Source organism: Rattus norvegicus, chromosome 17 (assembly GCF_021556685.1).
Source record: "Rattus norvegicus strain SHRSP/BbbUtx chromosome 17, alternate assembly SHRSP_T2T, whole genome shotgun sequence".
In the NCBI taxonomy this organism is placed as follows: domain Eukaryota; kingdom Metazoa; phylum Chordata; class Mammalia; order Rodentia; family Muridae; genus Rattus; species Rattus norvegicus.
In genome coordinates, this window is record NC_141550.1 from 9816078 (window position 1) to 9952500 (window position 136423).

Genomic DNA, 136423 nt, shown 5'->3' on the forward strand with positions numbered 1-136423 from the left:
CTGCAGCCTGTTTTGACCAAGCTCCAGCTCTAAAGATGATTTTCTGTTTTAATGGTGAAAAAAAATCAAAAGAAAGCCAAAGATTTATGACAGCTGAAACTTAGATCAAATTCCATCGGCAGCTCATGTCCCTGGAGCCTGGCCACAGAGACTTGTTTACCTCCTTTCTCAAGCTGCTTTCTGCCACGAAGGCAGAACCAATCACCCGTGTGGCTCTGTGACTCTGGCTCAGGATATTTGGCTCTTTGTGGACAAAGTCAGCGGACCTCAGGTCTGGACGTCTCCATGGGAATGTAGGGTATCTCTTCCCTTTTGTATTCCAAGTGTTGAGAACACAGCCAGCACACGGTAGTGCTTAGCAAACCTACCTGAACAGATGGATGTGTGTGTAGGGCCTGTTGCTTCAACCTACTAAAGAATGTGAAACACACACACACACACACACACACGCGCGCACACACACACACACGCACACACGCACAGACTGTCACATTTTCCAGCTGTCTGGCAGATATCACTATATAGTCTTCGTGAGCACCGGCAGAGACGTCCCTGAAGGAAATAATGAAGTGGGTGTCAAAACCTGAACTTGGCACCAGGAGGGTGAGCCTTTACGTCTCTGAAATATTGACATACCTGGCTTCTTGGAAGGGATCTCTTTCAGCACCTGCTCCCGGCTGATGGGCTATGCTGCATGCGTTGCACTTTGCTGCCCTCTGGTGGTTATTTCGAGAAACTGCCACCAAGGAACATAAGACTTAGCCGCCTAGGATACCTTCATTCAATTTTATTCAGTGAACTTACCAGAACGGCAGGAGTTTATCAGCTTGGGCAAGGCCCCTCCCGAGTCCCCACTCACATCCTCCCCTGGGGTAATTGGGGGTAACAGCAACTTCTCTGATGGGGAGATACTAGCTACCCGCTCCAGGTCTCTGCAGGACTTCCAGCTTGGCACACTATTCATGTGTACTCCATCCTGACGGAGTAGGAAGGTGGTCTTGCTCGCTGTGAGTCAGGGACCCACCTAGAGGGATGCACGATGCACGCCTGTTCCCGGGTTTACTGCACATTTGGGAAGGTACCTCTGTGGGTGAGGACCGCTTGGAACAGAGGGAGCCGCTCCATGCACTGTCACGGGAAGTGGATCTCTTATCAACCCCAGGGTAACAGAGAAGTGGTTTATGGCTTAGATCTGAACTAGCCTCCCGAAGGCTCCCGCATTCGAAGGCTTCGTTCTTGCGGAGCAGTGTACGGAGGCGAGACTTCTGGGAAATGACAGGCTCATGAGGACTATGGCCTCGGTGATGAATTAACCCATTGATGGCTTCCTAACTCGATGAGAGGTGATGGTAAGGGAGGGGGTAGCTAGAGGGGGTAGCTTGAGCATGCCTCTGGCAGCCTTATCCTAGGTCTCTCCCTATGTCTGTCTGCTGCGCATGCGCGCGCGAGCCGCTCGGTTCTACCGCACACTCCCTAGCACTGAGTTTCACCTCAGTACAGGCCCACAGGATGGAGCTACGCATCAGTGAACCAGATCCTGTGAAACCGTGAGCCAAAAGAAACCTTTCTTCCCTTGATTTGTCTGAGGCGTCTTGTCGGAACAAGAAGTTGACAGAGTGGTAATCACGTGCTTCTCAGCACATCCTCACAGTACTAGCGACTGCTCCCTGCCTGCCTCTGCCTTAGGAACCCCACCCAGTCTCTGGCTCAGGCCTCTCTGTGGGTGGTGGTTTGTTTGCCACAAGCAGCGGGCAGGTGGGGGTGGGGGTGCGTGGAAGGCAGATGAGCGGACGGATGACATGGAGGAGTGGGTGGGAAACTGGAGATCTTGTAGCAAGTTGAGCTCTGGAGAACCCTGCGTCTGGCCCAGGTCCCCACTCCACCTTAGCCTCAATATCGCAGCACCTTCACGTCCTATGCCCGCGCTCCCCGATCTTCACTCCCACCTGGGCGCTCATCCCAGCTCCCCCACACCAAGCCCACCGCGGCTTTGGAGGCCCTACCGAAGCTGATGCCAGAACCTAGATCCGGGTCCCTCAGAGATGGCGCCCTTCCCAACCCTCCTCCCAGGCTCTCCAGCTGTCATTCATCCTCGCCAGGGTGCATATTACCAACAGAAATGCTTGCCCCCTCACCATCTGTCTCACCATGAGGCGGCAGCGCAGGCTGAGGAGGCAGCAGAGGATGGGGACTTCAGTCTCTCTCCTGTGTCACTAGCACCTAAGAAGATTCTGATCTCACTTTAGGGAATGGCAGGGGCTTGACACCCCCCATGGGTTGCTAGTTCAGTCTACAGGTTTTACCAGAACCTATCAAGAAGACTGTGTGTAGTGCGCCAAACTCCAGCACAAGGGGGTGGTAGGATCCATGCGCCCTGTATGCTTCAGGCAGCCTCCCTCTCTTCTCTGAATCTGTTTCCCCATCAGAAAAAGAAACTGTAACTCACAAGGGTGCTGTGAGCTTTGGGGGGAGAAATGAAGCCATTGGAAATGAGAAAGGCAACTCTTTCTGAGCTGTATTTATTGCAGTGTACAAACCGCCGTGGCTGGGCCATCAAGAGCTCTGCCAGCCTGTGCCGGGGGGCAAGGATATCAGGTGCCCAGCCAGCCCACCTGGCAGCAGCTCCCAGCACCCCACACAGCTGAGTAGTCAGGGCCTCTGTGGACGGTGCTGACACAGGAGCTGGAGTCCTGGGCTCTACGTGCTGCCTGCAGGTTGGAGTTAAAACCTGGCTGTCTTCCAACAGCCTGCAGACTCCCAGCTTCTCTATGGTTTCTGGTGTCAGCCCTGCATCCCTGCACCACTGCAATCAGCTACAACTGAACAGCAGGCAGTACCTGCGGATGAGGACCTGTCTCAACACAGTTCCTACCGTGCTCCCGCTCCCAAGCAGGTCATTAACCTCATCCAGATTGCACAGATATCTCATCACAGAACCCATGTCTTCCTCCGTCTGGTCTGCAGTACCAGTGGAGACCAAAGCAAAACAGGTCTCACCACTCCACTCCACTCTTATAACCCACTGCGAGAACAGACACATCAGGGTGGTGAACCTTTGAACCAGCCCACCCCTCCATTTGCCCAGCGCAAGGGTCATGTGACACCTACCACCCCTTTGGGCAGCTAGATTGTCCAAGCCTGAACTGCTTTGCATCCTTAGAAGTTTGCAAACCACTGCAGGTAAGCCGGGAAGGTACTGAGGCGAGGTTGTAAGAAAACCAGCAGCAGAGAATGTGGTACTCATGTGCCCTCTGGTGGCCATAATGCAGAACTGCAGGCATGGAGGTTTTTGAACCAACCCTTGAGCAGTCAGTTCACCCTCACCAATACCAGGCATTCCCTGAGTACAATCCTCTTGCCCTCTTCCCAGCATTCAGCCACTCTCTGGGCATTCTGACACCCACCTCTGGCCCCAGCACCTATGGGACCTCCCCATTGTGCCCTCTTAGGGGTGATCAACAGAACCCCGTTCTTCGGATCTTTATGCCTTTCTTTTTTTTTTTCTTTTTTTTTTCGGAGCTGGGGACCAAACCCAGGGCCTTGCACTTGCTAGGCAAGAGCTCAACACTGAGCTAAATCCCCAACCCCCCTTTATGCCCTTCTTGAGGCTGAGGCACAGCAGCCATGAGAAGTATGCCAGAAATAGCCCTCGGAGGTTGGAAAGGCCTACTCTCAGATACTAGCGGTCAGGTACATAGAACAGACCAGGTGAGGTGCCTCTGTGTCCCAATACAGATGACCCTGACACTCAAAAGCTGGTGTGGCCACAGCCGTTCCCCAGGAGGAGCAGGAGATGTGACCTTGAAGGCAATAAGACGCCCACTTGGAAGGCTGTCTCAAGGGAATAGTCTACCCTGACCTACGAGGCCTTGGTTGAATCCAGGCCAGGGTCCCCCCTGGAGAACTCTGTAGAGGCCTTGCCGCCAACAGAACCTTCAAAGACGGTGAACTTAAGCCACTGTTTTTCAAAGTGTTTATTGAGTCGCTCATAGCCATCACCATGTGTGGTCCTGAGAGGCAAGCGAGAGAGAGAGAGAGGATTCTTGGACCCATTTCAGAGGCTGTGACACTGAGGCCAAGGTGAGCTCCAGGCAGGTTCAAGGTCATGGTGAATATGGAGTGGTCTGAGACAGCAGGCTCCTAAGCCACACAGGGATACATCCCACAGTAGACTAGGGAACGCAGGTACATGCCCTACCCTCCTGGCTCCATCTCCCTTAGAGCTCTGGAAGGGCCACCACCTCACAGCAGCGGGGTGGAGACTCCAGGTGTACTCACGAGTGCGCACACGTGCATGCCACGCACACGCACACACAGGCACAGGCACACGCACGCACACACACACACATACACACACACACACACACACGACACATGTGTACACCCCACACACACAGCTCTGTGGTAAACAGCCCCAGTACAGCCCCAGTACAGCCCCAGTTCAGCCCCAGTCCAGCCTCAGTGGCTTCCTGAGTACCATGCTCACAGAGCCTCGGGCTCAGGTCATAACAGACGTCCCACAGGCCTTGCCATTGTGAGTGAGGCAGAGCGTCCTAGGAGGCCCCCACTACAGCCCCGTGGGCCAGGCATGTGGCCATCACCCCCGGCAGCCTCACCAGTTGGCCTTTACTGCCTCGATGTCACTCACGAGGTTCTGGGCCAAGCAGATGCCACATATCTGTAAGACAGAGAGTAGGTGAGGAGGAGCAGAGAGCTTCAGGCAGGAGTGGGGTGGGGGGAGAGCCAAGGCTGTACCTGGAGGAGGGCAATGGCCACCAAGACCCCGGCCACCACAATCAGGTTATCTTGGAGCCACTTCTCAAACTGGCCCACGCAGCCTTTGGTGTAGATGGAGCCTTGCTGCTCCAGCTCCTGAGGGGACACAGGACCAGGCTCAGCCTGCCTGCCTCAGCTCAGACTGCCCGCCTGCCCCTCTTCCACCTTGCCGAGCCCACTGTCCTCCCCAACAGTGTCTTCTGCCACAGGGCCTTTGTACAGGGGCTGGCTCCTTCCCTGGGTCTTAGCCTGGCTGCTCGGAAGAGGCTTTCCCTGACTCAGACCCTACCCATCAACCCTCTAAGTTCTCATCTGAGCTGTCCCAGGACTGTCCATTTAATGTGCCTACGATTTCGTGTTTTTCTCCTTCTACTCCCTGGGTGTGGAAGCGCTGTGTTAGCTCTGGATCGACCAAGGTCTAGAGCGAAGCCAACCACAGCAGGTGTTCACAGAGGTGGAATAAGGAATCCAATACCTCAAACCCACCCAGGGCTGGTCCCACCCCACAGAAGCCCTTAGACCTTCCACGGGAGCTCATGAGAGGCCCCTTGCCGTCCCCTATATTCCAGGCTACCCTTAACCCTGTCCCCACGCCCCTCACCAGTTTGAGTCGGATGTCATAGCCACACTGGGTATTGAGGACGTCTTCCTGAGGGGAGACAGGCCATTAGCAATATGCTAAGGGAACACCCGTGGGTTCCCCCTCAGCTGTAATGCCCTCCTTCACAGGGAAGCAAATGGAGGCTCAGGTTTTCCCAGGCCCACTCATCTGCAGTGAAACTCCAGACTTCTCAGTTCTCTCACGGACACTGGAGCACACTCGCGTGCAGCTCCTACCACGGGGACCCTGCCTCCTCCCAGGGCCCCACTCACCGCAGGGTCCCTAACACAGCAGGAGAAGGGCACCCCACAGCGCTCGCGGCTTGGGTTCAAGTCAGTGCAGTTGAAGTAGATGTTGAGGTTCCAGTCATTGGGCCCTCGGGCTCCACAGCAAGACCACTGGGGGGAGGGAGAGCCCAGAGTGAAGGGGACACAGCTGGCTACCAGGCCCAACCCTAGAGCCTCACCCAAAGTAGGGAGGGAGAGACAATTTCCACCCCACCCCCCACCCCCCAGCAAACAGGCCTGGGTCATAGGAATCAGAGTGGGTAGGGAGACTGAGATGAGACACTAAGCAGCAGGCGTGGCTTCCTCATTGACTTCCCTTAGGGGACAGAGGCGCTTCAGACTCACTGCATAGACAGGAGAGGAACGGCCAGATTTCCCTCCCTGCCCCTTTTCCATCCCAATCCACTCCCCAAATGCCTGCTGTCATCATGCTGGAGTCTCGGTTCCCCTCCCTAGAATATGCTCTTGCCAGATGTGGCCACGGCAAGCCCACGTCTGCAGCAGTGCACGAGGACTAGCCTGGGACAGGGCAGAGCCCTGAGTGAGCTGCACCGGCTGCTGAAAAGCTGGCTTCGAGGCTGCGGAATTTCGGGATGAGACAGCTCTAGTCACAGACCCAGAGCCTGTGGGCACAGCCAGGGGCTTGACCATGTGGCCATGCGGCGTGCATGCGTGCGTGCATGTGTGTGTGTGTGTGTGTGTGTGTGTGTGTGTGTGTACGCACGGGTCTCAGACACAGCTGAGCCAGCACCTGCCTGTCACCTGCTAAGTGACTGCTGTCCCTGCTGGGGACCACTCCTGTTCTTTACACATACACACACACCACCATTCCTTCCCCCCCCCCCCCACAGCAAGGTCACCAGACAGAGGCTCCATTTCATCCCTCCTTCGTGTGTTCTCTCCTCCCGCCTCCCCTCTGCCCCTCCCCCAGCCCTATTTCATATGTTCAGCGTCCTCTCCACAACACACTGCCATCACGAAGGGAACAGGCTGCACATTTTAAAAAACACTGAATCTCCCCGCACCTGGCTCGGGGCCTGGCGTATGCCAGGCCTGTCCCAATTCCATACTGAATAGAGAAAGGAAGCACACAGGGGAACTGCAGGCTACAGGATTGCCTCTGCCCTGCACAGCTTCAGGCCACTCACTGCTGAAGGTGACTGGCTGTGACAGGGTGTGGCCCTGAGAGAGTATAAGGCCTGGAATGCGCAGGTGAGGATGGCTTCCAGGGCTCTAAGTAGAGTGCAGTTGTAGATGGGGCAGGATGCTTGATGGAAACAAGCTAGACTGGGGCTGGAGAGATGGCTTAGTGGTTAAGAGCTCTGGCTACTCCTCCTGAAGACCCAGGTTCAATTCCCAGCACCGACACAGCAGGTCACAACTGTCTGTAACTCCAGTTCCAGGGATCCTACGGCCCCTCTTCTGGCTTCTTCAGGAACAAGGCAAACAGTTGTCAAGCATGTGTGCGCGCGTGCGCGCGTGCACACACACACACACACACACACATACCCACTATGCACACACACACAGACACACACACACCAGACACACACACATATACACACACACCCACTATGCACACACACACAGACACACACACACACACCAGACACACACATATACATACACACGCGCATACACACACACGTGCGTGTGCACTCAGGCAAAACACCCATACAGACAAAGTTGAAAAAAGAAATGAAGCAACTGTATTGCTTTTGCTCTGATGCCTGCATAGGAACATAATCCCACAATGCACTTCTTGCCCATCACCAAACCTAAGTGTCAAAGTGACAGAAGAGAGCTGGCGGGGAGTTAAGATTGTACAAAATCGGGCTGGAGAGATGGCTCAGTGGTTAAGAGCACCGACTGCTCTTCCCAAGGTCCTGAGTTCAAATCCCAGCAACCACATGGTGGCTCACAACCATCTGAAATGAGTCTGATGCCCTCTTCTGGTGTGTCTGAAGATAGCGACAGTGTAATCATAATATATAATAAATAAATAAAATGTTTTTTAAAAAAAAAAAAAAGATTGTACAAAATCTGGGGCACAGTCAAGGGGCATCAGCAACACAGCCCCTGCACTCCATTTCCTCCTCTGGCCACAGTTTCACAAGCCTGTGTCTCTACAGGGCCAGGCTCAGGCAGCCTGGGGAATGAGCAGCTGACTTCTCCTGGACCAGGGGCCCTTAAAGGTTCCTTCCCTGGAGTCTGCTGGCCTGGGTGGGTTAGGAAATGGTCCACGCACACACAGAACTTGCTCCCTCTTTCGTGTGCCCATCTGGGGTCACTCGCATGGGGGCCCACGACGGACACCACACTCACGTATTCCTGAGCAAAGTCGATAAGGTTCTGAAGGTCAATATCGTCCCGGTAGGCTTTGACATTGTTGTTGATGAAGAGGTTAAGTTGGTCTCGGATCCAATCCTTGAACACGAAGGCCAGGATCCCGGCCGCCAGCTCCAGGAAGAAGATGAGGCCGAGGAACACAGAGAACTGGGTTGGGGGCATAGAGATGGAGGGCGTTGGAGAGGTGTGGCATCTGTGACAAGCTCCCACTACCTCTGCCAGGGAGCCACAGTCCCCAGGTGCCACCCTCTATTGAAGTGCTACCCCCTCCCAGCCCTGCCATGTGTGTGTGTGTGTGTGTGTGTGTGTGTGTGTGTGTGTGTGCTAGGCAAATGCTCTACCACTGAGCTTGCTCCCCTCAGTACCGTGTTATGTTGATAAAAGACAGCGTGGTTTTACCTGTTCCTGGTCTGGGCACCCTGACTAGGCAAGAACTGGATGAAAGAGGTTAGAAGTCTGGCAGGTCTAGGGTAGAGAGAGACTTACAAATTTGAGCAGGAAGGTGTTTTCCCGGAGGGCCCCAATGCAGCCGGCAAAGCCCAGCACTGACATGATTCCCCCAATCACCACAAACAGCCACACGGGGTCAAGACCGCCTAGATCTGTCAGCCCTGAGATGTTGGAAAGAACGCCCTGCACCAGGGAGTAGACAAGTGTGAGGGAGTGACTCCCCTTCCCCCTCACCCCCTGGGCAGCCCCAAGGGCTCTCTTACCTTCTCACCCCAGGCCCAGAGGCCGATGGCCAGGAACAGGGCTCCCAGCACCTACAACAGCAGGGAGGGAGAGTTCAGGGCTGGGTCCCAGCACCCAGGCTCTTAAACGTCCTTGACCGGTCCTTGACCGTCAGGAAGCTGAGAGACAGGCCCGCCCCCCACCCCAAAGCTGTGAGTGGGACTTGGCAGTTCATCTTCCAAGGACACCAGGCAGGGAATCTTTCCCATAGACTAGAGGGTCGGAGGCTACCTCTAACCTTGGGCTGGACGTCACCCCCTTCCTGGACTCTCTCAAAATGGAGCAGAATCCCTAGAGGCCCCAGCCTGGCTCAGAAAACATCTGGCCTCAGGCGCACTCGTGCCTTTGTTTTGGCTTCTTCGAGATTCATTTATTTATATGCACTGTTGCTATCTTGAGAAAGACCAGAAGAGGGCGCCAGATCCCATCACAGATGGTTGTGAGCCACCATGTGGTTGCCAAGAATTGAACTCAGGACCTCTGGAAGAGCAGTCAGTGCTCTTCACCCCTGAGAGCCATCTCTACAGCCCGTTTTGGCTTTTTGAGACAGGGTCTCATGGCAGTAGTCGAGGCTGGCCTCCAACTCTCTACGTAGCAACTGATGACCACGGGATCTTTGCCTTTTCTGGATCTCTACCTAGAACTCCTCTCCTTCTCGGTCCTCCTTGCTACTCAAACCCCAGCTGCCCACCGCCCTCTCCAGACACTTAGGTGTCTGTTTATCCGCTTGGTACTTCCTTTGTGCAGGGGTAGAGAGGTCAGAGAACAGGGCTAGCCTGTTCTCTGGTGTGCTCAAAGGACTAACAACAGTGCTCGCTCGGGGCAGAGGCGTCTGAAACGGAAGGTGAGGGTGGGCTGTGGATGTGTGTGTCAGGAGCCAGGGAGATGTCAGGATCCTGAAATGACTGTGGGGAGGAGGAGCAAGGGAAGAGGCTAAGAGGAAGCAGAGGAAGGCTGAACAGGAGGCTGTGCCATTTAGGAGGGGTTTGGGGAAAACAAAACATTAGCGAGTTCAAAGATGAGGTAAATCAGACAGGATGAGGCAGGGGACACGATGCTTAGCTGCCCCTGGCCCCATAACCAGCACAGAGAAGGCATTTCCAAGGCACCAGGGAAGGAAAGGGTGGGTGGGTGGAGGTGGGGTGTTGGTAGTGTCTCTCTCTCTCTCTCTCTCTCTCTCTCTCTCTCTCTCTCTCTCTCTCTCTCTCCTCTGATGGTGTGTCAGGGGTCAGAGGTGAGAGGGTGGCTGGCCTTTACCATCAGGGCTCCCCAAGCAAGGATCTGAGGCTAGACAATGAGAAAGAAGCACAGACTGCCCAGACAACACCTAGCCAGTGTCCAGACAGCATAGGTAGAGACAGGTAGAGAGGCGCAGACCTATGATCCCCACACTCAGGAGGTGGGACACCAGGAATTCAAGGTCCCAGATCCCTTCCCATCTCAGGTCTTCTGTCACCTTTCCCTACGTACACCTGCAGCCAACTAGATCTGGTCCAACTCTACTCTAAGACCCTGACTGTCCCATGCCGCCCAAGCATAGGTAGGACCTTAATGTTCTGTCCACTTTCACTTCCCCGCCCAAGCCGGGACTTTCATCTCCGCTCCCCCCCACCCAGAGTTACTTCAGCTCTGCCTTCCCTCCACCCACTGATAATCACCTGTTTCTCTAGACAAATGACTTAACCTCTCACCGTCTATTCATTCAGTCCCCTATCTGTAAACTACAGGTAATAATAAGGTAGTTGGGAGAACATGCCTCATCATGACCCATTTACTATGAAGCTGGTATAATCCAGCACTCAGAAAGCTCAGACAGGAAAACTGTAGCAAACTCCAAGCCAGGATGGGCTACAGAGTGAGACCCTGTCTTAAGCACAAAAAAAACCCCTCATTTAATCTAACAGCCCAGAAGACAAACTCTAATACCAGCCCCTCCTAGGCTAGAAACCTAAGACCCAGAGAGTAAAGTGGCTTGCCCAAAAACCTCTGGACTAGGCCTGCTACACTCAGGCCCTTTGACTTCCAGGCCAGCGCTCCCTGTTAGCTGCCCACACCCTTCAGAACAGAAGACTGCTGAAATTCAAGGACACCACCCCAGGGCAGAGCCAACGGATGGTGGTGGGTGGGGAACAGAGCCACTGAATTCTGCTGAATACAAGTTGGAAAAAAGGCCTTGCATAAAGGAAAGCATGCACAGCCCGCTTTGGTTATAGGATGGGGGGAGGGAGAAGAGAAAGATGACTTGGCAGGACCGGGACACGGATGCCACACAGAGGGAAGCCTCTGTTTGTTTGGTCAGCTATGGAATGCTGAATTCTGTTCCCAAGGGACAGCTCCCTGTTCTCAACTGGAGCTCCTCTTCCTGCAGAGGCACAGGGCTTGGCTTTTGTCACTCCTACCCTCCTGGCTCACATGCTTCTGAGCGTCTGTAGGGTAGACTCGCTAGGACCCAACCTCGCAACCCTCACCGCACCACGCCGGGAGTTGGAGTGGCAAGGAGGCGGGGCAGGGCTCGTCCGCAAATACCGCGCCCTTGCAGTCTTCCTGCAAACACTGCCACCTTTTTCTGCCCAAACTTGGGGCTGCAATGAGAGACTACCATCACCCCTCTGCTGGGACTGGGTCCCACCCCACCCCCAGCTATCCCAATAGCTCCCCAGAGCAGTTGGGGACAGGGCATCAGGGTAGAGGGGGTGAGGAACAGTCCCCGGTCACAAGCTTCGGAAAGGGTCTCCCCCACCAGCAACTGAGACCCCCTAGCCCCTCAGAGCGAGAAGCGACCCACGCTCACCCAGAAGACAATGTTGAAGCCAAACAGGAAGTATTTCCCGCAGCAGCCAACCTCAGGGTCCTGGAATTGCTGATGCTTGCCGGGCATGGTGAGCGGCCACCTGCCGCCCTGGGAACCCGAGCCGGGAACCGGCCCAGCCCTCTGCGGGCTGCCCAGGCGTGGAGCCGCCCCGGGCCTAGCCCGGCGGCTGCGGCTTCATGGCCAGAGCCACACAGCTCACTGGCTGCCCCGCCCGCTGTGGCACCGCCCCTGGCGCTCGGACTACCACGCCCGGAGTGCGGTGCCCTCATCCGACCCCGCCCTCCAACAGCGCTCCGGCCCCGCCCACAGTGTCAGTCCACACCCCGCCCCAGGACTGCTCGGTCTTCTTGGAGCTCCGCCCACGCCCCCCAGTCCCAGCCAGGTTCAGTCCTCACGGAGACCGGCTCATAGCATGACTCCACCCCCAGCCAGTCTTAATCCTCCCAGGCTCCGCCCAGGCCAAGCTGCTGTCCTCCCCGCAGCCCTGCCCACGTCCCGCCCAAGACTCTGCCCAGCCAACCTCTGTTTTTAAGACCCGCCTCTAAACCGGGTTTCGCCTCTGATCCGCCCCAGACCCCTCCTCCAACTGGCCTCAGTCCTCCCAGAGCTCCGCCCTACTCAGCCTCTGCTCTGAGCCTCGGTCCGCACCCTTGGAGCCACGCCCCAGACACCGTTTTTTTTTTCTTCTGGTCCAGCAGGCCTCACTCCTCCCCCAAGACCCTGCCTCTGGGCAAGGCTTTGGATACACCCCAGACACACTCAACCTCTTTCAACCACCACCTCTGAGGAATCCCCATCTCTTCTCTACATAAGCTCCCCAAGTCCTTCAGAGGCCCCAGATGAGCTAACTTGGCAAAGCTGGTGAGCCAAGTGTGACTGAAGCCCGTGGATCTCCAGTCTAAGGCTCAAGAACCAAGGAGTCCATTCCCCAGGGATAAGCCGTTGGGCATAGTGGGACTAGTGAACAGTGCCATGCACCCACACACAGTGGAGTTGAATACAAACAGGAGTGCCACGCCTGTTCCGTTTTTGCCTATCCCTACAGTAGCCCCTGTCCCATACCAACTCAGGCTTTCTCTGGTTTCCTTGGTACCCGGGACTCACCAGACTCCTTTTGAAACAAAACAGGATGGGGCAGATCCAGGTTTAGGTACACCTGATCTTAAATATTTAGATTCCAAGTTTGTTACAAAATGTTTATTTAAGACCAGATACAAGGGGTTGGGAATTTAGCTCAGTGGTAGAGCGCTTGCCTAGCAAGCTCAAGGCCCTGGGTTCGGTCCCCAGCTCCGAAAAAAAAAAAAAAAAAAAGAAAGAAAAAGAAAAAAGAAAAAAGACTAGGTACAAAAAGGGCCTCAGGAATCATTAGCGTCAAGTGGACCCCTTAAAAAAAACCATGGTGGGGGCTGGGGATTTAGCTCAGTGGTAGAGCGCTTACCTAGGAAGCACAAGGCCCTGGGTTCGGTCCCCAGCTCCGAAAAAAAGAACCAAAAAAAAAAAAAAAAAAAAAAAAAACCATGGTGAAGTCCAACTGTTGTAAAAATATAAAAATAAAAAAGTACGGTTGTCTTTTAAGCCCCCCCCCCAGGTCCTGCACCGAGGTGTCCCAAGATATCTGCTAGATATCTTGGTGGAAACACATCCCAATTTTGCGGTGGCCCAGTGTCTCCTGCTGCTGCACGCTTTGCTATATTCAAATCGTCACATAAAAGAACACACAACACAGTAATCTTTGATCCAATTGATAATATATAATTGCCCTCTTAAACATACAAAGCCCGGTACCATGCATCCCTTAAGAACATTGATAACAACCTATAAATACACAGAGTGAGATCTTTACATCAGCCTCCATTGTCTTGTCACAGCTTCTCAGCCTCTCCTCCTCTTCCTTCAAACTTTTCTCCGGCCCATCCTTCCTTCTCATCCAATGACAGGCCTTCTTCTATCTTGTACCTACCTCACCTGTGACATCATCCCACATTTCACCCCTTTTGTCTAATTAAAAAAAAAAAACAAAACTTTTTTCTCAGATATAAGCTGAGCACAACTATTATCATTTTGTAATTAAAAGCATAAAATATATCTAACACCCAGTCCAACATTATATCAGTTAAACAGAACATTTAGTTATCCATTCTAGCCTAAGAAAGGCTTAAGGGGGGTGTTGGGGATTTAGCTCAGTGGTAGAGCTCTTGCCTAGCAAGCACAAGGCCCTGGGTTCGGTCCCCAGCTCCGAAAAAGAGGAAAAAAAAAAGAGAGAAAGAAAGAAAGAAAGAAAGAAAGAAAGAAAGAAAGAAAGAAAAAAGTCTTAAAATCTATATCTTGGCTAGCTTGTATACTATCTGATAACTATCTAACAAAATATGTATTTCCAGAGTTAAACAGCCTGATAGGCTATGAGACTATAATCAGTCTTCAATCCCGTCAGAAATCTGAGAATGACCAAATATCTATACACATAGGAAGCCTAACATGACTTTCAGAACTGAGAGGTTGTAGAGACAAATCTCCACTAGCACAGTCCTCTGTTAGCAACATGTGAGCGCAAGTCTTCAGTCTTCTGGCCCAAAATCAACTGACAGACTCTTGAAATGCAGATTTTGAAGGGCAGATCACCCTGTCTTGGCAGAGTTTATCAGTCAACTCTTCTGCATAATTTGTCCTTCTCTGGACAGTATTAGTCTGCAGATGAAACAGGCAGTTTTGTCCAGTGGCTGCCTAGTCACAAAGTATTGCCTCATCTGGAGGTAGAGATGTTCAAATTCTTCATAAAATCCACCAAAGGGGAACTGTTAGGAGCAGATATGTCTCAACAAAAGATAAATAACTTTAAATCTCAAATTTTGTGGATTTCTGACATTTTTGAAAACCATCTATCTATATAAGACAATCTGGACTGTTGTCTTTATATCTTGTCTTGAAAGTTCTCTCACAAAGTCAGAGCCGTGAATTTGCTAGTTGGCCCTTAACTCACAGGTGTAATCAACTCAGAAGTTTGTAATGACATCATTAGAAGGACTGACTCTATACCTTGTACTTTTAAACTTTTAACAAATAAATTCTATATCAAAGCAAAGATATTTTTGCTTAGTTACCAAATGAGATTATGACTGTACAACTCAATCTAGCTAGTTCCTCCCTGTTAAATTACAACCAATTTTGGGGCTGGGGATTTAGCTCAGTGGTAGAGCGCTTACCTAGGAAGCGCAAGGCCCTGGGTTCGGTCCCCAGCTCCGAAAAAAAGAACCAAAAAAAAAAAAAATTACAACCAATTTTAAATTCCTCATAAAAACAATTTTAGAATAACTGCTTTCAGCCCCGCAAAGGTCCAGGGAGTTGGGGCGACGACTCCTCCATAACTTCAAGCTGTAGGTGGACGTTAAGATATCCTTGGTGGTAAGAGGGTAAGAAGAATGAATCAAATGCTGTAGCCGCTGTGTCCTAACTAGACCCAGCTGAAAGTCCTTGAGACCAGGAATCTAAGTAGTCACACTCTGTAAAATACAACTCTCAAGACAAAAGTTTAGAATCGAGATATCTTGTTTGATTCTCCTGAATCAATTATTTTTAGGCAGTCTACCTCTATCAAATCTGATCAGCATGACTCTGTGAGGTTTCCAGCGCTTAATCACACTTTTTAAAAACACAAAGACAAAATCCTTCTCCCAAAATACTGTGTTCCTTAGTCTGTAACCAGAAAAGCTTGTATTTTGTACTCTCTCCCAGAGTAGTAATATAACCATAAAACTCAAAGTCACACCCATTATGAAGATTAAACAATGTTTTAAAAAGAAGTAAGCTAAACAATGAGCCTGATAGGCTTTTTTTTTTTTTTAAAGCATTATTTATTTTATGTACATGAGTACAGTACACTGTTGCTGCCTTCAGACGCACCAGAAGAGGGCATCAGATCTCATTACAGATGGTTGTGAGCCACCATGTGGTTGCTGGGAATTGAACTCAGGACCTCTGGAAGAGCAGTCAGTGCTCTTAACCACTGAGCCATCTCACCAGCCCCCTGATAGGCTTTTGTACTCTGTGATATCAGGAAATTAAGGAAGGATGGGTGGGAGAAAAGTTTGAAGGAAGAGGAGGAGACTGGGAGAGAGGGAGAGGAGAGGGAGAGAGAGAAGCCGTGGCAGGACAATGGAAGTTGACATACAGATCTCGCTCTGTGTATTTACAGGTTGTTATCAACGTTCTTAAGGGATGGATGGTACCGGGTTTGTAGGTTTAGGTGGGCAATTATAGCTTATCAATTGGGTCAAAGATTATTGTGTTACGTGTTCATTTATGTGATGGTTTGAGTGTAAGAAAAGGTGTGGCAGCTGGAGACTCTGGGGCCACCGCGGAGTTGGGATGTGTTTCCACAGAGATATCTAGCAGATATCTTAGGGCACTGTGGTGCGGACCTAAACGAGTTAAAAGACAATACTTTTTTTTATTTTTTTATATTTTACAACAACACCCAACTACCACTGCAATCTCTTCAGGCATTAAGGTTCTTTCGTTCCATCACTTCAGCAGGAGACACACAGGACCTACAGGACCGTCTTCAGAGGAGAAGTATGCAGGGCATTTCTCAGTTCCCAGGGCCCACCTGTCTTTACACAAATTGTTTTTCCTCTAACCTACTCCAGTACTTGAGGGGAGGGAGGGAGAGAGGGTAGGAGCCAATCACAGCTGGTCTAGGGAAGGGGCAGGTTTTAGGATGGGTACCCAAAGCTACGGATCTAATGAAGGCAACCTATAAAAAGCCTTTAAGCAGTGCCCACGGAGAACTGAACTCCAAAGCCAGGACGTCACTTCACCCTGCTTTTGGCAAATGGCGAATTGAGACTAGTTTATAAGTAGTGGCCAGCTGCCACAAGGCCCGAGCCCCACCCCACCCGCAAAAGCTGAAGAAATTATTATAAACACGGGTACAATTGTGAGCTCTTACAATCCCAGTTATGTAGGCTGAAGCGGGAGAATGGCTTAAACCGGTAAATATGAGGCCAACGTCAGCAACATCTAAGGAGTGTCGTTTACACTACATGCCTTCCAAGAGAGGTAAGGAACCAGGCCGTCCATCCCCCAAGCCCTGCCCCAGAATCCACAGTGCAGTCTTCCGGTCCACCAACAGGAGAAGGAGGGTGCCCAGGTGAGTAGCGGCCGGAAGCCTGCCTCACACCACAAACTTGTTCTTGGCTAAAGAGTTGCTCTTAGCCGCAGTGTCTGCATGGGCCTGGTACCCAATGATGGTCTTCGTGGAGAGGCCCAGGCGCTCTTTGTATATATGCCTAGTGGGGGAGACAGAGCAAGATGGTGGGCACAACCCAGCCTCACCTGTTTTTTGCACGTCTTACTCATAGCTAGACCAGCATCCCCAGTAGAACCCCTCCGTGAAACTGAAGACTTTAATTAAACATAGTTTAGGTCTAAATTCCTACTTCTTTTGTACAAGTGGATGAGGAAGAAAGGAGAGCCCGTCTGAAGGGTTCCAGAGGTTTCCCTTGCAGCCCCCAGTTACATGAGGAGAGGACCCTCACCCGATGTGCATCACACCGGCCTTGTTCTCTGCTTCACTTGTCCACAGGGCAATCTTGTCCCCCTTGGTGCGGATGTTGACGACGGCGCCACACACTTCCCCGCTGTATTCCTCAAAACTCTCCCCGAGTAGACACAGCAACTGGGCCGGAAAGAGGAGTGGTGAGCGCCCCAGCTTGGATACAGGGTCCACCCCGCCAGCCCAGCTTTGAGGACACCGCCACTTCCTAAGGCTCACACCGCATCTCTTTCCCTTCCCCCACTCACTGTCTCCAGCCACAGACGGTCCAGTTCCATGTGGCGCTGCTGTTTGGCAAGACTGAGCAGCCAGCGGCCACCCCGCTTGTTTCTGCTGTCTTCCCACATGGGTTGGATGCCTTCCTGTGGGGAGGGGCAGATCAACTGCCTCCCTGTTTAAAGGGAAGTGGACACCAAGCTCCCTCTGCACAGAGCCTAGTCTGCTCTATACCCAGGGCCTAATTAGACAGGCTTCCCTTACCTACCTCCCCTTTGCCGATCAGGCACCACCTCCAACCACTCAGCCTTCCACACAAACCCCTTCCAAGACCCTGACCCCATAGCCCACTGAGCCCTACAGCCCCCTGAGCCCCACTGTTGACACCTTTGGTAACCTCATACGTGTGCTTGTCACCTTTACTAAACAGGATTAAGCTACCTCCGAGTCAGAATTTCTGAGGGCTAGGGAAGATATCCCAGCTTGGCTGTGCAGTCTGCAAACTTTGTTAGGCAGAAGACACCTGAAGCAGTCTCTGAATGCTGAGGGCAGCGCCTCCAAGGTGAGATGGGACATTAAGGAATACGTCCCCCCAGCCCACCTTGCATGCGCAGTTTTGAAGTCCATGCTAGTTTAGAAGTCAGGTCAAAAAAACCTGGGCTCCATCCTTGAGGCTCTCTCCTCTCTAGACTCACATACCTGTAGCTGCCCACACCCTACACCCCAGCTATCCTTGAGGGAAAGAGCCCTGGAATCAGTCCCTGGAGCAGAGCCTACCTTGAACAGAGCGTAGTCACAGCCACAAGAGAGCTTACTGGCCAGCTTGACGTGGCGGTACGTCCTGGAAAGACCCCACCCCACCCAGAGGTTTCAAGGCTTTGTAGCTCATGGTTCCCCTGACCCTGTCTTTCCAACTCCTCCCTACACCTACCTTCCAACCACTTCCTTCCTCCCTCCCAGGGCCTCCCCACACATGGGGGACCTGCCACCTGGAATCCCTTCGCTGGGAACCTGTCTGAACTAAAAAAGCCTGGTGAAGTCTGCATCATTAGGGCATCCCAGCTGGGCCTCCTTCCTGGGTTTTCGTGGCCTTTCTCAGCTCTCTTGGCGCACACACTAAGGCAGCGGCCTAACCCTTACGATAGCCAAGCCAATTTTCTAGAGCGGAAGAACCCTGGTTAGAGCCACAAAGTCACTCAGAGTAGCAGGGCTCATTCCTGCTTCCTCCAGACCTCAGGTTCTCCTTAAACCCGGAGAAACTTTCAAGGGGGTGGCCATGGCCTGGTGAGGACCTACCAACCCTTAGCTCCCAGCAAATGTTGACAAGGCCCTGAGAAGGTGACAGGCTATGATGCCTTTGACCCCCAAAGTCAGAGCTCCTGGAGGCAGACACTCACGCCCAGAAGTCCTCCACAGTGTCAAACTTGGTGACTAACTGCAGATTGTCCTGCCAGGCCCGGCTTCGATCATTCTTGAAGAACCACAGAACCCACCTGGGGAGTAGGAGACGGAGGGTCAAGGCTCTGCAATGTCCAAGCCCCGCAGTGTCTGGGCAGCCAAGTTTGTAAAGCAGGAGGGGAGATCTGGGATACACAGTCCCCACAAGGTGTTGGAAGTCGGTTACCCCTACAAGCTACCCTCTGGGGTAAGTCCACTGAGTGGAAGCTCAAGAGGCACAAAGGCTGCCCTCTCAGCAGGACAGTGTCCCCGTGGCCTCCCTACCTGAACTGCAGGGGGTGCAGCTCCCTCGGGAGCTTGGTTGGATGTTCTCTCTGGGCCTTCTGCTTCACGGTCTTAAGGGATCCAGGTAGGTCTCTGGCTTCTCCTTGGAGTCCCTCCGCTGTTGCTTCTGATGGCTTTTCTTTCACCTCCTCCTCCTCTTCCTCTTCCTTCTCCTCTTCCTCTTCTTCCTCCTCCTCTTCCTTCTCCTCTTCCTCTTCTTCCTCCTCTTCCTCCTCCTGCCCTTCACCCTCAGCTTTGCTCATCTGACCAGAGAAAGAAAGAGTGAGCTGTAGCCAGACCGCGGTGGTGCATACCTTTGATCCCAGCACTCAGGAGGCAGAGGCAGGCAGGCAATGGATCTCTGAGTTCCAGACCAGCTTGCTCTAGAGGGTGAGTCCCAAGACAGCCAGGGCTACAGAGAGAAACCTTGACTCAAAATAATAATAATAATAATAATAATAATAATAATAATAATAATAATAATAATAATAACAACTTGTAAACTCTAATTCTGGCTGACCCCTGACCCCCACTTTCTGCACCCCAGCTAGGCATTTGCTCTGGGAAAGGCAGGTGGGTAGACTCACAATTTCAGAAGCAGCCATGACAAGGCTCAGGACTCCACCAGCAGCTAAGAGACCCACAGCTCCCTGCTTTTAACCAGAAAACCCAGTCCCACCTGGGCAGACAGGTGAGTGGAGGAATCTGTGCGAATGGGATGGGGTGGGACGGGGAGCTACCAGTTGGAAGGTAATTGCTCATCACCCGGCATAGCTGTGCCAAGAAAAACCTGCCCTCAGGCAGAGGGTAAGACTCAGATGTCAGGGTCAGTGTTTGGGGTCTGCTCTTAGGGTATCTATCTGGGGGCCTGAGGAGAGCCTGACTTTGAAGCAGACTAGGATGACAGAGGTAGCAACATTTACACAGTGCACGCGTGTACACACACACACACACACACGGGCCCTGTCCTGTTTACACCCTCCATTTGTGCCCTCAATATTATCCAATGGTATTTATCTGACTCTAGAAGCAGTTGAATTTGTAAAGTAGCAACTAGTGAACAGGCCGGTAAGTGCCCCTGGGAAGCCAGGCATAAGGAGTTCAAGGCCAGTATCAAGTACTGAGGGAGTTAACCCGAGGAAGTCAGCTTGAGCTCTGAGAGAGTTAATCTCCAGAGAACAAAAGGCTAATCATTTGCTAATGTTTAGGGACTGGGAGACATTTGCATTAAAAGACCCATTTGCATTAAAAGACCCATTCCTGCTTTTTCTGAGAATTTAGAGGGTTTGGTAACCTGAGGCTCTCCATCCTGTAGAGCAACCCCACCCCCACCCCCTCCCTCCCCACCCCGTCCATTATGTGGTTGCCTTCTGTACTGGCTGGTTTTGTGTGTCAACTTGACACAAGCTGTAGTCAGCACAGAGAAAGGAGCCTCAGTTGAGGAAATGCCTCCGTAAACTCCAGCTGTAAGGCGTTTTCTCAATTAGTGATCAAGGTGGGGAGGACCCAGCCCATTGTGGGTGGTGCCCTCCCTGGGCTGGTGGTCCTGGGTTCTATAAGAGAGCAAGCTGAGCAAGCCAGGGGGAGCAAACCAGAAAGTAACATCCCTCCATGGCCTCTGCACCAGCTCCTGCTTCCTGACCTGCTTGAGTTCCAGTCCTGACTTCCTTTGGTGATGAACAGCGATGCGGAAGTGTAAGCTGAATAAACCTTTTCCCCAACAACTTGCTTCTTGGTCATGGTGTTTTGTGCAGGAATAGAGACCCTGACTAAGACACCCTCCTTGCCTCTTGCCAGAAAACACTCACCGGAGTTTTCTTCACCTGGATGTCACTGGTCAGGCAGAGTGACTGGTACCCATCATGTTAAATCCTTCCCTAGGCTGATCCATGATACAGAACCTGAGGAGCCTCGTTTCCCTCAGCTGGAAGGTCAGGAGGTGGATAAAGGACTCAGAAGTGAGGTCCAGGGAGTAAGGCCTGGCTCACTGCTCAATGGATATCAGGTGAGAGAGCTCTCCCTGCCAGGGCGGAAAAAACCAACTATGAACAGAGAGGGACAAGAAGCTAAGCTTTGGGTCTCCCATGATCTCCCATGATCTCAAATGCTATTCAACCTCCTCTCCAGAGGGGCAGGTAGAATGCTCAACTAGAAGCTGACAATCCGTGGTTGTCAGCCCACATCTCAAACCACACCATGATCTCTGGGACACGAGGCTCTGCAGTAATGGGCACCAAAAATGGGTGGAGCTGAGCAGCCCTGGGTTCCAACCCTGGTGCCATTTTGTTTTTTAAAAGCCATACCCTCTGTGCCGGGTTCTGGTGGGGACTTCTCTGTGACCTGCACAGACCTCAGTCAGCACAAGCTTCTAGGAGAAAGAGAAACAGGCTGGGAAGAGATCAAGTCTAGGATCCGAATGAGCCTTAAGAGTGGGGTGGGTCTTTTCCCTACGGATCATAGTGGGCCACAGGGCTTGTAAAATGGGCTGCTGGGGGCTGATACTGTGGCTCAGCCAGTAAAGGCACTTGCCACCAATCCCCAGGATCTGAGTTCAGTCCCCACAACCTACATGGTAGAGAAAAATCAGCTTCCTTAAGTTGCCCTCTGACCTTTCGATGATAGCCCCACCCCCACACAGAGCTAGCTCCCAGGTTTCTGGTTTCTGGGGCCTGGCCTCAGCCTGAAGACTTGTGTTTCTGAATAGTTCATCTGGCTCACGCTTCACGGGAATCAGTCTTTTGTGTCTGGGAAGGCACTGCCCACATTTTCATGGACCGGAAAGCGGAGAAAGGGAAACATACACAACTGGCTTTCTCCCCCACCCCACCCCCTTTTGTCACCTGTGACTACCATAGCCTAGTCCACAGAATGGTGCTTCCCATGGGCAGGCAGCCTTTCCCCCTCAGCCAGTCCTCTCTGGAGATGAATTCGCAAACACACCCAAAGGTCGTACCTCACTAAAGCCCTGGGCATAGTGCTTTTATACCAACTAAATAAACAACCCACGTTAACCACCACAAAGCTGGGCATGATGACACACGCCTGTAACCCCAGCACTTGGGAGGCAGAGGAAGAGGAGGATCTCTGTAAGTTCGAGACCAGGCTAGTCTACTGCGTGTCTGCGAGACAACCAGAGCTATATGGAGAATCCCTTGGGTTGGGGTAGGGTGGGGTGGGGGTGGGGGTGGGGGTTGAGATTAACCACTGCAGTCAGGTTCTCGTGCTACTTCAGGAGACTGTATCCAGGAAAATAATTGAGGATGCCCACCAGGATGTTAATGTGTGACAGCGGGCAAAATTTTAAGTCTGGAAGTATTGAAAGGGAAGAGGACAGCAATCCACTTCCCTAGTGCCCCGTGGCACAGCCATGTCTTAGTGACCTGCTACAGTAAGAATCATTTATTGTGCTTGCAGATCTGCAGTTTGGGCAGTACCTGTGGGGTCAGCTCCTCTCTACTCCAAAGCAAAATAGGCTAGGCTGTCTCACAGCTCTGGGCTGAAGAGCATCTGTCACTCACTAGTGCAGCTGTAGGCTTTCTGCCTCAGCTGTGCATGGTGACTGCTCATTTCTCACAGTGTGGTGGCTGGGTTCCCAGGGCAGACATCCCCAGAGACAGGAAGAAGATGCTGCCAGACCCTTAAGGCTCAGGTCTGAAACCTGGCTCAACCCCAGGCCTGCTGTGTTCCCCTCAACTACCAGGGCCCAAATTCAAGGCAGGGATAAAGCCCTTCAATGGCGCCGTGGACTGCCTTGGCACAGACAGCCCTGGAGGAAGCCAGGCAGGGTGATGCTGTGGGTCTGTGTTTGGTAGAGTAAGGGAGCAGCTCTCTCCAAGGCTGGGCACGGTCTCAGCTGCGTCAGAGCTGTGACCCTCTTCTGGCACAGGGTGGCTTCCAGGCATAACGCCACCATCTACATTGTCCAGCCTGGACAGCGGTGACTAAGGAGAGGCACTAAAAGCAAGTCCCTGGGCCTGCTGGGAATCTGGCTTTTAGCCAAGGTCAGCCAGGCCTATCTTCCTGGAGTAGCTCAGTGAGGCTGATAAGCCGAGGCTCTTGAAGCCCAGCCCTGCTCCGAAATTTCTTCCTTTTTTTTAAAACGTTTACTTTGTTTCTATTTGTGCTTTTGGTCAGTCAGTATCAGACCATGAGCCTTTTGTTTAGGAAGCCTGAGTCATTTAGTATCCTAGTCCCTCTCTGACAGCCGTCCCTCTCAGAGTTCCTTATCCTTTGTACTTTGCCTCTGTCGTGGTTTATAAATGAGGACCGAGTCTGTGGGGGAAGGGGCAGGGAGGGGTGCCCCAGAACCGAGGGTGTATATGGCGTGCAGAAGCCAGCAGGAAGAGGCAGGCAAACCTGAACTAAAGTCCCGTGTCAGATGGAGGACACTGACCCACCGTTATAAGGAGAATCACGAGCCTCGTTGATGGTGAGAGAGGAAGAGTATGCAGGGTTGTGAGCAATGTGGTAAGGGAGGCGGTAGGAGACATTCATGGATTAGGGGACGAGAAAGATGGCTCGGTGGTTAAATGCACTTGCTGCAGAGAGTCAAGGTTTGATTCCCAGTACCCATGTAGCTAACAGCCATCTGTAACTCTAGTACCAAGGGATCCAATATCCTCTTGTGGTCTCCACAGGCCCCACTGCATGCATGTGGTACTTGTGGAGTGTGTACATGTATGTACCACATACATACACACAAGCAGGCAAAACACTCTCATAAGATATAAATAAGTAAATCTTTGTATAAAGACATCGAGTAGCTGAACAGTCGGTGGTGGTGCAGACTCCAGAGGCAGATCCCCAAGTTCAAGGCCAACCCGGTCGACAGAATGGGTTGCAGGACAGCCAGGGATACGCAAAGAAACCCTGTCTTGAAACGCCCTCCCTCCCAAAAAAGTCAAGTATATTTTAAGCGTACACATTGATGAATTGAAAGCAACCCACCTAGGTGCTTTCTTCAAATAGCCCACATCTTCAGAAAAAAGTCAAGGATCTAAGGTTTTAAATCTACTTAAGATTTTTTTTATTTTTTAAATTTGCTTCTGTGTCTGTATCTGTGCACATGTATGTGGGTACCCAAGGAGGCCAGAAAAGGGAGGCATCAGGAGCCCTGGATCTAGAATTATAGATAGCAAGTGCACTTAACTACTGAACTATCTCTCCAGACTCAAGTTGCTTATTATTATTATTATTATTATTATTATTTTAAATTACATTACATTTACTTTCAATTTTTTATAATTTATTATTAATTGGTTTTGTGTGTCTGTATGTGTGTTTTAGTTACTTTTATATTATTACAAAGAGACGCCGTGACCAAGGCAACTTCTATAAAGAAGTTAAGGGAGATGTATTGTTTCAGAGGGTGAGTCCATGATAACCACAGGAGAGAGCATGGAGCAGGTCGGCAGGTGTGGTGCTGATCCACAAGTGTGAAGTGTGAGGGAGCTAACTGCAATAGGCTGCACTTTTAAACCTCAAAGCTCACCTCACTGCCACACTTCTTTCAACAAGGCCACACTCTCCCCAACAGGCCACACCTCCTAATCCTTCCCAAACAATTCCACCAACTGGGGACTAAACATTCAGCTATATAAACATATGGAGGCCATTTTCATTCAAACCACCAGTGTGTGTGTGTGTGTGTGTGTGTGTGTGTGAGAGAGAGAGAGAGAGAGAGAGAGAGAGAGAGAGAGAGAAGACAACTTAGCGAAATTAGTTCTATTTTTTCCCTATCATATGGATGTCACGGATTGAACTCAAGTTGTCAGGCACAAAAGCACCTTTATCCACTGAGACATCTCACTGACCCTACATTTGCTTATTAATTTATTTGAAGTGGAGATTAGTGTAAATGGGTAAGCATACCAGAGTGCGTATGCAGGGATCAGAGGACAACAACAGCTATCTCTTTCCACCATGTAGGTTCTAGGGATCAAACTCAGGCCATCAGGCTTGGCAGCAAGCCCCTTTACCTGGTGAACCATTCATGGTCCCTCTGTCAAAGTTTTGAAGTATAAGCAAGTTCAGAATATCTGGTAAAATTCACAAACTCCACAAAAATAAGAAAAATTATTCTGAACACGCTCTCAAGTATATTTTGACATCAAGGTCAGATAGTCATTTGGAAGAGTTTTATGATGAACACCAATGGAATTTCTGTAGTGGTGGAACTGACGCTGCCTTGTGGGACTGTATTACCTCTCACACAGAGGAGGGCCTGGTGCTTAGAAATTTAAGAAAGCCTCTAGGACGGCTAAGACAGGGGAAGAGGTTGCAGGCCTTACACAGTTCCAAAGAGGTAGTGGGAGATGTCTGTGCTCCTGGCAGCATCCCATGAGGTTTCTTCCAGACTGCTTCTCAGGTCCATCTAGGACGGCTAAGACAGGGGAAGAGGTTGCAGGCCTTACACAGTTCCAAAGAGGTAGTGGGAGATGTCTGTGCTCCTGGCAGCATCCCATGAGGTTTCTTCCAGACTGCTTCTCAGGTCCATCAGGATGGTTACAAAGTGTCTCTGCTCCCAGCACCACAATACAAAGTGGTCGAGGGGCCTTCTGTTTGGGTGTTGTATCTCCTCCATGCTGAAGTAGCAAAGAGTCCTCTGTATTCTTCCAGTGCAGGAGTTTACTGCCCTACTCCCCACTGCAAGTATGGCTCATGGACAGTGGCTAAACATCCACTTTGGTTACTCCATGAAGAGGACAATGCCTATCTTCACACTTGGTTTTGTTGTGAGCGGTCCTCTCAGAAAGTGGCCACCTCTATCCTGAAGTGAGCTAATCCTTCCCAGGGGATCAAAGAAGCAATCTGCTTGGATCTTTCTCCGTGTTTCTCTCCTTGAAACGGAAGCCACTCCGTTTTCTTTATCCCTTGCCTAATCCTGGTCGGAGCATGACGTCTCTGCACCTGTATTTCCATCATCTATTCTTTTGCTTTTCTTCTTTCTGTTTTCACTACTATTTTACACAAAAGCACCCCAGTTCTAGGGAGCCGTCTTTCTGGAGACAGGTTGTCTGTATTTTTTTATCCATTTGGATCCCACACAGAGAGAAGGTCTTCTGTGAACCCCACTTCCCATTCTAAAACATTCTTTGTGTGTCTCAGAGAAGTCGTCTGATATGGATCTGATAGTTTAACTCTTCCTGGACAGCTGGAATGTGAGCCAAAGTTCAGGCTGGAGGCCAGCATGATCCCATGATCCCACCTCAGAGGGTCCGTGATCATGGTCCTCCAGCAGGCCAAGGTCATTCCTGCCTCAGCCTCTGCGTTTGAAGTTACTTTTCTCCCCTTCCCTCCCTCCCTCCCCCATAATTCCTTCCCTCCTTCCCTGTCTCATAGCCCATGCCAGCCACAAATTTAAACTTGCTATGTAGCTGAGGATGATTCCGAACTCTGATCTTCCTGCCTCACCTGTGTGCTGGGATTGCAGGTGTGTGCCACCACCCCTTGTTTATAGGGTGCTGGAGATGAACCCCATGCCCCTCGTATGCTAAGCCAGCCCTCTCTCCACTGAGCTACACCTACAACCCCAGGTCTCTTTAGACAACTGATTTCCCCTCTTTGTCCTTCAGAGCTTGGCTCAAACGTCAGCTCCTGCCCACCCTATCTAAAGAGGCTTGCTGTGCCCGGGCACTCTTCAACCCACCCCTTGTTTTATAGCCTTCTTAGCATTGAGAACCACTCACTGAACTATCCATCAGCAAATAGGATGCGCACTTGAGCCTGACAGATAGACCACCAATGACAGATCAAAGGCAACTCCACTGTGTCCAGTTCATGAACTAATGGGTTTATTGGACTTATCTACAAGAGGGTGGGGATCCCCCCAAACAGACACGTTATGGAAGAGCACACCACACCCACCACAGCAGACGCCACAGTCCCCCAACCAACCTTCCACCTACTATTACTATAGGGCTCCAGAGACTACAAGAAGACATGTGCAGCTGGGGACATGGCAAGGAGGAGAGTTACTATGTCTGGTGACCTCCCCATCTGCCCTTACACGAGAAAATGTTAGTTGGACCAAGCTTGGGAAGGTCTTGTGAGTACTGCTCTGATTTTGAGAAGTCAGTGGCCAGGTCTTGCTGAGAAAGCTGTGCCCCACACCATAACCGGTCAGCTCTGCTGTATAGGCTCTCTGGAGAGCACAGCCCCCTCTTTGCTCTGGGGGGGGGGGGTTTCCTTAAGCACTGTCTTAGTTGGCTTTCACTGCTGTGAACAGACACCATGACCAAGGCAACTCTTATAAGGACAACATTTCACCGGGGCTGGGTTACAGGTTCAGAGGTTCAGTCCTTTGTCATCAAGGCAGGAACATGGCAGCATCCAGTCAGGCATGGTGCAGGAGGAGCTGAGAGTTCTACATCTTGAGCATAAGGTAGCCAGGAGAAGACTGTCTTCCAGGCAGCTAGACAAACGGTCTAAAACAGGTGCTTCCTACTGTCCCCACTTATTGCCTCATACCGTCCCGACCTGAGCATCACTGTCATACAAATGATCTCTCCAGCCATGCCACCCATACCCAAGAGTCCTTTTCTCCCCAAGCCGGCAGCAGTTGCAAAGTGAAGGTGAAGGTCAGCCCTGGTGGTCCAGACCTGCGATCCCAGCACTGGAGCAGGAAGATGGCTCGACTCAAAACCTGGACTAAAGCAAGATCCCATCGCAGAGGAGAGAAGAACAGAAGAAAGGAAGAGAGAGGTGGTCACGCAGTGCTCCCACGTTTCTGGTCGTCCTCTTCTACTGCATCCTCTCTGGCTACACACTCTTTGAGGTGGACACTGTGACCAGCGACCTCCAGCTCTCATTGCCATGCCTGCCCACGCCACGAAGGGCTGTACCCTTAAACCAACTTACACAATAGGAATTTAGTCAGACAGTGCAGCCCTTTAATCCCAGCACTCAGAAGGCAGAGGCAGGTGAATCTCTGTAAGTTGGATCCAACCTGGGCTTTATAACGAGACCTTACCTCAAACAAACAAAACTGCAACACCCCCCTCCCAAATCATCCCATGTTTTCCTGTATCCTGCTGTGAGGTACAAACCTGCTGTAGTAGTTTGCATGAGTTTGGCCCAGAGAGTAGCACTATTTGGAGGTGTGGCCTTGGAGTGGGTGTGGCCTTGGAGTAGGTGTGGCCTTGCAGTAGGTGTGCCACTGTGGGTGTGAGCTTTAAGACCCTCTTCCTAGCTGCCTGGAAGTGAGTTTTCCACTAGCAACTTTCAGATGAAGATGTAGAACTCTCAGCTCCTCCTGCACTATGTCTGCCTGGATGCTACCATGTTCCCACCTTGATAATGGACTAAACCTCTGAACCTGTAAGCCAGCCCCAATTAAATGTTGTCCTTTATAAGACTTGCATTGTCATAGTGTCTGCTCCCAATAGTAAAACCCTAAGATACCTGCTCTCCTGTGTTCATCTTACCTTACCAATACCGGCATTCAGAACTCTGCATGCAGGCCACAGGAATTCTGACCAGTTCATCTGATCATCTGAGAGACCGTGCAGCCTGAAGTGATGCTGAGCCCACTGCCTAGTGGGCAACAAGGGCTGTGGTCAGTTGCTTACTCTGTTGGTGCTGGACACTCCAGCAAGAGTAGCATTGCTGCCCATGGTCACTGTCACCACCACCACTACCCCTCCTCATCAGAACAGACCCCTGCATTCCCTGCTGAGACCAGTCTCCGGCTACGTGTGCCAGTCGTGTGTCCTTCATGTGAGGAAGCTGGGGTAGCAGAGGTTGGAATTGTCTGGGTAGGCTCTGACTCAGAAGGCAGTGAGTCCCTAAACACAGGAAGAGACAGTTGCAATGTCATGAAGCCATGTCCCTTCCAAGCTTGGGAAAATGACTAAACAGCACAAAGAAAGTGAAGAAGCAGAACTTTGCCCGATGAATTTCATCCATTCTGGGCCTCCCACTTTCTGCCCACTTCCAGAACAATTCAGTGAGTAGTTTTGTGGCTGTCATTCTCTGGTGATGTCTTTCTCTGGTGATGGATGTGTACAAACATCCCTGGGTATCCTCAGAGATTGATTCCAGGACCCACGGCCGGCACCAAAATCAGTGGACGCTCAAGGTCCTCACATGTGACAATGGTGTGACAATACATATAGGCTGCACCCCACCTTCTGCAGACTCTGATCACCTCAGAGAACCTCTAAGACCTAATACAACACAGTGCTAGGTAACTATTACTTAAAAGATAATGACGGGAAAAAAATTGTGTTCAGCATAGTACCTGTTTACACAGTTTTCCTTCTTATTTAAAATTTGTTTTAAATTTTTTTTAATTATGTATCTATGTATGGGTCTGCACAGGTGAGCATACTCCACAGGCATTCCCCCCGTGATCTGGAATTACAGCCAATGGTGAGCAGCCTCATGGGGGTGCTGGGAATTGAACCCTGGTCTTCTGGAAGAACAGTCACTGGGCCATCTCTCCAGCTGGTCTTCTGGATTACTTGGTGGTTGAATCTAAGGTCGCAGAGCCCTTTGGTAGGAAAGGTCAACAATATGTGTATATATGTATGGAACGTTTCTGTACATAATGCATGTAGTCTGTGATAAATACATATAGTGTGCACATATATACTTGCATATTTAACATATGCTAATACTTATATATAATAAATACACGTTGATATACATAAAACCATATTCTTACACACTACTTGTTAAATATATAAATGTGTAATATCACTTTCTATCGCAATTAGCTTGCTCAACACCCACAATCTTTGCACCCGCTTCTCACTAACGCCATCTTGATTCACTGGTGTGTTGGTGCATGGGGATTCTGGCTCACGCCTCCTAACCACATCACACTGTGTCACTGGCTAGAAATGCCATAAGGAAGCACCCAGACCTCTGAGGGGACGTTGAGAACATTGTCAGTGTTTTCTACTGTGTCCATCCCTGCACACACGTGTCAGTGTGCACACAGGAGAAGAGAGATCCACCACGGGGAGAGTTCCTGGAAGGGGCGCAGCTGATCCAAAAGGAGTGTGCATTTATAGTCCTAGGAAACACTGCCAAACTGGCCTTCTTAAAGCCTCTGCCAATTTACAGCCCTACCACCGCCATGAGCATTTTCCCTGCCCGTGTCCTACGGTCTGAGGGTGGCACATCTTGTCTCTCAAACACCCAGCTCTTCCATGGCCACTGCCTTCGCCTGTGTTATATCCTTAGTTTAAAGTTCTCTTCTGATCTTGTTAGGGGGAGGGGAGCGAACCGTACCCATCCCGTCAGCCCCAAATTAGGTGCCACCTCCTTTTTACTCCTTTCCCTGACTCCCTGAGCTGTCAGGGCCCCTTTCATCTGGGATTCCACACCTGCGTGGGCATAATTCTTTTATAGAACTGACTGGGGTCCATCTGGAATCCTCTCTCATAGCCATAAAGCCATAGTGTCCTTGTCTAGGTCCTCCTCAACACTGGTTCTAGGTTGCCCTGCCTCCTGACTGCCGGCCTGCGTGGGTGGTGCCTCGGGGCCTTTGCCCTTGAGGGTCCCTTGAGGGTCCTGTGGATCTCACCCTCAGCTGTCTAGGTCTACCTTGTTGCTTCTCCCCGATCTCTCTAGTACAAGTGATTTCTTGGAAGAGGCCTTTGCTGCCTACCTACCCTGCCTCAAGCCTGTTTCTTACATCTGCATTTCTCTGTCTTCCTAACTCCTCTCAAAGGCTGAAGTAACTCTGTGTGGTTCCAGTGTGGAGACATTTATTTTGTTTCCTGCCTCTTATCTCTGCACGGCCGTGAGAGCATCACGCAGCATCACCCTGAGATGTGAACCCTGCTTTTCTTTAGCTCTGTTTCCATCCTCGAACCTGCACCACCCATCCAAGCGCTGCCTAGACAGGCTCTGACTCCCTCCTTGTTTCTACAAGAAGAGGTGAGGGAGGCAGTTCAAGATCCCACAGTTACTAACAAACGCAGCTAAGATTCGAATCTATCTGAACTCCCAGGCCAACCGCATCATTTCTTCCCCAGTCCTCACTCGCCGCATTGCCCCCTCCCACTCTTCTCAAAGATTACAGATCTCCAGCACTAGGGTCCCCAGCTGCACGTCATAGGCCCTCCCTTGGAGGCTCGCCTGCTCTGGGGAGATGTCACCCTCCCCGCCCCCTGTCAGTCAGGCGGAGGGGGCGGCGCGGCCACAAGAGGGGGGTGCTGAGCTCAGAGCTGCCGCAGAGCCGGAGCAGGAGCCGGAGCTGAGCCGGAGCGCGCGAGTAGCATCCTTGGTGGCAGATCACCCAAGGCCGGAGCACTGCTGCGCTCCAGCTCAGGGAGGGTGACTCAAGAGCCTGACCACGGCAGGACCCCACTGGCCCCGAGCCCACCCCTACCCGGCGTAGCCCAGCCCCGCGCGTCTGCTGGCAGTAGCCGCCGCTGCCGCCACCACAGCTCCATCCCCCAGCCCGGCCCCGAAACCCAGGTGAGGTTCCGGAAAGGGGGCAGAACTGGGGATCCCTAGGGATCTGGGGTAGGGTGAGAAGCGGGATGGAGATTGCCCTAGGGAGAAACATGGGCACAGAGATGGAAAGCGCTGAGCGGGTGCCGGCAGGTGCACTGCAGGATGCGTGTCTGTCCCCTCTGATTGCTACAGTCTGGGTGGACGTGCGGACGTGCGTCCATGCTCGTGTGTCCGAGTGTCCATGCGCTTCTGAACGCCCCGTATTCTGTGTGTGCACGTGAGCATGTCCGTGGTGTGTGTTTGTATGCAGACCGTGTGACTGCTGTGTGTACAGACAGGCCCCGGTCCGTGTTCGCGCCGAGCCTAGCTTCCGGTTCTGCGGGCCTGCAGGTTGCAGATCTCCGGATAACTGAGGTGCTGGCCCCTCCCGCGTCCTGGGGTTTCAAGGACGCTAGGACTCACCGCAGCATAGCTCTGAGGCCTAGAGCTGGGGAGTGGAGAGGGTAGGAGGGGGCTCCCGGCCCAGAAGCGCGCCAAGTCTGAGGAAGGGATGGAGGGGGCACCAGGTCCCCAGGGAAGGCCCGAGTGAGGGTGCAGAGCCAGCGCCCCGGCACTTGTGTGTTCACCCTCCCCAGGCCGCCAGGATGGACGTGTTCATGAAGGGCCTGTCCATGGCCAAGGAGGGCGTTGTGGCTGCAGCTGAGAAAACCAAGCAGGGGGTCACCGAGGCGGCAGAGAAGACCAAGGAAGGCGTCCTCTACGTCGGTGGGCAAGGGGCTGCAGGGCTGGGTGTCTTCTAAGGGTACCAGGAAGGGTCCTCAGAGTGACTGGGGGGTCTGGGCATGAGAATATGAGTCAGCAGATGGGCGAGGTCAGTAGGGGTCACTGGGGACACGGCCAGTCCATGGAATTGACTAAGAGGAGGTGGGGGACAGGGTAGGAGTATAAGATGTTCACACGAAAAAACAGGGACCAAAGTGGTGAGCTCGCCAGAGTTTCCTTTTTCTTATCCTGTCATCACTATTAATAGTGACCTGGTGGGGAACCTTTACATGAGGCCAACTGCTGTGAAATGCCACAGCACCTAACATTCCTCGGCTAGTCCACAGATCAGAGCCCTCTGTTCACTCTGCCCAAGGTCACACAGCTGCTAAAGTCTGAAGCCCGGGTATGAATCCCGCTGGAAAGCCCCACCTTCCCTGGTTATTGGCGGGCTCTCTCCAGCTACCACACACACACACACACACACACACACACACACACACACACACACACACGTGCATGCACACACACATACATACACACACAGGCACACACACATACACACATGTACGCACATGCATGTACACACACACACACACACACACACACAGAGCCTGTGGTTTTACCCTGGCAGCCTCTCCAGTTCATCCTCCCAGCAACTGGCAGCCAGTATCAGGACAAAGGCCAAGAGGTTAATCTCTCTCACCCCAAAGTGTGAAAGGATTTTGTAGGGTTATTTGCAGAAGGAGAGAAAAGAGAAAAGGGCTGGAAATGGGAAGTTCACTGACTTGTTTCAGAGCTCAGATCAGAGGTCAGGGCTTGCTCCTGTGGAAAAGATAGAAGCGATTTGAACATTTTGCCCAAGGTCATTTCCAGGCTTGGATCGTGATCCATAAAAGCATACCAGGTGCCGAGGGCTATGTGGATGCTGAGAGGGCGCAAAGCCGTGGTCTCCTCATGGTGAGGTGTAGCATTTCAGGGGTAGGATCTGACATGGAGCGTGGTCTCCTCATGGTGAGGTGTAGCATTTCAGGGGTAGGATCTGACATGGAGCGGCAAGTGTGGGGATCATTGTGGGGAAGAGAGCAAAAGAGGGAGCTACTGGCAGGCTGGTATGCAGGATCGGCCCTGACAGCTAAGGAACCTGGAAAGGCAGAGGGTTGGGATGCAAAGACCACAGATTGGACCGAAGAGCAGAGAGAGTAGGAGTCATGCTGGAAGAAGAGCTCAGATGGTCAGTCAACAACCAATCCCTAAGAAGACCTTGTAGGCCAGGCTGAAGCATCCTTGTGATTGCCGTTAGAAGCTACTAGTGAGAGATCGACGTGGTCTGACTAGTTCAGAATAGTCCCTCCAATCTTCAGGGACAGAGCAAATTGCAGGGAGGCCAGGGGGCATTGCCACCTGAGACAAGCGCAGTAGTAATTAAGGCCAGCGGAAGAGTGTCTGAAGTCCACATCAGCCTAGCCAAGGCCCCCACCTCCTTTCCTTACCCCTCCCCTTTTCCCAGCCTTCCTTAAACCCCTGGGACCAAATCATTGTCTCTCTGCCTCTCCCAGCCATGGTATCTTTCCCCCTAGTAGGTGCTTCCTACCTTCCTGCCTTGTCCAGGGACCTCTGTTATGGCTTTGGCTCCGGTAACCTGGCATGTGGTACCCACCATGCCTACCTCAGCCTACATTCCCAGCATGGTTTTCACCATACCTGGTGCCCTGATGCTCAGGCGGAGTCTTACCTGCCTGCTTTTGATTCCTCCTCCCTAATCTCCTTTTAGAATAACCACGTGTCCCCATTTCTCAAGTCCCAGGCAGTGTCCCCACCTCTTGCAGTTTCTAGAGTCTAAATATTTTTTCCCTACTAATCAAGGACAGAGAGTAAGCCGTTGGCCCAGGCCCTGCACATAAAGTGTTCAGACAATTTGCTGGTGACTGAATGAATAGCGTGCACGGAGCCTCCTGTCCCTTGTGCCTCCAAATTCTTGTTAGCCTTAGCTTTATGCACACTTCACCCCTCTGGCCTCACCCTTGCCTCTAGCTAGTTTAGCCTCAACCCCTCATGGTGGCCTTGGTTGCTAAGTCTTCACATGACAGATTCCCCAGGCCCTGGAGGATTCATACCCTGTAGCCAGCTCTTCTTGCCTTTTCCAATGCTACCCCACTATCCTGGTGAAGGCCCAGACAGTGGCATGCATGCCTTCTACAATCTGAACACCACCTGCACCTAACATTCTCCACTTTAGCCAGAGGAGGAGCTGACTCTTGTTTGGAGGAGACAGGCTAGCAGAAAGGCAGCGGGGGGGGGGGGGGGGGGCTGGAGAGATGGCTCAGCGGTTAAGAGCACCCGATTACTCTTCCAGAGGTCCTGAGTTCAATTCCCAGCAACCACATGGTGGCTCACAACCATCTGTAAAGAGATCTGATGCCCTCTTCTGGTGTATCTGAAGACAGCTACAGTGTACTTGTATATAATAAATGAATAAATTAAAAAAAAAAAAGAAAGGCAGCAGGGGGCAGGTCATGGGGCAAGGGCATGGCTGTTCCTCTCAGCATCCCATCCTGGGCTACACAGTAGCTGGGAACAAGAGTTTCAAGTCAGCCTCGAATGCTCGCCCAGCCACTAACTGCAGGGCCCTTATTGGGCTTTTGTTTTCCAACTATGAAGAAAGAACAACAGCCCACCACCATCATCATAGCCCTGGTGGTAAACCAGAAGATGCTAAGCACTTTGCCCTGGTACTCAGCCAGCTTCCACTGGGAGGATATGGATACTGGGGCAGAGACCAGAGGCCTGAGGAAGTATGTATAGGGACTGAGGGGGTTAGCATGGGGGTGAAAGTTATGGAATGTAGGGGTTCATGGCGGGGGTGATGTGTGTTCAGGAGACTCATTGCTTCCTGGGTCCTGTGCTTACTGAATGGCCCCAGTGTTGGGTTAGAATCTCTGTTCCTGTGTTCGGACTCCATAACTATGCTCCTCCTTCTTCCAATAGGAAGCAAGACCAAAGAGGGAGTGGTACAAGGCGTGGCCTCAGGTACCGGACCAGTCCCAGTGCTTTATGGGGAGTGAGGGGCTTGGGTGGGGACTCCTGAGGCTTCTGTGTGGGGTTGTCCCTGGAGAGGGAAGGCTCTGGGACACAATGTGGGGGCCCCTGGCACTGAACCCTTCCCCAAACTCCTCCCTGCTCCAGTGGCTGAGAAAACCAAGGAGCAGGCATCTCATCTGGGAGGAGCTGTGTTCTCTGGGGCTGGGAACATTGCAGCAGCCACCGGCCTGGTGAAGAAGGAGGAGTTCCCCACAGACCTGAAGGCAAGTGCCCCTCACCCCACACACGTGTCATACACACCGGGCACACATGCCTGTCCACTCACCTCCACTCCTCCAGCCCGGGGCACAAAGTTTGCTTGCTTCCCTTCCTTCAAGTCTGTGTGCACTCGACTAAGAATGAAGCTGTAAGGAGGTGTCTATAGACTCCATGTTCCCTGTGAAGGGACCCAGAAGGGACTGTCAGTGCATAGTCCACTTAGCAGCACTACCCCAGACATTCCTGACCACGCCTGCACACGATGCTTGTCCCACGTTAGTGAAGATTTGTTTCTAGTGGCCCCACGATGGACTCCGTGCGTGCCACCGAGGCAATGAGAGCACAGCACCAAGCCAGTCAGTGCATATGATGACGTCAAACAGGGTGTGTGTGTGCAGTGGAGAAGAGAGCACTGTGGTGGGGGAGTGGGAGAGGGGGACAAATACTGTGACAGGTCTACTTGAGCCAGGAGAGAGTTTCCTGGGAGGTCCCATTTGAGGTAACCTCCAAAGGATGAAGGAGAGACAGTCCTGAGATGTTCCAGAACTGTATTCCAAGCAGTTTTGACCAGGAGACACAAAGGTCCTGGGGCAGAAGTAAGAAGATGAAGTACACAGGGGCCCTTAGTGCTGCAGTTCCAGAGATCACACCTTGAGAGCTCCTGAGATAGGAAGTCTGGCCTGCAAACAGTGAATGCTCCAGGATCAGGTCAGCAGTGAACACAGGGACTGCCAGGGCTGTACGAGAGAGACTCTGTCTTATGGGGCTGGAGAGATGGTTTAGCAGTCAAAGGCACTTGTTCCTCTTGCAGAGGACCTAAGTAAGGTTCCCATCATCCACATTGTATCTCACAGCCATCTGTAACTCAAGTTCCAAAGGATACAGTGTCCTCTTCTTTCCTCTGTAGGCACCAGGCATGCACATGGTACACAGATACATGTGTGACACACAGACACACATGAATGATAAGCATTCATAAATATGAAATAAAAATCTTTTTTTTTTCCGGAGCTGGGGACCGAACCCAGCGCCTTGCGCTTGCTAGGCAAGTGCTCTACCACTGAGCTAAATCCCCAACCCTAAAAATCTTTTTTAATAGTATAGAATAGAGCTTATCTGGGGCATGGTAAGGAAAGTTGAGAGGTATATGTGTATGTATACATATATATATATATACATGTATATATGAGAGAGGGGAGGGGAGAGGAGAAGAGAGGAGAGGAGAGGAGAGGAGAGGAGAGGAGAGGAGAAGAGAGGAGAGGAGAGGAGAGGAGAGGAGAGGAGTAGAAGCCAGCCATGAGCACTGTGGAGTGGGGGGAGAAGCAGGAGCAAGAGGAGAGAGCAAGAGCAAAAAATAAATCTTTTTTAAAGGCTGCTTTAGCCCACCCCCCAAGGAAAGACACTTTAGAAAGGGATCTCTCAATGAAGCCAGCGGCCAGTTCAAGACACAAAACACCTCTAGAATTCCTGCACTATGCTGCCTTTAAAGACCCTTATCCCAGCCAGGCCTGCGTGAGTCAGTGGACCACGCCTGGTTCATGGAGGGGGTATCTCCCAAGCATTGGCGTTCTGTGTACCCACTCAGCTTCCTTCTGCTGAGGCCCTGCCCGCCCCACCCACGGCCCGAGGGCACCTGCTTCCTGACCCCAGTCACTGCAAACACTGGTTGGGTGCTCTCTGGTCTCACGTGCACGTTCTCTTCTGCATTGTTTTTCCTACTCCACACCCTGACATCTAAGACTGCCAGTGTTTGAGAATGGAGAAGGGTGATTCTCCATTCCTGTGGGGCCCCCGTGCTCCACTGTGGGAATTCCATTCCCGCTGGGTCGTACTCCACAGTAGTTAGGCTACATGCCCAGAGCATTCTACTGTCCTGCTGCGTTCATTTCCAAACAAGGGGCTAGAGTTGGGGTTTATTTGTGGACAGGGGTGCTGCAGATTGAGCCCAAGGCCTTTAGCATGCCAGACACACATGCTATACCTTCAGGGCCTCCAGCTGAGACTTTGACACTATGTCTTTCCTGGGTTCTGCTTGCATCTGGGCAACTTGGGACAAAGTAACACTTGTCATTGTTTTGATCATCTCCACAAAGAGAGGAATGAGCCACCACCCTCATTTGCGGGAGATGTAAAAACTCTGTACACACAGAAGCAGCATCAGTAGATAATATTCCAAGGGGCTAAGGCAACGGGAAGTGTCAACTTCTCAGGACCACTTCTCCAGGGTCCTCCTGGTCACATGCCAGCCCGCATGTGGTCTTCTACAGGCATGCATACACCGAAAGTCATCATGGGTTTACATAGATGTGTGCTGATCTGCAGGTGGCCAGCCATGTGTCTAGCAGACCTCTACATGCATGCTCATTGGTCTGTGCCCATCTGGGCAGCAGATGCAGGGGGGAGGGGAGAGTCTTAGCTCACACATCCAAGCAACACCATGAGCTGTTGCTTCCAGCTTATCTTAAAATAGCTACAGTGAAGAAATCAGGCCAAGCTCAGCCCTGGGGGAGGGCGGGATGGGTGGAAACAGTGGAGGGAACCACGAAGAGCCCCTTTCCAGCCCCATACCTGAGCCTCCAGTTCCCTTCTGCCCTGGAGGGAAGCTTCCAGAGTTCTCTCCTGGGTCCTATAGTCAGTCTGGCAGTTTGCACCTAAACAGAGAGCGGTGGGCTGTCTCCCCATCTCAATTTCAGTGATAGGGGTAGAGACTGAGGCAGAGCGCTCTGCCCTCTCTCCCCCAACTCCAGCTTCCCCTGAAGATTGGCTGGGAATTCACCGTTCGCAGGTCCATCCTACCTTCTAAGACCTCCAAATAGATAACTCACCTAACCAGTCCTGGCACTGTCCAGCCTCCCCAGTCTATCCCACTCTTCCAAGCATCCAGTAGCCCACCATCATGGGATGTTAAGGGCTGTCCAGCTGCCCACACAACCCTACCGTTCTCTGTTCACAGCCAGAGGAAGTGGCCCAAGAAGCGGCTGAGGAGCCCCTGATTGAGCCTCTGATGGAGCCTGAAGGGGAAAGTTACGAGGACTCACCCCAGGTGAGGGGGCAGCCGGGCTGGGGGAGGGGCACCCCTGAAGCCACCCATAGCTAGGTGGGTGGTCCCTAGCATAATAAAGCTAGGTGGGATGGGGCGGGGAGAGGGGTGAAGGAGCAGGGGAGGGGGAGGGGGCTTCAATAACTCTGGGTCCAGGAGGCAGAAGAAGACAGATGGCAGATGGTGCCTAAGGCCAGGCTCCCCAGGCACAACTGCCTCGGAATGTCTCAGCTGGCCCCAACTCCGTGTTTCTCCCTGCCCAGAGCTTGGGACAAACATTGTCTCTCCTTGATGGGGAGGGATATGGGCAGGCTGCACTTGACCGCTTAGTCTCCAACCCTTGCTTTGTGCTCTTTTCTGTTCCACCCCTCCCTCTGACGCAGGAGGAATATCAGGAATACGAGCCAGAGGCGTAAGGGTCCATGAGGACCCCGCACCAGCAGCACAATTCCTTCCCTGTCCCCGCCCCATTCCTCACTCCCCAGAGCCAGGGCTGTCCTTATACCTTTTCCCCCAAACACGAGTTCTTCCTTCGGCTCCGAGGCACTTCCTCAGGGCCTGTGTTAGTGTCTGCCCTGCCCTTCCGTCTGTCCTACCTGCCCGCGTTCATCCCTGAGGCGTGGACTAGAGTCGGGCAGAGAGGTCCGGCTGGGAGCCCCGCCCTACCAGTGTTGCCCCTCACCCTCCATCTGGTCCAGTGTCTGCTCGGATGTAGCATGTTCTATGTATTTTTAAACCAAGATGGGAAAACTATGGCTCCTTCCCCATCCTAACAGAGGTTCTCCAAGGGGCCCCCGGGCAGCCCCACTTCGACCCCTAAAATGTTTGTTTTTTTTTAACCCAAACCAGGAGCCAGGTCGTGCCATGCTCCCTCCCTCAGCCCGCTCAGTCCAAGCGCGGGCGTCGTACGTTGTGATTGTGGCATGGAGAGTCCCCCACCCACTGTGTGAGCGTGTCCCGGGTGGGCGGCCAAGCCGCTCCCCAGTGTGTCCATGAATAAAGCCAATCTGTCTGTAGCTGGCGCCGCCTAGGCAGGACTGGGCTTCTGGGCCCCAGACTGCTCCTTCGCTCCTTGAACTCTTAACACACTAAACCCAGGTACATCGCTGGCTACCTCAGCTTATCCATCTCCACGCTGGCCCACGACCCGGAGGGTGATTGCCCCTACCGTCACTCACACTGAGATTGAAGTTGACTGGGAGGCGGGAAGTTAGCATCAGGCGCCACCTCCTGGCAGGAAAGGGAGGAGTACAAGACCAAAAGAAGCAAGGGCCGCACCAGCATCGTGAATGCGCATGCACGCGCGTGAACGTGCGCCAGTCTCTACGCGCGAGCCCGGGTTTCAGCACCAAGGCCAGAGCTCACATGCAGACCCGCGCTCTTTGGCCCGGTTGTAGACGAGCGGCGGAAAGACGTCGTTAACCGTTGGCAGACCCCTCCCACTCCAGTCCTGTCCACACACATTTAGGCACACCCGCCCAACGCAAACAAAACAGAATGAAGCATTGGCCCAGGAGAGGGCAGAGCTCCCGCCAGGCGGTACTCTCCACTCACTGAAAGTTTGAGATTTCAGCTGGAGTAGGAGAGGGTCTGCAGAATACTGGGAAGCGCGCCAGACGCCGGGACCACACCACGATCAGCACTAGGGGGCCCCCGCCGACTCAGAGTAAGAAGGAAACCTTGATAAAATCTGCAACGCGTGGAGGCTCCGCCTCTGCGAGTAGGAAAACGCTTTTATTCGGACAGGCTCCGCCCTAGTCTGTGCGGCGTTTCCAATTGCAGTAGAAACCCAGTCAGGTCTGCGTTCGCTGCGCAAGAACTATAGTCTGGTTTCCTGCAGAGAAGTCCCCTCAACGTCGTGTTGAATCTGCTCACTCTATTCAGTCACCGATGGAGGGAAGATGGCAAATCTGGGGAAGCCATTAACCCAACGGGAGACCAGTGTGTTCTGGTCACCTGGGCCTTCATATCTGGAAGCAGAAAGTAGCTAACAGATGACCCTGTGAAACAAACCGGTGGGCTTAGATGAGTGGGAGTGATAGAAGCCCAATTACCACACTACCTACAACCCGCTGTCTTCTGGATTACAGGTGCATGGCCCTCCGGCTGAATTTTGGCTTAGATACGGTTAACTTACCAGCACGATATAATTTTCTAAGTTTGAATACCCTTGGTTTATGCAGACCTTTCCCATTTGGTCACCAGCCCTGTCTGTCCTGGTTTTATTACACCCAGTGTGTGTGTGTGTGTGTGTGTGTGTGTGTGTGTGTGTGTGTGTGAGAGAGAGAGAGAGAGAGAGAGAGAGAGCGCTGTTATCTGTAAACCAACATTGAACCCCTTATTTATTGGTTCTACTGTTATCTCCAACCCCTGATCCCCATTTTTAGATGTCAAAACTAGGTTTACCATCTGGCCTGTGAAAAGATTTACTTCCTCCTTCCTAAGTGCCAAATCCTACACCTGGCCCCACTGAGAAAGATTCTGCTTAGAGACCAACATTCTCACCTGCCGGAGTCACTTTAAATGCATTCCAGGCACACGTCCAGAAGTGTCAGCAGAAGATGCCAGCCGATGTCTAAAGAGTGTGTGTGTGTGTGTGTCTGTGTCCAGTTCATGGGGTCTGAGCCATTTACCATGCTCCCAGGTTAGCCCAAGCATGTGGTACTTCACCAATTTCACCTGAAGCCACCCTCAATGCTTCATTGCGACAACCCCTACTCCGGTGGGAGAATAGGAGTTAGAGAGGCGTGCTACCTGGCCAAGCCTGATTGCTGAGAAATGTCAAAAGCCACCTTGAGCCCCATGCCTGACTCCAAAGGCCAAGACCTTTGGAATGACCAAAACCTGTTTTCTCAAAAGGAGACAAATGGAAAAATATGAATAACGGGGAAAGGTGGGAACAGAACTGTGGACATGACAGACTTGTTCAGTGTCACAGAGACGGTAGTGACACTGCTTGCCTGTTGCCCCACATGTGATGACTACCCCAGTGGTATGGAGAAATACCAAAGGATGTGGTGGTAGTCTGCAGGCGATGAGCGACATTAGAAGGTAGTCACCGAGGAATGAGAGCATCACCAGGACAGTTGCTTACTGCCAAGACTGGTGACCTGAGTTTGATCCCTGGAACTCACACAGCAAGAGAAAAACCAACTTCAGAAAGCTGTTTTCTGGCTTCTATGAATGTGACTCCTTATCTACAAATTAATGAATGTAAAAAAAAAAAAGTCATACAATCAAAAAAGAAAAAAGTTGACCAGGTCAAGTGTCTGAGGCAGAGCTGAAACCCAAATGAAAGGGTATGCCGGGAGGTTATCTGGAGAGAATGGGTATTACAGGCAGGCTGTGCAGTCGGGGCTGAGACCTGCCGGGCCTCTCAAGCTCCCCTGAAATATCCAGCCTCCCCCCTGCTGACCCTGGCTCTCTGTTTACCTCCATTCTCTTCCCCCTAAGCACCTGCTCTCAACTCCACTGCATGGAAATGAAACCCTCTCTCTCTTTTGAGATTTCCCATCACTCTGAAGCCATTCTCCTCACTGCCTCACCCAGCTCGTCCACATCAGCACTCTGCAGACTCCCGCTGAGCAGCTAACTGGGAGACTGCCTCCTTCCCCTCATGAAGGGCTAGGGGCTGTCCCCATGTCCTTACCATGCCATTCGTCTGTCTCCCCATCCCCCAGCCCCAGTGATGTGGCTTCAGGGATTTCTCTGGAACTTTATTTTTGTTTTCTCCCTTCCCTATTTTTAGCTCTCTCCCCTCCGAACCATCTCTGCATCCATCTGGTTGCCTAGAAACAGGCTCCTGGGCTGAGGGTGGGGGAAGGCCAGACACAGCCCAGGCAGGGGGAAAGGAAGCGATGTCACCCACTCCCTCTTCAGCGCTGCCCCCGGGGCTTCCAGAAGCCCACTCTGCCCTCTGCCCAGCACCCATAGATGTTTGCTAAATGGCAAAGCAACGTGTGAAAACCAGTAGCGAGCCTTTGCCGAGTCCCTCACAGCTTAAAAGGGCAGGATGGTGATTTCACTCAAGCCTCCCCATAGCTCACTTTTACAGAGGCCTGAGGTCATTCTTTTTTCGATATAAAAAAAACCCCTGAGGTTTCCGGAAGCAAAGCCTCCAAGCGTTTTCCAGGGAAACTCGACGACGCCCTGGAATTTTGCCTTAGAATATTGGTCTTGGACAGTGTAAGATTGGAAGGCACAGATAATTCTATAATCCATTAATTACAAGGAAATTAAAATTTAACAATCTTGCATGCACCATTCTCCACCAGCCTTGCCTCTCAGGACCCTGGCCCTGGTCCAACTATGCCACACCATGCTATGCCTTTAATACCTCATTGTGCCATCCAGTGCCATGCCCCACACCTTCCCCACAGCTAACACCACCCACTGCATTTCTACCAGGCCCTTGGCTCAGCTGCTCAGTGCTCACCTTCCACAGGCCTGGGCTTCTAGCCTATGTCTGTCATATCACCAACAGTGTGACATTGGCCAACCATACAAGCTCTCAGAACTTCGGTTTCCTCTGTGTCAATGAGAGGGTGTTCATTCCCACCCCCAGATTAAAAGGTGTTTTATAAACTGCAGAGCAAGAGCAGTTAACTGCTAAGTGATCAATTAGAATAGTTAATGTCGGTGTTATTTTATTAGGGCTATGGGATGGGGGAAGGGAGCCAAAATGAGTCCTGGGATTAGCCAGTGAGCTCCTGGCCTCCAAGCAAAAGGAGCCACGTTCCTGGATAAGGAGTATGGTAGCTTCCAGAGAAGCCCTTTCACACTGTGTCTACTTAAGTACTCAGTCCTCTACCATCCCCCAACCTGCTCCCTGTTCCCCACAACACCAAGGCCCACCCCTGCCTTCCAAATAGACTCTCTGGGCAGGAGTGGGAGGGGTTATCAAGGAGCAGCTGGGCCATGATTCAGCCTGAGTCACCCATCCAAACCCTGGGCCACCCCAGCCTTCAGCTGCTGGGGGTGGAGAGTTGCAGAAAAGTAGAGAAGGGGTCTGGGTGGGCATCAGATGGTGATCTCTCTCCTTTCCAGTACTGGAGATCCAACCCAGGACCTTGCAAATGCTAGCCAAGTGTTCTTCAGCTGCATTACAACCTCAGCTCAGTTTTATGTTTACTTTAGACAACCAGGATCGTGGTCAATTGCCGATATCCTAGTCTAGGCCTCAATCCTCCTCAATCCCATAGTTCAGGAGCTCTCAATCCTCCTGCCTCCTGAATAGCCGGGATTGCATGCCTGTGCCACCATGCCCAGCTTGTCGTGTTCAGGCCAAAGCACTCATGACTCTTGAGACAACATAATGAGGGCCCAGGAGCAATCCATGTCAGGGGTCAGGGGTCTTGTCAGGTGTGAGTTATCTGGGCTAAGTCAGGGGCTGCACAAACATGGGGTGCTGCATGTGTATATGTAAAGCCACACTATAACTCCCAGCTCTGTCCCTTGCTAACTGTGTGACCCTGGTGAGTTTCTTTTCTCATCTGTCTAGTGGGTGTAATAATTCTCCATCTCAGTTGGCTTTCCTTAAGAATCAAATATGAGGGGACAACTATGGAGCCCTTAGTGAGCACCACCATTGTGAGAGTGGGGAGCACAGAGTGCAGTGTGCAGCAGGAGAGGCATGGAGCCTGAAGGAATCTGTGGTCTGTGCGACTCTTGATGAGCTTGTGGAAAGGAACTGTGCATGTCTCCCTGGAGCACTGAACTGTGTGCAAGGATGGTGCCCAAAGATGGGTCTGCAAGCTACTACGAACCGTAAATCTAACTCCAACACATAACACACATCATGTACACACACATGTACACCCGCATCACACACATATGTGCATACCCACATGCACACACAACATGCACATATAACACAGACATAATGCACACACATACACACCACACAAATGTATACACACCACATACACACATGTGCATACACACATGCATACACAACACACACATGCACAGCACATACATCATATACATGCACATGTAACACATATACACACACCACACACGTGCACACACATTTACACCACACAAATGTACACACACACCACGCACACATGTGCATACACACGTGCACACACAACACACACGTGCACACGTAACACATACATACACCACACATATACGCACTACACAAATGCACACACATACACACACACACACACAATCCCTTGAGGTTTTGATATGCTAAAAGATGAAGTTCAGCCTGGGTGACAGCCAGTGCACAGAAGAAGGGGACGGGAACTACAGGTATTACTAACTGCCCACCTCAAAGCTTTTCCAAACCCCTTAGCTTCAAACCAAACTGGAATGAGGTTATCTGGCTACAGCCCAGGAGTGGGTGGGTGGCTTTGGGTGTGAAACATGACTGTGTTTGAAGTAGACATGAACGTGATGTGGGCATGACAGAGAGGAAGGGAGAATATGAGATGCACACTGAGTCGCGTGTAAGCCTGTGCATACAGGCACTCAGGATGGCATTGGGGGCCGGCTGCTGCCTCTGCTCGGATACAGTCTGCTTGTCTCCATGGCGCCGGTTGCCACACACGCTCTCTTCTCAGAAAGTCACTGGGACTGTTTATTCCACCCCCGGCCTGGGCACCCGCCAAGGAGCTGCAGGCACTTGTTTATCTTCTGGTGCATACGAATGTGTATGGCTCCCCAGCGGCAATCCAACCTGAAATACAAGCACATTCAAGAGTGCACATGCACCCCATAGGGGGTGTGGGGGGCCATGTAGGTTTAATACAAGGAGCCTAAGTCCCAGGTCTCAGTAGACCCTCCATAAAGGGGCACAAATAACTTTCCAGGGAGCTCCAGATAGGCAGGTCATCAATCAACACCTAAAATTACAGAAACTATGAGAGTCGCTTGTTCTGGGTTTGGTACCCTGCTTTTCCCCCATTCCAAGAATGAATTACTGGATAGTTGTTGGCCAGATCTGGATCACTCCCTGCTCCATAGATGGGTGCAGAAGTAGCCCCTGAAGGAAAATGGGGTTGTCACATGACAAAGGACATCCATGTCAGGCTTGCTATTAACAGAGGTACTCTCCATGAGAGCTATCCTATGCTGGGTATTTGCAGACCCCTGGAAGCTTAGTGTTATAAATGGTGACTTGAAATTCAGTGACCTTGCACAGGGATTGGGAGGAGGGCACTGCCACTACTTTCTTGCCTGTTTTCAGTTCCTTACCTGCTCCAGCAAGTGCCGGTTGTCCAGAAATTTCAAATTATGATCATATTAACAAATCTCTTTGGAACAGAAGCAGTCAGAGGACCCAGCAGAGAACACAGACAGAAAATGGCCTGGACCATGACCTCATAGTCGACCTTATTCAGACACACCCACCAAGAGGACTCTCAACCACCTAAGACGTTATCAAAGAGAAGTCTTCATTCTGTGGAATTATTTTGCCTGGGGTGCCTGGGAAGAATCCACAGCCCTATGAACAAGCACCTCCAAGCAGAAGGATTCTGGAGTAGATATTCCATTTTCTAAGACTTCCCAGCAGAACCAAGCTCCATTCAGCCACTGTGGCAGCTGGCTTAGTAACCTTGCATTGGCTGCATTCCCTTCTCAGGTCCCCTCTCACTCCCCAGCCAGTGTCCTAGCACCTCACAAGTGATCTGTATGCCCTTCATAGTCATCTCAGGCTCTCAGAGGCATCCCAAGGGTCTGCGGCTCACTCTTTCCTCCAGACTGCTGCTCTCCCTTGCCGGCATTCTGTCGCTCCCTTCTGCTCCCACCCCTCCGGTCTCAGTCTCCTCTGCCTCTGTGGAAGCTGTCACATTCATTTTTGTCCTTCCCTCCTCTTTTTTCCCTTTTTATGACAAGGTCTTATGTAGCCCAGTCAGACCATAACCTCCCCTGAGTGATGGAATTACAGATGCATTAACACCACCACCTTTTTTTCTTTCTGAGGGTTCAAACGTCTTGAGAAAGGTGTCTCCTTTCTCACTGTCCTTCCTTCTCCCTGTTTTCACAGCAGCCTCATGGTCCTTGGGTGGTGCTAGGGTTCCTCCCTCTCTTGCCTATTGGTTTAATACCTCCCCTCCATGTGCCAACTCCCTCCCTACCACCTGTGACCTCCACCATCAGTTCTCAGTCGATGGGTTTCCTGGTGTGCCTCCAGCTGCCAAGAATAGAGCTCAACTGTGAACTCACATGTTAGGGTAATCATCCCACAGGCACCTCCTTTCCCCAACATCCAATGTGTCCTTCATCCACAAGGTAGAACCTCAGAGGACCAACAGGAGCCTCTCTCAACATCCAAGACCACTTGATTTCCCCCCAATAAGCAAGAGATGCCTCCGCTCCATCTTGTCAGAGGCTTCCGGCTTCACTGATAACTAGTCCTCACCTGAACGACTGCCACAGACTTTGCGATATCCTTGGTTCTGCTCCAGAGCCATTCCGCCTCTGGGGAGATTGCTGTAAATCAAAGCTGGTTCTTGCCACTTCCGTGTGTTTCATGGACCTCCTAAGCCTCGGTTGCTTCCTGTATGTCTGAGAACCAATAATACTCACCTTGAGGGGGCAGCTGGCGAGAGGCGAAATGATGCATTTGGAACCAGGGTTTGTAAACTCTGGAGCTAGCTAAGTGCCCTCTTGGGCAGTCCAAGAACCATTTTCAGCACCAATAATGTAAGAGAGCGACGCTTGCTGTGCGCTGTCCGTGGTCCTGAAAACGGGCCCGCGATCTCTGTCATAAATTCCACGGTTTTAAGATTTTTGTCTTGCTTGTTTTACTGTATCAGTCTTGTCCAGGCTGATCTAGTTCTCACTATGTAGCTAAGGCTGGCTCAGAATTCAGGGTTACCTACCTGCTCTAGACCCCTGAGTGTTGGGATTACAGGCAGTATCCCTACTCCTGGCTTTTCCTGTGCATTTTAAATATACACTTGCCATCTAGGTTTTCTTATTATTACTAAGGTAAGGTGATCAGATAAGCAATGGTTCCTAAGCCCAGGTGTTGGCTGCAGGAAGTGACCTGTATAAATCTGCAACCCCAATCCGACCTGCTAAGGAACGGTGTGACTGCAAACAAGAAACTTACCCATATTTGAAAAAATGTGCATAGACTATTCACTTGACCTGATTGGACATGGGAGCCAATGACACCTATAAATCAAATTTCAGCTCTGCGTCCCTGCCTAAGACTCATTTGCCTTAGTAATCTAGCATAGGACTTCACAGTTCAGGCACAAGGATCTTTTATCACTCCCAAGACATCACAAGTCATCTGAGAAGTCCAAAGGGAGGGATCCCACTCCTCTGCTCAAATGTAGAGAGAAATGGGCAGTGAGTCCTCATGCCTTCAGCAGTTCACTCGAGTGGACTCCCTGAACATCTGCTTCAAGCTCCTACTTTTTTAAGACGGCTATGAGGCGATTTAATACTAGTCACAGACCTAAAAACTGAGGCTCAAAGCGGCAAGAGAACTTGTTGGAGAGTATCTAGAAGGAGGAGGACCGGGCATACCCTGATCCAGAGGGTGGGCGGACTCCCCGTCGGGGAGGCTGCTGCAGGGAGGACACAGAGCGCCTCCCAGCCCAGGGCCGCCACTCGCAGGAGCGTGGGCAGCAGCGAGACAAAGGGCTGGGGGCGGGGCGGAGGGGGCAGAGGCCGGAAGTGCGGCCGAGAGGGACGCGGGAACTTTCCTCGCCGAGGCAGCGAGCAGATCCGGACGACCCGGGTTCCGGTGAGGCTGCCGCCCGTGAGCCCCGGTGCTCCGAGCCGAGCACCAGGCGGGCGCGCGGCCCCCGGGGCCGGGCGGCGTCTGCCGTCCCTCGCGCGCCCCCGCGGCGCCCCCTCCCGGCTCCCCGAGTGCGCCCAGCGCGCATGCCCGGGGCGGGGCGCCCAGCGGACCAGGGACGGCGCGGAGTCGGGTCCGCCCGCCAGCGCGGCCGGGAGCACCGGGGTGGTCTGCGCGGCGCGAGCCGGAGCTACGAGGAGCCGGCGCGGGTAAGCGGCGGGCGCGCGTGGGGCCGCAGGGCGCGCGGACCGGGGCCGCTGTCCAGGGTCCTGGGCCGCGCGGGGCTCGGGTTGCGGGGCGGGGGCGGCGGGGCGGGGCGCGGTGGGGCGGGGCCCCGGTGAACGGTCCCGGCCTGTGGTGTGGGCAGGCCGCCCCGCGTCCAGCCCCGCTGCCCGCCGCTTTGTTCCGCACCGCGGGTGCGGGAGGGGGCGATTCCCGCCACCGGGGGGAGGGGCCGTTTTCATTGATTCATCCCACCCGTCACACACCCAGTGTGGCACACAGTCCTGGACGTGGCCACACACGGCATTCATGCCTGGGAATCTTATTTTTGGATGAGGCCACAGGTACACACACACACACACACACACACACACACACACACACACACACAACCATGGGCTTTGGTCATTCCATCAGATTCACACATCCGGCCACCTGTGCAACCCACCTAGTGCACCCAGTTGGGGCTACGAACTCATAGCATCAATCTGGATCCAAGTCAGCAATACTCTAATCGACATCTAATCACCATCCTGTTCTGACTTGTGCTTATGCCCTCCTGTACCCTACACCCTGGAACAGGCTGTGACCCTGTGCACACCCTTGCTTTGTCTCTTAGCTTGCTGCTCTTCTTCAACCCACACTAGCACAAATCTGCACACCCTTGAAGACCCATCCTTGCCCTTTGGTGGATTGGTGGATGGACAGACCGATGGCCTGGGGAATGTTTCTCAAGGAAGGCCTTTTGTTATAGACTCCTTCTTCACCTGCGGCAGCTGCCAGGGGGATTGTTGCTGTGGGGGCACTGGGAGATGAGGGGACAGGTGGCAGAAGACTGGGATTTTTCAGTCACACTCACAAGCATGCACAAGCTTTTGTCAGTCTTGTTACCATAGCAGGAGATGTTTGCAGGTGCCTGGCAGCTCTGGCCCTGGCTGGGGGTGTAGACTGGGAAGAAATCCTAGAGGGAAAGGCAAAGCCAGGCTAGCCTTATATCTCTCCATTCACAGGGTTGCCCTACGTGTGAGCCAAACACAAGGACTTATACACACAGGCTAGCTCCCCCAAGGTGAGACTGTAAGGCATGTGGTGACAGAGGCACACAGGGACCCAGTGACCCCCGACAAGGCACAGGCCATTCTATACACATGGGGTATACCAGAGCACACCAAGGTCTTCTTGATTAGGACACAGGTCCTGGGCCCAGACTGGTCTCAGCTGGTGTCTTCCCACCAACAGTCTACTCACTCATTTGCATACCAGGTAAGCTGGCCCATTCACCTACAGGGTTATTTCAGCCTGCCACCTATACTGGATCACGCTCTCCAACTGTGAGAGGGGAGAGAGGAGAATCCTTAGGAACCGAAGGGCCAGGGACTGTGTGTACAGCAAGAAGACCTTGGGAGATGAGGGCTGACACCTGAGGTTGTTTGCTGGCTTCCACGTGTGCGTGAGGATGCCCACATTCACGCACACGCACGGAGACGAAAGAAAAGAGTCAGCGTCAGAGCGTGGACATTGATTCATAGACTGGGAAGCATCCAGGCTTTGAGCTCAGACTCAATTAATTTTGAACCCCAGTCTTCTTCCCTTTGTCTTCACGCCCTCGGTGGTCTTTCCCCCTTACTTCTGTGTCCTCATCTGTGGTAGAAGATGGCAAGGGTTCCCGTTGTGAAAGTGCTGTGCATAGAGTCCAGAAGATAAGATGAGTCTGGGTGTGCCAGATCCGGGGCTAGGCACACAGGGCTAAGGGAGCTGTGTTCCAGAGGTAATGTGGAGGGAGAGGGTGTGGGGTTCCTAGTGTCCGGAGGCTACTGAGAGCTCTTCCCAAACCAGGAAGGATCCAGCAGACCTGTGAGCACTAGACCCTTTGGAATCTGTCTCTGGGCTATTGGAGTGGCAGACGGAGGCTCCCAGAGTGGAAAGCCCACACAAAGTCACAGAGCGGGTTAGTGAGTGACTAAATTGGAGCTTTACCCACATCCAGCCAAGCCGTCCGTCCCCTGTACGGGACCCAATTCATCTCGGAAGCTGAGAACTTGGAATAGGAACTGGGACACCCAGCTCTTCTTGGGAGGTTTTGCCAAACGGGGCATGCTAACATGTGGCCATGCCTGCCCGTCAAACATTCTGCCTTCTTCTTGGGAAATAGGAGCCCGTCGCCTGCATGATAGGTGTATGGGCTCTGTATGGAGTAAGCTCTTGGGCAAAGTCACTTCCTGCTTTTATTGGCATGTGAGAAGTGTCAGAACTTGGGGGCTACGGAACTTGCATGGCAGGCTGGTGATAAGATTAAACCCACCCAGCCTCAGAGACGGGTGTCGATGTGCAGTTAGGGTCAGTGTCCAGGACACCAGAGGGCGGGTGGTGACTGTGGCTGCTTTGCCTCCTCAGGCCGTTCTATTCCTCTCCAGCTGGCTGCTGCTCTGCAGGGAGCTCGCTCAGCTTCCCAAATCTTAGTTTGCCAGAACAGCCTGGACATCAGATTTCCACATGAACACTACGAGTGTTCAGATGATGATGAGTTTGCTCCTTTATTTAAAATTGACTTAAAAGGACTAGAGAGAGTTGATGTCCATCACCCACCTAAAAAAGATTTGCATGGAGCTAGAGACTTGAAGGTCCCTGAGCCTCACTGGTGGGCCAGCCTAGCCTAATGAGTGAGTCCCAGGTCCCAGTGAGAGATCCTGTCCCAAAAAACAAGGTGGACAGCTACTGAGGAACAACACCCAAGGTTGACCTTTACTTTGTGCAAACACACACACACACACACACACACACACACACACACACACACACCAGATTTTAAAAATAATTCGTTAGCATCGTAGGGCCAACAAGCACGTCCTAAAGGCAGATTTTTGCTGAATTTTGTCTCTGCTTGCAGCCATTTCAGACTCAGCCCCCCACCCCCAACCCCTCCTGGGAGCACAGCTGGGCTCTGACAGGCTGAGTAGATAAAAACAGGCTTTCCATGTACACAGCCTGGCCCTAACGTGAGCAGAACCATGCACACCCCTCATCGTCTCTAATTCTCACAACAGGCCCCGTGGGGAAGGAGGTGTTGAGTGAGTCGGGGTGGGGGTGGGGGGGTCAGTGAGAAGGGCCCTGCTTGAAACCTCAGAGTTCCTGAACAGTGAACTGTTTGCACCCTCCGTCCAGGCCACACACGAGAAGCAGGAGCTGGTGTGGGGAGACAGCTAAGGCTGGCTGGGTTACCAGTGTGAAAGCAGGAGGAGTGGCGACCCAAGGCACCCTCCTTCAGCGTTTGCTGACCCTTCCCGGCTGGCAGTTGTCAAGTTCCAGAGGAGGAAACAAGGAACATGGCAAACAGATCTTGGGCACTTTCTCTTCCCCATCCTCCCAGTCGCTCTGTCTCATAACATCCTTTTCCACAGTCCCAAGGACAAGATAGGTCACAAAATCGACCTGGACAATTCTTTTGTTTGGCCTTCATTGTATGTGGGGGTGGGGGGGAGAGCCAATACTTAAAATATATTTTAAGAAATCCATATTTGTGACTTTACTCAGTGAATTAAGGGACCTGGCCGCAGAACTTCCACACACACTTCCTGCTTTAAACACAGTGGTGTTTACTCAGTACCTCAGGATGAGCCCCCAACCTCTCCTTTCCCAAGGCCTTTCATGTTTGGCTGCTACTACCTCTTCCTCCCATGTCTTCTCTCTCTGATTCCAGCTCTACTCCGGCCTTCTCATGGGTGGCTCAGAAGTTAGGGGCCTTCCTTGGCCACACGTCCAGACCAGCTTCCCAGTCCTTTGTCCTCACAGCATCTCATATCAGAAATGAGATCATTTCTTTACCGCTAGCATAGTGCCCTCTCCTCACTCTTGTCTGTATCGGAGTTCAGGGACCACCCATTCTACAGCACTTATCCCCAACACGAGGAGCTTGCATGGGTGTCCAGCACGTGCTATGTTAGCAGGTGCACCCTCCTTTGCCTCAGCAACTCCTCCCAGTCTCCTGCACTTGGGGGTACTGGGATCTCTCTTGCTTCTGGGTCTTTAGTCTTTCCCTTGTGCTATTCCAATAGTTCCATCCATGGGCAAAAGAAATCTGGCTAGGGGTGGTAGGAAGGGGGCATGGAAACTAGTAGGCCCGGAAGACTTCCTGGAGGAAGGAATATATAAACTGAGCACTAAAATTTGATAAGATGCCAACCGCAGAGGTTGTGTGAGGGCCGAGACGGGAGGGAACTCCAAGCCATGGCTGTGCACAAAGCAGTCACATGGTGTGTGTGCAAGTGAGCGCATGCGTGTGTGCACACACATGCACTTGGGTATAAAGGGGATAATAAAAGATAAATACCTACAAAGGAAGGAAGTGATATTTGGGACTTAGAAGCACGTTAAGGAGATGGACTGGCCCTCCCAGAGAACCATTTCACTTCCCTATTTTTTCAAAAAAGTGCAGCCATGCAAAACGTAGTGAGAGCCCCAGCCTCCCCCTCCTAAAGTCCAAGTCTCCATCACCCGTTTGTCAGACTAGTACTTAGCAATCTGCTGTGCTGAAAGTGTGTGACACACCGGATGTCCCCTGACAGTGACCATAAATGGCAGGGTTCCTTGTCTAGGGATCCACAGGATGATGCTGTTGTCTTGCTGCTTTCTTAGAGTGCTGAGATGGAACCCAGGACCCCGCACACGCCGGCAATCACTCTACCACCGAGCCATGAGAGCATGGCTCTTTGTCAGTTATTTTAGAGTGAACACCTCACCTTCTGTTTGCTTCTTAAAAGGTGATGTAGTGCTGTAGGGATGGCTTATCAGTTAAGAACACTGACTGCGGGGTTGGGGATTTAGCTCAGTGGTAGAGCGCTTGCCTAGGAAGCGCAAGGCCCTGGGTTCGGTCCCCAGCTCCGAAAAAAAAGAACACTGACTGCTCTTGCAAGAGACCCCTGTTCGGTTCCCGGCACCCATTGTTACAACACCTGCAATTCCAGCTGCAAGGGGATCTGACGCCTCTGGCCTCCTCTGTATGAATGCGCACATGCCTTTATGGAGACAAACACCTACATGTAATTTAAAATAAGCATTCTTTAAAGACTTATTTATTTTATGTATACGAGTACACTATCACTGTCTTCAGACACACCACAAGAGGGCTCCAGATCCCACTACAGATGGTTGTGAGCCACCATGTGGCTACTGGGAATTGAACTCAAGACCTCTGGAAGAGCAGTCAGTGTTCTTAACCGCTGAGCCATCTCTCCAGCCCCTAAAGTAAGCTTTTTTAAAATGGACTCAGACAGGATGCTATACTACCAATAGCATTTCAAGTGTCCTGAGACTCCTGATTGCCTCAAAAAACCACAGGAAGCTGCTGTCCCATATGGTTTGGGACTGTACTAAATACACCTCATGATATTCAAGCCACCACAAGACCACTAACAGCCCATGCTTCTCAGGACACATAGCCATTGTTACAGCACATGTACCGTGTTCACCTGCAACCCGGATTCACACACCACCAAGGGCACGTGAAGAGGAGGCTGTTCCACACTCTGATCCCTGGTCTCACTTTAAAGAGGCCGTCACAATGACAGTTTCATGAGATTTTTTATCTTGGAATTGTCTGGCTGTAAATAATCCCACGAACTCGTGCGTGGTTTTCCTTGGCCACACGCTTAGAATCCCTGGTTATTCCTTACGTGTCTTTGCTTGCTCACCTGATCGTGGGCATCTCTCCTCATCACTCTACATGTTCCAGCGTCCGTGGCGGTCCATGCGAGTGTCTCACACACCCTCACCTCTTCCTGATTTTCCCACCACCAGGTGCTCTCCTGTGCCCTGTGTGCCAGCAGTGTGTGTGTGAAGGAAGGGAGCGAGCTGGCTAAAACACGATGCGTCTTGTGGATGTGTGTGGAGATGTATAAATGCCCTCCCTAAAAGATCACAACTGATTTAATTTCCCAACAACAGTGAGAAGGGTCGGGGTTGGGGATTTAGCTCAGTGGTAGAGCGCTTGCCTAGGAAGCGCAAGGCCCTGGGTTCTGTCCCCAGCTCCGGGGAAAAAAAAAAAAAAAAGAACAACAAGAGTGAGAAGGGTCTGGGTCGAGGAGTAATATCTCTAGGTGTTCGAAGGGTGGTTCAGTCCTTCACAGAGCTGATGTGGACCAGGAATTGACTTTCCATGTGTGTGCTAGTCTTTCTTGACTCTGATGCGTGGATGAAATAACAAAGTCCCCATTGCTTTAGAAGCGTGTGTGTGTGTGTGTGTGTGTGTGTGTGTATGTGTGTATGTGTGTGTGTGTGCATGTGGGTGTGTATCTCTGTGTGTGTCTGTGCATGTGGGTGTGGGTGTGTCTCTGTGTGTGTGTCTATGTATGTGTTTATGAGTACCTCTGTGTGTCCGTGTGTGCCTGTGTCAGTATGTGTGGGTGTGTCTGTGTGGGTGTGTATCTCTCTTGTGTCTGTGAGTCTGTGTGTATATGTCTCTGTGTGCATGCCTGTGTGTATGCATCTGTGTATGTGTATGTGAATGTGTGTGTCTGTGTGCATCTGTGTGTCTGTGTGTGTGGTTTATGATTTGTTTTGAGGCCAGGTCTTGCTATAGAGCCCAGGCTGGCCTCAAACTCAAGCTCCTGCTTTTGTTGCCAAACACTAGGATTAGAGGCGTGCCCCACCGTGGAGCTAGCATTCAGCGAATATATATCTACGACGAATCTAGCAGCCACAGCATTCTGGATTTAAATTCAGTAAAACAAAACTGGGTGTGGTGTCCTTAGTCCCAGCACTGAGGAGAGAGAGGCAGGCTGATCTCTGAGAATTTGAGGCCAGCGTGGTCTACATATCAAGTTCCAAGTGAAGCACACAGTCTACACATGAGTCCCTATCTCAAAATGACAACAACAACAGCAGCAACACCCAAAGTGGATGTAGAGGGACAGCCAGGATTGGAGATGGCTATTTTATACAGGATAGGCCAGGAAAGATCTCAGAGAGTAGACCATGCGGATACCTGCAGGGAAATGGTCAAGGAGCCACGAGGTAGCCCACTGAGCTAAAATAACATACAGAGAAGGGAGGATAGTAGGAGGGTGAGAGGAGGCAAGAGAACCAGCAAATGGGGGGGCTATAACCAGGTCCTAGATAGGTTTTGAAGGCAGATTCATTTTATTTTGCTGATGGGTGGTTCAGGGTGTGTGAAAGCCAAAAGAGACTCAAGAGCAGTAGTTCTCAGCCTTCTTGGTGCTCTGATCTTTTAATACAGTTCCTCATGCTGGGGTGACCTGCCAACCATGAAACTATTTTCACTGCTACCTCATAACTGTAATTTTGCTACCGTTATGAATCGCAGTGTAAATATCTGAAATGCAGGATACTCGATATGTAACATTAAGAGAGTCACAACCCACAGATTGAACACCGCTGCTCTAGAGATTCTGGCCTGAGCATGGGTGAGATGGTCTGGACACAGGTAAGAGGCAATCGCCAGCTATGCCCATTCTGGCTGCTTCGTGAATAATTAGTTTTTCCTAGGCCCGGCTGCCTGCAGGACCCTCTTCTCAAATGCTCCCCAGGTATCACGAATTCAGCTCACCCTAAACAGAGTTCCCTCCCCTCCCAGATCTCCAGCCCAGCACTGTTACGCTGTAATCCCTACCTACCCAGTATTCTGCAGACCATGCAACATGCAACATGCACACACACACACGCACATGCACACACACACACACACACACACACACACACACACACACACCATCACTACAGCCAGTTAACGGTTCTTCAGCTCTCATTTCTGCCTTCAGGGTGGTATCCCACCTAGATCACTCAGGGTAGCTGGCCAGGGCCCATTGTATAGAAGGGGCTCTGAGAAGGAGTGAGGCATCGCTCATGAGAGTCTGACTGACTGGCCTCCTGCTGGGTCTTGGCCAACTTCTCTCTCCTTTCAGCCCCATTGCCACACTATCTCAGAGCAGTCTTTGAAAGCACACAACCATGTCCTTTCCCTGACAGACCATTCACAGCTCCCCAGGGCCTACACAGACATAAACCAGTGGCCTACAGACATGTTTTCTTTGGCTCACATCGTGTTTGGGGTTTTTATTTAAATCTTGAATTAGTTAGCATATTTTACATCAAAGTCCAGCTTTCTCACTCTTCCAAAGACACTAGGAAAGCTCCTACAGTTCCCAGGTTTCATTTCTCTGGGGCGGCACTCGGCCCCTCTTGGAAAAGCTGTGTCCTCTGTCATTTGCCATGGTCACACTACTCCCTCTGTGTCCCTCACACAAATGACCCATCTGGCCCAGTGACACTAAAAGTTTTCAGCCACTGGGTTTTTTTTTTTTTTTTTTTTTTTTTTTTGGTTTTTTTTTTTTGTTTTGTTTTTTGGGTTTTTTTTTTTGTTTGTTTTTTGTTTTTTGTTTTTTTTTTTTTTTGGAGCTGGGGACTGAACCCAGGGCCTTGCGTTTGCTAGGCAAGCGCTCTACCACTGAGCTAAATCCCCAACCCTCAGCCACTGGGTTTGAAGACAAATACATCACATTTAGAAGCATGAGCTGAGGCTGACGGAGTAAGGAAATGACAGTGAAGTTTAAAAGTCAGATCATAGCCACTGTGTGTCTGTCCATCTGTCAGTCTGTCTGTCAGGGTTTGGTCTTACTGAAGCTTGACTTCAAACGAGAATATCTCCTGCCTCTGTATTCCAAGTGCTGGGAGTATTGGCTTCTTTTTTTTTTTTTTTTTTTTTTGGTTCTTTTTTTCGGAGCTGGGGACCGAACCCAGGGTCTTGAGCTTCCTAGGCAAGCGCTCTACCACTGAGCTAAATCCCCAACCCCGAGTATTGGCTTCTTAGAAAGCTATTAGGTGTGATGAAGCAGGGGAGGGATAGGATTGGGTTTATATTTTTAGCTGAGACCTTCTTGACAAGGGGACCAGATGTGGACAAAGAATCCAGTGAGGAACCTGGACAGACTGAGTTGTCCCCCGTGGAGTGTCTCCTAAGCCTGAGTCTGTTCTCTCTGTTTCAGAACCAGACAACTGTCTTGAACTCAAACATGGCTGTGAGGGTAGATGGTCAGTCCTAAAGACCCAGCCTGGCCTCACCTGCTTCAGAGGGACTCCAGCCCCCTGTGATCCCTCTGCTCCCCACAGGATGGGAGCCTGGGCACTGGAGGCCCGGTCATGAGGGACCGATGCTCCTCTCCAAAGGCCATTCCTGCACCCCCAAGGCATATCCTGGACCAAAGCCTAGGCATGGACTCCAGACACAGCAGCTCGAGTGGGGCTGGGGAAGGGGCCTCCTGTGCTGAGAAGCCTGTTGGGAGCTTAGCCTGCAGCCCTCTCCCAGAGACAGTGAGGGCACATGGAGCCTTGACCTCAGAAGCCTCTGAAACAACTTTGTTTGGGAAACCGGAGCCCATGTCCTCAGTAGAAGCTCCCTCAGCCGCAGAGGTCAGAAATCCTTCGTCCTCGGAGAAAATGGATTCCAACTCCTTGAAGCAGGAAGATTCTACTTCCTCAAGAAAAGAAGGGGCTGGGTCCTTGAGAAAGGAGGAGTCCATGCTGGTGGGAAAGACAGAGCCTCTGATCTGTGGAAAAGGGGCATCTGAGACCGGGGTAAGGGTGGAATGCTCAGCTCCAAAGAAGGAGGAGTCTGGGTCCTTGGGAACAGTAGACAGGGCATGTTCCAGCAAAGTGGATATAGTGCCCCCAGGAGGGGAAAATGCTGGGTCTTTAAGAAAGGTAGAGACTATAGCCTCAGGCAAAATGGATCCAAGAAAGGAGAACCTCATGTATTCCAGAAGAGAGTACCCTGAATCCACAGGAGAGGGAGATCTTGTGTCTCCGAGGGGAAACGACATGAAACCCCCAGATAAGGCAGACCCTGGGTTCTCTGGAGAGCTACCCCCAGGATCATCAGGCAAGACAAAACACGTATCCTCAGTCGCCGTTGCTCCCGTGACCTCTGAAAATGTGAACCCTGCATCCTCGGGGATAACAGATCCTGTAGCTTCGGGGGATACAGAAACGTTGTCCTCAGGCAAAGGGGACCCCCGGTTTCTTGGGAAGAAAGAGCCTGTCTCCACAGGAGAGAGTGGGCCTGTGTCTGTGAGAATGGCAGAACCAGTGTCTGCGGGACAGCCGGAAGGTATGGTTCCAGCAAAGAAAGATCCTACATCTGCAAACAGCACAGGACCTTCAGGCAGAGTGGACTCTGTTTCCTTAAGAAATTCGGAACTTGTGTCCCCAGTGAAACCAGAACACTTGTCTTCTGGGCAGGCAGAACGTGTGTCCTTGGTAAAAACAGAGACCTTATTCTCAGGAAAAGAAGATCCAAGGTCTTCTGGAAGGGTGGAAACGACTGTCACAGGAAACATAAAAACATTTCAAAAGGGCAATCCTGAGTCTTCAGGAAAAACAGATCCTGTGTCTTCTTTTAGTTCAGGAGATGCCGGGTCTCTGGGGACATTCGGGTCCCTGTCTGCTGCAAAAACTGAAACAGTGACTGAGGGAAAAGGAGACCCACAGTCCTTGGAGAAGGCAAGTCCCACAGCCTCAGAAAAGGCTGATCCCCTGGCTTTATGCAAGGAGAGCTCTGCAAGCCAGGGAAAGGCAGAAACTGTTCCCTCTGGAGAAGTGGGCTCCACGACTTTAGGGAAAACGGCCTCAACGAGTTCAGGAAAAACGGCTTTGGTGTCCCCAGGGAAGGTGGATCTCACCGCCTCAGAAAGAGCCGAAGGCGTTCCAGAGCTGAGAGCCCCAGAGAAAGGGAATCCTGGGAACTCCACACGGGTAGACACCACAGAGCCAAAATCTGGGGTCAAAGTGGTGACCCAGCTTCCAGGTGCCACATCCCCAGGAAAGGTGGAAGCTCCGTCTTTGCAAAAAGAGCAGCCACAACCGTCTGAGAAGACTGATCCCTCCGGAAAAGTCGACCCCACGGCGTCTGTGGAGCCTGTGTCCCTGGGGAAGGCTGACTCTGCATCTACATCTCCATCTCCTAGAAAAGCAGAGTCTCAGACTTCAGCAAAGACTGTCCCTCAGGCTCCAGACAAGGCCACGTCCGCTTTCAGGCAATCAGATGGTACACCCTACAGCTCAGCCCAGCCCCGGAGAGATACCAGGAGCATCGGGGCCCTGCCAGAGCCGGAACCCTCTGCCAGCACCAGCCAGAAAGACCTAGCCGCAGTGGCAGCTCAGAAGAGCCCCAGCGCGGAGGGTGCAGCGCCCCCGCCAGGGCCACGGACTCGCGACAACTTCACCAAGGCGCCGTCGTGGGACGCGGGAGCGCCACCGCCGCGCGAGGACGCGGGCACGCAGGCTGGCGCGCAGGCCTGCGTCTCGGTGGCGGTGAGCCCCATGTCTCCGCAGGACGGCGCGGTCGGCCCGGCCTTCAGCTTCCAGGCGGCGACGCGCGCGCCCAGCCCCGCGCCCAGGCCGCCATCGCGCCGGGACGCGGGCCTGCAAGTGTCGCTGGGAGCCGCCGAGACGCGCTCGGTGGCCACGGGGCCCATGACTCCGCAGGCCGCAGCGCCGCCCGCCGCGCCGCCCGTCTTCCCCGAGGTGCGGGTGCGGCCAGGCTCGGTGTTGGCCGCCGCCATGGCGCCCCAGGAGGCTGCCGAACCGGTGCGCGACGTGAGCTGGGACGAGAAGGGCATGACGTGGGAAGTGTACGGTGCCTCCATGGAGGTGGAGGTGCTGGGCATGGCCATCCAGAAGCATTTGGAGCGTCAGATCGAGGAGCACGGCCGCCAAGGGGCGCCGGCGCCGCCGCCCGCCGTCCGTGCGGGCCCAGGCCGTGCAGGCTCTGTGCGCACCGCGCCAGCCGAGGGCGCCGCTAAGCGCCCGCCAGGCCTCTTCCGCGCGCTGCTGCAGAGTGTGCGCCGGCCGCGGTGCTGCTCGCGGGCGGGACCCACAGCCGAGTGATCTGTTCCCGTTTTTGTAGGCCCGGGTTTCCAACCTTCTCAGGCTCCCATTCTTGATGTCTGGCCCTTGAAAGCTATGTCCCACCCCTAAGTGCGTCACGCCTCCGAGGAGTGAGCAGCCTTTAGGGACTTCTTTCCAATCCCTCCTTTCTTTCCCAAACACTGACAAAACCACCCTTATCCAGTCCCTTTGTGGCCACGAGCCCACACACCCAGCCCTGACAACTCCACCCTGGTGCCCTCACAGCCTTTCGCTCCACTCTCGCGGGAACTACTGGGAGAGCACAGGGACCTGCTCCCACCCTTCCACCCTAGAGTTGAGGCAGGCTCCTGAGACGGCCAGACTGGTGCTTTGAGGCTTCCAGTGGGCCATGTCCCCAGAACGGGGAAAGACTGCATGCAGATCTTTAAGTGTTCTTTCACGTGTGCCAGAATTGATATAAGGCCACCAGAAAGGCAGGCTCTGAATAGGAGTCTCGGGGGAGGGAGGGGGGCAGTGAGTCTCTGAGCAGTGAGGGGTCTCCACATGGTGCTGGCCCCATGGCCAGGGCATCTGTTGCATGCTGTTGGTAATCTTACCCCCATCCCTGTCTCTCCCTACCTAGCCCAGTGCCCTAGCCCTATTTCCTCCCCCTACCCAGTCACTATGCACAGTTCCCATAGAGGCCAAAGGCTAGGAGTGCCCTGGGACTCAACAGAGGATAGTCATGGAAAGGCCAGAGGGTCTTAGACAGGACTGAAGGTCATTGTAAGGCTCATAGAAGGTCTCAGGCCATCGATCACCTGGGTGACAGCTGGTCTTGGGTATTGGGAACAAGATGGAGGGCCCATTTGACATTCACAGCTGTCTTTTAAAGGTTCCTCTCTTATCCCTCTCCCCACACCACCCACAATGCTGTGAGACCCACATTCCTTGTAACCACTGAGTGTCCTGGTCCGTAAGCCTCTAGCCTCAGTTTTTGGCTACTAACTGTCACAGTATACATTGGTAATAAAACCTTTCCCCAACTCTCGTCTATGATCGAAAGTAGGAAGCAAAGCAAGGCATATATTATATTTAGGGGAGGGCAGACGGTACGGTTTGAGCTTGAAGAATGAGGGTCTCCATCACAGATCTGTGGTGTCCAGGCCAGGGTTGGTGAAGGACAGCTCCCTCTGCTGCTGTCCACTTGTGCCTGCTGACCTTCCTGAGAGCGCTGCAGTCAGGGGCTCTGAGTCAGACTCAGGAGGGTTGTGTGGAAGATCCTTCCTCTGCAGAGACAAGGAGGGAAGGGTAAAGATGGGGCTCTTGCCCCAGACCCTAGGACAGCTGATGGCTCCTCAGCTGGGGTTTCTCTGAGGCTCACTCTGCTGTGTCCCAGAGGCAGAAGTGGCCAAGGGTGGTATACAGGTGGCGTGGCCCTAGGGGGTCATCTGTGGCCTTTGCCTAACCCCAACAACACAGTGTTTTGGCATTCTGCCCAGTCATAGGCCAAAAAGCAACTTTGTCACAGTTCCAGCCGCCTGTACCCTAAAGTAGGCCAGGTGTTGGGCAAGGTCCCTCCATTCCCTGGCATAGCCGTGGAGCCCCTGCTGAGAGAGGTGGAGACTGCTCAGCCGTTCTTGTGGATGTCCATGGTACAATACGGATCCTGCTTGAATCTGGCATCTTCCATCTATTCTAGAAATGTCACCCACGGTTACACCTGCACCTGATCACGGCACTCACACATCTCTGCTGTCCGTCCTCTTGCCCTTCCCTTGTGACATTAGACACACAGCCCACCATCCCCACATTCCTCCTCACAGATGCACCTTCCTGTGAGAGAGCTAGGTGAGTCCACAGCAGTGACTGTGCCCCTTCTCCACAGGGTCAGAGTCCTGAGCCACCCCTACCTTTCCCCAGATACTATAAGGGCTTTTTCCAACCCGGAAATGTCGCTATCCCTGGTAAACAGTGGAGTACCCGCAAGCCCTGAGGGGTTAGTCGTTCCGTTGGTACAGACCCTGAACCCAAAGCAGCTGGTATAGCACTAAATAGTGTAATCTCTACCAAAGCCCAGAGACCTGACTCCACTTTTGCCCTGCAGGTTGCCTCAAGCCTTCAGCCTCTGAGCATCTGCACCCATGCTACTTGGTCGGCAAGGGGGCTTGGGTGGTCTCTGGGTTGCTCACAACGTTAACAGAGCCCTTATAGGTCGTGCCACTCAGGGATTGCTAGAAGAACCTCTCTCTGTCCCCCAGCCAGTCTGTCACACTCCTCTAACTCCTCTCTCAGAAGCCCTGTTCTTTCCCAGCTCAAAGGGCAGTCAGGAACCTCTAACTCTACTCTTGGGGATAGGAGGCCCACATTGCCCTTCTCTGGGCCCTGACATTTTTTGCCTCAGTTGTGTCAAAGAGATTCACTAGGGTTTGGGGGGTTTTGTTTTATTTTGCCTCTAACCATCTTCACACGGAGATGAGCCACACAGGGCCTGACTGGCTGCCCATGATCCCCATTCCTGAGAGCCAATCTAGAGGAGGTCTCTATGTCAGTCTTTGTATTATGATACATCTGGGCTCTTGTATGAGCCCAAAAGAAGCTTCCATTAGCCTGATCCATCCAAGAGATGAGTCCTCTAAGCAGGCAGTGGTGGTGCACACCTTTAATCCCAGTATTCGGGAGGCAAAGGCAGGCAGACCTTGGAATTTCAGGCCAGCCTGGTCTACAGAGAGAATTCCAGGACAGCCAGAGCCACACAGAGAAACTGTCTCAAAAAAAATTTAAAAGAAAAAAAGAAAGAAAGAAGGAAGGAAGGAAGGAAGGAAGGAAGGAGAGGCCTCAAGAAAAAATAAAGATGGTGACCTGAGAGTTGGCGGGTCCTGTGGGGTGAAGGGCCCAAAGAATAGGGTGCTGTGACAGTACAAACACCACTTCTTTCCAAGAAGGGAATTATTGCAGCTGATGGAGCCCAAAGCCATCACTTCCTGTGAGAGGAGGGGGAGCGCTCTAGAGAGACCCTCACTGAGTCCGTGAGTCTCCATTCCTCCTATACATTGAGGTTGCCTGGAGAGTCAGGCAAGCCAACACACCTCAAGAGGCCGAGACAGGAGACTTGAAACTTTGAGATTGGGCTAGGCTACAGAGTAAGGCCCCATCACAAAACAGAACCCCCCAAAACAAAGCAAAAGCCCCATCAAGAAGCTGGAGTCCCCTGGAGAGCTTTGAGAGCATGCCCTTGCCTGATCTACCCTAGGCCATCTTTTACGACTCCTCAGGCATTTCTAAAAAAGGGCTCAAGTTGTGTGCGTGTGACCCATCTACCAACCATCTAACCAACTAACCTAGTTAATGAGTAGTGGCACTGTCGTTTGGTTATTTATCGAGCTTCCTTCCTCTCCTTGGCTACCTTTGCTTGCGTCCAGACTTCTTTCCCACCTAATCTACCAGCGTTTGTACAGAGGTCCTGGCTACATGTGTTGGGCCAGGGCTTTTCCTTCCCTTGTTCTGTTGCTGCTGCCTGACCCCCAGAGGCTCAGCAAGTGCTCTATCATGACACTACACGCGCGCTGTGGCTTAATCCCCATGCCAGCCTTGCAGAGCCTGTGGTTTTTGTTTTGTTTTTTTGTTTTTGTTTTTTGTTTTTTTGTTTTTGTTTTTTCTTTTCTTTTCTTTTTTTCGGAGCTGGGGACCAAACCCAGGGCCTTGCGCTTGCTAGGCTACCACTGAGCTAAATCCCCAACCCCAGAGCCTGTGTTTTGATGATCATTTCCAGATGAAGAGAACTGAGAGCGAAAAGCAAGAAGCAACCCACTAAGGTGGGACACATTACAGTGGGACAGTGTTGGGCCTCACTCACCCTGAATCCCACATCTCCTGAGAAGAGTCTCAGCTCAGAAGCCCCAGGTACCAACCCATCCCACATCTTGCCTTGAATTCCTTACTGTCCGTGTCCAAGTCCACAGAGTTCTCGTCTAGGGAATTGAGGCTATAGAAAGAATGGTTGGATTTAGATTGTTAGCAAGCTGATCCAGCCCTCCCAGTCTGTGGCCTTGCCACCACCATCACCACCATCACCATCAACCTTATCACCATCAGCAGCATCAGAACCATCAACCTTATCACCATCAGCAGCATCAGCACCATCACCACCATCCTCCTCCTCACCACCTCTGTCTCCTCCACAAACCACTAATCTGGTAGTGAGAGATACAACTCACCTGTGATAGTCCAAGTCACTGGAGGAGTGGCACTCCAATCCCAGGTCCTTGGTGGGGAGGTCCAGCATGGGGTTGGCCCTAGGGAGAAAGTTTGGTCAAGCAACCATGACCCTCAGCCATCTTACAAGGTTTCTTGTTCCCCTTTGACCCCTGCTCACCGATCAGTGTTGTACACGTTAGTCCCTGGGATAGCAGCAGCTGGGGTCATCGTCTCTATTGGTGTCTTCCGGGCCTCTTTGCCAGCCTTCATAGCTCGAAGCTTCCGGTGGTAGCTGTTGAGCAGGGAGGAAGTCACATTTGCAACATACTGGCCCAGTGCCTAGTGGGGGCCCCCTCAATGGTGGCTTCACAAGGATCCTGGCTGGTGATAATTTTAGTTGCATTTTGTAGGGAGTGGAAACCGAAAGCCAAGGGAATGTGTTGCCAAAAGACACGAGGGCCACCAGAAGTCATAGCCAGAGTAAAACTCGGGAAGCTACCAACTGTGTTCTGGCATGAGGAAATGGTAACAGTTTGGGGGGCCCAGCATTTCTACCCCAAATCCATGGAGGAATCTAGCACAAAGCCCATTCTGCAGGTTAGGGGTCTAGAGGTTTGACCCTAAGTTCTTTCTATCCAGCCCACACACACTGGGCACTGGGGCCAAGAAAGAGCTAGAGGAACAGGGAGAAATGCAAGCTGTACCTCTTCCGAAAACACACGAGGGCCGTGATCATGATCACAAGGACCAGCACCAAAGACACCACCAGTCCTATGATGACGTTGGTGAGCAGTTGTGTCTGATTAAATTCCTGGGTCTCCTGGGAGCTCTGGAGAAGAGGGAAGGAGAGGACGCTGTGGGAGCCGCACCCCTCCCCCACCTGTGACCTCTGGGGGCAGGGGGAGGGTACACTCACCACCACCACCAGTCCCAGTTGCAGCAGCTGCCTCAATGCATCCTGGTCTTTCCGGATCATCCTGCCACAGAACCCTGCTTAGACCCAAGAGTCACTGACCTCCCCCGGAAGCCTCTTGTCCTGATTTCCCCTGCCCACCCTCCCAGACCACCCCAACTCACACATTCAGCTCGGTAAGAGTCAGGGCTGACCCATTGGAGAAGACAAAGTAAGCGTCCATGTAGGAGTTGACTCGGGCCCTGGAATAGACAAACAGCAGCCCATGAACACCGCAAGCCTCTCTAAGTACTGTTGCTTCCCTCAGCCCGGCCACTGGGCCTGAGGACACTCACCGAGCCATAGAGTCTATGTTCTGGATCGTCACAACGTACACAGAGGTCCTGGTCGCCTGGATAAGGGCCCTAGAGAGAATGCAGGTATCACAGATCACATGGGTCACAATCACCCGGATTGTAGCCAGGGCTGTGCAGCGGAATCAGGAGTTGTGTGGATGGGAAGGGTGTGCCTTGCTGACACCTCTACACACATCAGAAATGGCATTCTTTCTCCCGGCCCTGGTTTGGGATACAGGCACAGGATCAAAGGTGGGGACAAGGTCAAGTATGGGTCAGGGACAGGGTAGAGAGGAATTTCATCTAGTTCTTTGAGACCAGCCCCTTAGACCCCATTCTTCCAACGGCCCAGCCTTGTACTCCCCAGACCTACGCCTTAATCTCCTCCATATTGGCACCAACATCCTCCCTGCTGGTGGAGAACTGCAGCCTCACTCGGTAGCTCTGGTCCACAGTGAAGAGCTAGGGCAGAAGGGGTGGGCAGAGGAGACATCAGAAACATGGGGCAACCACAAGATCACCAACAGCACATGTTTCCCAGAACACGCAGGCACTGTTATAGCACACGCACCATGTGATGTACACTGTACACACACGTTAGAAGCATGTGTGTGTATGTATATGTATGTGTGTATCTGTGTATGTGTCTATGTGTGTGTTTATGTGTATCTGTGTGTGTATGTGTATGTATGTGTGTATCTGTGTATGTGTCTATGTGTGTGTTTATGTGTATGTGTATGTATGTGTGTATCTGTGTATGTGTCTATGTGTGTGTTTATGTGTATCAGTGTGTGTATGTGTATGTATGTGTGTATCTGTGCATGTGTCTATGTGTGTGTTTATGTGTATCTGTGTATGTGTGTGTGAGTCTGTGTCTGAGTTTGTTTCTCTGTGTGTGTCTGTATGTGTTTGTATATCTCTGAGTGTGTATCTCTGTGTGTGTCTGTGTGTATCTCTGTGTATCCCTGTGTGTGCGTCTGTATGTGTATCTGTGTTTGTGTATATCTGTGTGTCTGCCGGTACGTCTGTATGTGTCTGTGTGTGTCTGTGTCCCTGTGTCTGTGTATATGTCTATGTGTGTCTGTGTGTGTCTGTATGTCTGAGTTTGTCTCTCTGTATGTGTCTGTGTGTGTTTGTATATCTGTGTGTGTGTCTGTGTATGTGTGTATCTCTGTGTGTGTCTGTATGTGTATCTGTGTTTGTGTATATCTCTGAGTGTCTGTACATCTGGATGTGTCTGTGTGTAGGTACATGTGTGTCTCTGTGTGTGTCTGTGTCTGTATGTATGTACATGTGTGTCTGTATGTGTCTCTGTGTGTGTGCATGTGTGTGTGTGATTTATGATTTGTTTTAAGGCCAGATCTTGCTATAGAGCCAAGGCTGGCCTCAAATTCAAGCTCCTTCTGCTTTTGTTCCCAAACAACAGGGTTACAGGTCCATCTGACTGTAACAATTATCCTGGATAAAACTTCAGTAGAACAGGCCTTTAATCCCAGCACTTGGTAGACAGAGACAAGTGGATCTCTGTGAGTTCAAGGCCAGCCTTTTCTACATAGGGGCTCCAGGCTAGCCAAAGCTACATAGTGAGAACCTGTCTTAAAACTACAAAATACAAAAACAAACAAAAACCAGAAACACGGGCTAGCCGAGAACAGCAGGCACCAGAGGCAGGGAACGGCACTCACATTCAGAGTGGTCTGTGTTTCGAGGGGAGGATCCATAGCGGGCTGGTCCTGGGCCTGGACTGTCACCTGGTATGTACCTTGGAGAGTGGAATCAAGGTTGGTCACCAGCCTATGAGAGAAGTAATGACATAGCTTTATTCTGTAAGCTAGCCTGGGTTCTTACAGTGCTACTGAGAAACCACCTGTACACCTTCCGGGACGGAGACCCTGCCTCAGGCTTGGGCTCCCCACCCCACCCCACCCAGGCACCCATCGTCACATTACTCGATGCTGCCAGTGTACAGGCCAGCTTCCACTGATTGGGAAATCCGGAAGACCTGGACAGGGTTGGTAGCCCCGTCCTTGGGGACGAAATCTGCTTTCAGGATGGAGAACTTGATGATCCCGTTGTCTTCCGAGTCCTCATCTCTGGCCTAGAGCAAGAGAGGATGTCTGGAGAGAGGCCTTTTCTCTCTCCCACCACGATCAGAAGCTACAGTGGCCACTGCAAATATACCTTCCTTATAGGTCTCACTATATAGTCCTGGCTGGTCTGAAACTCACTATTAGAGCAGAATGGCCTTGAACTTTCTGTGATCCTTCTGCCTCTCCCTCAGAAATCTACAGAAATGTACACCAGACCTGGCTCGGGCTTTTTTTTTTTTTTTTTTTTTTCGGAGCTGGGGACCGAACCCAGGGCCTTGCGCTTGCTAGGCAAGCGCTCTACCACTGAGCTAAATCCCCAACCCCCTGGCTCGGACTTTTTAAAGATCGAGATCACTATACATCCACATTTGCCTCAGTCCTTTCTCATGTACCCCAAAATAACAGGTCAACACCCAAAGCCCTCCTGTACTAAAACCTGCCTTGCTCTCTTCTCAACTGCCAAGCACATACACACCCACTCCCAGTCACAGCCTTGCTCAGCTGAACAGCATCAACAGTGTGCACCCTCTCCTTAAAGCCCTCACTTCAGGGCTGACTAAAGTGAGTCCACAGTCCCTAGTGGCCCAGAAATGGATAAGAAGGAGGGACGAACATCTGAACTCACTCCAGTGTCTTCAAAAGGAAGGCAACAGGGTTGGGGATTTAGCTCAGTGGTAGAGCGCTTGCCTAGCAAGCTCAAGGCCCTGGGTTCGGTCCCCAGCTCCGAAAAATAGAAAAAGGAAAAGAAAACGACTCAAAGCCATGATTAAATTGGAACATTGCCATATGGTTGGCTGAGGATTGGCAATTAACTGGATTAACTCTTAAAACAATCTAGAAAGGGAGAATTGAGGTCCCCAGGAGAATTCCTAAGGACACCCTCAACTCTTTATGGGGTCGGCCAGGCCTTTCCAAGCCTAGTACAGGAGCCACCAGTCTCTTGTCAAAGAGGCAGACTGAGCTGGGCACAGTGACCCGTGCCTTTACTCTCAGCATAGCAGAAGTAGAGGCAGGTGGATTCCAGGCAAAACTGTTCTGCATGGTGAGTTCCAAAACAGCCAAGGCTACATAGTCAGAACCTGTCTCAAAACACACACAAAAAGGAAGGGAAGCATAATCCCGCAGAGGCAAGGCAGCTCCAGCCTCGGGGCTCACCCTCCATGGCCTGGCCACCTTCTAGGCACACACCCACATCCATCACCATAAATCAAAAGCATTGCTAGAACTGTGCTCAGAGAGCTATTTATGTGGAAGAAAGCCTATTAATTTACAATTGGCTATGGGCTCCTCATCACACTCAAGAATTCTGGCATGGTCAGGAAAACGTAGCCTACAAGTAGTACTTCTGGTCATAAAATCTTTATGAATGCTAAATTGAACAATTAGCAGAACGGGAACTCATCGATTGGGCAAGCGCCACCACAACCCAGGCTTGTGTGAGCCCACGCTCAGCCCATTGGACCTAGGGTTAAAACATCTTTAGGACAGTTGAAAGGTGCACAAAGCCTTTAGTTCTGTCCCCTGGGGTTACTGTGACAGATAAGGGCTGAGGACTCACCTGGACAGAAGCCACCTGCTGGTTGGGCAACACAAGCTCTGGGATGATCACTAGGAATGTGAGCAGGGAGAGGTCAGTACAGCTGGGACAGTGCCCACCTGGCTATAAGTACAGCTGTGAGGCAGTGCCCACCTGGCTATAAGTACAGCTCTGAGACAGTGCCCACCTGGCTATAAGTACAGCTGTGAGGCAGTGCCCACCTGGCTATAAGTACAGCTGTGAGACAGTGCCCACCTGGCTATAAGTACAGCTGTGAGGCAGTGCCCACCTGGCTATAAGTACAGCTGTGAGGCAGTGCCCACCTGGCTATAAGTACAGCTGTGAGACAGTGCCCACCTGGCTATAAGTACAGCTGTGAGGCAGTGCCCACCTGGCTATAAGTACAGCTAGAACAGTGCCCAGCATTGACTATAATCCAAGTCCACTCCACAAGCCTATCCCCAATCCCTCTGCAGAAGCAACTCCATCTCAGCTGTTCCCCAGGGAGGTGGGGTGGGAGACTGCCGTTGGCGAGGCACCCATCTCTCATTGTACAGATAGGGAAATCAAGGCCCAAAGTGGAAAGACTTGCTTTAGAGCCAGCCATCAGTTGAGACAGAGCTGGAATAAAAACTCAGATGTCCCTTTGAGCTACAACCCCCGCAGGGGCAGAGGTGGGCTGGATCCTTCTGAGGCCTAGGGAGGCTTTATGGAGGTGGGAGGTGGGGAGGGAGGTGTCTGAGGGCAATCCCATGATACAAGGTGTGTGTGGATACAAGCTGAAGATGGGTTGTCACACTCACCGAAGGTCTGGTTGTTGGGCAGAAAGTAGGGGGTATTGTCATTCTTGTCCTTGATGTTGATGAGAAGGCTTCCTGGGTAAATAAGGTCCCGTGGGTGAAAGCTCTGAGCAAAGTTCTCCCGAGGAGAGCCTAAGTCTGAGCCTGAGCCTGAGCCTCAGCAGGCTTCCCGCTATCTGCTCCCCCAACCCCACCCCCACCACCCCCGTCTGTCCCCTGCTCTGCCTGCCCCATGCGCCCCTGCTCCTCGCCCAAAGGCCCCTGCTCCTCGCCCAGGTGTCCTCGCAGTCTCCTCTGGAGGTTCCGGATCTTAGTATTGTTCCTACTCTCGCAAAGGGCAAACAGCTAGTCAGATCCACGCGAGAGAGGCAGTTCAGAAGGGGGCCTGGCTCTGCCCCAGCTGACCAGGCTTACTATACTTAGATGGGCATCACTCTTGGTTGGTGCAAGCAAGATCCAGGGCTCCATTCTTAACACACCTAAAAGTGTGTATGTGTGTGTGAATATGTATGCACGTATGTACGTATGTATGTATATAAATATGTATGTCTGTCTGTATTAATGTATAAGTATGACGTATACATTTTATGTCAGCTGGTCATTTGAACACTCACTCTGAGCCACGAGTACTGACACACAACTGTAAATTGCACCACGTGGGAGGCCGAGGCAGGAGGATTATAAATCTGAAGCCAGCTTGGGCCACAGAGCGAGACCCTGTCTCAATAAAACAAAATAAAAAACTCGTGCCCAGTCTGTGCCTTGGCCTCCTCATCTCTAGGTTGGATGGGTATGGCTAGCTCATGAGTGGTGCAGGAATAAAATGAGCTTTAAGGTGCCTGGCACGGTCCTGTGCTGTGCTCACTGTTAACGTAGCCCTTGTGCCTGTGTGGATTGGAATGAGGATGCAGACTGCTCCTCACAAAATGGCAGCCTTCAGCGGGAGGGGGTGGGAGTGGGGCTTCCAGGCAATCCACTAAACACCACCGTTCGCTGTTTTCCTTCTCCATAGCCCACCCCCTGGCCCACCCACACTGGACAGATGGAGAACAGAAGCCTCAAGAGGGCGTGGCTGCCTCAAGAGGAAGCGGCTGCCTCAGGAGGGCGTGGCTAGAGACATGGTTGGCGAGGGCTGATGTGGGTCATTGGACCTTGAGCCGCCTCCCTGCAGGCCTACTCACCATTGCTGCTGTAAGCGTCAAAGCCGAGGTCTGTGGCGAGGTCCTGTGCCCGCACAACCAACGTGACCAGGTGGCAAACCTCATAGTCAATGGCCTCACTCTGATTGATGTACACAGAGCCATTGGTGTCCACGGAGAACCAGCCGTGGCAGACGCTGCCCACATCAACGCCAGCCTTAGTGCAGAGGACGTCCACTAGCTCTATCCTTAGCAAGGCGTTAGTGTCCACGTCCTGGGCTATCACCTGAGCCACCTGGCCATGCTCAGAGCCATTCTCAGCCACAGAGATGCTCTGGAGTGAGACTGCATCCAGGGTAGGTGGCTCATCATTCACATCCACCACAACCACGGTGATGTTTGCCGTAGATTCTAGGCCCTGGGGGCCTGGGTTCTCTGCACTCACTGTCAGGTTGAAGAGCTTCTGCGTCTCATAATCCAGGCTCACATCGGGGAGCAACCAGAGGTGACCCTCTGCCCACCCTAGTGCCAACACAATGCTTTGGAGAATAAAGTTGTTGGCGCCAGTCCCAGACAGGCTGAAGCTGATCCGGTTGTTGGCTGCTGTCTGGTCAGCATCCCAGGCCTTGACTGTGCCCACCAGTGCTCCTGTGGACAAAAGACAGAGCGTGGAGGGGTGCCAGTGCAGGCCTCGGGACTCCAGACTGGTCCTATAACGGAGCCCTTAGCATGGGCCTTACTGATGGGTGTCAGAGATGGGACATAAACATGACCCTCCTCCAGAGTACCCTTCCCCTAAGTTCGGCCTCACCAAAGGATGATGCCCGCAGGAGCATCCTGCATGTAGCCATGTTGCTAGGATACATATTCCCCTCCCTCAGCACAGCTAGCCCTGGTATGCCCCCCCCCCCCAACCAGCCTAGAGGACACATACCCGGAACTCTCTCCATCACAAAGAATTCGTAAGAGGATTGGTTGAATATAGGCAGGTTGTCATTGATGTCCTAAAGGGAGAGGCACGTCTGAGTCCTAAAGACACTAGCAGCCCCAGGTTCACCCTCTCCAGAGCCATCTAAGAACCCGGAAATATCTCTACAGACAGAGCCATCAACTCTGTATCCCTCCAACTGCACCGCCCAGTTTCCAGGTGTAAACCCTCCAAAGAAAGCCAGGAAGGGGGTTGGGGATTAGGTCAGTGGTAGAGTGCTTGCCTAGCAAGCGCAAGGCCCTGGGTTCGGTCCCCACCAGCTCTGAAAAAAAGAAAGAAAAAAAAGAAAGCCAGGAAGTGGTCCTTCTGTTTGTCTGACCTCGGCCTAGAACCATCCTAGTTCCACTTTCCAAAACTGTTCTGGGTCCCTATCTCTGTCCCCATCTGGCTTAGCCTGAGGTCCGGTGACACCAGCTCTGTGCCCACTCTGAGCTAGACCCTGATGCTCTCTGTCCCTGCACAGCTGGAACCCTGTCTTCCACGTTCTCCTCAGTCCGGTCATGTGCCTGGGGGATGCACCCAGCCCTTCCTTATCTGTGAGCATACACTCGTGCTTTGGTGGTCGGTTTTGTCTACATGACCATAGAACAGAGACCTTAGGGGAGTACCTTCCCTTCTCCTCCTCCTTCCTTCCCTTCCTCTCCCTCCTTCCCTTTGTCTTTCTTTCCTCTCCCCGCTCTCTCCTCCTTCCCTCCTCCTTTGTCTTTTTCTGAGGATAGAGGTCACATCGTGTAACTCATCTCCTGAGCTCCTGACAGTGACTCCTTAGACAGGCACCCCTGGATCCCTGCACAAGGCTGGGTCATCCTACCTCACACCACAGTGACTAAGACACCCGCTCTGCCTCTCCCATGGCTCTGGCCTCTTAGGGCTTCAGTGTCCTTATTTAAAAATAGGGCAGCTTCTGATACTTAAAGCAAGAGTGTGAAACTCATAGGGCAGAAGGACCATTCTAATTCAGTAAGCGTAATTCTTCCCTTTTCCTTTAGTATTCTACCTTGGTCCCAGGAAGCCAACAAGTCCTAAATCTGCCATCCCCCGGGGTCACAAGCTCTGCTGTATAGCCCAGGACGGGCTAGAACTCTCAACCACCATCTCCCAAGTATTGAGATTAGAGGTGTGCACCAGCTTGGCCCTGATCTCCACCTCTTGGTGTTCGGGAAACACAATTGGAGCCAGGTTCACCTGACTCTGGCCTCTGCTTTCTGGCAGCCAAAATGGACCCGGACAAGACTCCCTGCACGGCAATCAGAGCTAAGGCACTGAGAGCCCTGCCTGGGTGACCCCCCTCTTAAGAACATCTCCATTCACACAGGCTGATTTCGCACCCAGTCTTCCTGACTTAAGGACAAGGATGGCCAAAGGCTCTGCAGCCCAGTTCCCAACCTCTTATCTGCCATGCTGTACCGAGGCAGGAAGTATAGCTTTGTGCCAGAACCAGGGAGCCAGGCTGTGTGAAAGTACCCTGCTTACCTCCACAGTGATGGTGACATTGACATCAGTGCTGAGGGAAGGCTCGCCACAGTCAGCCACATGCACCGTTAGCACGATGCGGCCCTCCAGGGCAGGGTCAATGGCCTCTCGGTCCAGAGGCTCAAGATTCCTGAGGAGCCCTGTGTCCGGGTCTATGGAGAAGTTCTGGCTATAGGACCCAGGAAGCAGGCTGAAGAGCAGGCGGCTGTTGTTGGTGCCTGGCTGGTCATCATCATAGGCCTGCGGACATAGTTGGCCTCCAATCAGGTATATGGGTTTCAGGCCTAACCCCTCCCTCCAGCGCTGGCCTAAGTGGCCATTGGCTGGAGCCAGAGGACACAGGCCATGACTCTGCGTTGAGATTCAAGGCACAGCCAGCAGAAGCTCTCAGTCTCAACCCTGAGCTTGTCGGTCTCCCAGAGAAGTGCTGAATGGATCGTACAAATCTGAGCCTGAGCTAGTTCTTCAGAGGAGACCTGAAGTGGGGGCTCCCATGGTGCTGATGCAGAGATGGGAGTGGGGGAGTATGTACAGAGACTCAACAGGGTTGGTTTTTTGTTTCTCTGACTCTGTCTCTGTTATTACTAGTACTACTACTGCTGCTGCTGCTGCTGCTACTACTACTACTACTATTACTGCTGCTACTACTACTACTACTATTACTGCTGCTACTACTACTACTACTGCTGCTGCTGCTACTACTATTACTGCTGCTACTACTACTACTGCTGCTGCTACTGCTGCTACTACTACTACTACTACTATTACTGCTGCTACTACTACTACTACTATTACTGCTGCTACTACTACTACTACTGCTGCTGCTGCTACTACTATTACTGCTGCTACTACTACTACTGCTGCTGCTGCTGCTACTACTACTACTACTATTACTGCTACTACTACTACTACTGCTGCTGCAACTGCTACTACTACTACTACTAGTACTACTGCTGCTGCTGCTGCTACTACTACTACTACTATTACTGCTACTACTACTACTGCTGCTGCTGCAACTGCTACTACTACTACTACTAGTACTACTGCTGCTGCTGCTACTAGTACTACTAGTAGTACTACTACTAGTACTGCTACTACTACTGCTACTACTAGTACTACTACTACTACTATTACTACTACTATACACACACACACACACACACACACACACACACACACGGAAAGCTATTTTTTTTCTTTTTTTCAGAGCTGGGGACCGAACCCAGGGCCTTGCGTTTGCTAGGCAAGCGCTCTACCACTGAGCTAAATCCCCAACCCTGGAAAGCTATTTATGTATGTATTTATTTATTTAGAGACATAGTCTTATGGAGCCCAAGCTGGCCTCAAACTCACTACATAGCCTCGTGATGACTTTAAACTTCTGATCCTCCACCTCCAGAGGGCTGAGATCACAGGCATGCACAGACACACCCTGTCTATATGGTGTTGGGAACGGAACCCGGTGCTTTTTTCACATGCCAGGCAAGCCCTCTACTAACCAAATGACACCCCTAATCCAGTTTTTCCATGTTTAAAATGTGAACGATTTTCTATTTTATATGTTTAAGTGTTTTGTCTGCATGAATGTAAGCATTCCCTCGGTGTGCAGTGCCCACGGGAGCCAGAAGAGGGCACCAGATCCCCTGGAACCGGAGTTATAGAGGGTTGTGAGCCACTATGTGGGAGCTGGGAATCAAATCTGGGTCCTCTCTACAAGAGCAGACAGTGCTCTAAACTGCACTCCCTGGAGCTCCCTGCCCAACTTACTTTGAAGCAGAGTCTCATTATGTAGCCCTGGCTGGCCTGGACTCCAAGAGATCTGCCTGTGTCTGCCTTTCAAAGGTGAAATCAAAGGTATGCACCACCAGATCTGGCTGTCATGATGTCCACACTTTTTAAACTGCTCATTCTTCACATAAAGGGTGTGAGCGTGTAAACAAATACATTCTTGTCTTGTCAGGGCCCAAACATGCTGGATTGTACTGGAGTGAGCCAACACAAAGAGTACATGTTCTTCTGTCCCCCTAGCTTCAGCCTGGGCCCTTCCGCCTGCCTTCCAACCACACTGTCATCTCTGCAGCTCCCTGCCACCTTTGACAGCACAGATGACCCCATCAGTAAAGGTCTTCGTCTTGCTTTAGTGGGAGCCCCAGGAACAGGAGTCAGAGTGGCTTCACCTCTGAGCACCGGGGTTCATCAGAGGACCTGGTAGGAAACCAGTGGTCTGCCAGGTGCTGATCTAGAAGCTTTTCCTCCCTTCTCACCCCACCATCACTGCCTTCTCTTCAGTTCTGTTGGGTCTCGATCAGGAAACGTCCCCTTCATAAGCAACCAGAGAGGGCTCTTCCAAAGGGGAGACCAATCCACCCCCTCAAAGGCAAGCCAGTTCACCGAGCACTTCTCTGGCAGATCAGAATGTTTCTTCCACCAGGCTCCTAAAGTCCAAGCCCAGGGGGCTGGAGAGATGGTTCAGAGGTTAAGAGCCCCGGCTGCTCTGCCATGGGACCTGGGTTCGATTCCCAGCTCCTACACTGCAGCTCACAACTGTCTATAACTCTAGTTCCAGAGGATCTGGAACCCTTACACAGACAAATGCAGGCAAAAACACCAATGTGCACGTGTGCACGGACACACACACACACACACACACACACACACACACACACACACACACCTGCCTACCAGGGAGATCTGGACTACAGTCCTGCCACTCTCAGAAAAGCCTTGGAACATCCGCAAGGAGCCTTAGCCCCTGAGAGATAGGGTGACAGCCTGTGAGGACCTGCCAGCCCCTTCTCACAAGCTGTCCCTCCAGGTCAGCCTAAAGGAGAAATTCTCAGCCTCATGCTCTCTCTAACTGTATTCTTTGCCACCCATTTCTTGTTATTCGTTCCCTGGATTTTGACTTTTGCTTTGTTTCTCTCTCTCTCTCTCTCTCTCTCTCTCTCTCTCTCTCTCTCTCTCTCTCTCTCTCTCTCTTTTTTTCCCCCGGAGCTGGGGACCGAACCCAGGGCCTTGCGCTTCCTAGGTAAGCGCTCTACCACTGAGCTAAATCCCCAGCCCTTTTTTTTTCTTTCTTTCTTCACCCCCCCCCCCGCTTTGTTTTTCTCAAAACAGGTTTTCTCTGCATAACCCTGGCAGTCTTGGAACTCGCTCTGTAGAGGCTGGCCTTAACCTCAGAGATCCCTCTGCTTGTGCCTCACAGAGTGCTGGATTTAAAGGTGTGCACCGCCATGCCTTCCTTGGATCTTCACTTTTTAAGTGAGCCACATCGAATCTTTTTGGAATGAGTTGGGAATGTGTGTATTAAAGAGCGGTTTGTTTGTGAAGGTCTGTTCCACACCAGACCTGTGCAGGGTACAAACAAATCCTTTATCGCATGATACTCTGCTGCCCCTGTGAATAAGGACCCTTTGTTTTCTAAAAGGAAATAGATGCCCAGAGAAACTGAGCAATTTCCTCAGAGCCGTAATGTAGAGCTGAGACTTCACGAAGGGGCAGCACAGTCCCCTCCTCAACCTCCCTGACCAGGTCCAGTGCGGGTCTCACCTGGATGGTCACAGAGACATCGCCATCCTCCTCTGGCACAAAGATGTTGTAGGAGCCTCGGACCACGGGTGGGTTGTCATTGACATCCAACAGAGTGATCTGCAGCATGGTGGTAGTAGACTGGTTCCCACCGTCGGTGGCCTGCATCGTGAGGTAGTACATGGCCTGCTTCTCCCGGTCCAGCAGCGTGCCATTCTTCACCGTCACATTCCCTGACTTTGGCTCCACCTCAAACAGGTCTTCTCTGCTCGGGGTGGCCAGATTTAGCCAATAAAACGACAGGGTGCGTGTGCACTTAGGTTTGAATTTCAGACAAATGGTAATAAGGCAGACCTAAAGGAACCTTGTGCAGTATTTGCAACATGCTTCTGACGGTGGAGTGGTCAAGCTGTGAGTGCCCTCAAGCCCCCAGGTGTTGGACCCTTGGCCCACAGTGTGTGATGATGTCAGGAGTTGCAGGAGCCTCTGAGAGGTAGGGCCTTTTGGGAAACTGTCCCTCACCCCTTCTCTTCCTCTGGTTTCCTATCTTGCCATGTGATCTCTCATCTCATACACGGCCCCATCATGTGATTTAATATACTATCAAGTCCTCACAGGGCACAGTGCATGGCACCCCATGTCTCTGAGCCTCCAGGACTAAATAAACCTTTCTCTTTAGAGAATACCCTGCCCCGAGTATTTTATTATAGTCACAGAAAACCAATCTTTTTTTTTTTTGTTTAGATTATTTTTCTGGAACGGACGCACGAGTGAGCACTTTGTACCTTTGCAGGGTACTCTGCTGTATCCCCCGCCCCCACCTTAAGATCTTACCCAGCTCCTGGAAGCAGACTGTAGGTGATAGGACCCCATTCGTCCCCATCTAGGTCTGTAGCCTGTGAGGGAAAGGTGGCGGAACACTGGATATGGGGGCCATCTGTGTCACACAGCTGCTGTGCACCCCGACTCTGAAGCCCACCACATCTACATTCACACCCAGACACCCCACACCACATCCAGATACATTTCTATGCACACTCGCAGAGACCCAGTGATACTGAATGAAACAAGGTCTGGGACGGTCTGAGATCGATCCGCCCTGCCCAGCAGCTTTTCTCCCAGAGGGACCCAGCCAACATCACTCACCTCGATGCTGTCGGTGACCAGAAAACCTGTTGGACTGTTCTCTGGCACAGTGAGTTCATACAAACTCTTAGAGAACACGGGCCGGTGGTCATTGATGTTTCGAAGGTGGATGGTCACCGTGGCAACTGAGTAGTTGCCGCTGACTGAGTCAGTGGCCACAACCTGAGGACAGAAGAGCACTGGGCAGTACAGGGGCCCAGCTGCCCATGGCGTCTGTATCCCTTAGCATCTCGGCACACCGTACCTGCACTTGCATCTCCGTCTTCTTTTCGTAGTCCACCATCTCTGAATTTTTCACCACCACCTGCACACTGACAGACACGGCCGCTCGCTCTGGGGACACGTTGAAGGCTTCAGCATCTGTGCCATTCAGGGAAAGCAGGAACGTGCCATTGGCACCCTGTAAAGGAGGGTGACATTGTAGGGGTTAACCCGATGCAATTTCTGCCTCCCTGAGTCTTTCCCGCCACCTCCATGCTCAGGCCTTCTGCAGAAGCCCTGCCCAGTGAGACGCATGAAGGGAGTCTGAAAAGACGGAGACAAGAGTCCAAGCCTAGGGCTGGAGAGATAGCTCAGTGGTTAAGAGCATAGACTGCTCTTCCAGAGGTCCTGAGTTCAATTCCCAGCAACCACAGGGTGGCTCACAACCATCTATAAAGAGATCCGATGTCCTCTTCTGGTATGTCTGAAGACAGCAACAGTGTACTTATATATAATAAATAAATCTTTAAAAAAAAAAAAGGGGGGGGGTTGGGGATTTAGCTCAGTGGTAGAGCGCTTGCCTAGCAAGCGCGAGGCCCTGGGTTCGGTCCCCAGCTCCGGAAAAAAAAAAAAAAAAAAAAGAGTCCAAGCCTAGGAAGTTGGTCTGACTACTCAACTCTACCAACACAGCCTGGTCTGTTGAGGACTGCTCTCCGCCCTGTGGGTCTCTGGGTCTGGAGAGACAGAGCCACACTCACTCCCACACAACCTTTCCATTATTCCTCCTTCCTCGCCACCACTCAGCACTCACGCCATCCCATTCTGTTTCCTCAAAGCTGCCCTTCAACCCCTACCAGCACGCCTGCCAGCCTACGGTCACCCCGAGCAGCCTCCACTCAACCCCACATCACCTCAATAAACCGTGGCCTTACCCATCGCTTACTACCATCGCCATGACGGTTCCTTCCCTACCGTCATCCCCAGTTGACTCAGATCACTTTACCACCGGCCACCTTTCTCTGAGGTTCCTCACTTCCCCAAACCACAGGCTACCCAGAGCCAACAGCGCCAGAATCACAACTGCTCACTGTTGCCTAGCGTCTAATGTCAACCCCGACTCCCAGTGGTCTCTGCTCAACACCACCCAGTATTCCCCCTGAACATCACCAAACAGCAGGCAACAACCTCCTCTTTGCCGATTGGTGCTGTCGCCACCGTTGGTCCCATCAGATCACCACCTTCCTTCCCCACGGACCCCCACCACGCATTGTCCTGCCCTGTGCTTTGTAATCTGCTGCCAATGTCAGCCTCCAACACCATCACTCCCTTCCCCCACTTTCCCTCCCCCTTTGCTGCTCCCCCCATATCTGTGACCCCCCCCCTAACCCCAGCCCTCCTCCATCAGGACCCATCCCGTCTCCCCTGCACCTGCCTGATCTGGGTCGTAGGCCACCATGGTCAGACCATCGATGGAGATTCTGGCAGAGGCATGCTCATCCACATAGCCTGTGAAGTTGTCCTGGGCCTCCTGGGGGCTGAAGGTGCAGTTTTGGAGGCTGCAGTTGTAAAATTCCGGCTTGTGGTCGTTGACATCGGTCACCTTTATTGTGACCCAGGTGCTCACCTTGGCCTCTTGCTGGTAGATGTTGGGTTTCTCCTCAGTGGCCTGAGGTACAGAGCAGAAGCAGAGAGCAGTGCTCAGAAAGAGAGAGAGTGAGAGAGCTAAAGTCAAGGGTTAGAGAAGGGGACTCTCACTCACCGTGACCTGTATCTGCACTTCTTCATTATCCAAAAGCAGCTGCTCTCTGTCCAGGGGGCCACAGACTGTGATGACCCCATCCTTCTCGATGCAGAACCACCCAGGCCTTGTGGAGTCTGAAAGAGAGAGAGAGAGAGGGGCACTTGCAGCAGCTGTTTGCAAGGGCTCTCACCACCCCACCCCACCCCAGCCTTACCCGAGCCCTCTCCAGGGGACAACCAGGTTCTCACTGGTGATATTGTAGGTCACATTGTAATTGACGCCTTTGTCACTGTCCACGGCTTCCACCGCCAGCACAGATGTCCCCTGGGAGGAGGCTGGGTGAGTGCATCTGACCTTCTTCTCAGGCAGCCATCACTGCCCAGCAACCCTCACATCCCCAGCACATACCAAGGTGGCGTCCTCAGACACAGAGGCTGAGTAAAACTCCCTGACAAACTGAGGGTCCAGGTCTGGCTCATCGATCACTGAGATGGAAACAAAGACGGGCTGGGAGCACTGGGTGACTAGGGTGTTATTCAACAATCCTCCGGAGTCCTGTGGAGAGAGAAGGCCTTCAGCGAGCCAGTGCCACAACTCGAGCCCCACCCCCGCCCCGCCCCCAGCTCTGCCCACACCCCACTCACACAGGCCTTCAGCTCCAGCTGGTAGAAGGCGCTTTTGTTGTTGTAGCTGAGAGTGTCATTCAGCACAATGGAGCCGTTTACCAGGATGCGGAAGAGATCTTTGCTGTTGTCCGTGCTGGGGATGACCTGAGACAGAGGACACTTGAGTGAGGTCCCAGCAACACCACTGCTCCCCCCACTCTGAGAGACAAGGGTCAAATCCTGGCTCTACCGTTGGCCAGAAGTGCAAATATCCCCAAGCAGTGTAAGCTCTTGGAACCTCCATTTCTCCCCCTGGCTGGTACAAATGCTTCAGTGGGTTGAAACTAAGTTTTCACTTGGTTCAAAACAGTTAAACACACACACACACACACACACACACACACACACACACACACTCATGCCTCAGTTGGGCACGAACCAGGTCCTCTCTGAGCCTTGAGTTCTCCTGGGAGCTATGAGTGTTTTAGCTTATGGGAGGTGTTAACAGTGCTGGTGAAGGGGGTGGGAGCAAGGATTAGATCCTCCTTCAGTAACCGGGCAAAGTGAGACTTCCGTGTGTTGGCCTGGAGGTGGTGGGTGGTAGTTGGGGCGGGGGCGGGGCGGGGCGGGGCCGGGGGCGGGCCGGGCCGGGGGCGGGGCGGGGGCGGTGTGAAAGGCTGGGGAATCAGGGTTGTGATTGTCTGTGAAGATGCTGCCCCCTGGTGGACCTAAGACACAGTGAAGCCGGTTCCCACGGCAGGGACGCCTCACACTCACCTTCTCTATGAAATACTCCACTAAACCGGATGACCCCGTGTCCTTGTCCTCAGCCAGCACAGAGAACACCACGGAGCCGACTGGAAGGGTCTGTAAGAAAGGACTAATCACCTGTGTGTTCTTCCCACCCCAACCTTTGGCTGGGCCTTCAGGGGAAGCACCAGATGCTTAAGATGGGGGCTCCCAGCAGGACACCCCACCCGTCCACCCCAGTGAACCAGCTCTGGAAACTCCTTTCCCCACACAACTTACTCCCCGAGATGTACAGTCAAGACCACAAGTGTGAGGGCATTCTGGAGCCCAGCCTGGCTATGCCTCTCCACTGCTCAGATAATCCTGAAGTCTCCCTGTAGCCCTATAGCCCACAGTTGGACTTCCTCACTTTAGGCTTCTGAAAGTTTCCTGTTCTGTCCAGAACATGGTCCAAACAGTTTCGATGACCTTCAGAAGTCAGGCTACTGCCTGTCTCTACCCTCCTCACGCTCTAGCCTCTGAGGCCAGCCTCTTCACTGCCGGAGGACCATCCCTTCCCTGGAGATCCCCTAGCAGGCTCCTTGCTATTCAGATCTCACCTACTCCGAGAAGGCAGAAGCAGCCCATCCACAGGGACTCTCTTCCTCTCTTCCCTATCTTGTCATCTTCACATCTCTGAGGAATCCCTCACAGCATCTTTTTCTGGCTACCACTTGTGCTGCAGACTGTGAGACCTGGAGTTTCATACCCAAGGGAATCTTGCCCACCAGATGGTATGAGGAACCAGGACAATGCCCAAAACATGGGTGCTGGGTGGGGCCTGTCAGGTGGATTTTACACCTGGACCCACTTCAAAGGTGTTCACAAGCATAAGGTCTGGAGATTTGGGGACAATGTTTCTCTATTTGTTACACAGCACTGAAGAACCTCTTCCTACACAGTTAAAGCAGAGGTGCCATCCAGCTGAGGAAAGGGCCATGGCCCAAACCAGCCACTCCAGACCTCTAGGCAGGACGCACAGGCCAAAGGGACTAAATGGAAGTGAGGCCTGTGTGGCTGAAACCACAGAGAAGCGGCCAGTCTTTCTGTTGAAGATGTAGAGACAGTGAGGCAGCTCAGAACCAGCACCCCTGGGCTCCGCACCTCAGGACAGAGGCAGCAAGTAACACAGAGATGACAGTGACCAAGAGATGGCAGTGACACAGAGAGATGTCAGTGTCACAGAGACGGTGGAAACACAGAGATGGCAGTGACACAGAGATGGCAGTGACGAGAGATGACAGGTACAGGGTAGCCTTGTCATCACTGACTCTGTCTAAATCAGCGTACCTCCCTCCTCTCTTCAGAAACACGAGCTAATCACCTTTCTCTGGGTACACTTCCTACAACTGCTAGGTTTCTAATCTGAGGCGCTTGCCTGTAAAAGTGGCCCTGTCATTAGGACCCTGCCCCTCCCAGACCAAGGCTTCCTGGTCACGCTCTGCTGAGTGGTGCTCTTAGATCCCCTCCCCATCCCCTGCTCCCACAAAGACCTGGGCATACCTCCTTGATGCTGGTGGAGAATTCAGTGTTCAGGAAAACAGGTGCATTATCATTTCTGTCCTCCACAATCACCTGCATCTCCTTCGTCACCTGCAGATGAAAAAGCCCAGGTGAGGCCAGAAAATGTGACTTAAGATGCCAGAAGAGCTTCAGGGACACTACACAAAATGCTGGTACCTTTCTTCTAGATGTATGCACCTTCCCCTTCCTCCATTCTCCCTCTCCATCCTTCATGGATATGCATAAATGTACACCTGTGTGTGTGTGTCTGTCTGTCTGTCTGTCTCTGTCTGTCTCTCTGTGTCTGTCTGTCTGTCTCTCTCTGTCTGTGTGTGTGTGTCTGTCTGTGTCTCTGTGTGTCTCTCTGTGTCTGTGTGTCTCTCTGTGTCTGTCTGTCTATCTCTCTGTGTGTCTGTCTGTCTCTCTCTGTGTGTCTGTGTGTGTGTGTGTGTTGCAAGCATTCAGTACTTAAAATTTAACGTGTGTTTACTTTATAACAGGGACACAGTTTAGCCCCCCTTTCCCCCCATAGCATAATCTGTGATCAACGTGAGTACCCAACGAAGGGGATCAACTAAAGAGCTCTGAGGGGTTCCCATGCAGTGAAACAGATGTTACAACAATGAACAGAGGTCCCTGTCCTGTGCACACGATGTTCTGTGCAACCTTGTGACTGCCAGCAGGAAGTCCTTCACCAGATGCAGCCCCTTGGCACTGACCCAGAACTGTGAGCCACAGTAAATCTGCCCTCCTATTACTTAGACAGAGCTTCACCTATCCTAGGCTGGCCTGAAACACACCGCTGGGGGAGCCCTCCTCAGTGAAAGAAAATTGCAGTGCATACAGAGACTTGGAAACAACATTAAGTCAGTCATGGAATTGATATAGTAACTCTGTGACACAGTTAAGACCACTTTGTTGCTCTTCTGAAGGACCAAGGGTTAGTTCCCAACACCCACATGGTGACTAATGACTGACATGGCTCCAGTTCCAGAGGACCCGGCACCCTCTTCTGGCCTCTGTAGGCATCAGTGCACAGGATGCATGGGCATACATGCAGGCCAAGCATTCACACACATAAGATAAAAAATGAATCATGGGCTGGAGAGATGGCTCAATGGTTAAGAGCACTCTGCTCTTCCAGAGGTCCTGAGTTCAATTCCCAGCAACCACATGGTGGCTCGCAACCATCTGTAATGGGATCCGATGCCCTCTTCTGGTGTGTCTGAGGATAGCTATAGTGTTCTTAATATACCTAAAATAAATAAATAAGTAAAAAGTGAATCATTTTTAAAATTAGTATTTATATTAGTACAAACCAACACTGTAATTTTATAAACCAAATACTTAGTAGTTAAAAAATATCAGGCTCTTGGTCATATTGTATGACAAGGCAAACACATGACTTTGAAAATAATCAATATGGAAGCACTATCAACTGGGGTACTCCCTGCTTGCCCAAAACAGACCCATAATCAGAAGCAGACACTTGACACCCTGTTTGTCCCGCTCCTGATCACCGTCCCCTCTCTTCTTTCACTCACTTGGACGTTGTGACCGTCATTTACAGAGATGGTGATCCTGAAGGAAGGAAGTGTCTGTAACAGCAGGGAGAAGAAGCCCTGTTCAGTGTGGAATCCCAACCATGCTCCCAGAACTCTGACTCCAAGGGCCACCCCCTGCCTGTTTCCTCTCTCTAGGCTTTCTCCGCCCCACCATCCTTTACCTCAAAGTCCAAAGAGCTGACCAGCTTCACTTCCCCAGTGTTTGAAGTGACAGAGAAGTAGTTGGCATGTAGGCCACTAATTCCATAGGTCAGTTGATCACCATCGGGATCAGTAGCCACCAACCAGAAGACCACAGCACCTACAGACGAACAGGGCTGACCCAGGTCCATGGCCACCTCTTTTAGGGTGGTCTGATCCAGCTGCCCACAGGGCAGACATGCAGATGCGACTTGAGATCTGGGATTCTGATCCCCACAACCACCACCCAGCCTCTCTTCCTGCCTCTGGGCACTGTGTTTCATTAAGACTAGAAATGGCTGTACAGGGTTCTGTGGAAGAAACACTCTTGGCTGGAAGGTGCACTGGCCATTTAATGGCTGCTTTTTAAATTTTATTTCTTTCTGTGGTTAAAGAAAAAAAAAAAGAACTGTGTTAAATGACCATGTCATGACAAGAGAGACCCTTTCTGACTAGGAAGACATGGAAGGCATGATTTTGATGCCTCAGGAAACACGGGAGGGAAGCTGGTGAGTGGGCGTCTCATCTGAGGGGTTCTGTCCTCAAGCTGATGAGCGAGTCCTGACTGAGGTCCTCTCTCCTACACAACCAATCAGAATCAACCAATCTCAAGTGGATTAGCAAGAGGATTGGGCATCCAGAGGGGCTGGTTCTGGGACACTCCTGAGATGCTGAAATCAGTGGGTACCCGGAACCCTCCTGGAAAGTGATGGAGCTTTTGTGTAGAACCCAAGCCTCTCTTCCCTGGTTTCAAATCCCCTCTAGATGACTGTTAACACTGAAGATGGTGGAAATAGTTGGTTTATGAAGTAAGGACAAGAATAAAAGTCACTACAACTCCCCTCCAGCAAGTATTTTCGCCCCTGGAAGCTGAACCTTCGATGTAAAACTGTACGTGCACACATGATCATTCAGGGGCTGCTCCTCAGACATGGGCAGGGAGTAGGTGAGGATCTCAGGATAAACACTGGGCTCTGTCACAGCATAAGAACCAGTACTCACCCACTGGTAAGTCCTCCGGCAGGAGCACTAGTGTCATATTGCTCTCGAACACTGGTAATGAGTTGGCTGTCACTGTAGGGAAACACAGCAGAGGAAGTTACACCCTGCACCCATCACCACCCATTGATCCTTTGGATGTCTTCCCCTTACCACCAACCTTCAGCCCAGACCACCCAACTAAACCGAGACTCTTCTATAGTTCTCCCAGGGCCTACCCAGTGTGGGTCATTCCATCTGGGCATTTGCTAGTGAAGCCCAAGTCCCACAATGTCTTCCTGGGGGTCCCCAGTTTAATATTGCTCTTGTAGGGGAGGGAGGCTCTCACCAGACACCATGAAGGTAGGAAGCAGTACACAGAGCAGCCACAGCCAGGCCATCTTGAAGGGACCTAAAAGAAAAGGTGTTGGGGTTGGGGATTTGGCTCAGTGGTAGAGCACTTGCCTAGCAAGCGCAAGGCCCTGGGTTCGGTTCCCAGCTCCAAAAAAAAAAAAAGAAGAAGAAGAAAAGGTGTTTCCCAAAAGGCACTTGGGCACAGTCCTCCCTCCTGGCAAAGCCCACTTGCCTAGGTCTGGCCCCAAGCTAACAATGTCCTTTACTTGGTAGTTTTGTCAGGGTCTCCGCCACCCTCTGTCTATGTTCCACAGCAAAGTCAGAGGGTAGGAAGGATCTACACTGAACTCCAGAAGGCAGCACCCACTGAGCGAGCCCTGGGTGCTGTTCTAAGTACCTTGGGGGTGTGGCAGAGCAGTGCTGGGGCTGAGCCAGTGCTGTGCCTCAGGCCACACAGAAAACAGTGACAGGACTGGTTTTGAGAGCAGGTCTTTTGGCTCCAGCATTCACACCCTCAGCTGCCACTCGGCCACTCCACCTCCCCTGTCCCACTCACACACAACCAGGCTACACCATTCAGAATCAAGGGTTCAGAGGACCAGGTGGATGGGAAGAGAGGGAAATGGGGGGGGGCAGGGGTGGGGAGGCAGGAAGGAGAGTGGGAAGGGGAGTGGGGGGATATGGGAGTGAGGGTGGGAGGATAAGGGGTGAGAGGGTAGAGGGGAGGCGGGGAAGGGGGAGAGAGAAACTGGGAAGCAGGCAGTTCATGGTCTCTGTCACACACTCAGAGGCTCACCCCTTCACATCTCTACTCTAGAAGTGTCGTATCCAATTTGTTCCTCTCTAAAAGTATCACATCCAATTTGTTCCCCCTCCGTTCCACTCCACTGTGCCATATCAGCCACCTTCCCCGTGCCCCCATGCTTAATATCACTGGTCGCCTCAAGGACTCTTCTCCAACTCAAGCCCACTCCCTGCTCTCAGGAAATCTCATCATAACTCCTTGTCCCCTGCTTAAAGTCCTGGGACAGCTCCTAAACAGAGCTTCCCAAGATTGCCACCAGTGACCTCCTCAGTCGCTAACACTCCCACGTGTCACTCCAGTCTACCGTCCCTTTCCAGCAAGATCTCTGTCCCTCCTGCTCTCCTGGTTTACCTCCAGGGCCACTTCCTGTCCATGCACCTCAGTTTTCCAGAAGGAACAGACTCCTCCCCCACTCTTACTGAAGTGAGTGATACCACGCATCCCAAGCTGCCCAAGGCTAATGTGGGACACCTAGAGACTCAGCAGGGTGGTCTGTGCAGCCCAGAACCTGTGGACAACCCCTCTGGACCTGGCTTCCCTGTGAGGAAGGCACTCTGGCCTCTACACTGCAGTGCCAGTTCCCAGTGAGCATACAACAAAGGTTAATGATTGCTACCGTGAAAAGGAATTCCTCTCTTGCCCCTTCACTACGGGTATCCCCACTCCTGGTCCCTCTCGACCCCAATCCCTGCCAAGGCTGGCTCCCTTGCACCCAACATCCCTTCAACCAATCAAGTCTGGCCCCTACCCCTTTGTTGTTCAACAGCTCTGAGGCCCCAGAATAACCCTCCAGTTTTGATACAGATCAGATCCATCTTGCCTCAGTATGGCAGTTTGAGTGAGAATGGCCGCCATAGGCTCAAATACTTGAATGGGAGTGGAACTATTTGAAAGGATTAGAAGGATTGGGAGGTGTGGCCTTGTGGGAGGAAGTGTGTCTTTGGGAGTGGGCTTTGTGGTTTCAAAAGCCCAAGCCAGGCCCAGTGTCTTCTTCTGCTGACTTCAGATCAGAATGTAGAACTTCTTAGCTGCTTCTCCAGCAGCTCTATGTCTCCCTGTGTGTCCCCATGCTCCCCACCATGATGATAATGGACTAGACCTCTGAAACTGTAAGCCAACCCCAATTAAATTCTTCTTTATAAGATTCAGGGCAGTCATGGTGTCTCTTCATAGCTACAGAACACTGATGAAGACATTCAGTTTTCCCCAACCTGATAGAGGACACTGGGGTGTCAGGGGTTGGGGGAATGGTCATTTTAAATGTCTGCTGACATGTTCTGAGTGCCTGGTGCATGATGAGTGTCCCGACTTATGCCTTCAATAGATACTGGCTGCCACCTACCATCAACCATCCGCCAGACCTATTCCTGCCCTGGCAATACACAGTGAGCAGACAAGCAACAGATTGACCTTGCTCAACCCAAACCATCCATCATGAAGAAACAGAACGTGTGTGTGTGTGTGTGTGTGTGTGTGTGTGTGTGTGTGTGTGTGTGTGTGAAGAACATAAGGAGAGGGGCTAGAGAGTTGGCTCAGCGGTTAAGAGCACTGACTGCTCTTCCAGAGGTCCTGAGTTCAAATCCCTGGCAACCAAATGGTGGCTCACAACCATCTGTAATGAGATCTGGTGCCCTCTTCTGGTGTGTCTGAAGACAGTGACAGTGCACTCATATAAATAAAATAAATAAATCTTTTTTTTTTTTCCAGAGCTGAGGACTGAACCCAGGGCCTTATGCTTGCTAGGCAAGTGCTCTACCACTGAGCTAAATCCCCAACTCTTTTTTTTTTTTTAAAAAACATAAGGACAGAAATTATTTTAGGCATCATGGCAGATAAGTACTTCCATTGTTTGACATTTCTCTCTGCAATCAATTCAGACTGTACGTGTTTCCCTATCGCCCTAGCAGGCCTGGAACTTGACCTGTAGAGCAGGCTGGCTGTGAACTTGAAGCGATCCTCCTGCCTCTGCCTGGCTGAACCAGGCGTGCTAGTTGTGGCTTTTTATTTCCCGTGTTTTATGATGCTCTGTTTTGGGTGTGGCCAGCTGGAGAGTTAATGGAGCTAATTCCAGAGACAGTAAACAAAGCCTGCGGACAACGCCTCTCTTGGACAAAAGGACAATTCAGAGCCAGACGCCTACCACCCTTCAGTGTCTCTCACTCCAAATCCTGGGACAAATACTAAATGCGTGAATGATTACCACTGCTGCCCACAACACCCAGAGATTATCCGCACACCCAGTCCTGACCGGTTCTGCTCTGGCTTCTTGTCCACCTTTCTTCCCTTGAAAGCCCCGGGCCTTTGGCTTCTCCCTTCCCTTTTCTGACCCATCTGGGCTTCCTTAGGTGGCAGGCTCCTTCCTCTTGAAGCAGTGAACAGTCATCCTTGCTTCCAATGCTCCTAGTGTCTTTGTCACCATTTGGTCACCTCTTTACTGAGCCAGTAACATCCAGTGCTGCATAGTTTTATGTCAACTTGACACAGACTAAAGCCATCTGAGAGGAGGGAGCCTCAACTGAGAAAATGCTTCCGTTTAAGATCGGGCTGTGGGCAAGCCTGTAGGGCATTTTCTTAATTAGAAATTGATAGGGAAGGGCCCAACCCACTGTGGGTGGGGCCACTCCTGGGCTGGTGGCCCTGGGTTCTATAAGAAAGCAGGCTGAGTGAGGCACGGGGAGCAGGCCAGTAAGCAGCACCGCTCCAGGACCTCCTGCCCTTTTTGATTCCTGTCCTGACTTCCTTCAGTGATGAACAGTGATGAGGAAATGTCACAGCCCAATAATAAACCCTTTCCTGGGCTGGGGATTTAGCTCAGTGGTAGAGCGCTTGCCTAGCAAGCGCAAGGCCCTGGGTTCGGTCCCCAGCTCCGAAAAAATAAATAAATAAACAAACCCTTTCCTTCCCAATTTGATTTTGGTCATGATGTTTCATCACGGCAACCCTGACCGGGACACATCCCATTAAGGACAATGACGACATCGGACAGGAGTGGTGGCATCAGAGATGCCCTCTGTCAAGGCTCCAAGACTTCTTGTCTTTCGAGCCAGGAACTCAGGGCTGAAAGGAAGCCTGAGCTGCCCTTAAATGGGTTGTCGTCTATAGCGGGGAACCTCTGTGGAGCTCCTGTGGAGAAGAGGGGGGCTCCTGCTTGATAACCAACACGCAGTGGCCACAGGCCTGAGGAAACCATATTGAACCTAAGCCTATGCGGGGAGATGCCTGTCCACGCAGAGCCCTGCCCTTTCCAGACAGGATGGTGGTGGATGGGGTTTTGTTGTTTGTGTGTATTTGTGTATTTGTCTCTAGCTCTGGATGTCTATGTAGACCAGGCTAGCCTCAAATTTAGATCTACTTTCCTTTGACCAAGTGCTGGAACTGAAGGTTGTTTTTCTGGGGGGGGGGGGGGGAAGACAGGGATTGTTTGTTTGTTTGTTTGTTTGTTTGTTTTGGTTGTTGCTGTTTTCACACAGGGGCTCTCTGTGTAGTTTTGGCTGTTCCAGAACTCTCTAGGTAGTCCAGGGTAGCCTCAAGCTCACAGAGATTTGTCTACATGCCAAATTCTGGGATTTAAAAGTGTGTGCCATGATGCCTAGCTGGCTCCTGTGTGCATGTGCGTGTCTGTGTGTGTGTGTGTGTGTGTGTGTGTGTGTGTGTGCGCACGTGTGCGTGTGTTTAATGTCTCACTATACTCCTAAGCTTTGGTCCCCCAGTCTTCCAAGCGCGTGTAGTAGTGCGTGGCCTTGCTATTGTCCTTTGGCAGTAGCCTTTGTGGCGATGTCTTTTTTTTTTTTTTTTTTTTTTTTTTTTGGTTCTTTTTTTCGGAGCTGGGGACCGACCCAGGGCCTTGCGCTTCCTAGGCAAGCGCTCTACCACTGAGCTAAATCCCCAACCCCTGTGGCGATGTCTTACAGTCATGAATATCAAGAACTGGAAGGGGAGATCTCCAAGCAGGTGAAGATCTGAAGGGTGAGGGGGCCTCTGTGGGGAGCAGGAGAGCTTCGTGGGGTGGCCCTGCATTGGCTGCTACTCCTCTGCCCCCCTCTTAGAACCCCACCAGAATGGCAGTAGGAACGCTGGAAGCTAGTGACTTGTTGTCTTGGTGTCTGCCACCTCATCAAGCAGATGACACTTAAAACAGAGTAGGGGTGATGGGGGATACACCCCAGGAAGAAGACTTAAATCCCACCAAGGCTGAAAGTTCTAGAATTCCCTGAAAGCAGCGGCATGGGGTGGGCCGAAAGAAGAGAAACTTCTGAGAGAAGCGACTGCACTTCTAGACTCCATTGCCCGAGCCATATGGGCAAGCACTGTCCCACCTTCTTTCTGCCCCAAGGAATGTGGGTCACTTCCAGAGAGTCTGGATCAGACACAGCTGAATCTGGGGACACCACAGAGGAGAAAGATCCATGGGATGGAGTGATGTGAAAGGCTGAACCCTTAACGGTGATGAAATGACACCCCCACCAATGACCAGAGACAGACAGCTGACAACATGGGGGAAGTGGAGGGGGGAGCTCCAGCCCAGTGACAGCTCCTCGCCTAGCTTGTGTGAGGAGCTGGGTTTCATCTCCAACATAGCAAACAAAATAATAATGTAAAAAAATGTAAATGACCCGCCTAAAGGGGAAAACTCTGAAATGTGTGAGGGAGGCTCTCCATAGGGTCACCCTGTCGTGTGGCCTCCAGGTGCTATCCACCGCCTGGGGGCCACCAACCAGAGTCATCGAGATGCAGCCATGGTAGGGAAGTGGACAAACTAAGCAGGACATTTAAACTCAAGCTGACCAACTCTGGAGAAACACAAAACACAAGAGACTTGTGTATCTGTTATAATCACAGATACCCCCAGAGCAGGACAAGAGGCTTCTACGAATGCCAACATTCAAGAGCAGAAATGTCTCAAAATGTGCGGGTGGCTGCCAGCAAACAGTAGGTACACACTAGAGACTGCCGTACATGCCTGCTCCCACAGAGATTCAGCGGTGCTGGGGCGGGGGACGTTGAACCCCTGTGGCTGCTAAGCTGTGAGATGCCCACTCCATCCACTACTCAATCCTAGCTGAAGCCCCAAATACCGTGAACAGAGCTGAGCAACTCTTGCTATACCTAATCTAAACTCCTACAGGAATATTAGTAACAGATGGCCGGTCAAGCCACCGTGCTCTGGGATGTATCTGATGCTCTGTGCAGCAGGCAGCGAGTGGCCAGGAGACTTTCTGCAAAATGCTGAAAATAACTGTTTTTCCAGCCTCGGATTCTGTCCATAACCACTAAAGCTATTGGTCACACAGTCTTAGACAGACCGAGCCTACATTGTTAGCTCTTAAGAGTCTTTCCTCAGGAAGCCAGTATAGGAAAAAGCCCAAGACACAAGACTGTATACTGGCACAGAAGGGAGGTAGAGGACCCTGAAGCCTAGGGGCTCCCACATCCCATGGGAGGTTTGCGTCTCTGGCAGAGTAAACGGATAGACTTGTGATAAAATAAGCAGAAAAACAGAGCGAACAACACCAGTGACAGCCAGTGGAAGTCAGTCCGGGGGCGACTCTCAGTGAGCTTGGGCTCTCCTCTCCCTGCCCTGCCCTGCCCTGTTCTGTGGGTGGTGTGCTGCGTACCCATACACCTATAGCTCTCAGGGGCTCCATGGACTTGAACCCCTCCCTTTTGTGCAAGAGCTTACACCTCACCTTGCCTCTGCGATCTCACTGGAGTCACAATGGAGCCTGCTCTTTCCCGAGACTCCATCCCCCATGCTCTGAGATTGAATGTAGAGAGAGGTCATAGGATACCAACCAGGGAGGGCAAGGCTTGCCACAAATGAAGCCAAGGTGTGCGTCTGGGGAAAGAGTTCAGGGTGGGGATGGTGGTGAGTGAATGAGACTGGGGTCTAGGGGGAGCTGGTGGGGGTGGGGGTGGCAAGGTGAGAATCAGGGGGGGAGCGGAGTGCTGATGTATATGCCACGTGTGTGCAGAAGGTCCTGGGGCTTCCTTGCCAGCTGGGCTGTCACATGAACACCTGACGTCTCCTTCTCGGGACTCTGGCTTTGAGCCTGACTCCTTTATCTCTTTCTTTTGATCGCCTTCCTTCTATTGGGTGTAAAGCAACAGCCACAGGCTGATCAATCGCTGATGCATGCACAATTCATCCAGTCATGTCACAAAGTTCACCTCAGCCCATCTCCAGGAAGGAAGTCTCTCTACCCAGTTCACCCCGGGGAGGGAGTTAATGATGCTGGGCAGTGCTGGGCTGACCCTTTGCACCTGTTATCAGTTGTTAGCAAAGAAGCTTGGAAGGAACCCACCACAGCCGATAGCAGGACACCAATCCGAAGGCAGGCAGCTGGGTATGCCTGTAATCCCAGCTATTTGGGAAGGGAGGGAGGAAGGCTGAGAGTTCAAAGCTAGCCTGAGAACTTGGAAAGATTGTATCTCAAGAAAAAAAAATGTTTTTTGAGATGGGGTTTCTCTGTGTAGTCCTGACTGTCCTGGAACTCACTCTATGAACCAGCCTGACCTTGAACTCAGAGACCAAGCCACCTGCCTCTGGCTCCTGAGTGAGGGATGGTATTAAAGATGTGTACCACCAGTACCCAACTGAAAGTAAACCTTTAAAGGCTTAGAGATATGTGTCAGTGCTAGAACACTGGCCCGATGTATTCAGGGCCCTGGGTTCCATACTCATCGATGGACAAACCTTGTTCTCCCTTTTCAGGGCCTTCTCTCTTCCTCCTTCCCTTCCTTGTTCTTCCTTCCCCTCTTCTCCCTCCCCCTCTTCTTCCTCTCCCTCCCTCTCTCCCTTTCTTTCTCTCTCCCTCCCTCTCTCCCTTTCTTTCTCTTTCTCTCTCTCTCTCTCTCTCTCTCTCTCTCTCTCTGTCTCTCTCTCTCAGACATACACACACATACCACATACACACACAAACACACACAAACCACATACACACACACACATACACACACACACAGGCTCACATACTTGCTCACACATCCATACACAAACACACACACACACACTCACATGCACACACTGACACACACATACACACACACACTCACATGCACATACTGACACACACTGACACACACATACACACACAGACACACACACACACACACACACACACACACACACACTCATATACACATTTCTCTCTCCCAGGTTACTCAGAACCCCTAGAAAGGTGCAGCTGAGGACAAAGAAACCAAACTGGGACCTTTGTTCCCCATGGCCCCTTGCAGGCTCCACTCAAGCCCCCTTCTCTGTTTCCTCCTACTTTCCCTCCTGTCCTCATGGTGTAACTCAGGTGATAGTGCCCCACACCTGAAAGCTCACGCGCCATCCCTGTTGAGTCACTCCTGGAGAGATGGCTTAGATACTCTGTTTTGCCTATGGGGATTCTCAAGTCTCCAGGAAGCTAGGTTTCCTGTCCAGCAGTCACAGAGTCATGTCTGACTCACTCCTAGAACTCCTTTGGATTCTCCTTCCTATACTGGATGAGTTGACCCTAAGTTTCTCAGCCTTGTCCCCTTTGTCACAGTGACTTTTCACAAGCATACTCACTAACAATAATAAGGCCAAAGTTCTGCACTTGACAGCAGCATCTCCCAGACTCCATCACTTAAGAAAAATGTGTTGTGAGATTGGAAGCACCTGGTGACCTGCCTCACCTCGATGGCACAGGCACTCCCAAGACCTGACCTGTTTAAAGGCTCAGACCAGCTGTTGGACACACTTCCCACCTTTGGCAAGCCAAATCCTTAGGGGACCTGGGTCTCACCTTCCAAGAGTGGTTCCCTTTCCCTCTTGCCGTATCCTGTCCACAGTCCGCACCCACACACACACACACACACACACACACACACACACACACACACTGCATCATCTTTCCCCTTGATTTGCATGTGTCTCTTCTGCGCCAAAGGCCCTCTTGTGTCCCTTGCCCTTGTGCAAATTCTCTCTGTCCTTCAAGGCTCAGGTCACAGCTAGAGTCTCTGAGCTCCAGTCAGGGGTCATATGCTACAGGACATACAGGAGAAGAGAGGGGATGTGCCCAGGTACTGGAGCTGGGGAAACTTCCCCCAGGTGCCCTTTCCTCCTCGGAGGGACCAAAAGTCAAACGTAGGCTCACGTGAGACACCACTGATGCCAGCCCCCGTCCACTTTGCGCCTGATATAGTTTGTATCTTTAAGAGATCGGAAGCTGGGCCTGGAGTGCCACCAGTATCCTATTACTCAGGAGAGAGGAGGCTCTCTAGTTCTAGACTAGCCTCAGCTGTATGGAGAGACCTGTAAAAGGAGAGAGAAGCAGGGAGGGAGGAAGAAGAAGATGGGGAAGATGAAGAAGAGGAGAGGAAGAAAGAACAGATCTAGACCCTAGAAATCCAAGGTGCTTGCTCCCAAGCTCCTGCCGCCTTATTTGAGGCTGGGCAGGAGGCTCTCTACTGAAGCAGGCTAGCTGTGCCGGGCAAGCCATGGAATGAGGAGATGTTCTGGTGTGTTCCATCAGTGTGTTCAATTATTTAGTGTCCCCTAAAAGCAAAAATACTCAGCTACTCATGCTATAACGTGTCTGAGGAAAAGTCGGGAACACCAGGGGCTCCAGATCACTCGATGGACCCCCAGGCTCCCAGACCCAGGCCATCCACAGCAAGGGGGCTCCTCCCTCTTATCTCAGAGGACACGCTGGCCGCAGCTCACAAGACTCCAGGAAACCAAAGGCTCTACAGTTCAGTCCACTGGATGTGAGGATCCCAGACCTCTTGGAAGGCCACAGAGGAAGGGAGCCCTCCTCCACTAATGACCCAGCTACAGGCTTCCTCACCCCACAGCCACCCCGCCCTGCCGCAGCCTCAGAAGTTCCCTGAGCCCTTCCTTTCACTTCTGCTTTCTTTTACTCCTTCGCACAGCTGATCTCTGGGAGCAGCTATCCTACCGTTACTGTTCATCAACCTTTTCGGAGGGACGGCCAACCACAAAGGGTTAAACACCAGCAGCGGGCAAGGCTGGACCCAGGTACCACTCTGCTGACCCTACAGGGGTCTCTTCTGATCCCACCAGCCCAGCCAAGTGATGCAGCTGCAAAGATAGGGACCCAGGGACCTTTAAGTGTCCATGCCCCAGGTATACTAGGCTTCTTTTTTTTTTTTTTTTTTTGGTTCTTTTTTTTTCGGAGCTGGGGACCGAACCCAGGGCCTTGTGCTTCCTAGGTAAGCGCTCTACCACTGAGCTAAATCCCCAGCCCCTATACTAGGCTTCTTATAGCCAGAGATGGTGCCCGCCCTCTTGGCTGCTTCTTCTGAGGGGACAGATATGGATCAGGCCCCAGGTTTGGATTTCAGCATTTCACATACAAGCCTGCCCTACCCTCAGCTACAGTTTTCCTCTGAGGAGTAAGGTGAGGGCAGGCTACGTCCTGTGCCGATCAGGAGATCGGCATTATGCTCTGAAATGCTGCCTGGGAGCAACCAGCAAGTAAGTCCTGTCTAAAGACGAGCTGGCCCAGCTGAGTCTTTACCCTGTGACCAGGATGAGGATTAAGTTAGGGTTGGGACCAGCATAGTTAGTCCTCCCTGAGGTGACCTAGCATTTGATCTCTGAGTCTGTGAGGGACAGCCTCCAACCCCTGCCATGTCTACTTCACAAGCCCTCCCCAGGTTACTAGTATCATGCCACCCCACCGATGCAGAGACCAAGGACCAAAAGCAGTCAGCAGCTCACTCAGAGTCTGCAAGGAGCTGAATGAAGATCTGAGCCAGGCGGAGTGGAGCCAGCCTTTCCCCCTCGGGCCCATGGCCAGATTCAGCCATCTTCCTCATCTTCCCCTTTCAGATAACAGATGAGGTTGTCGATTAGTTTCCTAGGGGAACCCTTCTCCTCAGGCTAGAAATACCCCAGGGACAGCAGGAGGTGGTCACTGCCTGGAGAGGAAGGAGGTCTTAGCCCTGCATTCCAGAAGAAACAGGCTTCACTGGTGGCCTCACCAACTCAAGCCTGGCTCTGCCCATCCCAGTGGCTAATGACACAGCTAGCTCTTCCCCCTGGTGTCCCCGCCACGCTCCAGATGCCAAGTCGGAAAGACCTCAAAGTTTGCCTCAATCCCAAGGACCCCGGCTTACCCCTGGGCTAAGAGCCCCCGAAGCAGCTGAGCTGGACAACCCCTGGAAGGGGCCCAGAGGTGGTGATGTGCACCCAGTCACAGGTGAGCACTGTCTGGGCCCGGCAGAACACAGCTGCAGACTTTGGCACCATCTCCACCTCCCCGGAGCAATCATTAACCATACAGAGACCACACCTCCTCAGAAGGCACTGGCTGCAGCTAGGGCGGGCAAGGCCCTAGGGCTGAGGTACTAGAGGAGTAGGCAGTCCCACTGCCAGAGAAGGGGCAGATGTCCAGCCCAGGGTTCTGCTGCAAACTGGAGATGGTGACAGTCAGGGGACATGTCAGGGCCATCTCTCCTCTCCTGGTTCATCTTCTGGAGAGGGGACCTGTGGAGAAAGTGGGGTGGGGAGATCTGTTGGGGTGAGGAGACTTGACAGTTATCAAGCACTGAGCCTTCAAGCCAAGGCCTGAGGCTGGTGTGAAAGGGCACCCTGAAGCCTTTTCAGCCCCATATCTGTCCCCTCCAAGCAGGACATCAAAGGTCAGGGTCAATGCAGGGCATAGTGGCACATGCCCTTAATCCCAGCCCTCAGAAGACTGAGGCAAGTGGATCCCTATGAGTTCCAGGACCAGCTGGTCTATAGAACAAGTTTTAGACCAGACACAGCGAGATGTTATCTCTCAGAAACAAAGGTGAGCTGGGGAAGTGGCGCCTTCGATCCCGGGATTTGGGAAGCAGATGCCCATAGATCTCAGAGTTTGAGGCCAGCGAGTTCCAGGGCAACCAGAGTTATGCAGAGAAACAAACCAAAAATAAAAACCATCAAAATCAAAGGGCAGGTTCACACACTGCCCCAGGGTCTCCTCACACTCATAAGGGCAGGGTCACACACTCCCAGTGGTTGCCTCCCATGGGGGAACAATTCCCAAGTTCATTTCATCCAACCGCATAGCACAGCCGTGTGCCTCTTCCTACCTGAGTGGCCTGAGGAAGCTGCTGCTCCCTCTTGATACTGAGGCATCCCTTTGAGGTTTTGGTGTGCTGACACAAGTTCTCAGGGAGCACCAAATCCACCAAAAGAACTCATGGTTCTTCAAGGTCCTGGCGAAGACTGGCCTCAAGTCGCTGGGGGAGGGGCTAGAATCCGTATTTATTGAGCACCTAGTGTAGGCATAAATTTTTCTCAACCTGCTTTAATAAGGGTTCAACCTCCCCTCGAGCCCGCCACCCTCCAGGGGTAGTAGAAAAGAAAGGTTATTAGGATACTAGGGAAGTGGACCTGTTTAGAGACAGTTCTTTGGGAATCTTCTAATCTCCTTAGTTCAATCCACAAGCAAACACCAAACACGAATCAACACCAGCAGCCCAGTCTTCTCAGCAGACACCGCACGGGAATCAGAAGAAACCTTGAGTCTCGCCAACTGGCCGGAGTGAGTACACAATGTAATGCCAACCAATACATGGAGGTCGACAGCGAAGACTAGTGAGTGAGGTGGAGTGAATGGAACCAATCAACGCTGGGGCTCCCACTGTCTGTGGGGTCATATTTAAAATCTTTCTAAACACCACACGTCCTTTCACGTGTCCGCTTTAGCAGAGCATCCTTTTGCCTGTGTGCCCCAGCAAAACATCACCTGAGATCACCGACTTTCCAAAGAAACCGGAAGTTTCCACTTCAACTTACTGTGTGCTTTACATTGTGTCTCATGGATGCTGGATACCACCAGAATTAAGGACTATGCTTGTGGGGTCAATCCCCCCACCAGGAACGGAGCTTAAATTCATGTTTGTTTCTCAGTCACTGGCTGAGAGGAGCCCACTCTCAGACAGAAAAGGGTGCCCTGTTCCTCCCCATTACTTCCCCTGGGGGTATTCTCTATGCTCTCCCTGCCCACAAAGCATTCCCCGACCCTGACCCCCATCATGGGTACCAGTGTCCAAATAGCCTAGGAGCCCTTACCCAGGGAACGGTCCTCTAGTTTCTTCTAGGAAACCCAGAAACGCGGCTCCTCCACTCCATGCTGGACATGTGGCTGAGGCCTAGCCTGTCAGAGTTAGAGTCACAGAAAATGGACAGGTTTGGTTGTAAGAATGAGAAGCCAGGGGGGATGTTTGCCCGGATACCGGGAAAGGGAATAACACTCGAAATGTATATAAGAAATACTCAAGTTAATAAAAAAAAAAAAAAAAAAAAAAAAAAAGAATGAGAAGCCAGCCATGTTGGCCCGTGCTTATAATCCCTGCAGGAAGGGACAGGCAGGAGAATGATGGGTTCAAGGCCAGCATGGGCGACATAGCATCTTAATAGCAAAGGAAGTCCCATTGGAGCAGGTAGAGAAAGGATTGAAGGAGCTGAAGGGGTTTGCAACCCCATAAGAACAACAACGCCAACCAACCAGAGCTCACAGGGACTAAACCACCATCCAAAGAGTACACATGGACAGACCCATGGCTCCAGCTGCATATGTAGCAGAGGATGGCCTTGTTGGGCACCAATGGGAGGAGAAGCCCTTGGTCCTGCCAAGGGTGGACCCCAGTGTAGGAGAGGTCAGGGTGGGGAGGTAGGAAGGAAGGATGGTTGGGGAGGGGGAACACCCTTATAGAAGAAGGGGGAAGGGATGGGGGCCTATGGACGGGACATTTGGAAAGGGAATAACATTTGAAATGTAAATTAAAATATCCAATAAAAAAAGAGAAAAGGAAGAAAGAAAGAAAGAAAGAAAGAAAGAAAAAAGAAAGAAAGGAAGGAAGGAAGGAAGGAAGGAGGGAAATAAGGAAAAGGAAGGAAGGAAGGCAGGCAGGCAAATTTAATAGTCTCAAGTAATCAGCTTCATTTGGAATGGTTGAAAGCATGGATTTTTTTTCCTCCCAATCTGGAGTCTAAACTGTAAAAAAGTGACTAGGGCATCACATAGCTGCTTTAATGTCCTGAGGGCAAATAAGTGAGATACCCCAAGACTAAGTAAAACAGAACTGGGGGGGGGGCGAGGATGGGGAGGGGAACACCCATAGAGAAAGAGAGGGGGAGGGGTTAGGGGGATGTTGGCCCGGGAAAGGGAATAACAATCAAAATGTAAATAAGAAATACCCAAGGTAACAAAGATGGAAAAAAAGAAAAAAAAACGAAAGTGGTAGAAACAGGCACTATGTAAATGATATGTAAATTAGGGGCGGGCCCCTGCACTTTAAGAGCTAGTGCCCCCCACCAAGCAGTTCACTAGCTCACTCCCATTCTCAAGATTACTTTCCCGGGTTGGGGATTTAGCTCAGTGGTAGAGCACTTGCCTACAAATGCAAGGCCCTGGGTTCGGTCCCCAGCTCCGAACAAAAGGAAAAAAAAAAAAAAAAAAAAGAAAAGAGTACTTTCCCTTTCTCAATAAACTGTCTTTACATTTACTTCCAGAAGAAGGAATGCATGAATAACTAAATAAGGAATAAAGAAAGAAGAAGAAAAAAAAAACAAAAAACAAACAAACCCAGAACTCAGAAACAGAAACACGGGGGCAGGGAGGGGTGGTGGTGGCGGAGGCCTTTAATCCATTGCTCTGGAGGCAGACCCTGTCTTAAAAACAAACGAACAAAAAGAAAATAGAAACAATATCTTCTTAGTGACTTGCTCTGTAGACCAGGCTGGCCTCCGACTCATAGTGACTTTCCTCTGCCTCCCAAGTGCTGGGACTAAACGCATGCACACCGCCGCCCAGCTTTATAGGATTCTTAGGAAGACTAGAGAAACACCGCCAGGGAGATGGTTCAGCAGGTAAAGGACAACCTGAATCAACCCCTAGGACCTAGCTGGAAGAAGAGAGCTCACTCTGACCTCCACATAGGAGCGGTGGCACATGCATGCCCCACTCCCCAGATGTAAAGAAAAATGTTTAAAAGACCAAAGAACTAAGACATCACTCCTGGAGTGCTGCCTGGAGGACAGCAGAGATGACCCGCCCACACTGCTGCCACTCACTTGGGCTTCCCCAGACCAAGCTTTCCTCAGATGCATGCTGTCTCATTACTACTATTAGGCTGCCTACTAGTCCTCCGCAGAGCCACATCCGGTTCACGCTCAGTAGATCTGTGCCGTGTAATCGATATAGATGGACATTTTGTCAGAGTAGTTTGATCCCCAAACCCTCTCAAATTTAAGACATTTGATTAAGATATAGGTAGCTGGTTATGCTGGAACACAACTTTTAATGCCAGACTTTGGAAGAGACAGGTGGATCTCTGAGTTCAAGGCTAGCATGGTCTACATAATGAGTTCCAAGATAGCCATGTTAACACAAACCCATTATTGAAAAACAAAGGAAAAGAGATAGATAGATAAATTGTAGATAGGTAGGTAGATAGACAAACAAATGAGGGAATGGGAATCTATAATTGAATTGTATCCACAGAATATATCCTGGTGTTCTGAGTGAAGGAAGTAGTCCATGAAAAATGTCTCTAAGAGTCCTGGTAGCCAAGACACAAAGAGAAACAGGATCCATCTATTCAAACACACACCTAAGGCCCGGCATGGGGGCATATGCCTTTAATCCCAGCATTAAGGGAGGGAAGCAGAGGCAGGTGGATCTCTATGAGTTCCAGGTCAGCCTGGTCTACACAAGGAATTCCAAGCCAGCCAAGATTACACTGTGAGACCATCTCATAAACAACAGTGATTCAGTAGGACTCAGGAGACAGAGACAGGAAGACCGGGAGTTCAAGGTTATCCTTAACTGCATACAGTCTGGTCTAACCAGTGAGGACTTACAGACGAGCTCTGGCTACACTGTGACTCTAAGGTTCAGTACCCAGGAGTTTTCTCTCGGAGGTGTTCCTGAAGACACTGTGCAGGGCTGCTGCGTCTTCAGTACTGACAGGAGTGTTCCATGAAACAGTGTGGACATCCGGCTCAGGCACCAGGCTGTAGGGGTCTGTTTGGGTGGGGGAAGCTAGATAACTTGAACTGTAGTAATGTATGACACCTGCCTAGGCAGGCGGCAATAGTGTATCAGGGTCAAGGTCTCAGTGAACACTGGCTTTTGTTGTGGCGTACAGCTGGTTGTTGTGATACTGTTGCAAATATGATTTCTTCCCCACAACTCTACAATAGCCCTTTATTACAGATGGAGACCCAAGGCCAGGTTATCAGCTGAAGGTCACCCATGTATGGTAACACTATCTAGGCAACTATTGTTGCCCGATTCTCTGGCCACCGCTGTGATTCTGCTCTGGGAACGAGAGACTAATCATGGGCTGTGGCTTGGGTGGTGGGAGGAGAGGCAGGTGACCTCATTAGAGGCTTCAGCTGTGCCTTAGACCTTGGGTCCAAGTACACCAGGCTGCTCTCTGTGCCCAACCCAGCAAAGCAGGTGAACCCAGGACTTCTTCCCTGCTCTATGGCATGGTCAGCAGCTCTGAGTCATTACTCTGGCTGCCAGAAAAGTGGACAAAGGCTAGACCATTACACATCTGCATAAACCTGATAAAGCTGGAATATTTGCCCATAGCCTCCTGCCAATCTGCTACCAAGACAGCCTGGGAATTCCATTAGGCTCTGGGCTGTGACGGCCCAGGTCTGGATGAGACTCATGTCCAATGTCAGTTTCAGGAGATGGGAAGTAGAAACTGGGGTGAAGAGCCAAAGATGACCAGAGTCCTAAGGCTGGCCCACAACCTACCGCCTTAGGTTCTCAGGTCACCTCAAGCCCTCCTCGCCTGGAAACTGCACATGAGGACAGGCTCCAATTCATAGAAATGTTGTAGTCTTGTAATGTCTGAGAGCACCAAGCATGGCAAGCCACAGAGCAAAGTTCGAATGAGTAACAACCAGTATACACCAAAGTCCTTTGTAGTCCCCGTGTTAGTGTGTGCTTTCAAAAAAGAAAGTCTTAGGGGTTGGGGATTTAGCTCAGAGGTAGAGCGCTTGCCTAGCAAGCGCAAGGCCCTGGGTTCGGTCCCCAGCTCCGAAAAAAAAAAAGTCTTTGAGCATCATGGGGCAAGCCTTTAATGGTGCACACCTTTAATCCTGGCACTAGGAAGGCAGAGACAGATGGATATATTTGAGTTCTTGGCCAACCTGGTCTACATGGCGAGTTCCAGGACAGACAAGGCTATAAAGAAAGGCCCTGTCCTTTTTTTTTTTTTTTTTTTAACAGATTTATTTATTTCCTTTATATATTTGAGTACACTGTAGCTATCTTCAGACACACCAGGAGAGGGCATCAAATCCCATTACGGATGGTTGTGAGCCACCATGTGGTTGCTGGGAATTGAACTCGGGACCTCTGGAAGAGCAGTCAGTGCTCTTAACGGCTGGAAACCCTGTCTTAAAACAAACAAAACAAAACCAGAGAAGCGTCCTGTTCTTGAGTGTTCTGTACACCCTCTGTGCCCAGAAACTGGTCAAGGTGAAATCTAGTGGTTGCGTGTCTCTGACACTGCCTTAGGGGTAACCCGTAGAGCCTAGGCTGAAGGAGGTTCCTTGGTGGAGTGTAATGCGTTTACGCCTTCATTCCCCAAGCTCCAAGATCTCGCAGTTGGCAGGTACAAAATCTTTTCCGTGCCTGTACAGTGAGGGTAGCAACCCTTAGAAACAAGTTTCCAGCCCACATCTGGCTTCACACCCTAGACCCCCTTCCAGGGACACATCCCCTTTAAAGCGCTCTTGTTAGGAGGAAGCCAACGAAGGGAGGCGTTAAAGATCCAGTTAACGCTGAGGACAACAAACCACAGAGCAGCCAACCAAATCTTCAGCTGAGTTCCTGGAGCCCTTGGGGGAAACCCCCAGGGCTTGGTCTGCAGGAACTACAACTTCCGGCGTGCTCGGCTGCACGGCCCGCTGGGAGTTGTAGTCCTCACCGGCCCGCTTCCCGCGCGGTTAAGGAACGGCCCAGGCAGGATCTACCCCCCTCCTCTCGTCTCTGGGGTCTATGTCCTCTGAAGTGTCCTTGAAAGGCCACAGAGTCGTATTTAACTTATTTAACAGAAGAAATACAGCCCGCACTCATGCCGGGTCACCGAGGCACTGATAGCGCGACGGTTCTACGCGCATCGCCCGCGCCTCGCGGGTCGTGCCAAGGGGAAGTGTCCCGACGCCCCGCCCCACCCTCCCCCAGCCTGCGATGGTGCGGCCCGATAGGTCCATTGTGCGCCGCGGGGAGAGACGACGTTCAGCTCCTGGGTTTCGCCAGCGACGAGGGGGCGTGTCCAGATTCCCCGTTCCCGACTTTCCCCGCTCGGCGTTGGTGAGGCCCGACTCGCCCATTGTGCACACCAAGCGGGGAGTTCACTGAGGGGGCGTGTCCGGACGCCCCGCCCAAGTCCTCCCCCTCACAGCGATGGTACGGCCCGACCGGCCCATTGCTCTCAGTGAGGCGGGGTAGAACATTCAGCTCTGGCGCGTCGTCCCCGCGGTCCCGGGAAGGTAGTGTGCCCAGACGCTCCGCCCTCTAACCCCCCTCTACGATGGTGTGGCCCGACAAGCCCATCGCGCGCATTGGGGATGGGGGAGGCGGCGAGCAGGGTCGTCGCCACTGGGAGGTTCCACTGCGGGCGCAGGGGGAGGGCCGCGGCCGGCGGCTTGCGAGCCGCAGCCGGAGCCGGACCGGGCTGCCCCGGGAGCAACGCGCCGCTGCCTATTCGGGGTGGAGCCCAGCCGTGGCCCCAGGTAACGCCCGGGCGCGGGCCGCTGTAGACGCGGCGGGAGGTGCGGGAGCTTCGGTGAGGCCTTGCCGGCCCTAGTCGTCGCTTCGGCCGGTCCGCTTGGTTCAAGTGCTAGGGCGCCGAGCTGGACGAGTTCCTGCGCGCTCTGCGCTCGGATGGTGGGACTCCAGCGAGGATCCTGTGCCCTGTGGCCCCGTGAGGGTCCCTAACATTTTAACCTTTGGCAGCCAGAGTAACTGGAGGTCCAGGGAACAGAACAACACTGACACAGGGCCATCACTGCATTCGCGATGTCCGAACCCCGGGGGGGGGTCGGGTAGGTTTGCATCTTGCCCAGTCGCAAAGCTTTTGCTGTCTGAGCCCCAGCTTGAGGGGAGCCGGTGCTGGGGACCAGGGAAGGAAAGAATCGAGGGGTGATACGTAAAATTCAAGGAAGTGGGGTATTGGGCCTTACCGACACTGCACTCCTGTAGCCCCAGTTTTCTTCTCAGTGGAATAGTGCTCTCCTACCCGACTGCAGACTGAGCGATCCCAGTGGTGAGGTGCATGCAGTGTCCGGGTGAATGAGAAAAAAGCCCCCCGCCCCCACCCCCACCATACACACAAGGTTCACACATCCCACTGCAGATAGAGCCAGGGAATCGCACCAGTACACCGAGATCTGAGGAGGTAGGTACAGGTACTCTCACCCCTTGGACAAACAGCCTCAGGGAGGTTAGGGAAGACTTCAAGGTCACAGCCCCCGAGAGTCTAAGCAGTCTACATGTAACCTTTAGTGTAGTAACGTTCAGCGGGTGAATGGTACCTCAGTTATTAGTGTTGTCATCGACCCCATTTTACAGATGAGAGCTGAGGTAAAGAGAAGATAACCTACCCAGTGTCGAAGCTGATTGGTGCTCTCGTGAGCACAAGACCCAGAACATATCTAGCTGCACGTACCCCCACTGTGTGCTCCTTGCCCATCTGCACAAATGGTCCAGTATTTGGAGAAGCAACGCTTGGGGTTCATCCTTGCCCAAAGCAGAGAGGATGTAGAACAGGGCCTGTTAACGCTCTCCCGGGTGTCTGAGGCTCTGGGCTCCAGTCTGATGCTTGGTAGTATTTTGAGAGACCTGAGTCCCGAGGTCTGTGTTGTGTGTCCCAATGTTCCAGTTGCATGTTTTCTTAGTTTGGGGAGGGTACTGTGTCCCACCTCTACGGAGGAAGATTTGAGGGGCCAAGGAAGAAGGAAGCAAATACTTCCTCACTCAGAGAGGGGGAGGCAGCCAGTCTTCAGGCTCGGATGGTAGATGGGAACCCTGGCTGGGCAGGGCCCCACTAGGAAAACAGTGCTGGCACCTTCTCCCTGCCTCAGCTTGCCAGAGTCCTGCTCATGGGCAGATGAGGCCTGGAGGAGGAGGCTGGAATGCTGCAGCCAGTGCTTAGCCCTCCAGCTCCCGTCTGTGTGCTCTCAAGCCACTTGCTAGATCCTACGCCTCTCTGTGGTCTCCTTTTACCTGATGTCTTCGCAGTCTCAGAAATGTGTATGGGTCGTCTGTCACCTCAGTGGTCTCTTCTGTGAAGTGGGGCAAATACTAGCATCTAGCTCCTAGCTCACTGGGAGAAGATCAGGGTGTGAGACCTGAGGAAGTTCTACAAAACCCCTTAGCACTTGCCGGAACAGAGGCAGCAACCCCATCTGTGCTTTCTGCAATTCACTGGGCTACCCTTCTGGGTTCTGTGGTGAGGGCAGTTACTTCCTCTCTGAGAGTAAACAGTACCTGCCAACCGGGGGATGGGCTATTACACACAGTAGGTGTAAAGGCCACACCTCACAGGGAATGGGCAGCGATGAGGAAGAAGCACACACTGAAGAGGGCCACACTGGGGTTCCAAAGCATAGGACTTTAAAGAAAAGTCTAGATTTCTGGTTTCTGTTGGAAATTTAGAAAACTTGGTAAAAGTCTCCTCCCTTCTGCCCATAAATTTTGCATGTGGCAGGAAGGATCTTCAGATTTGGAGGAGGTGGTTTTGGCGGCTGTTCCCGGGGAGAGATTGACTGAGGGCTTCCAAGGCCGGGCCCAGAGAGATCAACAAGAGGGCCCCGAATGGGAAAAGATGAAGGGACTGCCTAGCCAGCTATGGACAACCTAGAGCTTCTTTGAGTATTTGTGGCCCAGTGGGAGCCAGGTCCCAGATGAGTGTGGACCCTGCTAGGACCTGCAGGGTGACCACACGGAGATAGCACCTGTTGAGATGCGGCCTGATCATGGCTCTTTGGGTCTGGGAAGCCAACGCAAACCTATCAGGTCAGGAAAGGTAGGTACAAGGTGTCTAGCTTTGTGTAGAGCTTGACCAAGAATCTGCCAGATGTCGGCATGTGAAGACATATTAGACAGAAAAAATTATACCCAGGCCAGGCGTGGGTTCAAAAGCCCATAACTGGACTGTAGATGGAGGGTGAGTTTGTGTGTTTTATGGGTACACATGTGGGCTGATATGTGGAGGTCAACCCTGGATGTCATGTCATTCCTTAGGCAGTGTCCATCCTTTTTAAAGATGGGTGTGGAACTAACCAATTAGTGTAGACTGGCTCGGTAGGCAGCAAGCCACAGGAATCCATGTTTATTTTCATGTGTGGCAGGGATTGAACTCAGACCCTCAAGCTTGCTTGGCAAGTACTATCTCCCTAATTGTCCAGAGGGTGGCTTTCCAGGAAAAGAAATTAGTAATCTGTGCTTGTGCAAGTCCCTTCCCTTATGCAGTCCTCAGCCTTACCCATACCTGGGTTAGTGCTGATGCCTGCTTCTAGTGAAAGCTGATTTCAGTGTACTTAGAAGGTGAGCCCCTTCATCCAGGAGATTACTGAGTGAGACAGTGACTGCAAGGGTTTTGTGTGATTTGTTCACACAAAGTGAAGGTCAGGGTCCCATCAGCCCTTGTAAAAGAGGAGGTGGGAATGGAACTTTGAAGGAAGGAGGAATTGATTTGTAGACTAGGAAAGGCTCCTCCAACAGAAGGGGCCAGGCTCAGCTGACAGAAGGAGCACCATCATGGTGCAAGAAGCACTTAGAAGAGATGAGCCCAGAAGATGGGCAGAGTGACCATATTAAAGTCACCTCCAGGTAGGAGCAGCAGGCAAGTAGATCTAGGTGTCTTTGAATGTGGGCAGGATTTCTAGGTGCTTGTAATTGGTGGAGATGAAGTTGAAGGAGACAGGAGAATTGAGGAGCCAACAAAGAACATCATTGTGCGTGTCCATGTCAGTTCATACACATTTGTGGGAAATAGAGTGCCATTCTGAGTATTGTCTGTGCCACTGCGTCATTTCCCTGAAGTCCCGTTGCTCAGAGATCTACAATTGTCCCCCGGTACCTTGCCATCATGCTGCTGGCTACACATCCATAGTGCAATTAGTTGGCTAAAGGGTGTTCTGAGCTATAGGCCAGACCCCCAGTTTTCTTCCAGGTTCTTTCCATTGGTTACTTTTCCTGAGGAGAGATTTACATTGTAAGAGAAAGTTTTTAATGCCTTAAAATTGGGCTTAAAGGACTGGAGAAGTATTTCAGCAGTTAAGAGCACTTGGTGCTCTTCCAGAGGACCAGGGTTCAATTCCCAGCACTTATATCAATTGACTCAAACTATCTTTAACTCCAGTTCTCAGAGGTCCAATGAGAACCATCTGGCCCTTACAGGCACTGCATACATGTTGTACAAACATACAGTCAAATATATTCATACATATACATAAAATGATAAAATCCTTTAAAAATAGGCCTAAGATAAATTGTTTTATAGGTTTTGGGCAGTTTTTTTCAGTGGGTTGTACGGTCTAAAGTTTGTATTTTGAGACAAGATTCCTGTGTAGCTCTAGCTGTCCTGGAACTCAGTGTGTAGATCAGGATGGCCTCTAACTTAGAGGCTATCTGCCTCCGACTCTCAGTTTCTGGGAATAAAGGCATGGGCCATTACACCCAGCTCTGTCTAGAATTTTTTTTTATAGAATTCATTTTTAAATGTACTGGTGTTTTGCCTGCGTGTATGTCTGTGTGAGGGTGTCAGATCCCCTGGATTTACAGACAGTTGTGAACTGCCATGTGGGTGCTGGGAACTGAACCCTGGTCCTCTGGAGAGTAACTAGTGCTCTTAATTACTGAACCATCTCTCCAGCCCTCTGTCTAGAATTTTTAAAAGCAAATGCACAGTTACCAAATTTAAAAATCTAAACCAGGAGTGGTGGTATATGCCTGTAATTTCAGCTCTTGGGGAAGATCAAGAGTTTGAAGCTGCCTGAGATACAGGAGACTATGTTTATAAACAAACAAAAACAACAGTAAACAAAGAAAATAGAAAATGCCCTCCCGAACAGGTGCACCCTAATGACAATTCCTGTATCATTTCAGGATACTGTATGTAGATACAATATCCAGTTGAAATTAATAATACTGTTACATCCTATTAGCAAATTAGTTTGATTTTTTTAGTATTTGAGATTATGGGATACATCTACAAAATACAGAGTGTCACCAGTCTGTAGCCACAGAGGTTTAACAAATGTTGCCATTTTCTACTGACACCTTGTTCTAGGTTGGTGGGCGCTGGAAGAATCCAGTTACTACAGACCATCCTAGTAGACATGAGTGCTTTAGGTAATGCAGATAGATGCAGAAGCTTATATAATCGGTGCAGACACCATACCCCACTTTGTACGTTTGCCTGGAGGACAGTCTAAGGGGAGACCGATGTCTGCTCCATCTCTTCTCTCAGCTGTGTTTCCTGGTGTGTGATACTTTGTTGTTTGTCTTTTGAAGACAAGGTCTCTGTAGCTATGTAGACCAGTCTGTTCTCGAACTCACATTGATCCACCGGTCCTGGTGGAGTGACTCTCCTCTAGGGTATAGTGGACTCCTTGTCATAATCCCTAGGCTCACACGTGTTGGGAGGCATAGAGAACTAAAGTGCAGAAACTTCCCTGGGTTTGGTACAAGGGATTCCAGCTCTTCCTACTACTGCTGAACTAGAGTCTCTCCACCCCTTTTCCCGGGCCGCGCTGGAGGCGGGGTGGCGAAATGTTTCTGTGACGTCATCATACGCAGGACCAATCCCCCTGCCCGGGAGACGTTAAATCATTTGCATGGGACCTCAGCCATTGGTCTCTTCAGCCATCTGGGTTGTCCCAGCTTTTTAAAGGCGCCGCGAAACGGAACAGAAAACGAGAGTCGAGAGGCGAGGTGAGCTATGAGGTCATCGCAGGCCTGCAGGGCTCGGGAGTGACGTCATCTCCGGGAAGTGTGCTTGCTGGGCTGAGAGCGGTCTTCTCACCTCGGCTGCCTGAGAGGCTGCGTGCCCCACAAAGGCCGCGGCCCTAAGAAGGTAACCATGACATGTTAGTGCGCGCCGCCGCCCGGGCACCTGAGGTCGTGCCCCTTTTCACCTGCAACCTGGCCTTGGGGGTTTTGAAGTATGAGGTGGGGGCGAAGAGGCTTTTTTAGCCAGCCTTTCAAGATGGCGACCCGCTAGTCACGTGCCGTCCGCAGGACCCGATTGGCCGACGCGCGGGGTGGGCGGGGCCTGCGGGGCGGGGCGGGTGCCGGCTCCAGCCGCTACTGTTTGCTTGAGCGTCCTGGCGCGCCCCCGCGAGCCGCCTCCCGCGCTGCGCGCCTCCGCCGCTCCGAATGTTGTGAATCAAAACGTGGGGCTGGTTCCATCCGGCCGCCGCGGACAGTTCTTAAAGGGCCAGCCCTCGGAGAGCACAGCTGCGTCCTGCGCCGCCCTTCTCTCGGGCCCGGGCTGGGGAGGCGGAAGACAGAGCAGGCTCGCGAAGGAGCGGGCGCTTCACCGTCCGCACCCCGCATCGCGAACAAAGGAGCCCGCGTGTGGTCGGACGGCTGCCGGTGAGTCGGGCCAGGCCTCTAACTTCTGTCCCGCACCCCGGAACTACGGCTCCCTCGGGGACGCGTTGTTGTTTGCCGGCCTCGTAGGCGTCGATTCTGAGCTGCGGGAGTGGTGGGGCACAGTGGCCGGGCCCCTGGGGCAGGTGCTGCCTGCGGCTACCTAGTTCGGGCCCGGCCGCTTCTCTGCCTTGCGGAGCGCTGCGGTGGAGGGGAAGGAGCTACCCCCCTCCCCCTGCAGCCGCCACTTCCTTTGTTGTTGCTTTTGTCTCACGCCGAGCACATGGTCCGGGATCCGCGGCTCTTAAAGTCACAGCGCTCTAGCCCCAGCGCTGCTGCCTGGCCTCTTCCCTCAGTGTTCCTCCGAGTGCGGCATTACGGAGTAAGAGGAGAACAACGGAGGCCCCTCCTGGGACGTGTGCGAGCTTCGGCCCCATCCTCAGGGAGGGGGTAGCTTTGAAAGACTGCTGGAGCCCCACTGCCTGTGTCTGGCCTGCTTTTGGGAGGCACCTTATCCTCTAGGACTTTGTTTTCTTCCCCTATAATGTGAACACCTGGTTTCTTGTCTCTGCCTTTTTAGGGGCGCCCTGGGGAGATCTCAGTCCTTGCTTAAACTTATTGTAAATAAGGCTTAGCAGAAACTAAAGGAGTTCTTTAACCAAGGTCACCCAGGGAGTTTAAACTGGCCAAGGTGTGGTGGTTCCACCCTAAATCGGCCTCCTCGGCCTTTGTAGGAGTTAGGAAGCTACTGTTTAGTGGGAGGTACAGCTAAGCAAGCAAGTAGGGAAGGGGAGCTTGATTCCCGCCATAGCCTGATTTTGCTGACCGAGGGAGCATATCTTTCTGCAAGCAGACCTTACTCGGGAGTCAGAATACGTACTTGACCAGCAGGGGTGTGGACCCATGAGGGCAAGATCAGACTTAAGGAGTTTACACAAACTTCATAGAGAATACAGTGAAAGAGAGGTGAGGAAAAGCAGTGTTGCTGGTTGACCTTGAGTGTTGATTGGTCTAGCTCAGTTACTCTTGCCTCGCCAGGACGGCTACTCACACTCCCATCTCCCACGTGGTCTTGAGGTGTTCTGTGGTTTTTCCTCCGACCACTGTCATTGAGAGGACTGGGGCTTTACAAAGTCTGCACCAGGGAACCAGCCAAAGAATCAGTTGTGTTCCCCGTGAGGTTTCAGTAACTGGAATGGATGTGTCACCTCTTTACCCCTTTAGTTTCTGGCAGGAGTTCGAGAACCACCTTTCCTTCCTGGGGTGCACAGCTAGGGCAGCATGCATCTGCCTCTTTCAATACTTGTGTCTGCATAGGGTTGGGGTGCAGGACAGGAAAATCTGTCCTCCTTTCTAGTGACAATGCACACACTACAGCTGGCATTCCCTTGAGGTTGCCTTTTCCCTTGCCTTTGGAGTGGCCTTTGATGGTTCCCTAAGACGAACCTAAGAGGTTGTTCCCATTTTTACAAAGGAGCTCTCTGAGGTTCAGGGGGTGGAAGCAGTGGGCAGAAGACCCTGGCACAGTTGGGGATGTTTGTTGGGGGATGCTGTTACCGTTGGCCCCATTGCTCCCACTAGATGCCCTGCTAGCTGCTAGTTTGGGGTAGGCCAGGCATCTTGTCTCAGGTATTCTGGTCTTCGTCACCCTTATTTGTACCTGACCTGGAATCCCCAAATCGAGGTATCTCGGAGAGAAAGCCCATTTTCTGACTCTGTGGGGGGGTAGGGGGGTGGGGGTGGGGGCGAATGCTTTAGTCTTATTTCAGAGACTAGGATTTGTAATCTCCCAATGTTTACTCTGACAACACCCGGTCATTGATGCCAGACTGTGTGCTTTTACATACATACAGTAAAGGCTTTCTTCAGTGAATCCCACCCCTGCTGAGTGCCTGAACCTGAACAGGTCAGTGACAGAAATGAATCCAGGTGGTGTACCCCAGGCCTGTGGCCTTGGCTAGGCACTGTTGGGTAATGTGGAGAAAGCACTCTCCTGTTCAGATTGAAGAGTTGGGGCCCAAACTTGGGTAGAGGCAATGGTTCTTGTGATGTTTGCAGGGATGACTGAGGTGCTTAACTGACACAACGCTCCCTTGCTGTGTCAGCAGGTGGCAGCATTTGGACATCAGATGGCCGTAGGTTTGTTGGCTGAGAAAGAGTGGAAAGACCACCTTGTGACAGTGATGGCAGACGGCTGGCTGGTCCAATGTGATGCTCTTCAGTGTCCCAGGGCCCAGTGGGTTTCAGCATGTTCCTTGCCAAGGCTTCATCCTGACTCTGAGTTAGTTGCAGAAGCCTGAGTGAGATTGGAGACCCTGCCCTGACCCACCCTTGGGTCTGCCTGGGGTTACAGGACGTGGGCATATACCAGGCCTGGCATACTGCCAGCCGCAAACTCCTTTCCCAGTCCCTGTGAAGCCGTGAGGTGACCTTCCCCATGAGCAGCAGGCTGTAGAGACAGGCTTAAAGTCGCCCAATTCCTAGCTTTGCCATGTGGAACATAGGACAGTGAGTCTCTCTGCTAAAAGCTTTCCTTAATTAGTGGAGTCACCGAGTGTGCATTAGAGGGAAGGGCTCAGGAGAAAGAGAACCACGTCTGGCCTCAGCCAAGTCCCGAGAGTGGGAAGCAGGTCAGACTGCCTTATATAGCCTGTTAGAGGGAAGTCGAGTCCCAGGTCACTTTGGAGTTCCTCTTCAGCCAGCCACATGAAAGGGAAACCTGAAGCTCCCCCAACCCCAAAAGCTGCAGCTGCCTAGTCAGCCCCTGTCATGCGGCAGCGAAGGAGCTTTTCTCTAGCCTGCCCCTCACTCGAGCCAGCCGGCCCTGAAGCACACTAGTCTGGTCTCTGAATTTACCATAGTCTAAGGAGATTTGATCCCATTTCCCAGAACAGGAAACCAAGACTAGCGTGTTAGCGTTAGATCCCAGGCTTCAGAGAGGGATGGACCTGTCCTGTCCGGGTTTTATCCATTTCCCAGTTCTTAATTATACAAGCAACTGGATTTTTCTATCCCTCCACATCTTTCTCTAATTGCCTCCTAGGGTTGTGAGCCCCGGTCCAGCCCCTCCATCTCCCTGCCCTCCTGATGAGGCCATGGGCTCTGGCAGTGACTAAGTGGCCGCCCTCTGCCCCCGTGGGTCACTGTCGAGTCTCTACGAGACCTAGCAGCAGCCCAGGCCAGCTCTGGGGAAGGTAAGAAGTCGTCTCCATCTCTAGTTCAAGGGCAGCAAGTTTGGCTTGGGTTCAAGGGCAGAGGGGTGGGTCAAGGCCCTGAGCTACTTGGCTTCCTAGTGTGGGTTATGACCCTGGCTTCCCTCCGTGAATTATAAATGAGTGGTGCCCCTCTATCCTATTGGGGCTCCTCTGTGTGGTACAGCCTTGGCCACGAGGGCCCCCTGGCCAGCCCACCTGCCCAGGATGAGCGCTTACCCTCCCAGCAGCTGCTGCCCCGACCGCCACACCTCTCTGTAGAGGAGCACCGAGCTTCAGAAGCTCCTGCCGGCAGGAGCCCCCGAATGCTGCACCCAGCCACCCAGCAGAGCCCGTTCATGGTTGATCTCCACGACCAGGTAAGTAGGACATCTCGTACCTCACCCGTTAGCCCCAACTTATCTCTACAAGGCTGGTCTAAGGAGTAGAGGTAGCAAAGATGACTCCATCTTACCGTGCTTGGCATATGTTATCCTATGATGTGGATGGAGAAACTAGGTTCCAGAAAGGGGAGGGGCTTCTTCCCCAGGTTTTCTCCCTCCTGTTTTCTGGTGCTCTCTCCACAGGTGCACCAGGGACCTGTCCCTCTGTCCTACACAGTCACCACAGTGACAACCCAAGGCTTCCCTTTGCCTGCAAGCCAACATATCCCTGGCTGCAGTGCCCAGCAGCTCCCAGCATGCTCCGTGATGTTCAGTGGGCAGCACTACCCCCTCTGCTGCCTCCCGCCTCCGGTGAGTGAATGCTTTCTTCTGCCCAGGTACATGCTACACTACACTGTCCCTTCCAGCAGATGTGGTCACAAGCACCCTTAGGAACTGACCTAGGTGCCTATGCAGTACATTAGCTTGGCCTTGTGGCCCTGGCCCTTTCCAGAGCTCTGTGTGTGTGTGTGTGTGTGTGTGTGTGTGTGTGTGTGTGTCCATTTCCAGAGCTCTGTGTGTGTGTGTGTGTGTGTCCATTTCCAGAGCTGTGTGTGTGTGTCCATTTCCAGAGCTCTGTGTGTGTGTGTGTGTGTGTGTGTGTGTGTGTCCATTTCCAGAGCTCTGTGTGTGTGTGTGTGTGTGTGTGTGTGTGTGTGTCCATCCGTGTGTGGGGTTTAAGGCAGTGTGGGTTGAGGGACTGTTGCTGCCCACAGTGGCAGAGGTGCGGTAGTGGTGGTCATCCTGTGACATACAACCTGCCTGTGTCCTCTAGAGCAAGGCTGGGGTTGAGAGGTGCTAGAGCCTCTCGTTTGGGCACACGTGAGAACCTTTAGCTGGATGGTGTTCCCTGGCCTTTGTGGCAAGCATGGGCCCAGCTTCTCTGCCTCTCTCAGCAGCTGATCCAGGCGTGCACCATGCAGCAGCTCCCCGTGCCCTACCACACCTACCCCCACCTCATCTCCAGTGACCACTACATCCTTCACCCCCCACCACCGGCCCCGCCGCCCCAACCTACCCACATGGCCCCGCTTGGGCAGTTTGTATCCCTGCAGACCCAGCACCCACGTATGGTAAGTCTGGGGGCCGGAGAGGGTGCAGGGTGGGAAGACTAGGACTGGTTATGGCCAGCTGGCTGACCAGCCCTTCCGTGCCCAGCCCCTGCAGCGGCTGGACAATGAGATGGACCTTCGAGGAGATCAGCACCCCTTGGGTAGCTTTACTTACTCCACCTCTGCCACTGGCCCCACCTTGTCGCCTTCAGTGCCCCTTCACTACCTACCCCATGATCCACTGCACCAGGAGCTGTCCTTTGGTGTTGTAAGTGGCCGCCCTATCCCCCAGGCCGGGCTGGGGGGAGCAGACAGGCCTGCAGTTGACCTGCACTTGGGTCCCCTATTTGCAGCCATATTCCCACATGATGCCACGAAGACTGAGCACACAAAGATACCGCCTGCAACAGCCGCTGCCACCACCCCCACCGCCGCCTCCACCATCGTATTACCCAAGCTTCCTCCCCTACTTCCTGTAAGTGCCAGCATGACTGCCCTGGAGCCATTGGGCCTTGTCTTCTAGGGGCCTCCTCCATAGTACACACAGCAGTCATCCTTGCCCCTCTGCCGGTGCCTGGAACAAATCCAGGATCCCGAGCTTGCACTGTGCAGACTCTGCACTGTGCACAGGGTGGAGTGAGGGTCCCTTTGGACTACCTCTGCTGACCTGCACTCTGGGACTCCCTCCCTGTCTAGTTCAATGCTGCCAATGTCACCAACCACCGTGGGCCCTACCATCAGCCTGGACCTGGATGTGGATGACGTGGAGATGGAGAACTATGAGGTCTGTAGAGCCCGTGCCGGGGGTAGGGTTGGGGACTCGAGCCTCGGGCGCTGCTGACCCTCCCTTGCCTGGCTCTAGGCTCTCCTGAACCTGGCTGAGAGGCTAGGAGATGCCAAGCCCCGAGGCCTCACCAAAGCAGACATAGAGCAGCTGCCGTCATACCGCTTTAACCCTGACAGTCACCAGTCTGAGCAGACGCTGTGAGTGTCGCACTGAGACCCTTGGGAGGGCACTCAGCTGTCAGTGTGGGGTGACACTAAGCTCCTCTTCAGGTGTGTGGTCTGCTTCAGTGACTTCGAGGTGCGGCAGCTGCTCCGAGTTCTCCCCTGCAACCACGAGTTCCATGCCAAGTGTGTTGACAAGTGGTTGAAGGTAAGGTGGCCTGGCTCCTGGGCGTCTCCCGTGGGCAGGTATGGAGGAGTGTGTCCAAGTCGAATAGGTGGGGGTGGGGAGGTCACACAAGAGTGGGGTCTGACGTGTGGGTGTTCCTCTCAGGCCAACCGGACCTGTCCCATTTGCCGGGCGGATGCCTCCGAGGTGCCCAGGGAGGCCGAGTGAGGCTCCACAGCCACCACAAGAGCCCTGCCCAAAGCTCCGGAGACGGGTGGGGGGAAGCAGGGAGTGGCCCAGGGAGAACTGTAAGGGAGGGGCCAGGCCTGTCAGCGTTCCCACCTGCTACTCCAGAGCTGGTGCCAGGGTCAGCCCTGGAGAAGCCCCTGCAATAAGCCCCTGCGTTTGCCAAGCTCCAAAGACTCCTTCCCCCGTCTGCCTGCCTGCCTGCCTGCCTGCCCGCCCGCCATGGAGCTGTCTGAGTGTCCCCAACTCAGTCTGCCTCCTAGTTACCCCTGGGTCCTTCTTCCTGCTGGCTCTGGGAGGCAGGAGTCCATTGCCTGAGTGTGGTGGCTGGTGTGATTCCTCAGGCCCCAAAACGGGCCAAGGAATGGCCGCCCTGGGTCAACTGGTCTCTTGTACTGAAGTGAAGTGTTCCTTCCCTGCCCTAGTGTCCTGCCAGGTGTGTGGGCAGAGAGTAGCCAGAGACATTTCCTCAGTTCTCCTGTTTAACTCCAGACAGACTTAGGCAGTCAGCTCTGCCGCTGTGCGGGGTGGGTCTGACCCCCAGGACCCTTACTTACCCCAGGCACAGCACTCTAGCCCCCCTCCAGGCTGGAGAGTGTCCCAGCCAGGCTCCATGAGCAAGTGGGAAGGGGCTCCAACGGATACGTTGTGTTCTGCAGTAGCCGAGCCACGATCTGGGCATGTCCTTGTGTTTCTGGTGGCTACCCCTTCACCAGTGACAATGTCAGACCCATGCTCGATCTTCCCCTCTGTCGTTTTGCATGAATGTGAGGAACAGCAGTTTTTGTTTATTCATTTGGCCCAAAATTGCGTGTAGGGTGTGGATATTTAAGAGGTGTTTGGTTTTTATTATCTTGTTTTCCCTTTGGTGTAATAGGAGTGGGGGCATAGGGACCGACCAGGACCAAATGCCCATGGGGCAGGGTAGGGTCAGGTTGTGCCACACCAGTCCTCATGAGTGTGCGGCTGGGACTGCGCTGGGTGGCTGGAAGTCACAGGGCAGAGTTGGGGGGTCTGTGCTCAGCTGATAACTGCCATGCACTGTACTGCACATGTCCCTAGAGCCTCCCGGGACCGGCTGCTTTTCAGGGCATCTCCTCTCCAGCCAGGGCCTGTGTCCCACCTGCCTGGGTGAGTCTCCTAGCAATCCGGTGAGGACAGGGATCAGGGAGGGTGTGAACCTCCACCTGGGGGCCCCTCCCAGCCTGATTCCTGCCCTCCAAGGTCTGGAGGAGGCTGTGTTCCTTACCCTCCCTCCAGGTCCCTTCCCTTTCCCTTCCTACCGCCAACCAACTGGGGTTGCTGCCCGGAGTGAAGGAACCGCGTGTGGGGCCGGCACATCCTAGCAGGCAGCCATTGGCGCCTGCTGCCTCAGGGATGCTCCAACCACCCTCCTTCTCACAGCAGCCCTGGCTCCCTGCCTCCCGCCCCAGCCTGCCAGGGCCCCATTGGCCTGCTCCCATCCCACAAGAACCCAAAGTCTTACTGTATATAACTCCAGGTGATGTTTCTATATTTATAGCAGTGTTGAAAATCCACGTGTTTTACACAGAGAACCACCTTCTCCAACCCCCATCCCTTCCTCACCCCAAAAAAGGTTTTCAAACCCTTGTGGTTCCTGGGGCAGCGGAATCGGCTCATGGATTGTGTCGGCTGCGGTGAGGATTCCAACAAGCAGCTACTAGGGGGGAATACACCTTTTCTTTTTAATCATTTAAGAAGATTTATGAAGCAATTACTTAGGATGTTTGTGATTTGCCGACCTTGCTGTAGATGCCATGTTACCAATGATCTCCTGTGGTGGGGGCTGGCATTGTTTACTCTTTATTTACCAACTTCTGGCCTAGGCATGACAGTGGGCACCTTCCCCAGCACTGCTGGGCCAGCGCCTGTGTTCTGTGTTAGAAGGTTTATATATATATAACTGAACACACACACGCACACATATATAAACACACGTGATTTGGGGGCCCTGTTCCTTGCACATCTTACAGTTACCTCATTTTTCCCATGTATGTATTTGAGAAAATGCTAATATATAGAGACAAATGGTTCTTAAAGCTTAAATGTGTGGTTTTTCCATCCCATTGGACTCACATTGGTTTGTAGCATTTATCATAACTAGTATGTTGTACTATATATGTGTATACATTTAACATAACTAGTATGTTGTACTATATATGTGTATACTGATTGAAATTTTTAACAGATTTGTACTTTTTTTAAAATGAAAGTTGCTAGTTCTGCTTGACCAAGTAGTGCAATCATTATTTTTTTTAATATTGTTGCTGATTTCAGAGGGATATTCACTAATAAATGTATGATGAATACAAGTGCTGCCCAAGCTGCCTCTAGCCCCTGCGTCCTTTCTGTAGGAGAAGTGGGGGGGACCTGGGGACTGGGGTGGTGCTCAGTGGGGCAGTGGACCAGGAACCGAGCAGCACTGACCGGACATAGCGGCCTCGTGGAATTGGATTCTATGGGCAAGTTACAAGATTGCGTCTGACACCTGTTGTGGTGGCCCACGCACACCCGTAGGATTCGCTATAGGAGGCAGAGGCAAAAGGATCACAAGTTTGGGGCCAGCCTGGGCTACACATTTTTTTTTTTTTTTAAGTTTCCATCTAACTAGTTTGGGAAGGGGCATCTTTTACTAGTCCTGACTTCTAAATTCTTGGCATACATCTCATGTAGCCCGGGCTGGCCTCAGGTTCAAGTCTGTAGTTGAGGATGAACTGGAGTCTCCTGAACCTTAGGCTTCTGTCTCTCAAGTGCTGGAACAATGTCCCCTCACACAGGCCCTGACATTGAAGTTCTGAGGGAGTGGGCTGCATGCAGTGGGGCGGTACCATGTGCCGCCTGGCATGTGCCAAGCCCTGGACCTCATCCCCAACATGATGGGAAAACAAAACCCTGAGGTAGAGAGTTCAGACTGGATCAGGGTATAGTCCGATTCTGTATTTCTCCAAAAGGGAAAACCTCAGTTTACCTTAGTTAGACATTAGACAACTCTGGCTGCAGACTGAACCTCAGTTAATCTAGTCTCTTAGTTCAACATGGTTGGCCAGGCCACAACCTGAGAAAGACCTGTGTACTTCTTGTCTCTGGCCTCTGCTCCAGAGGGGCTTCATCTTATCTCCATGGTGACACTGGGTACTGGGCTTCAGGAGAGAGCATGCCAAAGAGGGGTAACCTGTGTGATGCTCCTAATCAGAGCTCTAGTCAGGTGCTTGTGTAGTTCGGATCATTTGAGGGAGAGGGGAAGGAGGGAGGATCAGCTGAGGTGTTTCCACAGTGAAGAAGTCCATTAGGAAGTATCAGTTCATACAGGAATAGGGAGGGCTCTGCTCAGCTAACGGGCCTTGCTCTGACCTGTGCCACCAGTCTCCAGAGTTGATTCTCAAGGCTGCATATTCTGTATTTGCTTTGGCGCAGCTGCACACCCTTGCAGCAGGCCAGGACATGGTAGACTATGTATTGGCAGCAGCCGAGTCGCCAGGCTCTAGAGCAATAAAAATCCAAAGTGAGGTGGGGAATGGGTTTTTAGAAGCTAGCAATAAATACATGGAAAAAATATATTGAGACAGCATTAACATGTCCTAAGCTAGTCTCCAACTTGATAGCAGAGAGGTTGGTCTTTGCCTTCGTCTCCCAAGTGCTCGGCTTGTAGGCATGGAGGAGTGCTGCGGTGCTGCTGGGCTCTGACTGCTCAGTTGAACACTGACTGCTCTTTAACCGTCAGTAAAGACTTGGGGCTGTCAGGATGGCTGAGCGGGTGGGAGTGTAGCCCTCTTCCAGACTGAGTTTGATTCCCAAGCTCCAAATCAGGTGGCTCAAAACTGCCTGTGAGCCCAGCCGCCTAGGACACCATGCCTCTGACTTCCACAGGCACCCACACATGATACCTTCACACAGACATGTAAAACGTTAATCTTAAAGTCCAAGCTATGCCGGAAACTAAAACCTAGGGTGCAGGCAAGTGTAGCTGCACACAGATAAACCCACATCCGGATGAATGAAATGTGTCTTGGAATTTTAGGAAAAAACAATTTTTTTTTTTTTTTTTTTTTTTTTTTTGGTTCTTTCTTTCGGAGCTGGGGACCAAACCCAGGGCCTTGCGCTTCCTAGGGAAAAAACAATTTTTAATAGAAAGGGTTTGTTTTAGCTTACAGTTACAGCTTACAGTCCAAATTACAGGGAAGTCAAATTTTTCAAGAACTTGAATCAACTGGGCATACCACAGTATCACAGCCATGGTCGAGAGCAGAGAAAGAAGGGCATGCACGATTGTCCTCAGCTTGCTTTCTCTGTTCTCATACAGACCATGACCTAAACCTAGGGAATAGTGCTGTCTACAGGAGCTGGCTGTTTCTACCTCAGTGAAGGCGATCAAGAGCTCCCACAGATGTGCCCATAAGCAAATAGGTCCTAGATGATTCCTTACTGAGATTCTCTTTCAAGGAAATTCAAGGCCGTGCCCACTTGATAAAATTAGCCATCACATAGGGGTTGAATTGCTCCCCTTAAAACACATGTAATTACATGTTGAAGTCCTTGTTCTTTTTTTTTTTTTAAGTTGGATATTTTATTTACATTTCAAATGTCATCCCCTTTCCTGGTTTCCCCTCGGCAACCCCCCTATCCTGTCCCCCCTTACCCTGTGTCTATGAGAATGCTCCTCTGCCCGCCCACCCCCTCCCGCCTCACTGCCCTAGCATTCCTGTACACTGGGGCATCAAGCCTTCACAGGACCAACGGCCTCCCCTCCCATTGAATCCAGATAAGGCCTTAAGCTCCTTCAGCCCTGCCCATAACTACTCCATTGAGGCCTTTTCAAACATTTATATGACAATATCAGAATCATGTAATTGGCTAAGCAAATGACACTGGTGACCTATGCTTGGTCTTTAGGGACCAGTGGGAGAAGAGAACTTTCTGGGAGTTGCCATCTGATCTCCACATTGTGCCATGGTGTACATCACGTGTGTACAAACACACACACACACACACACACACACACACACACACACACACACGGGAATGTAAAAGTGTAAAAAGGCAACACGATGGACTATTACAGAACAAAAAGAACCCAGAAGTTGGGGCTAGAGAGATGCCTCAGTGGCTCAAGTCTAAGAGTACAGGGTGCCCAGGTTTGATCCCAGCAAACCACATGACTCAAGGGAACTCCAGGCAGGGGTGGGGAGTGGGGTGGGGTGGGTATCTAATGCTCTCTTCTGGCCTCCATAGGTATGTGGTGCACAGACATGCATAGTCAACAAGGAGTTTTGATTGTTTTTAATCTCACTGTGTAGCTCTGGCTATCCTGGAACTCAGTATGTAGACCAGGCTGGCCTCAAATTCAGAGATCCCCTTTGTCTTTGCCTCTCTGGAGTGCTGGGATTAAAGGTGTGAGCCTCTTCAGTCTACACAATTATAATGGGCTTTACTCACAATGACATTCCACAGATTATGCAACAGTTAATACTGAGTGGATCACAGATTTAATTTTTTTTTTTTCGGAGCTGGGGACCGAACCCAGGGCCTTGCGCATGCTAGGCAAGCGCTCTACCGCTGAGCTAAATCCCCAACCCTGGATCACAGATTTAAAGGCCAACATAACACTTGAAAACATTTAGGAGGGTAGGTAGAGATGGCCCTATCTAGGGCTAAGCAAAGTAGTTTTGGCTATTACATCAAACTCAATTCATAATATAAGCTAGTAATTTGATAGCAGAATAAAAACCTGCAAACCGGGGCTGGGGATTTAGCTCAGTGGTAGAGCGCTTACCTAGGAAGCGCAAGGCCCTGGGTTCGGTCCCCATCTCCGAAAAAAAGAACCAAAAAAAAAAAAAAAAAAAAACCTGCAAACCACATACCCAATAAAGGGCTCCTTTCTCAGATACGGAATAACAAACGTTCAATGCACAATTTACCAAAGGCTGTTTTGTTGCTTATGAGAACAAATGTTCAAGCCCGTCAGCTATTAAGGAAACCCAAATAAAACAACACATTTACAAAGCCAAGTGGAAATTAAAGGCTCCTGTCACCGGCCAGCCGCTACAACTCCAGCAGTGGCTGCAGCAGGGAGCCCCCACGACTCTACACTTCAGGTGTAGGCAGAAATGTGTTTGCAGCCTTCAGGCCCACTGCTCACTAACCTGCTACTCTGGAAACCTGAAAGACCCGTAACAGCATCTTGACAGTTCAGCTCTTTTCCCCGTGCTACCCAGAGTTCAAATCTATTTCGTTGGAGTGGTACAGACCAGTTTTTCCTGTTTATCCTGTTTAAGGTCAGCAAGCCCCGTGTTAATAAAGCTTCACTCTTGGAGAGGGTCAAAGGAGAACCTGGGTGGAAAAAGGAGACTGGCTCCCACGGTCTCCCGCAGCCAATCACAAGGGTTACACTGGATTCTATGGATCCAACGCTACGAGAATGAGAGCACGGGAGAAACGGCAAACACAGGAGTACACACGTGGGGTAAGGAATAGGAAACAAGGAACTGGAGAGTTGGCTCCGTGATTCAGAGCATTTGTTCTTGCAAAGGATACGGGTTCCATTTTCAGCACCTACGTTGAGGCTCAACCCCTTCCTGAGGCATCGGTCATGCATGTGGTGAGCAGACGACATACATGCTGGCAAAGCACTCACACACACACACACACACACACACACACACACACACACACACACACGTCTTTTTCTTAAAAGAATTTATTATTATTATTATTATTATTATTATTATTATTATTATTATTAGACAGAGCAGCAGTTTGAGGAAGTCCTTTGTGGCGGCAGAGTGACTATCTCTGGGTGGATCTGCATGTGACAGGAAAGAATCACACAGACACACATATGTGGGGTTCATGTAAAGACCTTTGAAAGTTACAGATTGTACCAATGTGGATTTTCCTGCATAGGTTTGGTTTTGGTTTTCCATGGTGGGACTCAGACATGTGGCTTCTTGCATTTTAACGCTCTTCCTCCGACCAACAGACTGCATGAGGGGCAGCCCTAGCCTCTCCGCCCACCAGGTTCCACCTAAGAGGGGACGGAGGTACACGTAGGATCCTATTGAAACATTTTTGCACTCACCATAACTCTAAAGTTATTTTGAAATACAAACTTTAGGAAAGCTGGGTGTAGCAGGTCTCTCCGGCCACCCCACCCACTAAGGAAGGTAAGGAGGGAGGCCTACAGTGGGTTTGAGGCCAGGCTGGGTAGCCTAATGAGTTTAGTCTGTGGAAAAGGCCCACCCCTTTAAGGTACGACATGGGGCAGGATCAGAAGGCTCTCAGTTTGTTCCCTCTCGGAAACTCTGCCTTATGAGCTAGCAAATCCAATGGTGGCTGGCCCATTGGGTCCTGGGTGTTCAGCTTGTACCTTGGCAGGGGAACATTCAGAGTTCTCAGGCCACAAGGATCAAGTTAAAAAGCCTAGGCATTCTATAGAGGACAATTTGATTGCCCTGACGCCTGAGGGAGGCTGAGTTCTCGGTCTATCATGTGTGTCAAATAAATGTATTCAATAAAATTAGCTGACCTCTCTTCGAGCCACCCAGCTGTTTCAAATGATCTCTAGGTCCTTGAAGGAGGGGCACCCGAGTGAGGAGGGGGCATGGCAGGGCCAGGGGCTGTTGCTTCTGTTTCCCCACAGCCAAAAAACGTCTGATTTCCACCCGGAAAAACTAGGAACTAGACAGCCAGGCTCTAGGACTGACCAGGAGTGTGCCCCAGGCTTCAGTGAACAGAGGCCCTCGTTTGCTCTACCTCTTTTCAAGCTACTGTTACTGTCAGACTGCTCCACACAGGGAGTAGAAAGCCTCAGCCCTTTGGGTAGCATGGGGCGAGTCAGTCTTTTCTTTTTTTGAGTGAGGAGACAAGGATTTTGCCTAATTTCAAAGGATGGTGGAGGGGAGGAATAGTGTGGGGCCTTGGCACCTCTCCTGCAGCAGTTCTGCATGGGTGCAGGTTGTGGACTGCCAGCAACACCCCCCCCACACACACACCCCTCTTCTTTCCTCTGTCCCCAGCTCTCCCCTCTCTCGACCCAACTCCCAAATCCTTCTGATGTCCCTTGCTGAGGACAGCCTATGACACTGCCAGTGGACCCGTCACGGGACCTTCTTCTGTCTAGATTTTGTTCTCTAAAGCAAGGTCTTGCTGTGTCCTTCTGGCTGGCTTGAATACTAGCTGTGTTGCCAGGCTGATCTCCAGTTCTCAGGAATGGCCTCTGGAGTGCTGGAATTACAGATATGTGCCACCAAGTCCATCCCTTCCCTTCTCCACTGTAAAACAAGCCTTTTTAATTCCTGACGCGGAAAGGAGTTTATTTTGCCTGAGGTCGCAGCCAAGCGGAGGAGGGATTCCGCCCCAGGTCCCCGTGCCGCACATGCCTCTCCCAAGTCCAGCTTCAATGGCCTCTTCCCTCCAACTACGTCTACTGACTCTCATGTCACACCTCAGTGAGGGTTCTCCAGTCACAACAGCCCCTGCTGACAGCTAGACCTAGAGCTATAACATGCACCAGAATTCCAGACTCCTAACAAAAAGGAAAGGAAAATGCAGATACTTTCAGAATGCATGGATTGAATAAACAAGCATTTTAAATGAGTGAACTGCTCGTAGAGAAAGCAGGTGAGAAGTTGGTGCAGCCCCCCGACCCCAGTACCTTTAACACAGGCCCTGCCCTCCTCGGTGGCCCTGGGTGAATGGAATGATATTAACCCAGGGACAGTTATTACTGCTGTTTGATTTGAAGTCCGAGATTGTGGTAAGCTGGGATAAATCTCTGGTCTCTGCTGTTCCCATTCTCTGAGAGAAGAGGGCATTCTGGAAAAAACCCTCAAACAAGACAGCTCATTCCTGACCAGGACTCAGTGCTATGACAGCAGCCACATAGAGCTCAGCTTTGTACTACCTACATCTGCTGAGCGAAACCACACTTACTTTTGTACGTGTATAAGCACTTTCTGTGATGGTTAGCCAAGGTTTTTACCCAGGAAAAAAAGCTGAAAGCTAGGCAGGGGTGCACTCAGTTGGCAGAGGGCTTACCCGGCATGCCTAGAGTCCTGGGTTCAACTCTCGTATGACGGTTTTTAAGAAAAGAGCTGAACGGGAGCCTGAAAGTAGGCCAATAAGCAGCATTCCTCCAAGGTCTCAGCCTGAGGGCCTGCCTCCAAGGTTCCTGCCTGAGTAAGGGGCTGTGATCTGGAAGCCTGAATTGAAATTAACCTTTTCCTCCCCAAGTTGTCCCCTTTTTTAAAAACAAAAAAGTTGAGACAGGGTTTCTTTATCCTGGAATTTGCTCTAGCGATCAGGCTGGTCTACACAGACCTGCCTGCCTCTGTCTCTCTAAACCTGAGAACCGGGATCAAAGGTGTGCTCCACCATGCCTGACATTCCGAAATTGTGAAATTGCGATAGGAATCACACTGGAACAAAGGAGAGCGAGAGCGATGGATCAGCCTGCAGGGATGCTGGTGGCCGAGGGAGGTTGGGCACACTTTTTTTAAAAAGATTTTATTTTTTACTTATTTTATGTGTGAGTACACTGCCACTGTCTTCAGGCACACCCGAGGAGGGTATCTGATTCCATTTCAGACAGTTGCGAGCCACCATGTGGCTGCTGGGAATTGAACGCAGCATCTCCAGAAGAGCAGTCAGTGCTCTTAACTGCTGAGCCATCGCTCCATCCCCAGGCACACGCTCTTACAGTGCCGTAGAACTACAATTTGGAGACAACACCCTCTCTTTAAAAAGTTATCTTTGTTTGATGTGTGGATAAGGTTGGAGGAAAGCTGGGGCTTCCCTCCCACGCTCACACGGGCGATGGCGCTTGAGCTCTGCTCACCTACTTTCACAGGAAGTGCCTTTACCTTGCCGGGCCCCTAACACACATTTTTATTTATTTTTTTTTTTTGGTTCTTTTTTTTGGAGCTGGGCCTAACACACATTTTTAAAAATTTACATACATAAGTACACTGTTGCTCTCTTCAGACACACCAGAAGAGGGCACCGGATCCCATTACAGATGGCCGTGAGCCACCATGTGATTGCTGGACATTGAACTCGGGGCCTCTGGAAGAGCAGCCAGTGCAAGAGCCGCCTCTCCAGCCTCCCTTACCCCTCCGCCCCCCTTTTTAAAAGTACATCTTTCTGTCCTTTCTTTTTTTTTTTTTTTTTTCTTTTTTTCGGAGCTGGGGACCGAACCCAGGGCCTTGCGCTTCCTAGGTAAGCGTTCTACCACTGAGCTAAATCCCCAGCCCCTTTCTGTCCTTTCTTTTTTTTTTTTTTTTTTTTAATTTATTTAATTTTGTTAGGTATATGAATATAGCTATCTTCAGACACACCAGAAGAGGGCCTCAGATCCCTTTACAGATGGTTGTGAGCCACCATGCGGTTGCTGGGAATTGAACTCAGGACCTCTGGAAGAGCAGTCAGTGCTCCTAACCACTGAGCCACCTCTCCAGCCCCTTTCTGTCCTTTCATAACCCAGGAACTTCTGTGGTTTGCTTTGCTTTCCAGTGCCACATGCACGCTGGGTAAGCATTCTCCCAGAGTTACACCTCAGGCCCTGCCTTCAGTACAGGGATGTTTATCGACCTGCTTCTTAAAGAAACAAAGGGTAACAATATAAAAGGAGATTTTGATCCATTTATAATATGTCTAGTGAAGAGCTGTAGCCATTTAAAAGGGTATCGAAGAGGGCTGGGGAGATGGCTCAGCAGTTAAGAGCACTTGCTGTGGGCTGGGGATTTAGCTCAGTGGTAGAGCGCTTGCCTAGGAAGCGCAAGGCCCTGGGTTCGGTTCCCAGCTCCGAAAAAAAGAACCAAGAAAAAAAAAAAAAAAAAAAAAAAGATAGCACTTGCTGCTCTTCCAGAGAACCCGGATTCAGTTCCCAGGTCTCACCATCCACCTCAGGAGAGATCCAAGGCCTTCCTTTGGTCTCTGAGGGTGACACTGTCTGTCTCTGTCTCTCTCACACACATTCTCTCTCTCCCTCTCTCTCTCTCACACACACACACACACACACACAGAGCTCAGTTCTGGAGGGCACTTCCAGAGTCCATGTTCAATTCCCAGCATTTATGGATTGAATGTTTTTGTTTGCTTACTCGCTTGTTTCTCAAGACGATTTCTCTGTGTAGCCCTGGCTGTCCTGGAACTAGAACTGACTTTTTTTTTCCCCCAAGGCTCAGGATGTAGCTCAATGACAGAATATTTATCTGCCGTCTACAAGGTTCCAAATTCAATCTTCAGCAGCAAACTCACACACACACACACACATACATGAAGTGGAAACTTAAGGGTTCTTTGGAAAGTGTTGGTGTTCTGCTGGGGCAAACACATGAAGGAGTGGTTTCACTGAAGCAGACACAGGAGAGAGGATGTTCTGTTAAAGCAAGCACGTGAAAGGACAGGTGATGACGGGTTCTTTATTAACGACACACACGTATTGGTCTGCCTCATATTGTGTAGTTGAGCTCCGTCTGTTGGGACACCATAGAGAGAAACGGACTGAACAACTTCCGGTGGTGTGTTGAGGCTTCTCGTCAGCTCTATGAACTCCGCGGCTGATTGACAGAGTGACGTCAGCTGAGACGTCACATATGGAAGACAAGACACATACTGAGACAAGACCCGTGGAGGATACTCGATGTTGAGAGGGAGTATAAAAAAAAGACTCAACAGAACAGTGACGGAGGCTGAGCTAGGCCATCACTTGTAGGTCTCCCGTCTCTGCTGATCTTTGACTCCCTTTCCCTGAGGCACTGCTGAGAACCTCTTCTGGAGTTCCTGCTGGTTCCTCCTGCTGACTCAAATCTGTCTCTGCTGTTGATTTGTGTTTGCTAACCCAACTCAACCCACCTAGACTCCTGGAATATCCATAGTGTTTACAAGCGGAAGGAGCTGTTGCTACTGACCTGTGCACTGGACTGGTGATTCCTGAGAACCTTTCTAAACAGGTTCACCCCCACGTCCCCCCATCTTTTCTTTTCTACTACCTCTGCTCGGGAGCGAATGGGCTGCAAGGGAGGTTAAAATATTTAAGAACCATCATTAAAAGTACTAGGTTACAAAAAAAATTAGTTTTACACACACACCTCAAACAACAATGCAAATCCAAAAGCAAGCAAACAACCCCCCCACCCCCACCCCCAGTTAAAGGCAGGGCGGTCCTATGGTGAAGCCCCTATGGAGCTGCAGGCAGGGAATGAAGTGCTAGAACTCTCCACTTTGCTGTATGCATCAACTTTTGTACAGACTTAAAAATCTGGACATTTGGGGTTGGGGATTTAGCTCAGTGGTAGAGCGCTTGCCTAGCAAGCACAAGGCCCTGGGTTCGGTCCCCAGCTCCAAAAAAAAGAAAAAGAAAAAAAATGTGGACATTTATGTAAAGTATAACTCATTTAAAAACCCATAACCCTGGGCTGGAGATGGCTCGACAGGTAAGGGGGTGCTCCCTGCTCTGGCATAAGGTCCAAGCTTGATTCCTAGCAGCCACACAGTGGCTCAAACTGCCTATACCACCATTAACTCTGGTGTCAGATGAACCGGTGTCTTCTTCTGATATCCACAGGCTCCTTTGTGCAATCATTATACATTAAACAAATTCATACACAAAAATATAATTAATTTAAAAAACCCATACCAGTCTTACATAGTAGTATATGCCTTCCATCTCAGTACTTGGGAGGCAGAGGCAGGAGGATCTGTGTGAGGCCAACCTGATCCACATAGTGAGTCTCAGGACAGCCAGAGCTATTTAACAAGAAGATTTTGTCTCAAAACAACAAAAACCCCCCATGCCTTCAAGGTCTACAATGTCTGCTTGGGTTTAATACCTGGCACAACAAAAGAAGGGGAAGGGAAGGGGAAGGAGAAGGGGAAGGGAAGGGGAAGGAGAAGGGGAAGAAGGGGGAGGAGAGGAAGAAGGGGAAGGAGAAGGGGAAGAAGGGAAAGGAGAAGGGGAAGAAGGGGAAGGGGAAGGGAGAAAAAAGGAAGGAAAAAAAGAAAGAAGGAGTTACAGGGCTGAAGTCTAAGAGCAGAGGCTGCTCTAGCAGAGGCCCAGGAGCACCCTCAGCACCCATCACGAGGTGGTTTATAGCTGTAGCTCCAGGGCACCCAACCACCTTTTCTAGTCTCTGAGGACATCAGACGCAGAAGCGGTGCACACAGACATACAGGCAAAACAAGCACACACGTAAAACCGTAAAAAGAAAATGGCAACAGCAAAACTCTGGGGAATCCACATTGTCGACATGGGAATCAAGTGGTGACTGTAGGGGTTGTCAGTACTTGGAGAATGACTGGCAGCAGTCAGATGGGGACAATGTGGCCCAAGTGCGTGGCCTGGGCCTCAACACTCTACTTCAGGGTCACCCATCAGGGTGACAGAGAAACAAGTCACAGGAAACCAGTGGTTTTTACTGACACTCTTTCTTGTAGGCCAGGTGGGCTTGGCTCACCTTCGTGCCTCAGCCTTGGGAGAGCTGGTAACCCACGAGGAGGTCATGCTCCGCCTTCACAGGGCAGGGTTTACCTTACAGGGGAAGCAAGTCTCAATTTAAAGGACGAACAGTGCGAGTTACAGGGTGTCGTCCTGAGGGTTAGCCAGAGGGACATAGAGGAAGCACCAGGGTTGTGAAGGCCAACACAGCATGGTAGCTGAGGTACAGGGAGAGGGCTCTAGCAGGGGTAGAGCACAGGAGGGTCAGCGGCTTGGCTCAGCAGGTAGCTAGCTGCCAACGCCGACAATCAGAGTTCAAATCCTGGGATCCACATGGTGGAAGGAGAGAACTGACTCCTTCATGTTGCCCTCTGGCCCCTTTATTCTCAAAATAGATGGATATGTGACTTTTTTTTAAAGCACACAGGAGTTCCAAAGTACTGCAAATGATGTATGTCAGAGGCCAGGCACGATCTGCCAGTGAGCAAAGCCCACACTTTACCTTAACCCTTTATTCATACCTGGATTAAGTTTTGTTGTTTTGACAATTCTGGGGAGAGAACTCAGACTTACCCACAACACTGGGCTAGGTTTCTGCTATTGAAGACTCCAGCCCACTGAGGCAAACCTTCACTGAACGGGCCACACGTTTCTGCAATCACGATCAAGGGTATTTAGCAAACACCTGCGTACACAGCACACCGCATTCGCTCAGTCAATGCTAAAATGCTACACCCAGGCCAGGCAAGGTAGCAAATGCATTTAATAGCAGCACTTACTGATCTGAGTTCAAGGCCAGCTTGGTCTACATGGCAAGTTCTGGACCAGAGCTACACTGAGATAGACCTATCTGCTGAAACCTTGGCCTAGGCAATAGAGATCACATGGCCATAATCACTGCCAAGACTCGGGTCTGGTATCATGTTTGTGTTTCTGTTATCGCCACAATTTGTATAGATACATGTTCGATAGATTGTGAAATACCTACCCATTTTTATGCTTTCGCCCTCAGGTGAAGTCTTGCCGACGGTCTGGGCAGACGTTATTAGTTTGTTCTTCCCATGCCCTTTAGAGGGGGAGCTGTGCACACCTGAGGCAGATGTGAATGCAGGCAAAACACCCACACACATAAAAGAAAAAGTTAGGCAAAGTAGAGCCTCCCTCTCCCAACCCTTGGAGATGCAGCAGAGTGGGCTGAGGGTGACAAGTAGCCATGGAATTCTCTGAATGAGTTCTTTGTACCAGGGAAGGGCAGGGAGGACAAAGACGGAGGCTCTCCTGAGACAGGAGCAAAAGTCACCCCTGGAGAGGATTCTCCCGTGCCCTTTGCTAGTTCTTTGCATGAGCCCAGCTCTGCTTTACAGGGACGGACATTCCATAACAGTGTTCCTGCCAAGTACACGCCTGTGGGACAGGACACAAACATGGGGTTTGTCTGTTGGCCGTCCCATACACACTTAATTCATTTACTCTTCAAACTTCTAAAAGGAAGTTTCATTTACAACTGGGGCAGCTACAGCTGACTCACAAAGCTGACCCCATGGCAGGCCCCTTCCTACACCAGCCAGATGGCGCTTCCCACGGGGATCCAGTATGGCTGTGGAAGGCCTGCCAATCACTGTACAGATGCTCCCTGGATGCTTTTCCACTCTTCCCTCCACATGGGCAAGCTTCCGGACAGAAAGACCCACAGTTGGTTTTATACATTTTTTGTTATAAAACGTTTAATATTAACCTACAATACAATGTAAACCTTTATGAAAAAATTTGAAGTACACTAGATTTCTTCAGGAAATTATTAACTACTCAGGTGCAGTACAGGTGGGGCACTGCATCTCTGTGGATGCATCTTCTGTTGCTGCGTTCTTCACAAGTCAAAACCTCCCCCCTGACAAACAGAAAAGCCAACCAGCTGGAAGGTGGAGGTCCCTGTTCAGTGCCAGGTGACACCCTCTGATTATGTGCTCTGGGGCTGCTGCGCCTCTCAGTCGCCTCTGACATTCTTTCCTTGGCCTTGGCACTGTCAGCAATTTTCATAATAACTGATCAGTTGGAAAATTCTAGGGTTTTTTTCTTTTTTGTGTAAGTTTTTAAAGAAATAGGAATTCTCTTGCCTTCTCTGCATCTCATAGTGGAAGCAAGCAAGGAGGAAAACAAAAACAAAACCTATCTGCCACAGACAATTCTGCAGAGGAAGAAAAGACCAGACTGAGGCTGCAAAAATTCAACTCACTCAGGCATTGTTGCTTGGTCATCCCCATGGTCATTCAGCCGAGGCCATCTGACAGGGGATGGAGGGGCACAACTGGAAACAAATGCTTCCACTGTCCATGACGACTTTGGAACAATTGGTGGGATCTTTTGGAAGCAATTTAAACAGCAGCAAATGGTCGAAGGTCTCTTCTAGCTCATAGGTTTAGGGAGTCCCAGACTGAACTGGCCTGGGGGACGAAAGGTGAAGTCTACAGCTCACCCAGGGAGAGAAATGGCCTCAAGACAGCAGAACTGGGGACAGCAAGAACACGAAAGTGTTTCACAGCTGCTGGAGAGCCTCACGTGGTGGTGCATACCCACATTTGCACCACAGGAGTGGGAAGCAGGAGGGTAGTTCAAGGCCAGCCTTGGGTATGTAGAGTTTGAGGCCACTTTGGGCCATCAGAACCTATCTCAAAAAGCTGAGAGGAAAACTAAGGGAGGGGGACAGGTGACGGGTAAAGCCTCCAGGACATGAACAGGCTGCCCTCAGAGTTGTGGCAAGAGCGGACCCCTTTTTTATTAGTCTGGCATCTAGTATATTTTTGCAGTTATCAAAAGGCAAAAGGCATAAAATTAAAATGTACACATTACAGAACGAGATTAAGAGGGAAAATCAGAACTTCCCCAAGCAGCCATGAACAAGACACTGCCACAGTACACATGCCCATGTGCCGGGCAGTCAGACAGGGACTACAAGCTGGGAGGGTGGCTCCAAGTGGGAAAGCCTCTCTGCATCGATGTCAGCAAGACAGACTTCTCCTGAGCGTCCTCTCAACCTATCACTGTAGTTCCAGCCGGCCTAGCTGTGCTAACACTTCCCAAGGTAGAATCAGAGCCCTGTGCTAAGGCCTCAGGGATCTGCTCAGGTTTTCCAAATGACTCCACAAGCCGTCCTCTAACAACAGAGAGCTGCAGAGAACAGAAGCACAGGACTGTCACAGAGAGAAGTGGCTTTAGAGGGTCTCTTGGAGGTGACTAACACAAGCTATGCTTTCTCCGGACTGGAATGCCCCCACACACTAGTGAACTACAGGAACCTCAGAGAGCGGCAGTGTCAAGCCTGTACCAGCACAGCAAGCCCATACTGGAACACTTGTCAGCACACACTGGCATGTGCTCATACATGGCTCAACCACATACCCACTACCAAAAACTCAATCACAGACGAGACATTTCAAGGGGGAAAAGGCTCCTGTTGCTTCACCACGGCAAGAGGAAGGCTGCAAACTGTCTCTGGTGCCATGAAATGTGCTTTCCAACAACACACACAGGCTGGGAGTCCAATTTCTCTTTCAAAGTTTCTGGTTCAAAACTTTGAGACAGGGCCTCCTCACTCTGTAGACCAGGCTGGCCTGGAATTCAGAGATCTGCTGCCTCTGCCTCCCAGCAGACCACCATGCCTGCGATGGGTCTATATCCTTAAACATCATTATCATATGTGCACTCAAACAGGACGAGCCTCCGCAGGTGGGACGGAGGGCCCGGGCCCTAGTCCTCTGGAAAGGCACCGAGCTCGGCAAGTTAGGAAAGCCGGGAAGAGCAGTGTGTGCAGTCAGAGGGGAAGCAGGAGCTGCTGTCCTTTGGCTGAGACCCCTTCACCACCACCTGGTACAGATGCCAAGGAGAAGCTGTATGTGTGTGTAAAGGGAACACACACCCCACACACAGCCTTTTGTGGGTCACAATCCCAGACTTCCTCTCATTGCTCCAAATGGGATACCTCTGGGACCGTGAGAGGAACAGTGGCAGAAGGAAGCGCAAATGAGCCCAGGGCACCTTTATTACACCGCCGTGGGCCATGGAGCCCAGGGCACTGGCTCTTTATCAAATCTGAGGAAAAAATACACCTAAGTCAGCCTCACTCCTTTGGTCATTATCATTACAAAGCAAACAGAAACAAAGTTATTCATGAACTGTGGGCAGTCAGTCCATCCTTCTCTCCCCTCTTCCTCTGGAAGTAGGAGAAGCAGGTCCTCAGGAGCTGCTGCTGGAGCTGATGGTGGGTTTCTTTTTTTCTTTTCTACAAAAGCAAGAATGACTGAGAAACAGTGGGAATGTCTCCTTCCCCACGTGGGCGGAGGGATGGGTTGGAGGTGAAGTCTTCACTGGAGGATGGAGAGGCGGCTGTGGAAGGCGAGTCTGCTGGGCAGGTGCATTCACTGCCGGCCTTGCACACGCACACAGGCTGTGCCTCTTGCAGGCAGCATGGTTTCCGATCCTTCCGCAGGATGCAGCAGTTTTTTTAAAAAAAATATTGTATTATAATAATAATAATAATATGAATTTATCTCTTGTTCTCTGTTTTTGTTTTTCCATTTCTTTTAGGGATTGGGGTGGGAAGAAGGAGGCAGAAAAGTGTCATTCGTCTGTCAGGTCCTGAACAAAGAGAACTTCTGTGTGGCTTAGTCCCGCCTCCTGCAGGGTGGGGGGGTTGGGCCATTCCTCTGAAGGGACACAGGGAAGTACCCGTCTTGGAAAATTGGCTTCAATCTGAAACTTTTCAGGGCTTTCCTTCAAGGAGAATAAGAAGTCGTGGATGACCTGTAGATGCCACACAGAAAAAGAACGTGGTAAGGAGAGACTCACTGTGAAGTCCCATGTCCTAACCTTCCCCAGGAAGACCCAAGCAGACAGTAGTCCTATTCTAATGGAATTCTACCTTCTTTTAAAGAGTTCACCGGAGTGTGGCAGCCCATGCCTTTAGAAAAACAGTTTAAGAGACTGAGGAACCTCATACCCTCATAGCTCCAGAGTACGTCCCTACAAACACCCCGAGTTAGAGAACCCTACAGTGGGAAACCTGAACGACGTACTAGTGAGCACCATAATTACTTGTGCTCAGTGCTGTCAGTTCACTGTGAGTGCCTTATACCATGTAAAGGAGACAGAAGACTGCACGAGCCCAACACTTTTGGAGGCAGAATAATGTGAGTTCAAGGCCAGCCTAGTCTACATAGTGAGTTCCAGACAGCATGTCTTAGAAAAAAAAGAATTCACACAAGCTAGTCTTTTGACTCCCCCCACCCCAGCCCTGCCACCCAAGAATCTGACCTTAGGTAAAGCTAAACAATTTAAAATTTTTCTTTACTTATTTAAGGGTCTCACAATGTAGCTCAGAGATCCACCGCCTCTTCTGCCTCCCCCTATGCTGAGATCAAAGGCATGCAGCAGCATGGGGCAATTACAACCACCCAAGCAAACAATACTTACTAGAAATAGGCATGGTTTCGGAAAAGCTGGAAGGCAGTGTTCAGAATATTTATCCCCTTTGAGTTCATTTTAAGCTGTCTGCCAACCTGGTATCCCATTATCTCAGAAGACTTTAAATAACCTCAAAATCAGAGCATTTAACTGATATACTACAAAGTTTAATTTGCTATCCTTCCATACCATGGAGGTTTCAGGATCCTCCTCCAAGCCAAGTTCCTCAGGCATTCAGCTATAACTCATGCATTCTCCTGTCCTTAAAATGGTTTAAAGTACTCACACCAGTGAACTGAAAGTACTGTGCACATTTAATTATGGTACACACCGATGACAGTTCAGGTGGGACCAGGTTTTCTCTAACTGGGGGTGTATGTAGGGATGTACTCTGAAACAACAAGGTTCTTCAGTCTTTTAAACTTGTTTTTTAATTTTTATTTTTTAAAAAAAGATGTATTTATTTATGTATATGAGTACACTGACACTGTCTTCAGACACCAGAAGAGGGCATCAGATCTCATTACATACAGATGACTGTGAGCCACCATATGGTTGCTGGGATTTGAACTCAGGACC

At 51.5% G+C, this 136423-nt stretch overlaps 7 protein-coding genes and 1 long non-coding RNA gene across 50 annotated transcripts in view; 4 read left to right on the plus strand and 4 right to left on the minus strand.

Annotated features, from left to right (window-relative positions):
* Window positions 1-3958: 3958 nt before the first annotated feature.
* Window positions 3959-11763, minus strand: Tspan17 (tetraspanin 17). 7 transcript variants are annotated; one of them, XR_015640754.1, is made up of 9 exons: window positions 11537-11757; window positions 8727-8777; window positions 8500-8646; window positions 7990-8160; window positions 5650-5775; window positions 5378-5421; window positions 4756-4872; window positions 4617-4678; window positions 3960-4140 (listed from the first exon to the last, which is right to left on the minus strand). XR_015640754.1 is itself a non-coding variant. In XM_087590382.1 (9 exons), the coding sequence occupies exons 1-9, from the start codon at window positions 11621-11623 to the stop codon at window positions 4104-4106; spliced, it is 846 nt and encodes a 281-aa protein (XP_087446508.1). In that variant the 5' UTR covers window positions 11624-11757; the 3' UTR covers window positions 3960-4103.
* A 3618-nt stretch (window positions 11764-15381) lies between these two features.
* Window positions 15382-39784, minus strand: Eif4e1b (eukaryotic translation initiation factor 4E family member 1B). Of its 2 annotated transcripts, XM_087591543.1 has the most exons (9): window positions 39728-39784; window positions 38088-38170; window positions 35587-35697; window positions 19047-19309; window positions 18722-18817; window positions 18102-18165; window positions 17357-17470; window positions 17092-17231; window positions 15382-16842 (listed from the first exon to the last, which is right to left on the minus strand). In XM_087591543.1, exons 4-9 carry the CDS (start codon window positions 19307-19309, stop codon window positions 16728-16730), a joined length of 792 nt encoding a protein of 263 aa, XP_087447669.1. In that variant the 5' UTR covers window positions 35587-35697; window positions 38088-38170; window positions 39728-39784; the 3' UTR covers window positions 15382-16727.
* Window positions 31222-39575, plus strand: Sncb (synuclein, beta). 4 transcript variants are annotated; one of them, NM_001439426.1, is made up of 6 exons: window positions 31222-31478; window positions 32093-32222; window positions 35208-35249; window positions 35406-35528; window positions 38477-38562; window positions 38943-39575. In NM_001439426.1, the coding sequence occupies exons 2-6, from the start codon at window positions 32102-32104 to the stop codon at window positions 38973-38975; spliced, it is 405 nt and encodes a 134-aa protein (NP_001426355.1). In that variant the 5' UTR covers window positions 31222-31478; window positions 32093-32101; the 3' UTR covers window positions 38976-39575. The 4 variants fall into 4 exon arrangements, with proteins under 4 accessions (NP_001426355.1, NP_542955.2, XP_087445763.1 ...); NM_080777.3 differs by having other exon boundaries at window positions 35406-35524; window positions 38473-38562; XM_087589637.1 differs by lacking the exon at window positions 31222-31478 and adding an exon at window positions 31725-31871.
* A 90-nt stretch (window positions 39785-39874) lies between the features above and the next one.
* On the plus strand, window positions 39875-41824 carry LOC147999983 (uncharacterized). Its single transcript, XR_015641465.1, has 2 exons — window positions 39875-40649; window positions 40947-41824. It is a non-coding gene; the product is annotated as an uncharacterized LOC147999983 (long non-coding RNA).
* A 6610-nt stretch (window positions 41825-48434) lies between these two features.
* Gprin1 (G protein-regulated inducer of neurite outgrowth 1) lies at window positions 48435-61452 on the plus strand. Its single transcript, NM_001400700.1, is given in 2 exon segments — window positions 48435-48537; window positions 57547-61452. A coding segment is annotated over 1 exon segment (2745 nt). The 5' UTR covers window positions 48435-48537; window positions 57547-57700; the 3' UTR covers window positions 60446-61452.
* Window positions 61453-61472: 20 nt separating this feature from the next.
* Window positions 61473-97482, minus strand: Cdhr2 (cadherin-related family member 2). The gene is given in 32 exon segments (NM_001427596.1): window positions 61473-61695; window positions 64334-64391; window positions 64624-64701; window positions 64782-64895; window positions 65308-65432; window positions 65520-65580; window positions 65681-65758; window positions 65852-65920; window positions 66225-66313; window positions 67537-67645; window positions 67801-67949; window positions 69500-69549; window positions 70282-70353; window positions 71460-72065; window positions 72352-72421; window positions 73879-74118; window positions 77428-77671; window positions 78241-78302; window positions 78553-78714; window positions 78797-78952; window positions 80186-80419; window positions 80513-80628; window positions 80743-80818; window positions 80903-81049; window positions 81139-81264; window positions 81877-81966; window positions 83392-83481; window positions 84936-84989; window positions 85118-85257; window positions 86139-86210; window positions 86464-86526; window positions 97387-97482. Coding segments are annotated over 31 exon segments (3933 nt in total). The 5' UTR covers window positions 86516-86526; window positions 97387-97482; the 3' UTR covers window positions 61473-61551.
* Window positions 97483-104723: 7241 nt separating this feature from the next.
* On the plus strand, window positions 104724-119288 carry Rnf44 (ring finger protein 44). Of its 29 annotated transcripts, none has more exons than XM_087590943.1 (12): window positions 112717-112794; window positions 112997-113124; window positions 113932-114082; window positions 114267-114459; window positions 114667-114834; window positions 115419-115595; window positions 115681-115842; window positions 115928-116049; window positions 116271-116358; window positions 116437-116558; window positions 116631-116730; window positions 116854-119267. In XM_087590943.1, exons 3-12 carry the CDS (start codon window positions 113976-113978, stop codon window positions 116914-116916), a joined length of 1302 nt encoding a protein of 433 aa, XP_087447069.1. In that variant the 5' UTR covers window positions 112717-112794; window positions 112997-113124; window positions 113932-113975; the 3' UTR covers window positions 116917-119267.
* A 12796-nt stretch (window positions 119289-132084) lies between these two features.
* The window catches only part of Faf2 (Fas associated factor family member 2), a 42048-nt gene continuing 37709 nt past the window's right edge, over window positions 132085-136423 (minus strand). For 3 of the 5 annotated variants that reach the window (XM_087590000.1, XM_087589999.1, XM_087590001.1), the window contains one exon: window positions 133136-135184. In XM_087590000.1, the coding sequence (XP_087446126.1) occupies window positions 135002-135184 (183 nt within the window). In that variant the 3' untranslated portion in view covers window positions 133136-135001. 5 annotated transcript variants of the gene reach the window in all.

Bases quoted from the DNA above. Each gene is read 5' to 3' on its own strand.
- Tspan17 (XM_087590382.1), bottom strand. From the start codon at position 11,623: ATGCCCGGCAAGCATCAGCAATTCCAGGACCCTGAGGTTGGCTGCTGC. The intron at 8,647-8,726 runs GTAAGAGAGCCC...TCCCTGGTGCAG, and splicing joins TCTGGGCCTGGGGTGAGAAG to GGCGTTCTTTCCAACATCTC. The intron at 4,873-5,377 runs GTGAGGGGCGTG...GTGTCCCCTCAG, and splicing joins ATGACATCCGACTCAAACTG to GAGCTGGAGCAGCAAGGCTC.
- Eif4e1b (XM_087591543.1), bottom strand. From the start codon at position 19,309: ATGAGCAAAGCTGAGGGTGAAGGGCAGGAGGAGGAAGAGGAGGAAGAA. The intron at 18,166-18,721 runs GTGAGTGTCTGC...GGGTCTTTCCAG, and splicing joins ACTGTGGAGGACTTCTGGGC to GACGTACCGCCACGTCAAGC. The intron at 17,232-17,356 runs GTGAGTGGGGGA...TTTCCGGCCCAG, and splicing joins ACCGTCTGTGGCTGGAGACA to TTGCTGTGTCTACTCGGGGA.
- Sncb (NM_001439426.1), top strand. From the start codon at position 32,102: ATGGACGTGTTCATGAAGGGCCTGTCCATGGCCAAGGAGGGCGTTGTG. The intron at 32,223-35,207 runs GTGGGCAAGGGG...TTCTTCCAATAG, and splicing joins GGAAGGCGTCCTCTACGTCG to GAAGCAAGACCAAAGAGGGA. The intron at 38,563-38,942 runs GTGAGGGGGCAG...CCTCTGACGCAG, and splicing joins GTTACGAGGACTCACCCCAG to GAGGAATATCAGGAATACGA.
- Rnf44 (XM_087590944.1), top strand. From the start codon at position 113,976: ATGAGGCCATGGGCTCTGGCAGTGACTAAGTGGCCGCCCTCTGCCCCC. The intron at 115,843-115,927 runs GTAAGTGGCCGC...CCCTATTTGCAG, and splicing joins AGGAGCTGTCCTTTGGTGTT to CCATATTCCCACATGATGCC. The intron at 116,559-116,630 runs GTGAGTGTCGCA...GCTCCTCTTCAG, and splicing joins CACCAGTCTGAGCAGACGCT to GTGTGTGGTCTGCTTCAGTG.